The following is a 144,179-nucleotide window of genomic DNA, read 5'->3' on the forward strand; positions in this document are numbered from 1 at the left end:
GCTAGCAAAGACACTTGAAATTGTTCATCCTCATGAGGTTGGAAAGACAGGAAATACAAATTCAACCTGGTAAAATGGAGGTAATGTAGATGACTCTGATTCACCTATTGATATGGATGTTTCTTATGACTGTGAATGGAATTTGTCTACAGATTTTGAACCAACTTCCTTCAAAGGAGATGCTTCTCATTATGAATGGAAAGAAGCAATGCAAAAGGAGTATGATGCCTTGATAAAGAATGGCTCATGGAAGCTGGTTGATCCTCCATTGGGAACTAAAGCAATTGGCTGCAAGTGGGTCTACAAGAACAAGTATAAAGTTGATGGCTCACTTGACAAGCACAAATCTAGGCTTGTGGCAAAAGGTTTCGCACAGAAGGAAGGGGTTTATTATGAGGATACATTTTCCCCCACAAAAAAATGGGCTACCATCTGGACACTCTTTTCCCTAGCAGCTCAGAACAATTGGAAATTCCATCATATGGATGTAAAAACTACTTTCTTGAATGGATATCTAAACAAGAATGTTTTCATGTCTCGATCTAAGGGATTTGCTATGAAAGGACATGAACATAAAGTATGCAAACTTGTGAAATCCTTGTATGGCATCAAACAAGCAGCGCAAGCCTGGTATGAAAAACTAACTGACCATGTTCTGAACCTCAATTTCAAACATTATGATCTTGATGATGTAACTTTATTTTCCAAGAAGGTTGGAAAAACATTTGTATATCTTGCGGTATATGTAGATGATCTCTTCATGACAGGGAACAATGAGAGCTACATTGCATCCATAAAGAAGGAATGGAGGAAAAGTTTCGAAATGATTGATTTGGTCTATGTTCATTACTATCTCCGTATTGAAGTAACTCAACATCCAAAGTCCATGTTTAGTCAATTTAGTGTGTCCTAAATTTCTACATAAGTTATCAATCTAAGAGTCATAAACTAATGAAGTGTAGTGCACTATATGTGCTAGACAACCCTTTTCTTACCTCACTGTTTTCAGTTTTATCCCATTTTGGAGTTTTGTTCTTGTTGGTCTCCTAAAGTGTTCTAATGCAATGGAAATCCTAGCAAAAGTTTTAAGAATACTTTTAAAGATCAAGTGTGGATGAGTTGAAGACAAGATTTATGCTTCTTATGATAATTTCCAAACTTTAAACTTAAGAGATCTTAAAACATATTGCCTACAAAATCAGAACTTGAAAACATGCAACTACATAAACCAAACTAAAAATGAGGTTACTATCTCTGCTATCCATCCTAACTGCAGAATTGAAATCTAATAAACTGCTGCAACTCAAAACCAAGGAGTAAAGAAACTAGAAACTAGTCAATGATTCCATCCATAATCATAATATTTCGTAAATTAACTTCTAAAACGGGGTTAATCTGAAGACTCCAGAAATATCATCATATAGCTCAAAAAGAATGACATCTAAATTATCTAATTTGCACACTAATGAAAGCAAAGCCAATTACTCCATCTATAATCACAATATTTCGTCAATTAACTTCTAAAACGGGGTTAAGCTAAAGACTCTGGAAATATCATCATGTAGCATGAAAGAACTGACATCCAAATTATCTACTTGCATACTAATGAAAGAAAAATCAAGTACTTCACCTATAATCACAATAGCTCGCCAATTAAATTCTGAAACGGGGTTAAACTAAAGGCTCTCGAGACATCATCATATAGCATGAAGAACTAATATCTAAACTATCTTGAAAAATAAACAAATCTCACTCAATAAAAGCATAAATAAATGAAATTGAAAACTAAATTTCAGTAGAGGAAGCAAGTCTCAAATCACCACTTGATGCAAAAACTACGCTAATAAGCTCGAGCATAACAAGACTTAAAGACCTATTCTTAAGTGCACTTATCAGTGTTTGTAGAAAATGTGGCAAGCTGCAAAAACATGTACAGGATTAGAATGATTAAAATCACAAGCAAAAAATGAGAAATGTACATCTCAAATGAGAGAAAATATACAGGAAAGACTATACAAAAACAAAAGAAGAACCTCAGCAATGCAAGGGCCCTCTGCACAACTTTGGATTAACACACTTTTACCTCAAACTGTGCTTAAATAACCATGTGAAAACATAGTTTTATATTATGAAATAGAGTAATATGTCTCTCGATTAGACAACAACAAAATAAAGCTATATCAATAGTATAAAGAACTAACTATCCGCGTTGCAAACGCTTATATTTATAGAGAAAATGGATAACTATATCTCAGAGGAATTTCTTCAATGATGGACACGTGAACAGGTCAAAATCTGAGGATTCAACCTCTCGGTTGCCATGAGCAGTAAATCTATGTGAGGTGGATCTTTGATTGTGTTATGGAAATGGCCTGTAGGTGGGAAAAATGGATCCACGAGTTCACGAATGCTTTCTGGTTTCTTTTACATGCAGGAACAGGGTCGTAGTTTACTTAGAACTCTTTGTTGACCACCCTTTCACTAGGACCTTTCTTTCTAAATTTGGCTAAGTAAATAGGACCTCATCCATGTGTGGATCATTCTTTAGTTGGCCATGTGTCTCCTTCCTCCTACTGAAACTTGTAACCTACAAAACAATGAAAACAGTTGCGGAATTGTGAGTTCGCTGTGGAAAATGGCTACATTCTGTAGCTGATAAACAAAACCTAGATCAAATAGCACACACAATGATATAATTTGAAAATCACTCAAATACACTCCTGAAATAAACATGTAACAACTTTTGATAGCTTAGGAGGCACTAACATGGGAAAGTAGAAGAGAAAGGGTTTAAGAAAATGCTTGGAAGAGAGGTAGTTCTAGGGCTCAACATACCCCCATTGTAAAGATGTTGCATGTCCTCATGCAACCAAAAATGTAACTATCCTCCCTTCAATTCATCTGCTCTGAAACTTCTGCTAAGACATCCAACCTTTTCTTCTTCCTTCTTGTTGTCACTGTCATCCTGGGCTTCATCATAAGACATCTATACATGAGATTGATGAGGGCTCTACTCAACCTCCTATTCTTCTTCTTCAGTTTTCTATTTTTCTTATGCCAAAATCCTAAATGCAGCATGGTATTATCATGGATAATTTTTCCAATTTGTTTTGCTCTTTTAATGTTTCATTCTCCTTTTGGATATGTATGTTTAGGACTTCCAACTCATAAATTTCTTGCTTCAATGACTGAATCAAGGTTTCCTTAGTTGTACCTGGCTGATTAGATGAAGTTCCATGTTCTACTGTAGTTGGCTATTGTTCCAATGATTCAATGAAATCATACATCTGTTGCTGAGTTTGATTAATTTCTGGAGTTGTCTTCTTTGGACTAGTTTTAAAATCTTCTTGAGGAGAAGGAGAATACTGTGGACTTTGATTTGGTGGAGTGTTTTCTGGTGACTGATCTGGAGTTTCACCTCCCAAGTCTATGAATTGAGCTCCTTTCATTTGTGTTTTCTTCAATTTCCCTTTAATCTAGAGCTTCTTCTTAGACCTTGTGAGCTTATGGCTCCCTTTCCTATGCTTTGTTTCTCCTTTCCTTTTAGTTTTGCCTTATTTGATTGTTATTTAAGATGAATTAATCTCTCAGAAAAGACTTGCTCTTCATCTGAAGAATGCTCAAGAGTCTTGTCAATGTCTTTAATTTTCCTCTTTCCTTTCTGTTTTGCTTGTATCCTAATTTCAATCAATGTTTCAAAAGGCAATTCTTCTTCACTGGTTTCCTTGGTCACACTAGTAGGAGTATCTTGGATTGTTAAAGTTGTTCTTTTCCTCCTATTTTCCTTTGCTGAACTCCTGTTAGGCACTTCAGTAGGGTTTTGGAAGAAGTTACTAACTAGGAATTTTTCCCATGTATCTTCCCTCTCTTTCAAATTGTTTTCAACCAAAATATTAATAGGGCCATGATGGTAGAGATGAGGGTCCACATCATCTATATTCTTTTGCACAGTAGTAAACATTTTTCTCAAACTATTCAACAAGAAATAAGGAAGGTTGATAGTTTCATTCTCCAAGAAATTCATTAATAATCTGATATGATACATGTACATGGAGCCATACATGCCCTCGCATGTAATGAATTTCTGAATGATCAACAACAGACTAGTCCATTTATCTTTTAAGGCTGAAACATGAATTCCTCGTTTAATGATTGATATGTCCATACCTGGATTATGAAGAATGACCCTCCAGACCTTTTCATCGAAGTCCTTGTTCTTAAACCATCTCTTCCCTTCTTGTGGAAGCTATGTGGCTACTGCAATCGATGACTCTGTCACTGGAAATTTGATTTCCCCATTTTCAACTTCTACACCATTGAAAGATCTTGCAAATGTTTTTGTAACCTTCTTATTATGACCCTTCAACTTATTAATAAATTGCAACCATCTTGCCTTCTTCAATGTGCTCTTAAGTTGCATGTATCCTTCCATGAATTTAGACCCTTCGGGCTCTGTTCTCACTATAAGACCCATTCTTCCTTCTTACTATGAAGTCACCTTAGTAAATGACAGTTTTATGGGAGCCAAACAGTTATGTGAGCGGACAATAGAAGAGGGCCGTGGAGAAAATCGGTGATTACGAAATGCGAATAATATTGAGCATGAAATGAGAGAGGGTTTACGGAGTAGAAGTTTGTGTAAACAAAAAACGAACCGAGGATTGTAAAACTTGGTGTGAAAGCGTGGAGGCAGAGTGTCACTGGTGAAATTTACGAAACTGAACGGAGTTTGTGTTCATAAAAGGCTACAGAGTGAAACGTTAGTGGGTTCATAGAAGGCTGCGGAGTGGAACATCAGTGGAAGAGAGTCGTATTCAATCAGCTCACATCTGCATGATTAGCTATTTTAACAAGTGTAAGGAGGATGTACGACTAAGTACGAGTTAAACTCGGAAATGGATTATGAGACCGTTAGGATCAATGCGGAAGATATGGTGGAGTTAAGGCAACCATCAAGTCAAATAATTACATGCTATGGAGCTGTGATTTACAAACTATACAATTATGTGTTTGAAATTCTATTTGAAAATGGCTTTGTCCATACCTTGGAATCATACCTCTTTTGTTTTACTAACTTTTAATTGGTTGCCTCTATAGGTTCTTTTTAGGTGCTGATGTCTTCAAAGATTTTCTTCTTCCATATCTGCATCTTGCTTCTATTATTATTTGGCTACTCACTTGACTGTCACTGCAGAGTAATAGAGGATTAGCTGCGGAATCAGCAATCAGCCACAAAATCAGAAGTCATCTGCGGAAACTGACATAGTGAATAACATATAACTTGGCGAATGAATGGAAATGAAAAATGGTTGTATGGATGATACATGGAAAGGTAAATATGAAGAGAAACTAAAAAAAAAATTATTGATGGAATGTGGTGGCGATATGGAGCAAAAGAAATGGAATGGAATGAAACAAACTATGAATGAAATGAGAGTTTTTTTTTTTTTTTTGGAAAATATAGGGCGCTAGAATCTTCTTATTTTCACCTTGTATTTTTTGTATAAGACATCCAATCAGTGATTGGTTTTCAGGCTTATACATTTTCTTTTTCTAGATGATGATGAAAGAAACAATGACTAGGTAGGTGGAGAAGAATGATTCTTCTTCACTAGCCTCATTGTAGAATTGTCTTGAAAGATTTTGATAAACTCCTCATTTGATATTGGCTTATGATAGATCTTCAATCTATGACCATTCACAAGGAGAGGAGTTTGATGCTCATCAATTGTTTTGATTCTTACTACTCCATTGCTAAAAACTTTTTCAATCTCATATGGCCCAAGCCAATGAGTTTGAAATTTACCTTGAGAATCCTTGAACATTGAATCAAATAGCAATTCCCAATCTCCTTCTTGAAACTTTTGTCCTTGATGTATTTGTCATGCCACTTAGCTCTCTGATGTTGAACCAGATCAGTTCTTTGAACTCCTTCTTGTCTGATCTCATCTAGTTCATTCAACTACTCCAGTCTATGTTGTCGAGCTTCTGATAGATCCATTCCCAACTGAACTGCCATATTGAAGGTTTTAACTTGGAACTCAATGGGAAGCACGACTTCCTTCCCATAAACAAGTTCATAGGGAGTGTGTCCTGTTGTGTTCCTCCATGTAGTTCTGTAGACCCATAAGGCTTCAGGAAGCCTTTCTACCTAATCTCTTCTATGTATATGCACAGTCTTCGTAATGATTCCTTCAATTACTTATGGACTCCACTTGACCATTTGCTTGTGAATGATAAGGAGTGGATTTCCTACGCTTGACCTTGTACTCTTCCATAAGCTTCTCCATCATTCTGGATGTGAATTTACTTCCCTGATCTGTCACAATTTCCCTTGGAACACCAAAGCGAGTAAAAATATCCTCATAAAGAAAATTAACTGTTGTATTTTCAGTAGCAGAAAATAATGATTTGGCTTCTACCCATTTAGTGACATAATCAGTACATACCAATATATACTTTTTCTTCTTGGATGGAGGATTAATAGGTCCAATAAAGTCTAAAGCCCATTTTTCAAAGGGTTCGATGAGTACCTGAGGTTGTAATGGCATCTCATTTGAGGGGGTAGGTTTCCCTACCCTTTGGTAGCTGTCACACCTTTTAACATATTATTTTTCATCTTTGAAGAGGGATGGCCAATAATATCCTAAAGAAATGATTTTATAAGATTTCCTCTTGTCGGAAAAGTGTCCATCGCATGGTTCATCATGACATGCTTTGAGAATATCATGCACTTCATCTTCCGTGACACATCTTCTGGTCACAAAGTCTGGCCCTGTTTTAAACAATTTGTTAGAAATCCATGAATATCTTGAACTATCCTAAATAATCTTTCTTTTTTCACTAGGAAATAAATGTGGACGTGGTTTCCCTATAACCAAATAGTTAGCCATTTCTGCAAATCAAGGAGTTTTAGTAGTTACTGCAAATAAGTATTCATAAGGAAAGTTATCCTCTACAAGAGAGTCTTCTTTGATATTTTGAATCTTAGACAAGAAATCAACAACTGTGTTTTGTTTCCCAGGTCTATCTAACATAGTAATATTGAATTCCTGTAAAAGTAGTAGCCATCTTGTAACTCTGCCATTAGTAATAGGTTTATTCATCAAATATCTAATTGCAGAATGATCAATATGAATAAAAGTTTCATAGCCTGTTATATAATGTCTGAACTTATTAATTGCATGAACAACAACTAAGAACTCTTTTTTAGTCACAGTATAATTTAACTCAGTGGGAGTCAAATTTTACTGGTATAGTAAATGGCATAAGGAACCAAGTCTTTTTGTCCCAGTACAGCTCCTAGAGCTGTATCTGAAGCATCTGCAGAAATATGGAAAGGAAGTTTCCAATTTGGTCCTCTCAAGATAGGTGCTTTAGATATTCTTGTTTTCAAGGCTTCAAATGCTTATTGGAAATTAGGACTCCACTTGAATTCACAGTCTTTTGTAACTAGTTTGAAGAGTGGAGAGGCTATTTTGGTAAAGTTTTCTATAAATATTCTATAATATCCAGTAAATCTTAGAAAACCCCTAACATCTTTTTGACAATTTGGAATAGGTAACTTGGAGATGACTTCAACTTTGGATTTTCCTATTTTAATTCGATCCCCTGAAATATGATGTCGCAAAACAATACCTTCAGTAAACATCATAAAGAATTTTTCATGGCTTAATGGGAGGTTTGTTTTTTTACATGTTATAAGGACTTTTTCTAAATTTTCCAAGGCTTCTTCAAATGTATTACCATAGATTGTAAAATCATCCATATATACCTCTACACAATTATGGATTAGGTCAGAAAAATTTCCTAGTACTGCTCTTTGGAATGTTGCAGGTGCATTACATAATCCAAAAGGAAGCACTTGGTAGGAAAAAGTTCCCCATGGACAGGTAAATGTGGTTTTATCCTCATCTTTAAGTGCTACCTGAATTTGATTATAACCACTAAAATCATCCAAAAATGAAAAGTACTTTTTTCCTGCTAATGTATCTAATACTTGATCTATAAAGGGCAAAGGAAAGTGATCCTTCAAGGTTGCTTTATTCAATTCCCTATAATCAATGCACACCCTCCATTTACCATTCTTTTCGGGCACTATCACCAAGGGAAAAACCCATCGGCTATCTAAGATTGGGTAAATGAAGTTCACATTGAGTAGTTTTCAGAGCTCTTCTTTCACAATTTCCCTAAGATTTGGATTCATCCTTCTCTGAGGTTGTCTGATTGGTCTATTGTTTTCCTCAATATAGATATGATGGATGCAAGTCTTAGGGTCAATACCTTTCATATCAATATACTCCCATGAAAATGCAGTAGAATGTTTTTGTAATATTTTGTTTAGCTCTTCTTGTTGTAATTTTTCCAAGTTTTTGTTGATATTCAATTTTTTACCTGGAAAAATTTCAACTGCAAAACTGTCAAAGTCTTCCATAGAGTAGAGAGACATTTGCCTTGATGACAAGTATTCAATATCAGAATCTAACTGAAATTGTGTGTGATCATATTCTGAAGATGTTTCAAATTTTTCTAATGTATTCAGGATTTGACTATCTTCACTAACTTCAGAGAGAATAAAGACAGGTTGTATAGCATCTTCATCATCGACCCATTCATTGTCTTCTACTTCTGTAATTGCTTTTGCTGGAGGATACAAAGTAAATTTCTTTGTCGAACTACCATCAGAAATGTACATGTCAGTAGATCTACAACTAGTAAAAGTATCAGTTGTGGCTAGCCAAGGTCTTCCTAAAATGAGTGGGTGTCCTCCTAGATGATTCTTGGGAGTCAAAATCACGAAATCCACCGGATATTCCCAAGAATCCAAGGAGACTAAAATATCTTCTAGTACACCATATGGTTTAATTACTGATCTATTTGCAAGTTGCAGTAAGGTAGGTGTGAAAAGAAGATTAGGAAGTTTAAGTTGTTCCATAGTTTATCTACTCATAATGTTTATAGCGGCCCTAAGTAAATCAATGTATTTGGAATTTCTATTCCATTTCTATGTGTCTTGACAATTGGACTACCTATATCCACATATTTCTACATGGTAATCTTTCCCATCATGATATCTGCTATTTTTCCTACGAGGTGGATTCTTTTTGTGTCTCTTGGTTTCCTACCTGGTCTTTTGATACTCAACTCCTTTATTGTTTTTGCTAGAATAGGATTCTCTCTAATTGCTTGTATCAAGGGAATCTTGATACAGATATACTTTAATTCATCTAGGAAATCATAGTCACGCAACAATATTTGTTTTTCCACCCCCCTGTCAATTTATAATCTTTCAGGAAAAGGAGGTGTCGATGTAGATGCAGGTTGCTCAACTATAGGAGTTGTGTGGGTTGACTCTTTTTGTTTTTCCTTTTGAATGGTTGGGTTTTGAAGGGATGCTTCTTCAAAACTTTTATTAACATCCAGAGAATCCTCCTCAGAAGCATCTTGCTCTTGAATATATGTAGAACGTTTTTCCTTTTCTAAAATCCTATCAGATCTAAGTTGAACATCGTTAAGATCTAGAGGAACAATCATGTAGGTAGGAAATGGTTGTCCTTCTACCATGTAAGCATTCTAAGGGTTCCTGTTGTTTTTATTTGGTAAAGGTTGGACTGGTAGTTTTTTTGGCTTCTGTTGAAATGGAAGCAAGAGTTGAGGATTTTGATTTGGTTGACAAGGTTATTGTTGTGGAAATGGCAATGATGTTGAGGGCTTTGCTTTGGAAGTTGTGGATTTTGTTGTTGGTTTTGTGGGGGAGGATAGCTCTGGTAAGATGGAGGATATTAAGGTTGTTGCCAAGAATTCCAATTTGGTGGAGGGTGAAAATTCACTGGATTGTTAAATCCTTGATTTTGTTGCCCTTGCCAATGTCTTCTTGAAACAAAGCAAAGAGATTCTATAGAATTTGGGCCCTCCTGAAAGAGAGCTTTAAGCCTTGGGATTTAAGGACAATCCTTCGTCTCATGACTTTCTGAGCAAATCATACATGTTTCTACAACTTTTGCATCTAGGGACATTCTCTTAGAGCATGTTTCTTTCTACATTTTGGGAAAAAGATGGCTAAGGCATTAGCTTTTGTTTTTTGCTTGTTTTGAATTTTGAGGGTGTCTAGCTGTTCATTCAGTCTCCATAGAATGTTAGTTTTGAACTCATCAAGCATATTTCCAATTTCTGCCCTACTTACTGTCCCTGTTGCAGATTTGTTTTCTCTAATCAGAGAAGGATCTCTAGGCCCTTTCCAGTTTTATATTTTCCCCTTGAGAGATGGACACATAGTTCTGCTATGTCACTTATTGGAAGTTGAGAGATGTCTTCCTTCCCCATCATGTTTAAAATATATATATCCATTCATCTCTAATAGCTTTCAATAAAAGGGATTTCAAGGTTTTCTCATCTAAATTGTTCATTTTTGCTCCCTTTAAGCTGTCTTGAAACCTCTCAAGAAAATCCTCTAAGTTCTCCTGTTCTTTTTGCATCTTTTTGAATACCTCATCCTTATGATTAGTAGGCATACAATAATCCAGGTATCTATCCAAAAATACTTGCCTCATATCATTCCAAGTCCTAATAGATTGAGTGACTAATCCCATAAACCATTTCAGGGTAGCCTCTTTCAATGTTGAAGGGAACAATTTGATTTTTTGAGAGTCTTTTAGATAATCATATGTTTGGCATAAGACTTCAAACTCAAATAGAAATGTTTCTAGATCCTCACTTCGCAATCCATAAAACTTTGGGAGGACGGATGGTGAAATGTTTTTCATTATTGTATGGGTTTCCTCATCTATATAGGGAATCCAAATGAGTTATCTCCTTTCCTATTTCCCCCATTATTACCTCTACCTCCTCCATTATTACCTCTACCACCTCCATTATTTCCTCTACCTCTACCTCTACCCCTTCCTCCAAATAGTGAAAATTCTCCATCTTGTTCTTCCTGTACCATGATAGTTTCCTCAGAATCCTGTGGCTCTTCTATTCATGGCTAATGAGAGAGTTTCTACCTCCTCTTCTCCTCTAGGTAATTCTACTTCTTCCACTGCAATAGGCTCTCCTATGGAGGTGAAGAAGGGTTCTTCTCCTAGGTCAGATTTAGTAGATGAAGTGGGAGAATATTCTAATTTAGTTGTTGCCCCTTGAATTCTAGGAATCCTAAGGCCGGGATTATGAGTCTGGGATGGAGGTGTATCTTGTCTATTCCTTGAAGTAGTTGGAATTGTAAAAATCGAACTTTTGCCCCTAGCTATAAACCTTTCCCTAGAATCTTTTTCTCTATGCATGTCATTTTTATTTTTTTTGATGATTTTAATTGGGCTAATAATCCTTTTTCTGATCTTCCAGATCACATTAGGTGCAACAAGAGAGCATGCTTGAGAAATTATTGCACTAATAATTCTTTTTTTTTTCTGATCCTTCAGATCACACTAGGTGCAAGAGGAGAGCATACTTCAAGAAATTATTAATTTTCCTTTTTTTTTAGATGTAAGAGATAGGCTACCTAGTTACACTTCACCGGAAATGGCACCAAAATGTTTAGTCAATTTAGTGTTTCCTAAATTGGTACATAAGTTATCAATCCAGGAGTCATACACTGAGGAAGTGTAGTGCACTGTATGTGCTAGACAACCCTTTTCTTACCTCACTATTTTTAGTTTTATCTTGTTTTGGGGTTTTGTTCTTGTTGTTCTCCTAAAGTGTTCTAATGAAATGGAAATCCTAACAAAAATTTTAATAATACTTTTAAAGGTCAAGGGTGGATGAGTTGAAGGCAACATGTTTGCTTCTTATGATAATTTCCAAACTTTGAACTTAAGAGATCTTAAAACATGTTGTCTACAAAATCAGAACTTGAAAACATGAAACTACACAAACCAAACTAAAAATGAAGTACTGAAAATGAGGTTACTATCTCTGTTGTCCATCCTAATTGCAGAATTGAAATCTAATAAACTGCTGCAACTCAAAACCAAAGAGTAAAGAAACTAGAAACTAGTCAATGATTTCATCCATAATCACAATATTTCATCAATTAACTTCTAAAATGGGGTTAAGCTAAAGACTCCAGAAATATCATCATATGGCATGAAAAGAATGACATCTAAATTATCTAATTTGCACACTAATGAAAGAAAAGCCAATTACTCCATCTATAATCACAATATTTCATCAATTAACTTCTAAAACGGGGTTAAGCTAAAGACTCCAGAAATATCATCATATAATGTGAAAGAAATGACATCTAAACTACCTACTTGCATACTAATGAAAGAAAAACCAATTACTTGACCTATAGTCACAATAGCTCGCCAATTAACTTCTAAAACGGGGTTAAGCTAAAGGCTCCAGAGATATCATCATATAGCATGAAGAACTAATATCAAAACTATCTTGAACAGTAAACAAATCTCACTAAATAAAAGCATAAATAACTGAAATTGAAAACTAAAGTTCAGCAGAGGAAGAAAGTCTCAAATCACCACTTGATGCAAAAACTACACTAAGAAGCTCGAGCATAACAAGACTTAAAGACCTATTCTGAAGTGCACTTATCAGTGTTATTAGAGAATGTGACAAGCTACAAAAACATGTACAAGATTAGAGTGATTAAAATCATCAGCAAAACATGAGAAATGTACAACTCGAATGAGAGAAAATATACATGAAAGACTATACAAAAATAAAAGAAGAACCTCAGCTAAGCAGGGGCCCTCTGCACAACTTTGGATTAACACACTATTACTTCAAACGACACTTAAATAACCATGTTAAAAACATAGTTTTATATTATGAAATAGAGTACACAACAACAAAATAACGCTATATCAACAGTATTAAGAACTAACTATCTGCATTGCAAACACTTATATTTATAGAGAAAATGGATAATTGTATCACACAGGAATTTCTTCAACGATGGACACGTGAAAAGGTCAAAATCCGAGGATTCAGCCTCTCGGTTGCCATGAGCAGTAAATCTACGCAAGGTGGATGTTGGATTGCGTTATGGAGATGGCCCGCAGGTGGCAAAAATGGATCCACGAGTTCAGGAATAGTTTCGGGTTTCTTTTATATGGAGGAGAAAAGTCCTAGTTGACGTAGAACTCTCTGTTGAGCACCCATTGACCGGGACCTTTCCTTGCGAATTTGGCTGAGCAAATAGGACCTCATCCATGTGTGGATCATTCCTGAGCTTCCTATGTGTCTCATTCCTCCTACTCACACGTGTAATCTATAGAACAATGAAAACAAATGTGGAATTGCGAGTTAGCTGCGGAAAGTCGCTACATTTGGTATTTGATAAACAAAACCTAGATCAAATAGCACACACAATGATATAATTTTAAAATCACTCAAATACACTCCTCAAATCAACATGTAACAACTTTTGATAGCTTAGGAGGCACTAACATGGGAAAGTAGAAGAGAAAGGGTTAAAGGAAATACTTGGAAGACAGGTAGTTTTGGGGCTCAACAATCCATATTCCTTTCTCAAAAGAAGTGCATTGGAGATCTGTTGAACAGGTTTGGCATGATTTAATGCAATCCTCTGACTACTCAAATGGAACAAAACTTAAAGCTCACATCCGTTGAATGAAAAGAATTTGAGGATGCAAGAAAGTATAGATAGCTTGTAGGAAGTCTCAACTACCTAACTACTACCAGACTAGACATTTCATTTCTTGACGGAATCCTCTCCAAGACTATGCAAAAGCCTTGTGCGGACATTGGTGTTCTGCAAAAAGAATTCTGAAGTACTTGAAGGGAACTTAAGACTTTGGAATCAAGTATACACAGGTGGGCGACTTCAGCTTGATTGGATACTCTCATTCACACTTTGATGGAAACAAAGAAACTGGGCTATCTACCTCGGGTTATGCTATGAGTCTTGGATCAGGAGCTATCTCCTAGAGATCACGCAAACAATTAGTTCCAACAGATTGCACAACAAAGGCAGAATATGTGGCAGCCGCTGAGGCAACAAAAGAATTTATGTCGCTCAGGAAAATTCTGGAAGATTTGCAGGTAAAACAAGTACAATCGACTCCACTCATGATTGAAAATACCTTGGAAATAAACTTGGCCAAGAACCCAATGTTCCATTATTGAACGAAGCACATCAATGCAAAATATCATCTCATTCGACATCATGTTGAGGCCAAAACAATCCATCTTTACCATTGTTCCACTAATGAGCAGATTGCAGATATCTTCACAAAAGCACTTGGAAGAGAAAAGCTTGAAAGATTCAGAATGATGCTTGGGCTCACCAACATCCCTTCAGATTGGGGGGGGAATGTTGACACCTAATCATAGGGATTGGGTGAACAATTTTAATTAGTCTAAATAAATAATAGAGAAAATGAAGAGTTATGAGGAGATCAACTGAATAGTCACTCCATCTAGTATATAATAATGAACAACCTCAGTGAATAATATGATTACATTTGAGGATTTACCTCGTGGTGTGACATAAAAAATATACTTACATGAGTTACTTCCAGCTATTATTACGTTGTAAGGAATTAACCTTTGAAGTGAATTCCCCTTTGTGCCACGTGTACTATCTTGGACTGTTCATTTAATATGCTAGATGATTAAAAATATTTTGAACATCAGTTTATCATAAATGGTTAAAATATTATCATAAATATGATCATAGAAGTCATAAATGGTTAAAATATTATCATAAATATTATCATAGAAGTTATGGTAGTTCGTTACCGTAACAACCCACTCGAATTTTCTTTGTAAGTGCACTAAAGATTCTAGTAGTATGATGTGTTCAATCCGTTCTTTAAGAGCATGTCTTTCCTAGGTTTCCTCAAACTCAATTTTCTTATTTCCTTATTAATGCCGAGCATCAGAAGTGGTAGGCCTGTGAGCATTACAATTCTAATTTGGTGCTTTTCGTGGTCAAAATTTTGAAACTCAATGGAGCAGAAAAATCCAACCATGTCCGCCAAGGGATGTGTGACTCTCAATGATTGTAGTCGCCATTGCCACTGGTGGGAAGAATTGCTCTTCAGGAGATTTCTGCAAGTTTTGTTGTTGTTTCTCTTCATCTTGGTGTTCATGATCCTCGTCATCTTCTTGGTGCTACATCCGCACAAGCCACAGTTCTACCTCTAGAACCCTACAGTGAGCGAGCTGAATGTAAGCGATGGATTGCTCACTTCCAATGTGAAACTCACCATGGTGTCGTGAAACCCCAATTATAGGATCAGTGTCATCTACGACAGCAAGAGCACCTACAGCTAGTATCTGGATCAGCAGATGAGGGCCGAGTGCCCTTTTCCCCCTTTCGACCAAGACCCCAAGGATATCAGCATCTTGGCTCCCATTTTATATGGGAATTCTGTTCACTTGGCTCTCATCATCTGTGAGCACCTGCACCTTATTTACGAGAGGCTGAAAGGGTCATTAATTAAAAGAAAACTGAAGTGGAAGTGAGGATCACGAGTGCAGTATAGTGGTCATATTATTGTACCGCAAATTATCTATTCTTATGGTATAGACATTATAATGTCTAGTTTAGAGCATAATGTGCGGCTAGAAATTTATTTTCTATTGCATGGAGACTTCTGAACATATACAGCAGAAGCTGATATGTAAAAAATGGACAACCTTGTATAGTTGAATTATTCAATTCTATTTCAATCTTTTGATGTTGATAAGCATTACACCCATATGAGATCAAGTTTCAATGTCATCTAATTTCAAGGTGATCATTTTCTGAGTTCAATAGCCAATATCAGTATAGATATTCGAAGCTTTTAATTCTCATAACTTGAGATTGATGGCATCATTTTATAGAAGTAGTAAGTTTCCAAGAAGTAATAAGTTAATTCAAGATACATGTTTATGGAAAAATAGTTTCAATACAATGTATATGTAGCAATCTTCTCCTTCCTAGTTTCGTAGAGGTTTCCCAGCTCCATTAAATTTTGGGATCTTTCAATAAATATTATCTACAAAGTACCTCGAGATTTTCTTATTTTTTATTTTTCACTCTTGCCGAGATATATAGTTTTTTATCAATTAGTGGGGCTTAGAGGGTCAAGAAAACTTTTCCTGGAAATTTAAAGATTTTCTTTTAAATTTGTAGACTGGCAAAAATTAAACGCAACGAATAAAAAAAATTGATACAGGTGTGATGGTTTTGTATTTTATTTTGAATATTTAGTGAGGGAATAAAATGGTGCAATATGATGAGATGACTCGGTGCCCTAATTTTAGTGATTCACCAAATTCTAAAAAGAGAATGATGCATTGGCCTATGCACAATCACAATCGCTTGTCATTTTGACAGTGCATAAATTTATTTTATTGTCACAAATAATTCTCAAAAGAGAATGCTGCATTGGCCTTAGCACAATCACATTCGCTTTTTATTTTGGTAGTTGATACATTTTATTTTATTTTCAACAAATTCGTTTTGCCACCTTATAATCTTCTTTAATTTGTAGGTATCGAATGACTATGAGTATTGCAATGACATATGACGAGGTTTTTTCAAATACACTTTTTTCTAATGTTGTGTATAATCACATACTTACGACACTTTGGAGGCAGAATACAATTTACAGAACATTCGAAATAGCTCAAGGTTTTGGTGCTCAACGTGTTACAATATATAGAAAAATGGTCATATGCTTGATATAAAGAAATTTTCATCTGTTTTTCTCCATGAGTTTGACTACGTTGTTAAAGTTTTGATCTACTTAATTCATTTTTTGAAGATCTGCACTTTGCATAAAACTCTGGAGGAAGCCAAAGCATTTGAAGACACCACTTCAATTAACAAGATCGTCTCTCTATCTATTTATTAGTTAACCACTACAATTAACGAGATCATATCAATGGATATTCATTAATTATTTTCTCTTATAATTGACTCACTACCCATTTGAGCTTAACTATTTCCAGCATATGTATACGCAAAAGGAAATAGAAATTATGTTCTTAATTTTTATGTAAAAATAAAGGGATGGAAATATGTTTTTTCTAAACAAAAATGATTTGAAATTTTAACATTGATCCATATTGAAAGGTTTAGGATATATTTATCTCATTATCTATAAATTATTTGTATTCTGTAATAGTGAAAAGAGATGAGTGTTGGCATGGAAATAGCGTTAACTTTGTATTCAGGTTAATATTATTAATGCCAATCTCTTCCTCCAAAATTATCACTATCATGAATTTGCACAACCTCTGAATTCTGTGTGACAAAAGCCGACTCTATTTGTCATTTTTAAGGGTTTAAAAAAGCTAGCTAAAAGTTTCCAGTGTGAAGAAATATTGGAATTTCTTTGAAGTCACTTGTCTTTTTGATGACGTTGAAAGAGTTTACCAGTGGGAATGAAAAAATACATTGCAGGTCACTGGAATTCATTGTATCTGCCCGTTTATATCATGTTTTATTGAACCCTCACTCCACCCACCAATGGAACCATTACTGCCTTCAGGGTTGTCAGTTTCGATTAATTATAAAATATGCCAAGGTTGCTATATGACATTAACTCTTAGTTTTATTGAAGCATGATTTGAACCACAAAGGGAACCATATAGAGATATAGAGATGCTGATAGAGAATATACCCTTTTTACTAAACATCACCCATCCACATAATTTTTGTTATTAAAAAAATGATAATATCCTTATTCTGAAGTAACCATGTTACATAATTAATATTATTAGTTATAATAGTAATTATTATTTTTTTGTCTTTATAATATTATTAATTATTTTTTATTATTTGATACATATTAACTCAATTTTATTACTTAATGAAATCATATTAAAATCTATAAAAAAAATATTATCATAAGAGAAGATAGAATTGAATTCAAAATTCAAAATTATTATTATTTTCTTCTTATACTGTTTTATAGTTAAATTTCTATTATATTTTTGATGACTTGTTTGTTATTAATTTTTGTTGAAGTTAGCATACATCTATATTCAGATTTATCGAATAAAAAAAAGCATTACATGTCACAGTTTAAAGTAACTTATACTAAGGATTCACTTTTAACATGTGCCCAATTAGAATACTTTGGCATGTCAAGCTCAACTACAAAGAGTATTCCAAACTTCAGCAACTCCACCTAAATTTTCAGCTTCAACTACAAGCCACTTGATACATATGCATCTCTAATCAAGTAACTCAATCTTTTTCCCTTATGTTTTAACACTTCAATGTTTGTTAAAACACCTTCTCAAATTTTCATTTAAATGCTAATAAGCTAAAATATATTGAGTATTGTTTAAGTCTTTGATGGTGCCTTTACAAATGACAATGCATTGTTTTGGGGAATCAAAGTACAATGATATGAGACATCCACTCTAAAATAGTGGGTGTTCCCTTGAAGAATCTACTTTGAGGATTCACTCTTCATTTATGCTCTTTTTCATATTCTACCTACTTACGACATTTCCATTGCAACATTTGGTGCAATTGCTAGTTGCACTTATGTAGAAAAATTGCAAATGTGTACACTTACTCATTGTTACTACCCACCAAAATTTATGAAAGAAATTTACTTATCCACTTCACATTAGTTACTGCAAAAGAGAAGCTATTGGATGATTTTTCATCCACTTCACATCTCAATTTATTAGTTACATTATTAATTTAGCATTGACCAATATAACCCATAATTATTTACTTAATTTTTACACGTGTAGACTTACTAGTGGTTACTACTCACCAAGATTTATGAAAGCTCTTCTACTTGAACAATCAATTTACTTATCCACTTCACATCTCAAATTATTATTTATTGCCAAAAAAAAACTATAGGATTATTTGTCATCCACCTCACATATCAATTTATTAGTTACATTATTAATTTAGCCTTGACCAATATAACTTATAATTATTTATTTAATTTTTAGGAAAACATAATTCTAAGTTTCCTTGCAAAACAAAATTACACTATAACAAATTTAATTTTATTACTTTTGTTATTTTTATCTTTTTATTATTAATTGCACTAAGATTTAAATTATTACACTACAACATCTCCACTATGCTCTATATTACTTTTAACTTTTTATTATTTCTTAATTGAACTCACATATAAATGTTAAATGTTTATGTTAAATATTAAACATTTATGCCAAGCATATACCTTGTACTGGATTGTAAAGTGCCTCTTCAAAAAATCACAAAAATTGAATTTTAAAATAATAAATATTGTAGGAAGTAATCATAATGTAATATCCAATCCTTTTATTTAATAGACTAAAATTGATTTAGTGATAGGCTCAATTTATCGTTACCATTTTACAAGGTTGAGCATTAAAAAGAAAAAAGCGCTATACAAATAAAAATTTGTCAAAGAGTTTGCAGATAATTTTTGGTAAATGTAAACGAATCACTTAAAGTTTACTGGTCAGGATTTGTATGCGTATCATATTTTAAGCTTTCTCTCTATTTTTATAACAACCATAATCAAAACTGAAAGTTCAAAGTTAAAAACTGAAAATTAATTAACATTTAAAGAGATACGGTCATTCCTCTATAAATATATTCGATATTGAATGAACCACTCAAATTTTATTGTTTGCGAATTTATCGTAATTTGTATACCTATTATATTTTAAAATCTATCAAGGGTAAGCAAAAATAAGCTAGAAAGATGGAGGTGCTGAAAGCTCCGTTGGATGCAAATAAATCTAGCTGAATAATGTAGGGCAGATGCAAACCAACGTCAGCAAATACATTTCATTTGATAGTCTCGTGTTGGCGAGCTGGTGGAGAAGACAATGACAGCTACAATGATTGAACGTGAATGACTTCAACTCGTTCCTATTGACAGTGTCTAGAAAAGCTGGGGAATAGGCCATTCTACCTAGCCAACTGCCCAATTCCATAGGTATGAGAAGCTATAACAGTGGCTATAAGTAGAATAGGAATGTTAGATAGGACGGATGGTGAGCAAATGAAATCTCTCGTCTAGCTTCTGTCTCTCGACTTGACCATATCAATGATTGGAAACTCACCGATAAGACTGTCGAGAAATGTCAAGGGATGAGTGGAAGAGTGTGTTTGTGTGGTTAAATTGGTTCCATGATGGAAAAAATTGGAGACATGTGCCTTCAAATTTCGTTTCCTCGGAAGGTCTATTTTTTCATATATGGGGGAATAACTAGAACAATGGTAAGCATAAAAGACTTTTGATTTCTATTATAAATAGATAAAGGGATTTGCTGATAATGTGCTTTTATAGTACATAGTGATTTCATTGATAGAGTCAAATTGGCTTCTCTTCAACATGCCTAGGAAGTGCATCTAGTTGTCTGGCAATCGCTGAGCAAGAATGTTCTTCTCGAATTTGCATCTCAAACAAAGATTATTTAAGGCCTTATGTAAATGAATGCAATAGCGTGGATAGGCTATAAATATATATAAACCAAAGGTTGTTATCAAGGTTGAACTATAGACATTGAAATATGTCTTGGATCATTAGTGAGAAGTGGTGTGCAAATGAGAGATCACATGGATATGGTGAGTGTAGATGATGCTAGAATATACTAGAAGGCCAACTCAAGGTGACAAGAGCACAATGTGGGTATAATAGAAAGGTGATCAAAAGTATGGGTAATATGAAAAATGCCAAATAGTTACATTGACATGGATGAAACAACACAAATGAAGTAAAGAGTTTCAAGGATTTTTGAAGGAACTAGCATGTTATCTAGATCTATAATAGAGAATAGACACCCTATAGTGTTTAGTCTAAGTTGTAAGGCTTAGTCATATGTAGGAAGTATTTCCCAAGGTCAATGTAAGACCTATTATTTAGACATACATGGTGTAGCCTACTAGCATATGATTCCATCTCTCCCATGCATATATAGGAGAGATAATTATGTTGTTGAATGAACTGCTTGAATAGGTATGAGGGTAACAACTAGTATGTTAGCTTGAGGTTATTTTGTTGTTATACCTATTATTAAGCATGTATGTTATTGTAGTGGCATGGCAGTGGAGTTATATATGAAACATGTGAATAGATATAAAGGTGACAAGTGTACATATACTCTGAAATGAGGGGGGTGTAAGATTGTGATATGGATGGCTAATGAATCATGTACTTTTCCTAGAATGTGGATGGTAACTTTTTTATGGAATTCAACTAAGATATTGGGATCAAATTAATCTGGGGAAGCCAAGTCTGGGATTTGTAAGGTAGTTAAGGTAAACTTGACTTGGTGATAAAGTTACTTTAGCATTTTAGGTTTAAGTGTAATTTTTCCCATGGAATACTAATGCAAATAGAGTTACTTTACCAATTTAGGTTCTTATAATTCTTCCCATGGAATTGTAATGCAATGTAATCTATTTTAAGGCACAATTACTTCATTGTTAATTCCATTTGGGCTATTATGAGTGCCTTCAGAAAAGGAAGATATTGTAAAAAGGTAAAAATGTCATTACTTATGAATGACATAATAAAAGGCTTGGCCATTTCTCCATGGATGTAGCCTATATTATGTGAACCACAAAAATTATGATTCTTATGGATTTGACATAATTTTTTGTGCCTATCATATTTTAATCCTTCTCTTTCTTTTTTAATAATATAAACTACAAAAATGTAAAGAACCACAAATATATTTCTTACATACAACACAAAACCACCACAAATATATTTATTACATGTAACAACGCATTATTTCTTACCACTCACAATTTTAGACAAAACAATGAATACATAAATACAATTCACTTCAATTCCCCTCCACTTAAAATAAGTTAAGGAAATAACATCACATGTGTAGGAACATTCTACAATTCTACACCAAAAAACTTTTTTGAGACAAAATTTTAAATCCATTATATATTGTATAAAATGGAAGAGGATTCCATTGATTTAAGGCAGGTTTAGAATTTATAATTTGATGGTATGGAAGAGGATTCCATTCATTTAACATTAAGAGAGATTTAGAATTTATAATTTGATGGTATGGCAATTGGGTAAAAGAGGGATACCAACCTCATAGATAAGCATAAGAGCCAAAGAAAAATTAATCTCTCTTATATTAATATTAGTAATTGTGGTTAAAGAAAATTTAGGAAGTAAATATCAAAACACAAAAATGGTCTTACTATTGAGGCTTGCTAGAGTATTCACATAACAACTCTCAACTCTCATAAGTAGAGAAAAGGAAAAATTCCATAAGAAGAAAACAATCACAGAAAGAGAGAAAAACAACAATGATGTAAAGGGTTTGAAGTTGAAAGTGAAGAAAATATTTCCATTATGAAAGGTCCAATAGAGAAATATGACGAGAACTTAAAAATAATGGCAAAGTAATTTAGATAACATGGTTTAGTTCTAAGAAAAAGAATATCTAATGTTGAGGATAATGCTTAAAATAAGCTATGTAATTGGTAACAAACTTTTGTGTTGTGAGTTATAAGAATTAGGGCATTTATAGATGTAGTGAGTTATCATTCACCAAATTATTAGGGACGTAAATTAGTTGGATAATGGATAATCAAATTAGAAATATGTTGGCTATATAATAATGTATTCATTGCTCCTATGAAGATATGAGATTCCAATGAGAGTTCAGCTCATGGATTGAGAATCAGACTTCTCTTATTTTTGTTCATTAGTTTTGTTTATGTTTTCATATGTATGCTCTTGATAGATTTAACATGGTATTAGAGCTAGGTTAAGAGAGTTGATTTATATGTAAAGTGTGTGTTGTTGGCAGGAGGTTTCAAAAGTTTGTGAAAGCCATTCGCAAGAGTTTTCATAATTTTGTGAAGCTTGTGCAGATTCAAGTTATTGGTGGGAGTGCTCAGCAGTTAGCAGCAATGGCCAACAATATGAATATTTCTTAGCCACAAATACCAATGTTTAAAGGTGAGAACTTTGGTTTTTGGAGCATTAATATGAAAACATTGTTTCTCTCACAAGATTTGTGGGATTTCATAGAGAATGGATATACAGAACAAGATGCTCAAACACTTGCCTGACTAAAGGAAAATCGTAAGAAAGATGCTATCTTCCTAATCTAGCAAGTAGTGCATGCTTCTATTTTTCCAAGACTAGTTGGAGTAACAAAATCAAAGGAGGCATGGGATGCTTTGCAACAAGCATATGAAGGAAGTGATAAGGTAAAAATTGTTAAGTTGCAACCACTAAGAAGAGAATTTGAAACCTTGTGCATGCAAAACTCTGAATCTACTCAAGGTTTTCTCACTAGAGTTATGGGTATAGTGAATGAAATTAGGTCTTATGGAGAAGATTTAAAAGATCAAAAAATTGTTGAGAAGACTTTAAGAAGTTTGCCTGCAAAATTTGATGGGGTTGTTGTTGCTATTGAGGAGTATAAGGATCTAACTCAGTTGTCTGTGAATGAGATAATGGGGTTTCTTCAATCTCATGAGAAAATAGATCTTCTGAAAAATCTATTGATCAATCTTTTCAAGCAAAAGGAAATATTTTCAAAGACAAAAGTGGTCACTCTCATGAGGAAAACCAAAACACCTTTGGAAGAGGAAGAGGAAGAGGAAGAGGAAAAAAATATAGAGGAGGTAGAGACAGAGGAATATTTTTTGCATACAACAAAGAAAGAGGTAATGATGACACTGATGGAGGTAAAAGATTTAATAAATCCCAAGTTGAGTGTTTTTATTGTAAAGGATTTGGCCATTATGAAAAAAATTGTTGGAAAAAAAAATCAACAAGTTAATTTTTCTGAAGAAAAAGAAGAGGTTGGCACTTTATTATTGGCTTCTAATTCAACTAATAATATTCCAAAGAGGTGTGGCTTATGGATAGTGGTTGCAGCAATCACATGACATGAGACAAATATGGCTTTGTAGAGATAGATGAATCTACAAAATTTGATGTAGTATTGGGAGATGACAATCGAGCTGAAGATAAAGGTAAGGGAAAAATTGATGTGAAGACAAAACAAGCAAAACCAAAGCACATTAATGATGTTTTATATGTTCCTCGTCTAGCACATAATTTCTTGAGTGTGGGGAATCTCCTTGAAAAGGGATATTTAATTGTTTTCAAGAACAAGAAATGCATAATCTATGATAAAAATGATCACAGTGAAATTATTGCTAAGACTAATATGCTACGAAACAAAATTTTTGCTTTCAATCTCCCTTGTGAAGCAAGTACAACATTAAATGTTGATTATGATGATAGTTCCTTGCTATGGCACATAAGTTATAGACATTTGAATATGAAAGGCTTGAAATTGTTATATAACAAGAAAATGGTCAAAGGGTTACCACTTATTGGTTCTAATGATAAAGGTTGTGAAGGGTGTATTCTTGGTAAGCAACATAGAGATTCATTTCCAGTAGGAAAATCATCGAGAGAAAGTAAACAATTGGAACCATGTGGTCCTATGCAAAACTTTTCTCTCAACAAAAATAAGTATTTCATTATTTTTGTGGATGGTTCTAGTAGAAGAACATGGGTATATTTCATTAAAGAAAAAATCTGATACATTTGTCATATTTCAGAAATTTAAAGCTCTTGTGGAATGTTATAGACATTTTTGTGCCTTACAGCATGGAGCATGAAATGTCAATAATCTGAGGGATCCAAAGTCCCTAAACATGTTGCTCTTACCCTTAGAGGAACAAGGTCAGCAAACCACAGCACTGCAAATCAGTTCTCCACTGAAAAACACTCAAGAACAGGTCAATTTTGGATCAAAGCAGCTGCTCCACTAAGCATCTGCGCTGAATGTCAAAAGCTCTATGGTGTACCTGCATTGCATAGCAAGTGCAACAAAGGCTACCTGCGCTGGGCGTACTTTGACATGTGGAGGAATCTTTTCTCAATGTGTCAGTGCCCAGGAAGCTTCCAAAATAACACTTGGATCAGAAGATTCGCCTAATGATGAGTTAAGAGCTTCTAAAACTCCAAGTGGAAGGTAGAAACTCCGAGTGGACTCAAGGACTGAAGAACAACTGGAGTTGAAGAGGACAACAAGTCACACATCAAGCTGACTTATCTTCACTCCAAAACTCTATATAAGGATCTCATCCCATGGGATCTAGGAGGGGGAATTTAGTGCAAAGAATTGTTGATGGTTTACAGTTGTGAGTATTGGGTGATTGCTTGAGGGAGGTGAAGAGGAGATTTATTTCCGTCGGGAAGGTGATGATGGATTGGACCTCTTACGGTTGTATCACCGCCTGAACCTTACTTCCTTATATTAATAAAGCATTTGAGGTTCTTCTATTCGCATGTGTTTCAATGGTGTATTGTCTTACTTGCGTATTTGATTTATGCTAATCCTTGAATCAATTATGAATGCATGCTTCTTGTAGTTTCCTTTTCTTGTCTTGTTCGCAGGATCTCGTGTAGCTGGGCCCGTGAGAAGACTTGGAGCTGGGAGCAAGCGGCAAATAGAGGAGATTGGATCGACCATTTGCGCAAGACATCGATAAGTGGATCTCTTCCTTTCATCTCTTGCATGTCATAAAGGAGTAACTTTAGATAGCTTTGCTTCAGCTGTTGCTAAGGAACTATCACCCTTAGAGTGGGATAGGGTCATTCCGTGTTGGATACTTTTCCCCACAACAGACTGGCGACTCCACTGGGGATCGTGTCTTATTGGTAGCTTGTGTTTCTTGCTATTCATTTCCTAAACAGAGGGAGTACCGAATCGAACTGCATTCGAATCCTTCGAATGCAAAGTAGAGGGCAGCTACTCTAGCTCAGTGCTGGGCATGTTTATGATTTGAAGAGCTGATCCACAAGGACTCTTTTTAGCTCTTTGTGATAGTGTTCATCTTCCTTAATCATCCTCTAGTGTATACTTGGCTGATAGCCTCTGATTTGGCCAAAAACCATTGATTTTTTAGCAAACTGTGAGAGACGAGAGTTGTCTCTTCAGTGCAGCTGCAACAAAGGCTACCTGCGCTGCAACGCAGGTCCCGAAGGGGCTACCTGCACTGCATGTCAGATTGACAGTGCAGTACCTGCGCTGATCCAGTTTTGCCTTGTGCAACTGGGGTTCCCTACTGTCTGTTGCCCAGTTTTCAATATTGTTTTTTGCAACCTGTTGTCAACCTGTATACCCAGCTGAAACTACCTTTCTTTGCCTTCATTCCGCCTCAGTTGTATGAAGAAACCGTGATTGTTCTTATTGTATTTCTTGCTTTCATTCACAGTTTCCCGTAGCGAAAGTGAACTAGTCTTGCTGTGACCTCTTGGATCTAGACCTTTGAGAAAGTGTCGTTGTGATTCTAAGAGCTAGTTTATTGTTGTTCATAGTTGCTTGAGCATTTGCTTTCGTTATATGGTTCGAATTTCAGTATTTCTTGTGTTTGAAACGAGTGAATCTTAAGGTGTTCTTTTGATTATTGGACAAAAACTTGTTTGCTTTCGCTTGAAATTCAATTCGAAATTATACAACAGCTTTCTTTTTGTAATACATCAACATTAAGGAAGAAGAAAAGAAATACTTGCATTGTGCATGTGCATATTGACAGTTTGCATGTCGATTTAGGAAAAGTGCATCAGTGTGTGCTCTATGATCTGTTTGAAAAGATGATGTCTTTCTTTTCCCTGAGTAGTTAAGATTTTCATAAAGTTGAAAGAATTGAAAAAGCTTGCTTATCATTCTTAGACTGCATTTAGGAGTTGTATCATACATCACGTGGTGATCCATAAAGGCAAACTGCTAAGCAAGATCAACCTAAAAAGAACTGAATTTATCTAACAACGCTTTGAAACATAACGAAACACAGTAGAGGTCTAGGTAGAGACGTGTTCCGGCGTCGTTAAACATAGTGACTGTCGATCTCTACGAAGGTGGGTGATTCCTCCTGAGGGACGATAGCACTAATACGGACTTGTGCCCCCGCGTACCGTCGTGTATATTGGGGGACCCTATAGGAACAAAGCCTTTATCCATAGGAAGTCGTGTCGGCCGCCCTACTGATCGCGATGCAGTGAACACAGCATTCACGAAGATCGACCACTCGTACCGTAAAACGTATTCCGTGGTTTCGCGAAAGGTTTGGCACACCCTTTGCCTAGAACTCCAGAGTAGTTTCTTTTGGCCTTTTTCAAACTCTATAACTGAAAAAGTCCATCCGAGCATTTGTCACTTCGGGCTCGTTAATACATCGAAGGAGACTAGAGTCATCTTTAGCTTTTTCTCGACTCTTAAAACATGAAAAAGCAAGTTGTGTCTTAAAAAGCGTCTAAAATTAATTCAATTCGAAAACACATTTTACCCTGTGCATTGTTGGTTGATCAAGTAATCCGCAACCGTGGAAGAAAGTCAATCGATGAACCGTCGTTCGCGGAGGCATACGAGTCAACCGTCTTTGTCCCCGGAATCGAAAACAACCCGGGCAAAGCGATCTTGTTCAACTGGTTCCAAATCTCCTGTCAAAGTTAGAACAAGTGTTCCGACGACATCTGAGGTTCCGGTTACCCCAAACATTTCTGGAAACCCTGCCCCTATTGAAGAAGTTCAACAGCCCCAAAAGGACAGTAACACTGATCCTAGTCTGAGAGCAAATACTTGTGTTACTGAATCAGTTCCATCAGTGATCGGTTCAGAGAGTCTTGCTCCTCAAACAATTGCCGCTGTCGAAACAACCCCTTCTTCGGCACCAGAAATATTCTACGGACCTGACGGTCTTCCTCTTCCACCCGGTCTGATCGCAATAGAAGAAATTGTAGAAGATCTGCAAGCAACTACTCCAACACATTTTGGAGCAGGGATCACTCTACTTCCTACTGCGTCAGAAGCTAGCCTATCACCCAGAGAAGTTCCTGAAGAATCACTAGGCAATCTACTGGATAGACTCAAAATGTCTGAACAAACGTCAACATCTAGGACTGTGCCAAATGACACAGTGACAGCAGAACTCCCTGCAGTCATTCCGACAATGTTTGCCGGCATACCATCTGTCCCTAACTCTCAACAGCTGGAGGGGGTCCCTTCGGGGGCCATGACGACAGTATGGTCTGTTCCTGTTTGTTCTCCCGGGATAATACCCGGTAACTCCTATGTTGGAACTCAACAAATTGATCCTTTCGGAAATCAGTTTGGGCAATCCGGTCCTCGAGGTGTAATAAATCCTCTCGGTTACGGACCACCACCGTATGGGGGGCAATATGCTTTTTCATTACCCCCTTCGGGAGGTTACCCATACGGGAGCTCACAACCATACTCAGGTTATACTGGAATAACTACAAGTGGTTGGATGCCTATGCTACCCCAGCAACCAAGAGTTGTGTATTCTATGCAACAACAGATGCCTGTGACGAACATCCCGACGACACCAGCAATTGTGACTGTGTCGCAAGTTCAAACAATACCTGTTGCATGTCAACCTCAGTTTTCTCAGGTTGTAATGCAACAACCCTTTGACCCTGCAACCCAACCACAATCGCTGATTGGCGGGGCGACACAAGCACAAACGGGTACCCTTACCCCTCATCTTGGCCCAGTGGTAAGCATCACACAACAACCAATGGTATCACAACCATGGTTGGTGCAGTATCAACAACCGCAGTTCCAGCAAGTGTACCAAGGTACCGAGCAGCAGATTTTTGCGAACAATGGACAACCGTACCTACAATACAGTCAAAACCAACGACTCTATGGTGGAGTAGTCCATCAACCATATCAATCATATCAGCATCAATTACATTATGCTGGTATGCAAAGACCAACTGCTCAGGCGATTCCATCGTATTCTGGGTACGCTTCACCTAACCTGAGTCAACAGCTGCCATTCGTGGCAACTTTGGAGTTACCCGATTTACATCGGTTGACAAACGATCTGATTGCCTACGCCCCTTGGTGGCCAGCGATTCCTCACAAACTTCCCTCGGACATTCCTAAATTCAATGGAAATCCAGGTGAAGACCCGTCGAATCACGTCATGACCTTTCATCTATGGTGTTCATCGAACACTCTGAACGATGATTCGATAAGACTTCGCCTCTTCCAGAGGACATTGACGGGTCCGGCGGCTAAATGGTATATAGAATTGCCAAGAACCTCTTTCGATAATTTCAGCTCCTTAGCCACGACTTTCTTAACCCATTTTCAATTACCTATCAGGTATCAAACAGGAACCGAGATACTGACCAACTTCAAACAGACGACAGCTACTCACATATCTGATCATATACATGAGTGGCGTCGCCGTCGTAGGATGGTGAAAACATACGTTCCTGATCAGCTATTAGCCGAATGGTTTATAAAGTCATTACTTCCGGCTATAACGGAAGATGTGGCCAAGGGGGGAGTCGTAACAGAGGAGCAAGTCATCGCTCGTGCTCAATATTTAGACTTGGTATATACTCAGTCTGGCACGCTCTACGACAAAATACCTGATGCCCCCAGACCTGAATTTTCAATTCCTCCCCCTACTAAATCGAATATTGACTCTCATGCCAGAGATGGCGTGATTGGCACTGCAAGCGCGAAGTCGAAAAAGGCTTCACCTCAGAAAGCCCGTAAGACTTCAGATCGAAATGCCCATGAAGAGATTCTTGCTTCGGAAGTAAATGCCATATCAGTAGATAAGGGCAAAGAAACCAATCAACCAGGAAGCAAGAAGAAACAAAACAAAGGGAAGAAGAAGCAATAGGATGATCCGTCACCTGAAAAAACTTCTTCGAACTCTCCTGAGAAAGGGAAAAAGAAATGGCCCTGTATGATATGTGACGAAGATCACAAGACATCAGAGTGTCCGTACAAAGCTGAGCTCAAGAGATTCTTTAAAAGTCCAAAGAACCCAGTTGTGCTGACTGATCCATTTCCCAATCCAGGTCAAAATATGGTTGATAGTGGAAATGCTTCCCCGTCGCAAGTGCTAATGTTATCGATCTCCAAGCAGCAGAATGATGCTTTGATTTCGACAAGGAACAAAGATTACGGGAATCTGCAACTGTCAAACGAAAAAGGTAAAGATCAACCTAGTAGTTCGACAACAACTTCGACAGAAGTTGTCCCACCCATAATGCCAGAATTAACGATAAAACCACCTAAGGGTGTAGTACACAAGTCGACCTTTAATCCTCGTGCCAGAGCGGCGTAGCATTATAACATAGTAGAATATTTGGCTCAATCGCCATCCGCTATGTCGACTCTAGAAGTACTACAAAATTGTCCATCCCAAAGGCAGGCATTGTTATCGGCAATAGGGGGGTTGATCCTAAGGATTCCAATCTTGTGTCCTTTGATCACAAAGGGTATGACCCTCAGTTACCAGCTCAACTTGCTTTCCTTATTCAAGTGAAGGCCCTCAACAAAACTGTTCACAGAACAATTATTGACGAGGGGGCATCTACATGTATTATGTCGATGAGCTGCTGGAAAACGCTAGGGTCACCAACCTTGTCGAGATCTTCGACAACACTAAAGGCTTTCGACGGTAGGACGTATACCCCCTACGGTATCCTAAGTAACTTGAAAGTTGAACTAGGTGGAAAAACAGTAGAAATTGATGTTGAAGTCATAGATGGGAATCTGGATTACAACATCCTACTGGGAAGACCATGGATTTATGCCATGGCAGCTGTCGTGTCGACTTATTTTAGGAAGATCGCATTCCCGTTTGAAGGAGGGATTACGGTCGTCGACCAACAGAACTTCCTCCTTAATGGTTCACAAGTTACGGGAAGCATTCCCATGATCCATGAAAGCGACCATTCAATTCAAGATATAGGAGTAGACCTGTTGAAAGACCCCACGATGATGGGGACTTTCTCGCTACCAAATCATATGTACATAGGAAATGTACCATTGGTGACTACCTGCAACATGATATCTTCCACGAAGGTCGCAAAAGACAAAGTCGTCATGGATCGGGCAATGGTCTTGCACCCGAGCCCAATCGAAATATTGTAGCAATCAATGTTTCAGGCATGGGAGGCGAGCCCAAATTAATGCTCGTCAAGCGTTTGGGTAGATAGGTCACGAGAATGTGGTACCCCTTTGGATCCTTGGTCACGAGTGCATACAAGTGACGAAGGAATCCTGCAATCAATGTGGATTGAGGGGGCACCATAGGATGATAACCACCATCGTTCCCTTCCTAAGGAAGATACTCAAGGCGACCTGTATCACCCTTCAGTATTTGAATTCCTAACGAATACTGTAAATACGGTGGACTCCGAGAGAAACCTATCCAATATAGAAGAAACTATAGCCATAAAAATCTCGACCAAAGCAGACATTGTGGAGAATATTTATGTCGGCAAAGGTTGTTCCCCTTCAAAACAAGAAATATATAAAGCTCTTTTCCGCGAATTTAGAGATGTCTTTGCTTGGTCGTATGATGAAATGCCAGGCATTGACTCGAGTATCGTTGAACATGAAATTAAGATGTATCCTGATGTCAAACCAGTAAGACAACAGCTTCGGCAGGTGCACCCCAAGAAAGCCGCTGCCATTAAGGCAGAAGTTGAAAAACTCCTCCATGTTGGTTTCATCTATCTAGTTCCTCTAACCGATTGGGTATCGAATATTGTCCCCGTGATGAAAAAACAAGGAACAATACGAGTGTGCGTCGATTATAGGGATGTAAATCAAGCCTGTCCAAAGGACAACTACCCTACACCCTTCATCAACCAGATAATTGATGAATGCGCCGGATGTGAAATCTTTTCGTTTATGGACGGATTTTCCGGGTATAATCAAATTAATATCCGCCCACAGGACCAGTCAAAGACTGCATTTATTTGTCCGTGGGGCACATTCGCTTATCGAAAATTACCCTTTGGTTTAAAGAACGCAGGGGCGACGTTTCAGAGAGCAATGAATTATGCTTTCCATGACATCAAGAACATCGTTCAACCTTATCTCGACGATCTTCCGGCTCATTCGCAAAAGCGGACTGATCATCCGCAACATTTAAGAGCGATATTTCTACGTTGCCGACACTACAAGATAAGACTCAATCCGCACAAATGTGTGTTTTGCGTCGGTTCTGGTCGTTTACTTGGCTTTATAGTCTCCAAGGATGGGATTCATCTCGACCCTGGCAAGGTGCAGGCAATCATTAATTTGCCTCCACCGTCGAACTTGCTTCAGATTCAGAAACTCCAAGGGAAAGCAAACTTTCTGAGGAGGTTCATTCCAAATTACGCAGAACTTGCTAAAGGTTATACCCGTCTCTTGAAAAAGGATGTACCTTTCGTCTGGGACCAGGTTGCGCAAGCTTCCTTTGATGCTCTGAAAGAAGCGCTAGTAAAAGCATCATTAATGTACGCCCCGGACTATCAAAGAGACTTTAACCTGTATCTGGCTGCAGCAGATACGACCATTGCAATGGTTTTAGTTCAAGAAATCGACGGAATTGAACACCCCATATATTATTTAAGTAAAAACTTAAATGATACAGAAAGTAAATATTCTCATGTTGAAAAGCTAGCACTTGCTGCTGTTCAAGCGATACAAAGATTTCGGCATTATGTCCTCTTCAGGAAGACCACCGTATTGTCAGATTGCAACCCCATGACTTATATACTGTCGCGACAGTTGCTTGGGGGCAAATATTCAAAGTGGATAGCTATCCTTCAAGAATTTGATCTGGAATTTGTGAAATCCAAATCAAAGAAAGCTTTAGTTTTCGCAAAATTATTATGCGATCTCCCATCATCGTCCAATGATGAAACGTCCAAAGAATCGATCGTGGATGAAAGTTTGTTTCTGATATCAGCAAGTGATGAGTGGTATGGAGATATAATAGTTTATCTCCAAACCCAAAAGTTTCGGCCAGACACCTCTCACTCAGAACAAAAATGCATTCGATACCAAGCAAAAGACTACATGATCGTCGGTGATACGCTTTACCGTCGTGGTGTCGATACGGTCCTGAGAAGGTGTCTAACCCATGAGGAGGCCGAAAAAGCCCTGAATGAATGTCATTCAGGCACCTGTGGGGGGCATCAATCTGCATATGCTACAGCACAAAGAATCTTATGAGCAGGATACTTCTGGCCAACCATGTTCAAAGATTGCATAACCGCAGTTAGAAGTTTCCATGCATGTCAGATTTTTGATAGCAAAACCAGAAGACCCCCCGCTCCTTTACAACCAATAATAGCTGTGGGGCCTTTCGCCAAGTGGGGCATCGATTTCATGCAATGTAACCCCACCTCGACCGGGGGCATGGGTATATTATAGTCGCAGTTGACTATTTTACCAAATGGGCCGAGGCGATGCCTACATTGGATAACACTGGTGAAACAGCAGCCCTATTCTTTTTTAATCATGTAGTCGCCAGATTCGGCATACCACAGGCCATATTGACAGATCATGGATCGCATTTTCGCAATCACATGATGGTTGAATTAACTGCCAAACTAGGATTGTCTCACGACAGCTCTACTCCGTACTATCCGCAAGCTAACGGACAAGTTGAAGCGATCAACAAGGTCCTGAAGCGCATGCTGCAAAGGATGGTTGGGGTTCACAAAAGAAGATGGCATTTGATCCTGTACTCGGCTTTGTGGGCCTACGGAACATCGGTAAGGAATGCCACTGGGTTCACACCGTTTCAACTGGTGTATGGCCTGGAGGCGATCCTACCGATCCAGTGTGAAATTTCGTCCCTTAAACTCGCAATTGATCTCCTCCCTGGAACCTCGGAAGAAGAAGCTCGTTTCTTAGAATTAATCCAGTTGGAAGAAACGAGTCAAAGCGCAGTTCGACAAAAATGTCAAACCCCGTGTCTTCTCGGAAGGTGATTTGGTCTTGCTTTATGACCAAGAATCCGATAAATTGGGAGCTGGGAAATTTAAGTCCTTATGGATGGGCCCTTATATTGTTAAGAGTGTATTAGCAAAATGAGCCTACGAGTTGGTAGATTATGACGGAGTTCCACTGGCGCAACCCCGTAACGGGTTGTACCTTAAGCGTTACTATGCCTAATAGTAACCTGTATGCTTTTGTTACATTTTTTTTTCGCTAAAGCATTTGTTCCGGTTTAAGTAATCCGCTTTTTACACTTATTGCAGATGCCAAATCCATTGGAACCGTGGGTTGGATATGCTGACAGAGCGAGTCGTAGTTCGAAGAACCTATCCTCTGCAGCATGGGCCATTTTTGACCCAAGCAGCGAGTTAGTGAGTTTCAGGGGGGTATGTATTGGTCAATCAACAAATAATATCACTGAGTATAGCGCGTTGATAGAGCTCCTCTCTGATGCCATCACCCATGGCATATGCCGGCTAGTCGTCAGGCTAGACTCACAGCTCGTGGTACTACAGCTAAATGGTACCTACTCTGTCCGAAATCCAGCTATTTATCGCAAGTTCCTAAGAGTTAAAATCTTGGAAAGACAGTTTGATTTTATCCAATATCAACACATTTCCAGAAACTTAAACACATTAACCGACTCATTAGCGAACTATGTGTTAGATAGACACTTGCAGAATTGATAAAAAGAGAAGCATCATCAATGTTTCATACATGGATCACATAAAAACTGGAATAAACCCCGAAAATCAAAAATATATATAATTGTTTACGGTTTACATATAATGTTCTGTAACCAAGACAAAATCGGTCATATGACCCCAAAACTCAAAAATGGCTGGGGGGCACCCTAGCCTAGTGATGCTCATGATAACATGCCACGGCCTGTGCAATCATGCGCAGAAGACGAGACCATCGTCTAGGAACACCAGCAGTATGTCGCTACAATCGTAGAGGCAGCTCGTCGATCCGTACATCCGGAATCCCAAGGGTAAGACCCTCGACCTGTTCCTGCACAGCTGCAAGAGTCTCGGCCAAGTCAAGGTCGCGGAGAATAGCTCTCCCAGGAGCCTCCCCTGCTGGGGCAGCGGCCGGAGCTCTCGGACGAACTGCTGGACGGACGGGACCAACATCTGCATGCACACATGAGTTTGATTAGAGTCTTGATAGAGTAAAGCACAAGGACATTACAAATAAAAACAGTAAACAGTGATAAGGTCAAGATTTTACCAAGATCACCCCACTGCTCGCCATCCGGTAGCACCAAATCCGGATCACCTCGGAAATCCATGCCAATATATGGATACTCGGAAAAAGCCATATCCTGCCGCTCGAACCACCTAAAGAAGGCATCAGTAAAAGTAATCTGAGATTGACCTGCATGTCTGGACATGTGGTCAACCCACCTCTGCATGTGTGGCTCAGTAGGAGATGGCAAGTCGAGAATAATATACTGAGGTTGCATCAAGGGTATCTTCTCCAAAGCGAAGGCAGTCAAAACTGAACCAAAGCCAAAATTCTTCAGTTTCCCGTCCTTTACTTTGGTCAACTGGTTTTTCATCTGAACCAGTACTGCATCACACCAGTTAAAAACTTTCGGCTGAAGACACTCCAGGGCGTGCTGCACATAAGACCTGTTGGCAACATGAGGGGATGCGCTGCCGGCCATCCTACAAATCGTGTACAGAATAGACCTGAGAGACCTGTCAGTGATATCACGGATAGAAACCTTGCCGTCTCTGCTCGGCTGGGATCCTTCCCTACAATACTGACAGATATAATCTTTCACAGAGTCACTCCCTCGGGCCGAACCGGACAAGGAAATGGGGGCACCCCGCCTTGACAACCCGGTTAAGAAGTAAATGTCCACTATGGTCAAGGGGATGGACATGCCCCTAATCTGGAACACTTGGTTAACAGGATCCCAAGCATCAAGAAGGTACTGCAGTAGACGTATCTGTGCCCTCATGCTAGATATGCGGAAGAATTTTAGCAAGCCACAGTTCCGCAATGCGTTCACGGTAACAGGATCATGGAGGGCAATCATGTCCTCCTCTTCATGCTCTCGTTATCGTCACGTAAGAGTCATTTTGCTCCAATAAACTCTGCAAAACAAATAAGAGGAGGAGTAAGATCCCTGACTCGGTAAAGAAAATGGCAAAAATCTCATGAAAAATTGTGCAACCAAGATGTTTTCTGCGCCCAACGCAGGTAGGGAAGGGTCTCACCTGCGTTGGGGGACAAACTGCCTTTGAAAAATGAGAACCCCAATGCAGGTTTCGAATGGGGCACCTGCGCTGATGGCAGAGCGCCCTAGTGAAACCCCAGGGGCTCATGGGGGCAGGAAAACAAGCATAAAACTGAGAAATAAGACCATGAAAAGATAGAGCTAGGGTTTAGCTCCTACCTGGTGGAAACGGCGTTGAAAATCGTCCACAGAATCTCCCGAAATCAGCTGGTGAGAAATCGAGAGGAAGAGGCACCTCCAAAGCTCCAACAAACCGAATGCACATGAAATGGTAAAATGAGAGGTAAAAACATCTTTTAATTGCTTTTTACGTAGTTCAAAGTGAAATATTAGTATTTTTACTTCATGTTATCCGTTTCTAACAAGTTTTTTGCAGCAATTGATGAAACAGTACTATCTCTGGAAAAGAAAAAACTAGTCATGGTAAAATATGAATTTGACCTTATCAAACGAGCAGTTTTGGCAAAGTTCATGCTCGTTAAAAAATAAACGCAAAACGAGCAGTTTTGGCAAAGTTCATGCTCGTTAAAAAATAAACGCAAAACCGAGCAGTTTTAATGCGGAAATTCATGCTCGTTAAAAAATAAACATAAGCATGTGAGCAAGCTTCCCCCAGAGTTCAAGCTCATTAAGAAAAATGAACCGGTAAATAACCATTTGAGACCGTAAATTCATCAGCCATAAAAGCCTTCGTCGTGTTTATGCACCGTCACCTCCACTTTTCATTTGGCCGATCATTCACATCCACTTGATTGTTTACCTATTTTGAGGAACAGCTGCGAAGAGTGATTTCACTTAGCCATCCTTGTAACACTGCCGTGATTGGAAAATTCCAACCTATACCTGGAATCTGCTGCTATCCCTGTTTATCACTCGTTCCTCAAAAGACGAGTCTTCTTTGAGCTCTTTTCACTGACTCGTAAAATATGAAAAGTTTGCCGAGTTTTGGCCTTTCGGCTCGTTAAAAGGACAGGAAGAGCTATCCCTCCTCTAGATTTTAATCTTTTTTGGACCTGAGGGATTATTGCACAAAAAGATCGAGCGCTTGTCTAGTTCGGCTCGATAAAGATATCGAACATTCATCCCTTCTGTATTGTTTTATAGTTTTTCGGACTTAAGGGATTAGATGACGAAAAAGGACCCCTGGAGTCCACTTTATGTACCCTTTTCAGACTCTCTAAAAATGAAAAGGACCGAGTTGTCTTTGTCGTTGGGCGCGTTAAAAATATTAGATAGCGACAAACTTGTCTTTAGACGAGAACGAGTTTCCCTATCGTTAAGCTCGTTAAAACATAGCGATGGGCTTGCCCGAAGGGCAAGTTATAGAACAAGCATATGTTATCCTCCTCAAGCTTGACAAAAATAAAGAGGTACTGGTCAGAAATGACTGGGGAAAAATTGGGAAGAACCTCGAAGCTTAATGGTAGCAAGTCGCTCTTGAACATGACACTTTTGCCTCCGTAAATATCGGGTTGGGTTATTATCATTCACCGGTCCCTTCACCATGGTCTCGCCATACCATCCATATATGGGGTAATGCTACCGATCCATCACATCAGTGTCGTTATATGTTCAAGAGATGTCATTCAGAGAGTGTCAACCGGGTCCCATCCACTACCTTACATCATCTTTCATCCTTCCATGACCGCCACCCTGAATCATATTTCACAGATCGTTTTCACCATCATCACTAGCTCCGTTCCGTGTCACTGATGTGGGATTCATTAAGGCCCTCCTTTGACGGATCACTTCTTGTCGACATCAGCTCATTATCCAAGAAGTTGATCTAGGAACACCCCCTCAGTACTTTGAAGCTTGCATGCCTCAATGGCAAGTTTCTCACTTCCAGCGATAGGTATACATTAATGACCTTCGACCAGGAGACTTTGCGTGGTGTTCGACGTCAGATCCTATATTCACGCCACGTGAATTGTGCTGTAGTACCTTGAGGGTCTTCATCATTATCGGTGATTCCTCTCGCGCTTGTTAACAGTTTACATTATTGACTGGTAATCAAGCGATGTCTTTCCATGTTCGACTTCAAGAAATTCTCACATAGATCGACTTGTACTAGAGTGAAGATCGGACAAGTTTGAAGACCCCGGATCTAGTTTCATCCATCCGGGTTGCGATATATATTCAGGAGATAAAAACATAGACATGTACAGCAGATGATCATCCTACTAAAAGGATGATAATTAAAAGCAGAGAATTATCAGTCTATTATCAGACGATCGTCTGTTTATGTACAGCAAATGTATTTATAAAGCTGAGCATGGGAAATGCCCGCATCAGCTAGATCATGAAAAGAAAGTATGAAACCTCCTGACGATTGAATGAACTTCGGATCCTCCTAATAAAGCATTTCACCCGATAAACGACCTCATACTTTAGGGGGCAACTGTTATAGACATTTTTGTGCCTTACATCATGGAGCATGTAATGTCAATAATCTGAGGGATCCAAAGTCCCTAAACATGTTGTTCTTACCCTTAGAGGAACAAGGTCAGCAAACCACAGCACTGCAAATCAGTTCTCCACTGAAAAACACTCAAGAACAGGTCAATTTTGGATCAAAGCAGGTGCTCCACTAAGCATCTGCGCTGAATGTCAAAAGCTCTATGGTGTACCTGCGCTGCATAGCAAGTGCAACAAAGGCTACCTGCGCTGGGCGTACTTTGACATGTGGAGGAATCTTTTCTCAATGTGCCAGTGCCCAGGAAGCTTCCAAAATGACACTTGGATCAGAAGATTCGCCTAATGATGAGTTAAGAGCTTCTAAAACTCCAAGTGGAAGGTAGAAACTTCGAGTGGACTCAAGGACTGAAGAACAACTGGAGTTGAAGAAGACAACAAGTCACACATCAAGCTGACTTATCTTCACTCCAAAACTCTATATAAGGATCTCATCCCATGGGATCTAGGAGGGGGAATTTAGTGCAAAGAATTGCTGTTGGTTTATAGTTGTGAGTATTGGGTGATTGCTTGAGGGAGGTGAAGAGGAGATTTCTTTCCGTCAGGAAGGTGATGCTGGATTGGACCTCTTACGGTTGTATCACCACGTGAACCTTACTTCCTTATATTAATAAAGCATTTGAGGTTCTTCTATTCGCATGTTTTTCAATGGTGTATTGTCTTACTTGCGTATTTGATTTATGCTAATCCTTGAATCAATTATGAATGCATGCTTCTTGTAGTTTCCTTTTCTTGTCTTGTTCGCAGGATCTCGTGTAGCTGGGCCCGTGAGAAGACTTGGAGCTGGGAGCAAGCGGAAAATAGAGGAGATTGGATCGACCATTTGCGCAAGACATCGGTAAGTGGATCTCTTCCTTTCATCTCTTGCATGTCATAAAGGAGTAACTTTAGATAGCTTTGCTTCAGCTGTTGCTAAGGAACTATCACCCTTAGAGTGGGATAGGGTCATTCCGTGTTGGATACTTTTCCCCACAACATGGAAGAGCAAAGTGGTTATTGTCTAAAAACATAACACACAAATAGAGGGAGAGGATTCACTTCTAATAATTTTTATTCTTATTGTAAAATGAATGGAATTCAGAGGCAATTGACAGCTGCTTATACTCCTTAATAAAATGGCATTGTTGAACGTAAGAATAGAACAATTGTTGAGATGTCTAGGAGCATACTGAAAGGTAAAAACCTCCCAAACATTTTTTGGGCTGAGAGCTACATCTGTTTATTTTCATAATAGATTCCCAATAAGAAGTGTGAAAAATATTACCCCTTATGAAGCATGGTGTGGAAGAAGACCAAATATTTATCATTTAAGAGTCTTTGGTTGCATTACCTATGCTCATGTGCCTACTGAAAGGAGAAGAAAGCTTGACGATAAAAGTGTGAAATGCATTTTTATTGGATGTTATGAGGAAACCAAAGGTTATAGATTGTACAATCTAGAAACTGAAAAATTAATGATTAATCGTGATGTGTTATTTGTTGAGCAAGAAGAATGGCAGTGTAATCATGATGTGCAACAACAAACTCCAAGTATTGTTGTACAAGAAGATGAACCTTTTGCTCCTGCAAATCCATCAAGTAATCAAAATACTTCAGAGGTCACATCCATTCCATCATATTTTGTTACTTCAAGCGTCGTTTCAAGTCCAAGTCCTCTCCGGAAAAAGACAAAATCTTTAAACAAAATTTATGGTTATACTAATTTTTCTTTGATGTCCGAGATTGAAGCAGAGCCAAGATGTTTTGGAGATGCAGTGAAAGAGTTAGTTTGGTGCAAAGTAATGGATGAAGAGATGGTAGCAATTAAAAAGAATGAAACATGGTTGCTTGTGGATCCTCCTATTGAAAAAGAAGTCATCAGGGTGAAATGGTTGTATAAAATGAAGTATGGAGCTCATGGATCAATATAAAGGCACAAAGAAAGATAAGTAGAAAATGGATATGCTGAACAACTAGGTATTGACTACAATGAAACATATGCTCCTGTTGCGAGATTTGATACAATCAGAACTATTTTGGCATTGACAACACAATATAAATGGTTATTTTATAAGTTTGATGTAAAATCGGCCTTTCCGAAGGATATGAAGAAGCAGGAAATAGACACAAAGTCTACAAACTGAAAAAGGCTCGTTATGGGCTTAAACAAGCTCCAAGAGCATGGTAAAGTAGAATTGACACTTATTTCTTGAAAAAGGGGTTTAATAGAAGTGAAAATGAACACACATTGTATATCAAGTCAGATGATAATGATATAATAAGTGTGTGCTTATATCTAGTTGACTTGATATACACATATTTAAATAATTTGTTAGTGAAAGAGTTCAGGAGGCTATGATGATTGAATTTGAAATTATTGATTTGGCTTTGCCCCATTATTTTCTTTGCATAGAAGTGACACACATGAATGATGAAATTTCTATTTCACAAGAAAAATATGTTTCAAATCTTCTTAAAAAATGAAAAATGGGAAATTGTAAACCGATGAGCACACCGTTGAATACAAATGAATTTTTTTTGTAGAAGATGGAGTTGAAAAGGTAGATGCTCAATCCTATAGGAGTCTAGTAGGAAGTCTTTTGTATCTTACTAACACTAGGCCTCATATTATGCATGCACTAGGCTTGATTTCTATATTCATGCAAAGTCATAGTAAGATTAATTTTGGAGCAGCAAAAAGAATTTTGAGGTATGTGGGGGAACAAGAAATTATGGAAATTGGTATACTTCATCAAATAATTTTGGGTTGGTTGGTGATACACATAGTGACTCGGGTGGACCTTTTGATGATAGAGAAGTCACTTTAGGTTATGCATTGGATAAGGTACACTATTATGTTGTTCAAAGAAGAAACCAACTATTTCATTGTCTTCTAGAGAGGCATAGTATATTGCAGCAACAACAACTACATGTGAAGAAATTTGGTTGAAGAAAGTATTGTTAGATCTAAAACAAGAACCAAAATATGTCACAACTATTTAGTGTGATAACTTGTCTACCATTGCAATAACTAAAAATTTAGTGTTTCATAATCGCATCAAGCACATTGATATCAAATATCATTTCATAAGAGACTATGTGGGAAAAGTAGAAATTGAAATAAAGTTTTGTACAACAAATTAACATATATTTACCAAAGTACTACCCAAAGTGAAGTTTGAATACATGAGGGATATGCTTGGAATCACCTCATTAAGCATTAATGGGGAGAATTAAGGGGGAGTGTTGAGGATAATGCATAAAATAAGCTATGCAATTGCTCACAAATTAGCAACAAAATTGTGTGTTTTGAGTTATCAAAATTATGGCAACAAATTTATAGATGTAATGAGTTAGCAAAATTATTAGGGAAAGTAAATTAGTGAGATAATGGATAATTAAATTAGAAATATGTGGACTATATAATAATGTATTCATTAATCCTATAAAGATATGAGATTGCAATGAGAGTTCAACTAGTGGATTGAGAATAATACTTCTCTTATTTTTGTTCATTAGTTTTGTTTATGTTTTAGTATGTATTCTCTTGATAGATTTAACAACTCTCGACTTTCATAAGTAGAGAAAAGGAAAAATTCCATCACAAGAAAACACTCAAATAAAGAGAGAAAAACAACAATGTTGTAAATGGTTTGAAGTTGAAAGTGAAGAAAATATTTGCATTGCTAAAGCTTCAATAGAGAAATATGACGGAAACTTCAAAATAAGGGCAAAGTAATCTAAATAACATGGTTTAGTTCTAAGAAAAAGAATATCTAATATAAAGACATGAATAGAAAAAAATTGACAAATACCACATAAATCCTCTAATAAAATATAATTGCTAGATAAAAGACATAACAAAATATTCAAATACAATCAACCACTATCAACTATCAAAAGTGTATTGCAGATTGTAAACATTGAAATATCCAAATAAGATGCAACGTGAAAAATCTAAAGAAAGCCATGTAACCCAAACAGTTTCATTAGACGTCAAACATAATTTCAAACTCTTTTCACATAGACATGTGAATGCCCTTAAATTTCCTCATTAATTGAAACTTAGGGAAGAATTAAAAAGAGATTAATGTTCCAATATGAATCATAGAAGAACGGCTTGTTCCAAACATTAATCCAACCAAAAAAGTCATTGGATCTCTACCATACAATTTTTTTTTCCGTGTACACCTTTCGATAAAGAGTTCAGTAAATAGGAACTTGCAAAGAACTATGCATGATTAGAAAGGAGTGAGAGGATGCCTCTAATAATCATAATGTTGGGGAGGTGAAGAAGAAAAATATACTAATGACGGAGTTGAAAGTGTTAGAAGCTAGTACTTAAATGTCGTCTGGTATATAAAAATTTAAAAATTTAAAGTTAATATGGATTGTGATGATTTAAGAGTGGAAAATTTGAAGGAATTAGCTTAGAAGAGTAGTTTAAGCAATAGTTCTTAGTTTGAAGAATTGAGGTTTGTAAACTTTTAGGTAATTTTTAAGTTTTATATGACATTTTTTGGGTAATTTTTTTTCACATAAGCTCCACACTTAGGAAAGTATTCTACTCAACGTTCCTGGTAATTGCCTTATGATGCAAATGTTATGCATCACAAAAGTTGATATATGGTGATTTACCACCATAATTTGAGAGGATGTCATGTTAGCCCCCATTACTCATAGAAAATGGGATATTGATTTGGAAGAATGATATAGAATCATAGAAAATTGGATATCCATGAGGAGACCATGAAGAAGAATTTAGAAGAGCTAAATTTATAACACTAGTCCAAAGTTGAAAGAGTCAAGCTTAACCCTAGTTGGGTATAGGTTGTGTTATAATTCAGCAATGAGGTTCTATTTTATTAGAGTGAATTCAGCTCCATAGTAGTATATAATAGTTAAGAGTCCATAGATAGATAGTATAATAGAGAAGGTTTGTTTTCTATAACAATCCAAGGGCATTGAAAGCAATGTTTAAGAGTTGGGTGGTACAAAATAAGTGTCTAAAGTTTCTTCACTAAGAGGGGTAATTTAATTTGATAAACTTTGGTGTTGATTTCCATCCCTAAATATTATAAATTGAGTATAATATGGTAAAAGAATCTAAACAACCTGCGAATGGGAATGAACTCCCAACACATGCGTATCCTCTTTTCGTTGGTCACATCACACACTAAATAGGATGAACAACGATGTAACTTTTCTTATTAAAACCACCACTAGTGTAACCCATTAAAAAGGAAATTTAGAATCAATGCCACTGCTATGGAACCCACCACTAAGGCAGCAATTTGAACGCAAGACCACAACCATGTAACTCAAACATAGTTTGGTGATGGAAGCTTGAAATGGTTAAGAATGCAAAAACCGTGTTAAGGAAAAAACCCGTTCCAATACCTTTTGGATAGCAGTATTAGATTTTTTGGAGACATATAATAACGTTCACCTTCTCCTTGAACTCAAACATTGGTTAATGAAGGAAGCTTGAAATAGTTAACCATGCAAAAACTGTGCTAAACAAAAACTGTCGAAGTATTTTTTAGATACCAATACTATCAATTTGGGAGACCAATAACAACAGTCACCTTCTCCTTTAACTCGAACATCGATTGATGCTAACAATGCAAAAACTGTGTTACTGTAAAAACTGTTGCTACGTTTTTTAATACCAATAATAACATCTTTGGAGACTGGTAATAACATTCACCTTATGCTTTACTTATAAAACTACAACAAAAAACTAGTCTTTAGCGAGAATGGTTTTTTTTTCCATGTCATTTTTGAAGTGGTCTAAGTGTCAACTTGAACTTGGGGACTAGTATTGTGAAGAGTGGCGGTTATCATATTTACAAAGATTCTCGATTTACGGATCTGCATATTGCATATTACATTGTTGTAAAGTTTTCTTCCATTACAAAGAATCTCCCATCATCGATCTGCATATTATATTCCGTTCTTGTAACACTGTCTTCCACTACAAAGAATCTGCAATTATTGATCCGCATATTACAGTGTTCGTAACAAAAGCATGATTTGTTAATTGTAAAGTATGATTCCATCTCGTTGGCTGACCACATTAATACTCGAGAAATAGGCGGTGGATAAAGCACGCTGATTAAAAATAACGCGACGTAAAGCATTGCACATAATTAAACGACGGCATGCATTTAGTTTTGTCCGAGACCTGCATAAAACGACAAATTGCCTCGGGCCAGGGAAGCCCACGATGGAAAGTACAGTGAGGATTTGATTTGTATAGTTTACAGGCACAGATACAGAGAGAGATGTTGTGCCTTGTTATACGATTGACGCAAGTGCGGACGGCAAGCTGTTCCAGACAGACCAAGATTTTATTGATCGAAACATTTCGGTAGTTTAGATTCTTATTCCTCACCATTAATAACTAACGGTATTTCTTTTTGTATGTCGACGTGACAAATGAGAATTAAAGTAACCATCCTCGTCTTGTCCAGTTCGTTAGATCCTTATTCTGAATCCCTGAGCCATAATGAGAAGTCAGTAACCCTAGCTTCCTTTACTAGCATTAGTCTAATTGTTAGAGCATCTTTCTTGTCAATTTTCTGGGTTAGATAATTTTTGGATGGATTAATTTCAGTCTATAATCAGCGAATATTAAATTTTCAAAGGTTTTGGTAATTTATTTATTTATTCAAACAGGAAAAAGCCAAACCCTAAGAACTACAATTTACTGGGGCTGTGTTATTTCCACCTCAATCATTGGTCTGACTTTTCAAATGCTCAAAGTAATCATTGTAATGGACATTGGGGTAAGGAGAGATGTTAGCATGCCTACCTTCTTTTGTATAGATTTGATATGAAATTTCACATTTGAAATTTCACATTTTCCTTATTAGTAAAATATTATGAATATTAATGTAATATATAAGCTAAAATTTAATTTTAGTAATATACAAGGTAAAATCCAAATAATTTCTTAATAAATTATAAAGATAAGGAGATAAATTTAAAAATGATTTACATATTTTTTATATTATTTATTGGATCATGTATTTGATTAAAAATATTTTTAAATTATCAAATTTTGGTTATTCATAATTTAAAAATTTAAAATTCTTCGGGCTTAATTTAAATATAGTTAGCACAATCATATTAGTAAATATGATTAATATACATAAAAAAATTAATTTTCATCATTTATATGTTCATTAACTTTATATTAAATAAATTTAATATTTTATTAAAAAAACTTAAATTTAAATAATTTATATTATTTTATAATGAATTTATAAAAAATATATATATTTTTATTTATTTAAATATTAATATTAATAATATTAATTAATTTTTTTCCTTGCTATATCATTAACAATATTAATATTACTAATTAAATATATTAATATGAAAGTAATATACTTAATATGAAAGTAATTCGAGGGTGCATAAAGACACAAGGGCCTCGTTAAACTATTGGGAGATCAACTAAAATGATGCATTGCAAAACATAAATAACATTCAAGATATTGTTACTTCTAAGTTCAAAGAAAAAACGTGGTGTGAGAAAGACTTAGCGGCTAAAAGAAAATTAAGTTATTATAAGAACGTCATCAACCCCAGCCTAGAAGATCAAAAGTATCTCTCTATTTTAACTAGCTCAAAGAAGAAAATTAATAAAGCAAAGATTAGAACGAATTCTGATGAGCTCCATAGTGAAACAGGTAGTTGGGCAGTTCCTCCCATGGACGGAAAGGATTTTCCATATATGTGAGAATAGGAACATCGAGGATGAAAACCACTTCCTCTTAGAGTGCCCGGCGTATAACCACATTACATCTCAGTTTCACAATCTTTGTTACAATACTGACCTTCCTAGCCTTTTACAATGTTAAAATTATAGTGAGCTCGGGAGGCTTCTCTCCAAGCTTTTTGACCATAGGAATAAAATTTTAAATCAAAATAGATAATTTGTTTATTTAGGTCCGATAGACCATTTTGGTCTGAGTTGACGTTAACCACCACCATCATCATCATCATAAAACATAAAAATTAACTTTAAATCACAATAATTTTTTAATAAATTATAAAGCTAGTTATTTTTTAATAAATTACATATATGAAGATAAAAAAAAACTGAAAAAACCTAATATATTAATTTGATACTGGTTGTATTAAACAAAAAGATTTCCAAATTATTTTACCAATTATCAAATCTTAAACATTCTTAATTTAAAACTTTAGACCAGAGCTTCGGCCTAATTAAAATTTTGGATGCTATCAAGATAATGTTAATGGCAGTAACGAAATCTAAGGAGTTGAAAAACAGATTGAATATTTAACATGGAATATTTATTACTTCAGCATCTTTTAGTTATGCTTGCATCTAAAGCTACAATATGCCTGCCTCTTTTAGAGATGCTTAAATTTCATAATACAATAGGCGGCGATTCCCGAAGTACCATAATCCTGACATATCTGCCAGCTTCGTGGAAAGCTATTTTTCAATTCAGTGACGGCGACCGCAGTAGGGGAGGGACGCCATTACCTGTGCGCCGTCCCCTCCACCTGGCAGACAAGCACGTTGCAGGCACGTGGCCTCGTACGACACCACGCCAACTCAATCCGCCACCTGTTAAGGAACGTGTCAAGGGTTTACACTTTATTTAACGACCATGGAGGGGCTCATTTCCGCCTTTACCGCGCGATGTATGCTCCGACTGTGGGTTTTCTGTTCGGGTCCGGTGGTTGTTCGAAGCCCTCCGCCGATGATGGCGCGGGAGGGCTCCATTACCTGTGCATGATGTCCGCCATTGTTGAGCTCATGTCCGCCAATTGCTGTTCAGCCTGGACCGCCGGTGGTTTAGGGTTTCCTGGGTGGTTGTTTAATTCGCACTATTTTCCCGCCAATTGTTGTTTAGTCTGGACCGTCGGTGGTTTAGGGTTTCCTGGGTGGTTGTTTAATTCGTGCTATTTGCTGTTTGGGGAGGAGCCAGTACCAATTTACAGGTAACTGCAAATTTCGGTGGTATTTGTGTGGTTTTTTGGGTTTTTTTCTTCTGCATTTGCTCATTTGTTAATTTTTTCCAATTGTTGCAGGTGTGGCAGGTCCGGCGAGCACTGGAGAAGGTCCGCCGAATGTGTGGCGAGCTCTGGACTGATGGCTTCTATCCGGTAGGATTTTTATCCTACCAGCCATTTTCTGAAGTGTTTTTCAACACCTCTCACCGTGTGTTTCTCAACACCTCACCTCGCTTATTGGAAGTTTTGTTGTAGCTTTTCGGTGTTAAGGTCTTGTGCTTTTTTCGGTGTTAAGGTCTTGTGCTTTTTTCTGATATAATGGTAGCCCTCTGGTTTTGTTGAATGTATAATTTATTAGCTGCTTTGTTGAAGGGTTTAGGGTTTTGGATTCTAATGGCAGCTTGGTTTTGGTTGCCATCTCCAAAGCTTGCAGCTAGTGTGAGACTCGGAACATACGGAAATGATGTTGTAGCTTTTCGGTGTTAAGGTCTTGTGCTTTTTTCTGATATAATGGTAGCCTTCTGGTTTTGTTGAAGGTATAATTTATTAGCTGCTTTGTTGAAGGGTTTAGGGTTTTGGATTCTCATGTGTATATTTCTTAATAGGAATTGTAAATGCTCTTCCGAGGCCAAGATATGCTATTTTTACTACACCTCTTCGCGTATCCACCAGGAGATTGTGAGGCTTCAGGTCCCTGCCATATTATAGGCTGCCTTTCAATATTGGAGCATGAACAGAGAATGTTTCAACTGCCTTTCGAGCTTCTGTACCATTCCATATAATTTAGGCATACTTCATGAATTGTAAGACTCCTAAGCCGGTGGTGTTGTAAGTTGTTTGCTTGTAGGAAGTTTGTGAGACTGTCTTAAGGTGGCTAAGCTGTTTCTAGGGTTCTACTGCGTCTAGTCTTGTTCTAAGGGTTTGAAGGGAGTTATACAGATAAGATGGTATGCGGATTCCTTCCTAAGCAGGTATTGTAAGGATTCAAGGTCTAGTGTTTCATTCCAAAGATCTAGCTTCCTCAGTCCTTCTAAGCTAATGTTTATTAGCTGCTTTGTTGAAGGGTTTAGGGTTTTGGATTCTCATGTGTATATTTCTTAATAGGAATTGTAAATGCTCTTCCGAGGCCAAGATATGCTATTTTTACTACACCTCTTTGCTTATCCACCAGGAGATTGTGAGGCTTCAGGTCCCTGCCATATTATAGGTTGCCTTTCAATATTGGAGCATGAACAGAGAATGTTTCAACTGCCTTTCGAGCTTCTGTACCATTCCATATAATTTAGGCATACTTCATGAATTGTAAGACTCCTAAGCCGGTGGTGTTCTAAATCCTTCTATGAGATGTAAGGTTGTTTGCTTGTAGGAAGTTTGTCAGACTGTCTTAAGGTGGCTAAGCTGTTTCTAGGGTTCTACTACGTCTAGTCTTGTTCTGAGGGTTTGAAGGGAGTTATACAGATAAGAAGGTATGCGGATTCCTTCCTAAGCAGGTATTGTAAGGATTCAAGGTCTAGTGTTTCATTCCAAAGATCTAGCTTCCTCAGTCCTTCTAAGCTAATGTCTCAGACCATCTTCAGATTGTCTCTGTCCTTCTTCGGAATGTTGGTTTGCTTCTTGAAGGATACTAGAGCCTATGGTGTAAGCAGCTTACGTATTATTCATATATTATGATAGCTTGTTTCTCTGTATTGGTTACTAGTAATCACAATGCATAACCTTATGGACAGTGTTCACATAATCTACATGCCTTAATTACGATAAGCTCTTGTTCCTGTATTAGTATAGCTTGATTACAGTGATATCATAACTCTTACATATTACTGATATAAGCTCAATGTAAGGATATGGAATATGAAGCGTATAGTCTAATCACTTACACGGGATCAATTGATGTACCATATATAATTGACTAAGCTTAAACTCCATATTAGTAGAAGCTGTAATACATTTATACCTATAACTATTTCACACATATGGCTCTGATTCCATTGAATTGATTACAATGAGTACTCTTATTCAAGCATTGTGTTAGCTTCTCACTTCCATGGGACTAATCTGATGAATACCGATATAGTGCTTGCAGTAGTTTGGGTTAGGTTCCTAAAGACTATCTCCCATGTTTGCCTATGCCATTCAATTTTGTCTATCACATGCATTTTGTTCGTTTCCTTGGAAAAATACTTAGCTCAATTATTTTAGAACTATATATGACTACATATTTGATTATATTAAAATCAGATTTGTTGGATTTATTTACTTATTTATGGTTGAGAATTTATTTGCAGCTCTGTGTCTTATTATCTCAGTGTTTCAGGTTTTCTTCAACAAATTTAAATAATAATTACTTCAAAAATGAAGAAAATGACTTCAAAGAGTCCAGTAGTTCCAATTGTAACTCTTTATGATCTTTGTGGAGTACATATGTTGTGTAGGCTTTAAGTTTAGTTCAGTTTTGGTTTTGAGCTATTGTTGTGTATTAACTTCTTTCTGTATTCAATAGAAGATGGATGTGTTTGAGAGTTGGGATATTTTACAGAAGTATGTGCTTGTAGGTAAGCTTACTTAGATCTAGGTTATTCTTTCAAAGTTGAAAAACTGCTTAGAGTGGCCTGCTTTCTATGATACTTGTTGACTGCAATGAATAATTAGATCTAAAGCATATTGCTACGGTGACTGCATAAATACCATAAGACAATAATAATAAGCCCAAGACCACTGCACATTGACCATAAGAGACTAATAAAGTCATATGTTTTTCTGTTGGTGACTTTCAAGTGTTTATCTAAGGTCTGGTATATGTTTTCTGATATCTGAAATATGCTTTTCGAGATCTGGTGTACTTGTTTTAGTAAGAAGAAATCAATTTGCTAAGGTTTAATATCCATAAGAAATCACTTATCAGTGTTGGGAGCATCATTTTGAAGCTAATGGTGAAGTATTAAGTGATTTATTTTGTGAAATATAGTTCATCTTTGCAGTGGAAAAAGATGCCCCAAGACATAATATGAATTGACATAACAATTTCAAAAGGGAAATAAGTATCTAAGTTATCATTGTAGTGTCTTTTGTGGACTGATATCATTTGTGCTTAACTCGCAAATAAAACTACTTTACAACCAACCAAGCTGCTGTTGGCTTTTCAATGTAGTGAATGCATAGCACCATAATGTTGTTAGTGTTTCAAAGCAATAAAACAACCTAGGTTGTAAGCCAGAATGTTTTTGTGACAAGAAAAAGACACAATCCATCCAAAATCCACATCATAATGTGGTTACAAACAAAAACATATGACACCCCTATTCTTTATGGCCCTAAGAATCTTGAGTGCCAAAACTCCCCGAGTTACCTTCTTGAGCCAAGTAGGTTGGCCTACCTGTCAAGGGTTGATTAGGAAATGGTTGATTGCTGCCATATGATTGACTCCAATTTGCAGCTTCCAACCATGGAGGTATTGAGTACCCATACCTCACATTTTCACTACTGGTCCCTGCATTAAGTGGAGGTGTGTAATGAGCATACATAGAATTGGCACCAACTCTGGTAGGAATAAGGCAAGTGGGTAAACCCTCAGTAGTATAGTGAGGCACTTGAATGTTTATGAGATCTTGGAATAATGGTGTATTATCTGCAATGGAGTCCAATGAGTTTGAAATAATTCTGGTTTCATTAGCTATTCTTGTATCATTGTCAACCATATTGATCATCCCTTGTTCCTTTTCAAGCATTTGTTGTGCCTTTCGTTTTTCCTTTTCCTGTCTTGCCATTTGCTTTTGTTGGTCCTTAATTTGCCTTGCTTTATCTCTTTCAATCTTTTCATCTGCTCGATGTTGTGCTGCAACAATCCTTGCTGCCTTCTTCTCCTTGACTAGATCCTTCTTTTTCTGTTTTAATTCTTGCATTTCAAATTTCTTTTTTTCAGACTCAACTAACAGGTTTATATAGTCCTCTGAGGTGAGTAACTGTGAGCTTCGGCCCAGACGAAGACTACCTGGTGCACCTTGCTTTTTTTTCATTGATACTCTCTGTACTGGTAGCTTTAGGAATTGTCCAAGTGTCTTCTCCACCCCTCCCACCTGCATGTCATTGCTTGGTACTTCCCTTCCAGTTTCTGTTGGAACTGATTGAACTATATCATTATCTTCATTTGATGCCTCATTATGTCCTTCATCTTCTTCCATTGATATATTGTCCACAAAAAAATGAACAATTTCACTGTTCAATTCTGCTGGTTGTGAGGGCATGTTCATGCTTTCTTCATTGGTTGCTGAGACACTATGTGCATTCATATTGATCATTGCTTCTGCTAGCCATGAAGGTGGGGTTACTTGGCTTGGCAATGTCAATTGGTCATTGTCAACTGCATGTTCAGCAATAACATTAACAATATCAACAACAGGAATTTCATGTTCTTGAGTTGGTGGAACAATCTCCATGTTACTGCGAATTTGTTCATTGTTATATTGTGTTTCACATACAGTTTCATCATCTTCAGCATATAAGTGTGCTTGAGACAAGGAAATCATATTACCAGCTGCAACAACATCATCTTGGTCATCTACTTCTTGCACTTCAACACCTGTTTGGGCATTCCCTTCTTCCTGATCATCCACATGAAACGCTTGGCTACAACCAGTATCATGCATGAGAGCATCATAGTTCAGTGGCCAGATTCCTGTCCTCCTAAAGCCAGCCTTGATATTTGATGGTGTCAAAGCCCTTTTAAAAGCTTTACTTGCAAGCTCTGCTAGCTCAAACCTTTTCACCTCAACCCCTGGATTCTTTGCCATCCATGCAGCACGCTCCGACCTGAAATAGTTCTTGAAAGGGCCAAACACACTAACATCAAGGGGTTGCAGTCTATGAGTGGTATGAGCTGGCAATGTCAATAGGTTGATGCCTAAATTGTTTGCTTCCTCAATTGTTTGTACAGCCATGTGGCTCCCATGGCCATCTAATATCAAAAGGTGTCTGTTATTAGGCGAGACACCACCTGGTACCGATGCAGCAAAGTGAAAAAGCCAACTTAGAAACAGTTCTTTAGTCATCCATGCATGGGGATGTGCAGCCATGCATGCACCTGGTTCGCAGTTCTGTATATAGTTTTTCAGTTGATTTTTACCTTTGAATAGATAAAATCCTGGGATTGAAGTACCAATTGCATTAACACACCATAAAATAGTTATCCACTCCCTGCTCTTGGGCAAAATCTTTGGCACATTTCGGCTCCCTCTCTTGGCAATTACCCGCATGCCACAATTCCTCCCTGCGTGTAAACCTGTTTCATCACAGTTCCATATATGGTCTGCTCCATAAGAATGTTTATCATAAGCACTAGAAAGTGTGTCATAGAATTTTTGCACAACTGCAGGGCGCAAATTTAATGCTCTGTCTCTGTCAAGGCCCTCAGCAGTACGCAATACAAGTTCTGGATGCCTTTTTTTAAACCCAAACCACCATGATTTACCAGGAAACCCATCTTGAATGGGTTTGGCCTCCCTTGACAGATTTGAGCAACTGTTGATTTGAGTTGTATCAACTCTAGCCCATGTCCCAGTTGGGCCATCTCTTTACACCACTCAACCACCTCGACCTCCTCATCCTCAGTCATAACTGTAAGAGGCCCTCTACGTTTTGTATGAGTCAGTCCATTTATCCAATAATGTATTGATGAGGGAGGAATACCATGTTTTTTTGCAGATGCCCGAACTGAGTATCCATTAAACTCTATGTCGTCAATTGCAACTAACATTTGTTCTTTTGTCCATCGTCTTATAGCACTGATTTTTTTAGTTGAGCTTGCCCCTTGGACTGTTGTTGATGGTGGTTCTGTGGCTGATGGTGTGTTAACATCAGCAGCTGTCACATGGTCATCTTCAACAATGTTCCCTGGTGCATTGCTGGCATCGACATCAGCTGGCCTGTCATCATCGGACGATGTGCATCGCAGCTGCGCACCCCCTTGTCACTCTCCTGCCACTTCTCCTTGTACGAGCAGAGTAACTTCCTTTTGCCATAGATGCAACAACATATAAAATTATTGCATGCATTTAGACATTAGAATATATGTTAAATTATGCTTTATTACTTCTGCAAAAATTATCCCTATGAAGCTGATGATCGAATAATTCCTGTAAGCTAACCTTCAATTCCTGTAAGGTAAGCAACAAATAAGGTCAACAAATAAGGTCAACAAATTATTACAGTTTTAAAATAAAATTAAACATAAATAGATAGCATTCTTAAATTTTCAAGGCTAACAAAAGACTTACACACATGAATACCATTTTGAAAGAATTCATACCATTTGTAACTTACAACACTAGGTAGATCTTGAGATTAAGATTTTTTCTCATCTGTGATGTCAGAACAAGTTTTTTACCATGGTGGTGAACTTGTGCTTTTATTTACATTATTGGGACTTTCTTTCTCTGCTTAGCATATTTGACTACAAAAATTTAGGTAGATAAGATGTTTTCTCATCTGTGGTGTCAAAACAAGATTTTTACGATGGAGGTAAACTTGTGCTTTTATTTACATTATTGGGACATGTCTTCGTCTGCTTCGCATATCTGGTTACAAAAACTTAGAAATGCTTCCCACTTGACTGATATGGAATTTGTGAGTTTGATTTTAGTTTTTCATGTAATGTCTAAATGAGTCTTTTTCTCTATCTTTACATAATTTCAAAAGAGTTGAAATTATTGCTTCAGTGCTTAGTATTTTATTGGTGTTTACCATGCTTACTGGAAATTTGGATTCAGTGCCCTGTTTTGATTGTTTCCTTTACAGTTACTCTGTCTCTTCTTTCAATTAATTTGTCCTTAGGCTTTTTGAAACAAATGGCTTGCATCTCCTCATATTACTTCACCGATAGTTCACTAAAATCCTATTTAGTTTGTTCCATGTGCTTGTTGCATGAGCAAAAATAAGCGCGACCTTTGTAAAATGTGACTGAACTTAAAATTCGGCTGAGAGGTCTCACTTTTCATTATATTTTGATATATTTGTGAAATTTTCTCTCATAATCATGTAAGTTCACGGGTTTCTTCAGTATCTGTTTTTCCTGGTATACCACTTAAGCGCGACCATTGTAAAATGTAACTGAACTTAAAATTCGGCTGAGAGGTCTCACTTTTCATTATATTTTTATATATTTGTGAAATTTTCTCTCATAATTATGTAAGTTCACGGGGTTTCTTTAGTATCTGTTTTTTTCTGGTATACCACTTTTGTTGCAGTTCCAAAATCTTTGCAATTCTAATATATATTCATAACATGACCAAGTGTGAAATAATAATTCTTACGCCAGGAGAACTTAAACTAGTATTTCTGAAATTGGCACCTTTAAAGTTTTGAGTTTTGCAGCTATGGCTTAATAGCGAGCTGGATTACTAATGTAGCCCAAGTATTTTTAAACTTAAAAACACCTGTTTTATTAAGCAGACTTAAAATCTAATAGCATCTTGTCCTCTTATTTGATTTGTTGTCTTTCTGAGCAATATGTTTGATAGCTTACTGCACTAATTTGTTTGTAATCCTAGAAAAAATGATCTATTTTAGAAGTCTGAAAGTTGAGCTTACTGTACAGTGTATTGTTTCATATTGCTTTTGTTAAGTTGGTCCAATCAACATGGACACAGCGGGGCTTTCGTTGCGCTTACTGTACAGTGTATTGTTTCATATTGCTTTTGTTAAGTTGGTCCAATCAACATGGACACAGCGGGGCTTTCGTTGCGGAGACCCTACCATGTATAAAGGGTTATCGGGAACGACAACAGGACGAGAAACGATGTTTAGAAGTTTCCCATTGAAGAAACTAGGAGAAACGATGTTTAGATGTTTAGAAGTTTCCCATTGTATTCAATAGGTTAACTGTATAAGCTAGAACACATACATAAACTCTGTATAAAAAAGGTTAATTGTAACTGTATAGGTTAACTGTCACCACGCTATGGACAGAACTGTAATGTAAGAAATCTGATAAATGAATGGACAAAACTGTAATGTAAGAAATCTGATAAATGAAAACAATGAAAACAGAACTGTAACAGAACTGTAATGTAAGAAAAATCTGATAAATGAAAACAAAACTGTAAGAAGATATAACTAACTTGAATATATTGGCCACTGTTTTGTGATGTTGTCTTCAAGTTTGCTGAATAGTTTGAAAGCATAAGATGCAACTTCAACAGTGGGTGGATTTGTTTTATAGTTTTGGGGACTTGATTTTAATTGGTGGACATGGATGCACATGGATTGCAATGGCTTCATTTTGAATGTGTGGTATGGATTTAATTTGCTGTGATCTAATGGTTGGGAATTGTTTATTTGTTGATCCATGTGCTTTGATTTGTTTTAATGAGAAATAGAATGAGTTGGGTGTCATTTATTGCAGTTATTGGGTCTGGGTGTCATTTATTGAACAAAGTGGATTTAATTGTTATTGGGTTGGGTGTCATTTATTGAACAAATTGGATTTAATTGTTATTGGGTTGGGTGTCATTTATTGAACATAGGGTGCTTAGTTGTTGAACAACACAGCAGTTATGGCTGACATACATTCCTTTTGTTATGTGCAGGTAGGCATATTTATTTGGGATGCAAAGTTGGAGTTCTCATGAGTGGGGGTTGAAGTGACTGCTGTTTTGTACTTCTGGAATAGACCAGTTTGGAAGCCTTTATGGCTCTAGCTGTTTTCTACTTGGGTCAATATGTTTTGCAATATTAAGTAGTAAAATACTATTTATGGACAGTTGTGGGCCCAGTCAATGTATGGGTGATTTTTGGACATAATTTAAAACTTATTTATACATAATGTTATTTATTTCTGTTTAAAATTTGGTTTCACAAGTCTTAATCACTGGTGGTTTGGTGGGACCAGTATTATATCAACTACTGGTCCCTGCACAAGAATAGGAATCCCTCCCCTATATAGCTCAAAAAAAAAATAGCATTGTTAGAATATTAAATATTTTTTATTTTAGTATAGTTTGTATAGATTTTTATTTTAATATATGTTTATTTTGAAATAAAGATTTAAAATTTTAATTTAATTATCAATAATTTATTATAGATAGTAAAGATTTAATTTGATAAAATATATTAGAATATTTTTAATAGTAAACACAAATTAAATATTGACATTTATTTTTAGGATAATTATTTTTTTATTATCTTTTACTTAAATTTATTAATTAAAAAATATCATATAAACAACCGTTATTTTATTTATTTTTATTTTTTTTCAATTAAATTTATTGATTAAAAAATATTAAATAAATAAGTGTTATATAAAATAAATTATGGTCTTTTAGATGATGATGATGGTTAAAGTTCATTAAGACCAAATATTGGTCTATCGAACCTAAATAAACAAATTATTTATTTTGATTTAAGATTTTATTCATATGCTCAAACAGCTTGGAGAGAACGCTCCTGAGCTCACTATAATTTTGACATTATAAAAGGCGAAGAAGGTCAGTATTATAACAAAGATTGTGAAATTGAGATCTAATGTGATTGTACGCCGGGCACTCTAAGAGAAAGTGGTTTTCATCCTCGATGTTCCTATTCTCACATATATGGCACATCCTTTCCATCTATCGCATTTTAGGAACTGCCCAATGACCTTTTTCACTATGGAGCTCACGAGGATTTGTTCTAATCTTTGCTATATTAATTTTCTTCTTTGAGGTAGTTAAAATACAAAGATACTTTTGATCTTCTAGGGTGGGGTTGATGACCTTCTTATAATCACTTAATTTTCTTTTAGCGGCTAAATCTTTCTCACACCACATTTTTTCTTTGAACTTAGAAGTAACAATATCTTTAATGTTATTTATGTTTTGAAATGCATCATTCTCGTTGATCTCCCAATAGTTTAACCAGGGCCTTGTGTCTTTATGCCACTCCCGATTGAGTTTTAGGTGGTTTTTGCTGAATTTAATGCTAGCTTAGGATGTCTATGATCATCTATGTTATTGAGTTTGTCCTTGTACAACAAAAACCTAATCATAGCTCGGCTCTCAATAGGGGAAATATATGCTTCTATAAAGAGAAATATATGATATTGAGTCATGATATTATAACAATCCTCTTAAACATATCTATGAAGTGAAATGTGCCTAATTAAAAACTTTATTACATGTTAATGTATATATTAATATTAATGTATATATTAATATTAATGTATATATATTTAGTTTTTATATTAATTCTCTTATAATAATAATTATTTTAAGTTATTTTAAATAAAATTATAATTTTCTTAATTTTATTGATATTTAAAATTTCGGATATTCAAAGTATTTAATGAAATAAATGTTTTCGTCATTTTTATCTAGTGATATTAATTTATATTTAGGAACCAATTTATATTAATGTAGCTGATGTAATTCAGATGGAAAATAACTTTTAGAGTGAAGGGCACAACTACTGGGGGGGGACAATATCCTGTTCCAACGATATTTAAAGATATATCTAGAAATGTTGCATTCAAATGCATTGCAACTATAAACAGGAATATCCAGCGTACGCCATGCCTAGATCAGACTCGGAAACAGGGCTTCTCTAAAATATCAGTAGAGCCCGAGTAATTAGTTGCTCTTTGGGTTGGCTGTAATTATGAAACTCCAACATTTTAGGAAATCGATGGAGTTTGGGAAGGCATCGGTGCAGCCAACAATAGACAGTGACCAAGAAGAGTGGCTCAGTGATGGATCCATCGAGGTGAGAGGAAGGCCCATTCTCAGAACCAAATCTGGAGGATGGAAAGCTTCGACTTTCCTCATGGGTGAGTTGTTTTTATCTTATAAATAATATTATCCTCTGTATTCTCATAATACGGGTCGTTTAAGAGGAACTGGCTATCTAATTACAACGTTCAAATGTAATTTTACAGTACTTGCTTTCACCGATGGCCTGACAGGCTTCGCGCTTTCATCCAACTTGATCATCTATTTAACAGCTGCCCTGCACGAAGGGGTTGCAGAGTCTATTAAAAATATCAACTACTGGACAAGCGTCACCGCTGCCATCTATCTTACACGGGGCTTTATAGCAGATGCATACTGCCGAGGGTACTGGATGGTTTTCATGTCCTCCATTGTTTATCTCCTGGTGAACATAAACGCCTCAAAATTCAATTTACACTGTTGAAATATTATTTTCAACTGCAGGGCTAGTGATTTGCTATAACTGGCATTGATGAATATGGCATTAAACAGTGGCAGCGCCAGTCCTTTCATGAATCAGCCATTACACAACCATTTATTACGGAATGATGGTAATTTATTAATGTGGTTGGTAAATGTAGGTAAGATTTTAATTTTAATTTTTTTTTAATTCACATGTGTAGTTTTGTCTTTACGGCACAAGTAAAACAAATGTGTAGTTTAGTTTTGTTGAATATGGAAATGTAATGTGAAACACAGCAGTGTCACAATTTTTATGATAGAGAGTTCTCTTTGTAATGCATAGCAGTGCAGAGATAGTTTTTTTTTTGTAATACGCAGCAGCGATGCGTATGAAAGAATGAAAGCAGTGTAAAACTTTTCAAGAAAGAAACTGAGTGTTACAACAACGTTAATTTTGAGCAGAGACAAAATGTTTTATAGTGCAAAGAGAGTGTGATGATTTTGAGAGAAGACAGAGTATTTTGCTTTCTGTAATGTACAGCAGTGCAGACACACTAATGTATTTTTTTTGACAGAGTGAAGTTTTTGAACTGTCTCTAAAGTAGCCTGTTGTAATTCCTCTGTTAGAGGAAGTATTGTTAATGAATACAAAGTCCCTTTTGTTGTGCATTGTTGAAACTCTGTTTTCAGAAAATATATTTTTTTGTTTCGCTGCGTCAAAAACAGAGTGTTGCTGAAACACCGTTGCTGAAACACTGCATTCATCAATTTACGAAACTGCGTTTCTCAAACACCGTATTCCGCAAACGATTTTTTTTTGTTTCCTGTGTTAAAATAGAGTGTTAAAAACAGAGCATTATTCTGTGTTTTCTGTTCTGGAATTATCAGAAATTCCCAACTTGGTATGGGAGCTTGTCGAGGCTCTTTGAAGGTGTCAAAGAAGGTGAAGGAAGGGTTTCCTTGCTGCAATAGCTTCTCGAGCAGAGTGAAGACTCAGTCAAAAAAATCCAAGAGTGCAATAATGGCTAGCTCAAGCACCAGCGCTAGCATGGGTATTTTTAATACTCAGCTCCCACAATTTAATGGGAAAAATTATAACTATTGGGCAATAACCATGAAAGCTTTACTTGCCTCACAAGATTTATGAGAATTTGTTGAGGATGGATTTGAAGAATGAGCGGATGAAGAAGAGTTTAATAACATAACTCAGACAAAGAAAGATCTGTTGAAGAGCTATAAGAAGAAGGATTCAAAATGCCTCGTATTTTTGTATCAAGCACTGCATGAGAGTGTGTTTCCAAGGATAGCAGCAGCCAAGACATCCAAAGAAGCATGGAAAACTCTCAAGACAGCCTATCAAGGTATGGAGAAAGTGAAGACAACAAAACTACAGTTGCTAAGGAGAGATTTTGAGAATCTTTGCATGAAGGAGTCAAATAGTATTGACTCATTCTTCACACATGTAATTGGTTTGGTCACACAGATAAGGTCTCATGGAGAAATTCTTGAAGAAAGGAGGATTGTGGAGAAACTGTTGAGGTTCCTACCCTCAAAGATCGATATGACTGTCACCACCATAGAAGAGACAAAGTGTCTCACAAACTTCTCAGTTGATGAAATACATGCATCGCTGATAACACATGAGGAGAGACTGAGTAGAAAAGAAAACTCATCTCTAGAACATGCTTTCAAGACCCAGATGTCCTTTGGAAGAGGAAGAGGTCAAGGTAGAGGAAACAAGAGAGGAAGAGGCAGAAGCCAAAACAGAGGTGGAAGAAACAGTCCAGCAAATGCTCAAGGAAGAGGCAGCAATCCAAATCAGAAACAAAGCGAAGGCAGCAGCCAACAAAGTGGACAACATCATGCTCAATGACAAAGGTATGAGAAATCCAATGTCCAATGTTATTATTGTAAAAAATATGGGCATTATGCAAATGAATGTAGGAAGAAACAGGATGATATGAGTAATAGAACTAGTGAAAATTTCACTAGAGAAAATATCAGCCAAGAAAATTTGTTTTTAGCCTGTAACATAGCTGAAGAAAAGAGTGAAGATGTATGGTTTCTAGACTTCGGTTGCAGCAACCATATGACAGGAAACATAGCCCTGTTTTCTATGTTAGATCAGAATGTGAAGTCACAAGTCACACTAGGGACTCATAACAAAGTTTATGTTATGGGAAAAGGTGAAGTAAAAGTTTTAACAAAAAAATGAGAAAAGAAAACCATAGCAGATGTTTATTATGTTCCTGGAATGAAATGTAACCTCTTAAGTATTAGACAGCTTGTGCAAAAGGGGTATAATGTTTTCTTTGTGAATGATGTATGTACCATCATGGATAGAGCACCCAGCAAACAATGTATTGTTGAAGTAAAGATGACAAGGAATAGGATATTCCCTCTCAGAATGAAGGCAGATTTGAAAAATAAATAAGTGATTGCAGCGGTGACTCAAGAGGCTTTCCAAAGCGAACCAAAGGATGAAAATTGGTTGTGGCCCTTGAGATTTGGACAACTCAACTTTGGAGGTCTTAATTTGTTGAGTAGAAAAGGAATGGTAAGAGGATTACCATTGATAGAGAAACCGGACAGCCTTTGTGAAGGTTGCATCTTGGGGAAACAACACAAAGAAAGTTTTCCATCCGGGAAAAGCATAAGGGCAAAAGCACCCTTAGAGATTGTGCACTCAGATTTATGTGGACCGATGCAAACTCCATCTCTTAGAGGCAACCACTATATTCTGACATTTATTGATAATTTTACAAGAAAAATTTGGGTTTATTTTCTGAAGAACAAAAGTGAAGTGTTTGAAAGATTTTGCAATTTCAAAGCACTTGTAGAAAACCAAAGCGGGTTGCATACCAAAGTTCTAAGAACTGATAGAGGAGGTAAGTATATCTCCAAGGAATTTCTATGTTTTTATAGAGAAAATGGAGTTCATAAGCAGTTTACAACTAGGTACACTCCGCAGCAAAATGGAGTTGCTGAAAGGAAGAATAGGACAATCATGGATATGGCAAGGAGCATGTTAAAGGCAAAGCATTTTCCAAATGATTATTGGGCTGAAGTTGTACATTGTGCAACTTACATTTTGAATAGATGACCTACAAAATCATTCATGAATAGAGTGTCGGAAGAAGCATGGAGTGGGAGAAAGCAAGGAGTCACCCACATGAAGGTTTTCGGATGTGTGGCTTATGCACACATTCCAGATGAGCTAAGGAAGAAGTTGGACAGCAAAGGGGAGAAATGTATTTTCATTAGATACAGTGAGGAATCCAAAGCTTACAGGTTGTATAACCCATCCACCAAGAAGCTTATTGTGAGTAGAGATGTTCATTTCATTGAGGAGGAAGCTTGGGATGGAAGCATAGAGAAAACAGTGAATGTTAAAAGCTCTTTGTCACATGATGAAGATAAGGAAAAGATGGTTGAAAGACATCCCCAAATAGCAGCGCCAACACAAGGACATCAAGAGACACCCTTGAGGAGAAATGAAAGTGCTTCTCCAAGCACACCACAAGGAGGAAATTCAAGTGCTTCTTCAAGTACTTGTACACCAAATGAAAGAGGTAAGAAGTTCAAAAATTTAAATGACATTTATGAACAAGAGGCAACAAATGAAGGTATGGATTATTTGTTTGCTTTATATTGTTATGTTGATGACCCTGTTCATTTCGAAGAAGCAATTAAGGATAAGAAATGGATAGAAGCTATGGATGAGGAGATCAATTCCATAGAAAGAAACAAGACATGGGATTTAGTTGAACTACCAAAAGGAAAGGAAGTCATTGGAGTTAAATGGGTCTACAAGACCAAGAGTAATGCTGAAGGCAAAATAGAAAGACACAAGGCAGGGCTGGTTGTCAAAGGATATAAGGAGCAGTATGAGAGAGACTATGAGGAAACTTTTGCACTGGTTGCTGGAATGGAAGCCATGAGAGCAGTGTTGTCCATAGCAGCACAAAATAGGTGGAAAGTTTACCAAATGGACGTGAAGTCAGCATCCCTAAATGGAGTGTTAATGGAAGAGGTTTACATTGAACAACCTATAGGCTATGAAAAGAAAGGCCATGAGCACAAAGTGTGCAGATTGAAGAAAGCTCTTTATGGGCTGAAGCAAGCACCAAGAGAGTGCTACAGTAGGATAAATTCCTATCTACTGAAAAATGGATTTGAAAAGTGTGAGGGAGAACCCACCCTCTACATCATAGAAAAGAATGGTAAAATACTAATTGTTGTGTTATATGTTGATGATGTTATTTTCACAGGTAATGATGATTACCTTATTAAAAAATTCAAAACAGTCATGAAAGAAGAATTTGGAATGACTGACATGGGTTTTCTTAGATACTTCTTAGGAATAGAAGTAAAACAAAATGGAAATGGGATTTTTATTTCATAAGCAAAACATGTTAATGAAGTGTTAGAAAGATTTAACATGCACGAGAGCAAAGGAGCAATCACTCCCACAGTGATGAGATTAAAACTCAGCAAAGAGGACAACATCATGGATTTTGATCCTAGTTTGTATAAGAGCATAGTTGGCAGCCTCATGTATTTGACTGCAACTAGGCGAGACATAATGTATGTTGTTAGTCTAATTTCTAGATTCATGGAGAGGCCAAAAGAAGTACATTGGCACGCAGCAAAAATGATTTTGAGGTATGTTAAAGGTACTACAAGGTTTGGCATTTTATATACTACTTCAGAATGTTCAGATTTAATTGGATACAGTGATAGTGATGTTGGTATTATGATTCTAGTTTGGCTCTCTGGTACAGGTGTTCTACTTGATGGCAACTCACTCAAGTGGCAAAACTTTGTTTCAGGCTCTCAAAATGATGGAAAATAAGAGGTTCGCAGGTGCATCGTTCAAAAGGTGCGGACCCGCAGGTTCGCTGCCCAGGAAGTGTGGACATACCCACAGGTTATCTGTTCATAAGGTGCAGTCCCCCAGTTCACTCACTCCAATGCAGAGAAGTGCGCTCACGTGGGGTTTCTTATGTTTGGCCCTTAGTATTTAGCTCGTCGTTCATGATCCTATGGTTTTGGCCCGTGGTATAGGATATAAATTATTTGAACCCTTGTTTGGATCCCTTGTATTGGTTTTCGATGGTTTTTTCCCATGGTTTCAATAAGGGCTTGCCCATAAAAAAGAAAATGGATCACCTGGTTAGACACTTCTGAAATTTGAATATCTTAAGATCTGAAATTTTTGGTGATTGGTTTTAAAAGCTAGATCTAAATTAAGGAGAAAACTTAAGGCGAATCTATTGATAAGTCATGATCTCTCAGGAGCATGATCAGATCTGTGGATCTGACTGTCTGTGGCACATTGGAAGACTGTTAATTTGGCCCTAATCAATGGTTCGCAGGTGATCCACGGCGTGAGTGCGGGGGTACGCAACGTAAGAGAAGGCGCAATATGGGGGTACGCAGTGCAGCAAAAGGCGCAGTGTGAGGTATGCAATGCAGAAGAAGACATAGTTCAAAGGTTCGCAGGGAAACAAAAGAATAAGTTGCGGAGGTACGCTATTAGACGGACAGTGCAGGTGCGGATCTGAGCAGAGGTACGCAGGGCAGTAGAACGAGTGGTGCAGAGATATGCAGAGTAGTAGACCGACCAGATGCGGATCTGCGCAGTTTAGACACAGAAGAGTTGCGGGTATTCGCAGGCCACTATTGGTGATGATTGCAGACCTATCTTGAAACATTTGTTGGTTGTCTTTTATCTATTGCTGCAAAGTTCTGGGTTTAGATTTCTGGTAGTACTCTTCTGTTTATAGCATTCTGAGAAGTTGGGTGATTCATTGGTTGATTGTATAAGGAGATTGGGTGATTTGCATGTACTTGATGATTATTTGATCTTCTTGGATCCAGTTTTAAAATTAATTAAACGTGGTCCTTAAAGAAGAAAAAGAGCAAAGGGGATTGTAGCTCCCTTCCAGGAAAGATTGGAAAATGAGAGAGAGTTGTAGCTCTCTGCAGGTTGCAGCCTGCGTACTCGTAAAGGACTGCACCAGTACAAAATCCTTGTAAAAGAAGTTTCTAATTGAAAGAAGATAGAGACATATTGCAGCAGGTGGTTTTCACCCACATTGGGTTTCCACCTTATATCTGGTGTTCTTTGGTGTGCCTATCTATTTTTCTTTTTTTTGTTCATTATTATATGGCACTGACATACAAATTAATGATCAATATCTAAAGAATAAATTAAAGTATAAATCTCGAAGGTATATTGAAAAGAATTTGATAATACTGATTCACCCCCCCTCTCAGTATTATTTCCAACAATTGGTATCGGAGCGGGTTCTTCAGAAGAATCTTGATCGCTTGAAGAAAGATCCTTCATCATGAGCAACTACGAGAGGGAAGCATCAATGAGGCCACCGATTTTTTATGGGACAAACTTCGTTTATTGGAAGGTAAGAGTTACTACCTATCTTCAATCTCTTGGTACAGAAGTCTGGGATGTCATAGATACAGGGTATACTTTTCCATCAACAACTCCTACAAATCCGGCTGAGAAGAAGAATTATGAAACAAATGCAAAGGCGGTTAATACTTTATTAGGATGCTTATCTCAATAAGAATTTGTCAAGGTAATGTAGTTTAAATCCGCAAAAGAGAAATGGGACAAGATTTTTCTGAGATATGAAGGAGATGATCAGGTAAAACGAGCAAAAATTCAAACCCTCAGGATTCAGTATGAAAATCTCAGGATGTATAATGATGAAAGTGTGGCTAACTATTTTCTTCGTGTATATGAGATTGTTAATTGTATGAAAAATTTGGGTGAAGAAATAAAAGAGGCTGTTGTGGTTGAAAAAGTTCTAAGATCTTTGTCCCCTAGGTTTGAATCTAAAGTTTCTGCAATAGAAGAAAAAGAGAATCTACAAAGCCTTAAAATGTCACAGCTGCACAGAATTCTAACTACTTATGAAATGAGGAAATGAGGTCCATCAGACAGGAGAGAAGCTGCCTTCAAGGCTTCAGGCAAAGGAGAGTACTATGAGTCAGGACATGTGTCAGAAGAAGAATAAGAATGAAATTTTGTCAGAAATCTTCAACGGGGTACTGGTCGTTTCCGAGGTAAGTTACCGTTCAAATGCTTTTCTTGTGGAAGAGTCGGTCACTATGCTCCCAAATGTCCTCACAAGGATAAGATTGACAAAGGGAAGGAACCTGTTAGATGGAACAAGAAACAGAATGCAACGAAGAAAAGTTACTACACTCATGAAAATAGTGATGGCCTATCAAATAGTGACGAAGATGAACGGGTTAATGATTATAAACTTTTAATGGCCTTTGAAGATGATGATTACATGTATGCTATAGATTTATATGGTTTTTATGAATAGATTTCTCGACTCAAAATATGTTTAGAAGAAAAAGATATGATCATTGATACTCTGCAATTCCAACTTGATGAAAAAGAAAAATCTCTTGAGAAGTTAGAATGTGAAATTGTTGGCCTTAGAAAAGAAATTGAGAAAACAAAGGCTCTTAATCTTAAATTTGTTAAAGGATATGAAACTCTGGATGAGATTATCAATGTAAAACGTTCTCCAATAATCAAGACAGGTCTGGGTTATAATGGAGAAACATCTCAAGCATCCACCTCAAAGAGTTATCTTGATACAGCAAGGAGGAATGAGCAAAAGCCCAATGGAGATCACCAGGTAAGGCAGGGACGAATTACATCAAGAACAAACAAAGACTACCAGGTAAACCAGGGGCAATCCATCTTAAGGGTGAACAAAAGCTACAAACAACCACAGGTAAAATCTTCTCAATTTGCTTCAAGAATGGACGACAATAGAAATTACAATCATTTGGCTGGTAGATTTGATAATCGCAGAAGTTTCTTCAATGGCCAATGTTTCTCTTCCCATAACTTTGGTGACAAAGCAGCTCAATGTGTTGCTTATAAGACAATCATGACTAGAGAAGCTCAAAAAACAAAGAAGTATGACTGGGATTATGAAAAGGACCTATAACAAATTTTCTGCCCTTGAAAATGAAATTGAATGTTCTATTTGTAATAAATTCGGTCATGAAGATTCTGAATGCAGGAGCAGGTTTCGGCAGACAAAGGAGCAAGCCTCAAGCACCAGAACATGGAGAATAAAGGAACCACAAACAGAAAGATGTGGGATAGCATTTTATGCAGAAGGACAAGAAAATCTACGGTACATCGACAACGGATGTTCGAAGCATATGACAGGTGATAAAGAAAAACTTGAATCATATACTGCTTTAGAAAAGGGAAAGAAAGTTTCTTTTGGAAATGATACCCCTGCAGCCATAAAAGGAAAAGGCACTGCTCAGTTGAAAGAAAAGGTCAAAGCTGGAAATGTTTTGTATATTAATGGCTTGAAGCATAATCTACTGAGTGCCAGTCAGATGTGCGATCAAGGAACAGAGGTAATATTTCGATCAAATGGATGTAGTGTTCGTGATCTTGATAGAGGAAAAACAGTGATCAAAGGCAGAAGAACTCCAAATAATTTATACATATTTGAAGAAGGACAACAATAATGCTATTTGAGCAAAGATGATGAACATTGGTTATGGCACTGGAGGTTGGGGCATCTAAGCTTTTCACAAATAAGGAAAGCATGCAAATACCAGGTAGTTCGTGGTCTTCCAGATATCAAAATTCCAAACAACACCATATGTAAATCATGTCAGTTTGGTAAGAAAACCAGAACTAACTTCCCTGAGAAGGAAGGATCAGCCAGCAGGCCTCTTGAACTAGTCCATACAGATGTATGTGGTCCATTTAGGACAAGGTCACCTCGAGGAGAAGAATACTTTATATTATTCATTGAGGACTTCTCAGGGATGGTTTGGTTGGGACTTATGAAACACAAGGACGAAGCATTCAAAAAATTCAAATCTTTCAAAGCCTTGGCTGAAAACAAATCAGATCACAAAATTAAGTGCCTCAGGTTCGACAGGGGTGGGGATTTTACCTCAAATGAATTTTTCGATTTCTGTGAAGAACATGGAATAAGAAGTGAATTCTCTACAGCTAGGACTCCTCAGCAAAATGGAGTGGTGGAAAGGATGAACAGAACGGTCCAACAAATGGCTCGTGCTATGCTTGATCAGTCTGGGACTCCCGCAACCTTCTAGGGTGAAGCTGCTTTTGCTGTGGTTGTTATTCTCAACAAAACAAATGTCCGAGTGAACAACACTCAAACTCCTCATGAGCTCTGGTATGGTGAGACTCCTTCGGTAAAGCATTTCAAAAATTTTGGAAGCAAATGCTATATTAAGAATAATGATGAACAACTTGGCAAACTTAAACCTAGAGCAGATGAAGGCATTTTCCTTGGTTATTCTCTCCACGGCAAAGCATATAAGTGTTACAATAAAAGACTTGGAAGAATTGTTGACAACATTGATGTAGTGGTTGATGCAAAAGGATACATTCCTAGGCAAGCGAATTATGAAAATATTGAAGAGGATGAAGACTACTCTCCAAATCAGATTGATGATGAAGAAAAATTTCAAGAGGCACCAGAGGAACAGATAAGGATAGAAGAGAAGACTCCATCCAGGTACGTTCAGAAGAATCATCCAGAATCTCAGATTTTGGGGCAGAAAGAGGCAGGTGTACAAACAAGAAGAAAAATTGCAGAAGCCTCAAGCTATTTGGCATTACTCTCCTCCACTGAACCACAAAATGTAAGAGAGGCATGCAAAGATGAATGCTGGGTCAAGGCGATGGATGAAGAACTTGAGAAGATCGAAAAGAACAACACTTGGGAGTTGGTTCCTAGACCAAAAGATAAGAATGTCATAGGGACAAAATGGATCTTCAAAAATAAGTTAAATGAAAATGGGGAAGTAATTAGAAACAAGGCCAGACTTGTTTGTAAAGGGTATGCTCAACAAGAAGGAATAGACTTTGAAGAAGCTTTTGCTCCCGTTGCTAGACTTGAGGCCATCTGAATGTTCCTTGCTCTCTCAAGCTTTCAGAAATTCAAAGTATTTCAAATGGACGTAAAATCGACCTTTCTGAATGGAGACTTAGAAGAAGAAGTGTACATTGAGCAACCAGATGGGTTCATCCTTGGGAATGATCCAAATCTTGTATGCAGACTAAAAAAGGCTCTGTATGGTCTCAAACAGGCTCCAAGGTGCATTCTTTATGGGTTCTAGATTAGTATCTTGGTTCAGCAAGAAATAGAGTTTGATTGCTTTATCTACAGCTGAAGCGGAATATGTGGCTGCTGCATCTTGTTGCACTCAACTCCTTTGGATGATGCAGACCTTGCAGGAATTTCAGATCACTTGTACTCCACCTATCTCCATCTTACGTGATAATACAAGTGCAATCAGCATTTGAAAGAACCCAGTCATGCATTCAAAGACCAAGCACACACCGATCAAGTATCACTTTCTCAAGGAACAAGTGCTTGAACAAAAGGTCAAGTTGGAGTATGTTCCTTCTAAGGAACAAGTTGCTGATATACTCACCAAACCATTGCCCAGGGAGACCTTTGAATACCTCAGGCAAAAGCTGGGGGTTGTTGATGCATCATCCTATTGTTGAATCTCATCTGTTTCAGAGATTGCTGGTTGTACGCAAGTTTCCTATGGGGTATACGCGTACATTTGTTGGGTTGCGGATTGGTCGAAGATTGAATGGCACAGGTTCAGGGAGAGCATATATTCTTCTAATAATGCATTGTTGGCATTATGGTAGAAGATCTTGGAGGAAGTACAGAAGGAGAACATGGATGTTGATCTGAATATTGCTGCAATATGTCTCTATCTCTTTCACGATCATGTATGGTGTATGGTGGATTATTGTTCTTCTTGAAGAAATTTTTCATCTGCAAATCTGATCTTTAGTCAGGGGGAGCATGATTAGTAAAGCAAAGGCCTATGCATGTTCTCAGGGGGAGCATAACCCTTTGCCCTTAATGTCAAAGGGGGAGAATGACGTTGAGGATCTTGACGTTGCCATCAAGTCCAAAGGGGGAGATTGTTGGCATTATGATTATGGTTTGGCTATCTAGTACAGGTGTTGTACTTGATGGCAACTCACTCAAGTGGCAAAATTCTGTTTCAGGCTCTCAAAATGATGGAAAATAAGAGGTTCGCAGGTGCATCGTTCAAAAGGTGCGGACCCGCAGGTTCGCCGTCCAGGAAGTATGTACATACCCGCAGGTTATCCGTTCATAAGGTGCGGTCCCCCAGTTCACTCACTCCAATGCAGAGAAGCGCGCTCGCGTGGGGTTTCTTACGTTTGGCCATTGGTATTTAGCCCGTCGTTCATGATCCTATGGTTTTGGCCCGTGGTATAGGATCTAAATTATTTGAACCCCTGTTTGGATCCCTTGTATTGGTTTTCGATGGTTTTGTCCCATGGTTTGAATAAGGGCTTGCCTATAAAGAGAAAAAGAAATCACTTGGCCAGACACTTATGAAATTTGAATATCTTAAGATCTGAAATTTTGGGTGATTGGTTTTAAAAGCTAGATCTAAATCAAGGAGAAAAATTAAGGCGAATCTATTGATAATTCATGATCTCTCGGGAGCATGATTAGATCTGTGGATCTGACTATTTGTGGCACATTGGAGGACTATTAATTTGGCCCTAATCAGAGGTTCGCAGGTGATCCACGGCATGAGTGCGGGGGTACGCAGCGCGGGAGAAGGCACAGTGCGGGGGTACGCAGCGCAGCAGAATGCGCAGTGCGAGGTACGCAGTGCAGAAGAAGACACAGTGTGGAGGTTCGCAGGGAAACAGAAGAACAAGTTGCGGAGGTACGTTGTCAGACGGACTGCGCAGGTGCGGATCTGAGCAGAGGTATGCAGGGTAGCAGAACGAGTTGTATGGAGATACGCAAAGGAGTACACCGACCAAGTGCGGATCTGCGCAGTTTAGACATAGAAGAGCTGCGGGTATTCGCAGCCCACTATTGATGAAGATGCAGACCTATCTTGAAACATTTGTTGGCTATCTTTTATCTATTGCTACAGAGTTCTGGGTTTAGATTTACGGTAGTACTTTTCTGTTTACAGCATTCTGAGAAGTTGGTTGATTCATTGGTTGATTGTATAAGGAGATTGGGTGATTTGCATGTACTTGATGATTATTTGATCTTCTTGGATCCAGTTTGAAAATTAATGAAACATGGTCCTTAAAGAAGAAAAAGAGCATAGGGGGTTGTAGCTCCCTTCTAGGAGAGACTGGAAAACGAGAGAGAGTTGTAGCTCTCTGCAGGTTGCAGCCTACGTACTGGTAAAGGACTGCACCAGTACAAAATCCTTGTAAAAGAATTTTCTAATTGAAAGAAGATAGAGACATATTACAACAGGTGGTTTTCACCCACATTAGGTTTCCACCTTATATCTGGTGTTCTTTGGTGTGCCTATCTATTTTTTTTGTTCTTGTTCATTATTATATGGCACTGACATACAAATTAATGATCAATATCTAAACAATAAATTAAAGTATAAATCTGGAAGGTATATTGAAAATAATTTGATAATACTGATTCACCCCCCCCCTCTCAGTATTATTTCCAGCAAGTGATTGGGCTCTAAGTGTAGATGATTAGAAAAGCACATCAGGTTATGTTTTTCACATGGGTTCAGGAGCCATTTCATGGGCTTCTAAAAAACAGCCTATTGTAGCATTGTCTACAACAGAGGCAGAATATGTGGTAGCTACAACAGCAGCATGTCAAACAGTTTGGATGAGAAGGATGTTAAGGAGTTTATACGAAGAGAAAAGAAAAGGAACAATGATTTTTTGTGACAATAGCTCAGCTATTGCATTATCCAAGAATGTTGTGTTTCATAAGAGAAAGAAACACATTCACACAAAGTTTCATTACATGAGGGAATTGGTAAACAATGGAGAAATTATTTTAGTACATTGTACAACTCAGGAGCAGGTTGCAGACATTCTGACCAAACCATTGGGGCAGAAAAGTTTTGAATTTTTAAGGAAATGTCTGGGTATGACTGATAACCCAGCAGTTGAAACTAAAGGGGAGTGTTGAAATATTATTTTCAACTGCAGGGCCAGTCCTTTGCCATACCCCGCATTGATGAATCTGCCATTAAACAGCTGCAGCGCCAGTCCTTGCCTAAATCAGCCATTACACAGTGATTTATTACGGAATGGTGGTCACTCACGGAATGATGGTAATTTATTACTGTGGTTGGTAAATGTAGGTAAGATTTTAATTTTATTTTTTTTAATTCACAGGTGTAGTTTTGTTTTTACGGCACAAGTAAAACAAATGTGATGTTCTGTTTTGTTGAATATGGAAATGTAATGTGAAACACAACAGTGTGTCAATTTTTATCAGAGACAGAGTTCTCTTTGTAATGCACAGCAGTGCAGAGATAGTTTTTTTTTTGTAATACGCAACAGCGCGTATGAAAGAATGAAAATTTACACACAGCAGTGTAAAACTTTTCAAGAAAGAAACAGAGTGTTACAACAGCGTTAATTTTGAGCAGAAACAAAGTGTTTTGTAGATGCACAGCAGTGCAAAGACAGTGTGTTGATTTTCAGAGAAGACAGAGTATTTTGCTTTCTGTAATGTACAGCAGTGCAGACACAGTAATGTAATTTTTTTGACAGAGTGAAGTTTTTGAAGTTTTTGAACTGCCTCTGAAGCAGCCTTGTTGTAATCCCTCTGTTAGAGGAAGTATTGTTAATGAATACAAAGTCCCTTTTGTTGTGCATTGTTGAAAATCTGTTTTCAGAAGATATATTTTGTTGTTTCGCCGCGTCAAAAACAGAGTGTTGTTTTGGCATTGCTAAAACACCGTTGTTGAAACACTGCATTCATCAATTCACGAAACTGTGTTGCTGAAACACCGTATTCCGAAAATGATTTTTTTTGGTTTCCTGTGTTAAAACAGAGTGTTAAAAATAGAGAATTATTCTCTGTTTTTCTGTTATGGAATTATCAGAAATTCCCAACATACACTTCATAGAAAATTTTAGGGGCGAATGTTCGCCCTTTGTCGAAATTAAGGGTTTTTAAATTTTTAGTGGACGAATATTTTGTATCATAGTACATTTTTACAAATCACCTCAAATAGCCCACCTTATTTTAAGGGAGAGGGTAAAAAAGGTAAATTTAGCCCTTGAAATTAGGAGTTGCAACCTTCCATTCGCCCATTTTCAAGAATAGGTTTTATTTAAGTGAATCCTATGGGCCAAAGGCCCAAATACCATATTTATAAAAAAGGTATGGTAAATTAATAAAAATATAAATAAATCAGAGGTTTGGTAAATAAATAAAATATTTTTTATATTTACTCCATAAGTCACCTTATATACATGCAAGGGTGTAAACAAATAAAAATATAAATAAAGTGGAGGTATGGTAAATAAATAAAACGTCTTTTTATACTTACTCAAAAGGTATAGTAAATAAATAAAAATATAAATAAACTAGACGCATGGTAAATAAATAAAACCTCTTTTTATATTTAGTCCATAACCCTCGCTCTATTTATGAAGGCTCAAGAAAGAGGTTTTATTTAAGTGAATCCTATGTGCCAAATACCATATTTGTAAAAGAGGTATGCTAATTAATAAAAATATAAATAAATGAGAGGTATGGTAAACAAATGAAACATTTTTTTATATTTACTCCATAAGTCACCTTATATTTACGAACACTCAAAAAATGCGTTATATTTAGGTGAAAACTATGGGCAAAATACTATGGGACAAATACCATGGACTAGATTGTTATTAATACCATGCAAAAAACATTATTAACCCTAATATTAGTATTAATAAAAATAAAAATGGCACATGGTATTGACCCATGGTATTCACCAAAATGGCACATGGTATTGACCCATAGTATTCACCTAGAATGTAGCCTATTTAAATGGGGGGAGTAAACCAGCATAGATCCATCTTTACTCTGGATCTACTAACCCCGAGAGGTATGTGATATGCAAACTAGCATAGAGTGAAAAAATATTTGATCCGATGAAGAGTAAAAATGGATGTTGTAATTTAATGTATGTTAAACATTTTAGCTTAGTTAAAATAAAAAATAAAATAAAAATCAACTATTAATTTTATTAATTTTTATAAATTACTAATAGTAGTTTTTAAGCTCTAGGTTTATGATAACCCATGGTATTGACCCATGGTAATACCATGGTATTCATGTGAGCATAGACTATTTAAAGGGGAAATTCTACCATCTTAGATCCATCTTAATTCTGGGTCTACCAAGTGCTCAGAGGGATAAATAGATTTCATCCCCCTAACAGTGGTAGACGTGGAGTTAGGATGGATATAGGTTGGTTTTTATGATAATGAAGATATTAAATAGACTTAGGAAATTATATTGTAAAAACATCTTAAGGTGAATGGTTAAAGCATAGACATTGGGCAAGTATATTTGTATACTTCTGTTTTAAACTAAAACAAATCCAGGGCTAAAAGGAATGGATTGATTGCACTAGTCATCCTTCTATAACTTTCCAACATATGCTCGAGTAAACAGATTGTAATTTGGATAATTTTTCTAATTGCAAAGAGGAACATACTTGTGTATTGGCAAGGTGGTTACAGGTCCCTAGAAGTGATGAATTTGAATTTTTCTTGGTTTTATATATAGTATTAGGTTTTTTCTCATGCTTTCTGTGAGTGGCACGAGTGAATTTTATCCTACACCCACTAGGTTATCGATATGTAATTTCGGTAATTTTGATTTCAAAAGATATTTTAAAGAAATGCAATGATTTCATTTGTGTATTCAATAGACACAAGATTTTATAATTGTATAAAATATTCACCATGCCTCGTGAGAGATTCACCAAAAAACTATATATACATATCATATTATTGATAAAATCGCCTTCCATTTTTCCTATATACCATGGAGATTCGCCCATTTATTATACATGTAAATCTAGGGGGGTTCTTAAAATTTTCCTTGCACTTGCTTCTAGGTTTTTCATCTTTTTTTCAATCTATTTGATGCTGATTTATGTTGTATAAATCAATGTTTCAGTGATTAGTTTTGCTGACGCTGTCAGCCTCTCTGTTAGCTCTAAAGCCACCTGATCAATGTGATGATTCAGTATGTAGCAAAGCAACGAGTACACAAATTGGTGCCTTGGGGACCGGTGGCGTGAAGCCCTCACTGGAAGCATTTGGTGCAGACCAATTTGACGAGGAAGATAAAACTAAAATGCAAAAGAAGAATTCCTTCTTTAATGTTTGGTATTTCGTTCACTCATCTAGTGTTCTGTTAGCAGTCACTGTCGTCCCTTACGTCTAGGAGAACGTAAGCTGGGGGTTTGGATTCGGAATTCTAACTGTTGCCATGGCCATAGGCACTGTCGTGTTTTTATATGGAATGCCCTTCTACAGACATAGGCCTCCAAGGGGCAGCCAGGTGTCTTGTATAGCGCAGGTTGTAATTTCTGCTATTAGGAAAAGAAATTTGAGTATGCCTTCAGATGTGAACTTGCTTTACGAGGATATGGAGACCATAAAATCAGGCAGGAGGCTTATCTAGCACACAAATAATTTTCAGTAAGTTTTTCTAATTTAAGCATACGATTCGATAGATCTACTTGCTTTGTCAGACAAGTTCAAACCTTATTTCTAGAAAAATATTTGGTTTGAAAATCTAGAGCCATAAGGAAAATTTTACGTGACAAACCAATAACATTATTTTGATACCTTACTTTGGTTGACAATGGACTAGGTTTCTGGATAAAGCAGCGATAGTGGTACAACACTCTTCGGAATGGAATATTGATAAACAGGGAGAAATGAAGCCAAATTAATGGAAACTCTGCACAATAACTCAAGTAGATGAAACGAAGCTAATATTGAGAGTGGTACCCATCTGGGTATGTTGCTTTATGTTCATAATGACAGTAACACAGAGCATGTCGTTGTTCGTGAAGCAAGGCAGCACCATGGATAGAAGATTGGGTTCTCATTTCAGAGCTCCATCATCTTCTCTATTGGGTATTGACAACTTTGGTTGACTCGTTTTCGTAACCTTATATGACTGTTGTATTGTATCAGTTGCCAGAAGAATAACTGGCAATGAACGAGGAATAACAGTTTTACAAAGTATTAGAATTGGCATGTTCTTGTGTGTTATGTGCATGATAACTGCAGCTATAATAGAAAAAAAGAGGGTCCATGTAGCAAAAACTCATGGCTTGCTTGACAGCCCGAGATCTGTTATCCCTCTCAGCATTTTCTAGTTAACTCCACAATGCGTTCTGATGGGAATAGCAGGTGTGTTTACTCTAGTAGGAATGTAGGAATATTTCTATGGTGAAGTCACTGACAGCATGAGAAATTTGGGGATCGCTCTCTCTGAGAGTATTCCGGGAGTCTCCAGTTTTCTTGGCAGTCTTGTGATCACTATAGTTCAGAGAGCAAGTAAGGGAAGCTGGTTTGTGAACAATTTAAATAGATCGAAATTGGATAGTTTTTACTCGCTTTTAGCCATATTAAGTGCTATGAATCTATGTTTCTATGTTTATACCACACGCATACATACTTACAAATAAGTGGTGCAACAAATTATATTTGATACAAGTAGCTCACCCTAAACTATTTGCATGTTCAAGTGGGGTGACAATAAGTGTGTTTCAACAGAACCGAACAAGGCACCTGATTTTGATGGCTTTGCACAAATTTCTTATCATTAATGGGCGACGGGCATAATCTATCGGAGTAGGTCACTGCGAGTAGAGCACCATTAGTGACGTTTGAATTTCAACAAATTTTAAAGGAAGACAATGCCTTTTATACATTGTCTGCCCAAATCTAGATTCACATGTCACTCCTCCTTCCTTAGGGATTGTTCCCTCTCTTTATTCTTGTTCTATAATATCATAAAATTGTGGAGTTCTATGTTTTTACCTATGATCCTTTTCTATTCCCTCTCTTTCTTCTTCTTGTTCTATGTTGTTATTTTTCTGCCTATCATAAAATTGTGGAGTTCCATGTTTTTAGCTATGATCAATCATTTTCACTTCCATGTGGTAACTTGGTATGTCTATTTCTATCCTTTTTCACCTAGCATTGGCCTGAAAGGGCACAAATAAAATGCGTGTATATAATGTGGACTACCATTTAAACAATTGAAGATGATTTTCGCTCATTTCCACCCAATAGAATCTGTGTTTATAATATGGATTGCCCTTAAGTAAATGAAAATGCCTTTTCTTCATTTCCACCATGACTTTAGACATTAAGCTTTGTTCAATTACTTTCCTTCACTTCCATCCTAACTTTAGACATTAAATTTTGTTAACATTGTCATCATTGAATCATTTTATATTTTGAATTTTTTTATTCAAGGTCTTCCTTTCTCCCTTTAAAATCAACTTAGTTTTATATTAAAATTAGATGTGTAACGTGACAGTTTTGGAGAAGGAACATTTGATGACGGAAAAGGGAAAAGAGTCGTGGAATGAGTTTTCTCTTGTTTTTGACAAAAATAAGTGTATTTGATTTACTAATCGATGGCTTCCCCATGGGTTGAGGGGTAGCCTTACGATGGTCGTTCTTTCAAAAATGCAGTGGGAGGATTTCTTTTGCAATAACAATTTCACAACCTTAATAGTTCATCCAATAAACAAGCAATCAATGGTTTCACTCACCATCAATCCACTTTTGCAGACTTGAATTAGCAACCCGCCTCACATGTAGCCTCAAACCCAGAAGGAAAATAAATGCAATCGAACAAGCCCTGCCACATGCAAGCCTTGAAACCACCTCTTCTGGAGATCCTACTCATCAATTAGGTGGAATGGTCGAACACGTGATGGTGCTTGCACTTCTCTACAATCTTATAGCACCTTGGCCATCAAAAAACTTTTGATCCAATTGATCATGAAGATCTGGGCCAGTAAAGGAGATGTCAAACTCAAACTATGCCCTTGGAGATTTCTTACATTCACCTATAATAGTGTGATGGACCGAGATAATATCTTTCAGGGAGGGTCCTATTTCATGAACTCGTTTGGGCTTTCTACGAAGCCACGGGTCCCTATATTCAACCGGAAAAGGAGGATTTCTCCTTTTTTTCCATCTGGATTAGACTTTACTCACTGCCTCATCAGTATTGATATCCAAAGATGCCAGCCCAAATAGGTGACAAACTGGGTTGTTTCATTATCCTCTCTAATGTCACCAAGCAAGGAAGGTATACAACATATGTGTGGCTCTATGTGTGTTTAGATAATTATAAACCCCGTCTAGAAAGAATCCTTCTATGCTGTGAAGATGTCATCTTAGAACAACCAATAGAGCATGAACAAATCCCCTTCCGCTATCGGCACTCCCATGCATATGGCTACCTATTTAGGGATTGTTCTGCCAGCTCAACCACAAGGATAAAAAAGAAATCCTGCAACTCATATCCATTATGGAAATGATCTTACCATGCTGACTAATAAAAGAAAAGTCATCAGGAAATAGGGGAGACTTCACACCAACTAGATGCTTAAGGGAAAAACTGATACATTGTGCTTTAGAACACAAAGCAAGAAGAAATAAATCCTCAAGCCACACCATGCAACAATCATCCTCAAAATCTAGCTTCCTAGGAGAAGATGAAGGAAGGGCAAGTAGACTCAATCTCCTAGAGTAAGGAGACAAGTGTACTAAGCCAAAATGGTTATCAGGAAACCACAATCCCAATGGAGGAAGAAGATCTCACAGATCTGGAATTGCATAGTATGGATCTTCAACAAATAGCAGAAGAATGAGAGCACAAATATCTCGCTACCATCCTAGAGGACAAAATTCAAATGGTTGCCAAAGCCTATCTTCAACATCAAGATCTACTCATGAACTGAGCTCAGATGCAAGGAAACACCCCCTCTCCATCCTTCTCATTCCCATTGAAAGGAATCAAATGCAATGTTTGATAGGACCAAGCCCTTTCTATCAAACAACCCAAGAACAGGGGTTGCAAGCCCAACATCCAACTCCTTCAACATTTTTGAGAATTGTTGATTAACTCGGGTCAAGTCGCTCCCATGAATACTCATTGCCCCCCTCTCCATAGTTCCTAATAATTAAAACCATATCCTAGAATGTTGGAGGCCTTAATGGAAAAGCCAAGCATCAAAATCCCAAGAATATGCTCTCTTGCATAAATCCAAGCATCTTATTACTTCAATAAACCAAATGTATGCACGATAATTTCATAAAAATTATCAACACATTTTGGAAAAATTATGAAATCCTATCACAATGTTCCACAGGAGCATCAAGAGGCCTAACAATCCTATGAAATCCCTTTGTTCTCATCCCTAATAATTCCTTCTCCCTTCCTAGAATCCTTTCATCCCACATTCACCCTATTGGTTCCTCTCACTAGGGAATCATCTCAAATATCTATGGCCCTCATTCCCCCTTGGAAAAAGAAATATTCATCTTCAACCACTCAGTCATGGTTCATTTGATCTGCCTGAATCAATCGATCTTAAGGGGAGATTTCAATTTGATACATTTTTTCTAGGAAAATAAAGGAGGTATTCATAGACTATATGAATATGCTTCTCTCTTTAGCTCCTTCATAGATGATTTCAAGATGGTGGATATTCCCACCCCAAATTGGATCCACACTTGGAACAATCAGTGTGGGGAAAATCAACAAGTAGCCTCGAGACTTGATCATTTCCTCTACTCAAAGTCCCTTCTCCTAGCAGGTATTTGCATCAAATCTCTAATCCTTCCTAGCCATGGACTATACCATTGGTCTAATATCCATCACCTGGGATGGCTAAGCTCCCTCAACAACAAGCCCTTTCGATTTGAAGCTTTTGGGGTTTGTTATCAAAGCTTTCTGACCAACGTGGAAAATTGGTGGTAAGAATCAATGTTCATTACAAGCAGAATATTGTATTGTCTCCAAAAAATATTGATGTACATCAAGCAAAAGCCCAATGAATGGAATGTAAAGGAATTTGGTAACATCTATTAGGAAAGAAAATATTAGAAACAATGATGAATGAGGTGCAACAAACTATCATCAAAGCAGGAAGAAAAGAGGAATTAAAGTCTTCAAAAGAGGCCTTGAAGGTGAAATTAAATGAATGGCTCGTGGAGGAAGAAATAACCTACAAGCAAAAATACTAGTTAAATGGTTGAAAGAAGGGGAGTAAAATACCAAATTATTTCATAGTTCCATGATTAAATACCAGCCACAAAACTACATCAATCGACTAAGAGATCAACACAATCAATTGGTAGTAGATAATGAAGCAATTACGCAAGTCTTATGTCAGCATTTTATGTCCCTTCTCACAGAGCTGATCCCAGAAAGGAAAGTGGACATCAACCAAGTAATTCAACACATCCCCATGCTTATTTATGAAGAGAAAAATGCCTTACTTATGAAAGAGATCACCTTCCAAGAAGTTGAAGAGGTATTGATGAATATGCCCAAAGATAAGTCTCCAAGTCCCAATGGATTCATTCCTGAATTTTATCAATCTTGTTGGAGAATATTAGGTTAATATGTATGATATGTGGTGGAATAATCTTGATTCTCTTCCTCAATCCTCACCACTTTCAATTATTATTTCATCTCTTCAATGCCTAAGTCAACAGAGACTCCTCTGTAGCTAAATTTCATCCCAGTTCCCTTTGCAATGTGGCCCATACAATTATTTTGAAAACCTTTTCCAATCGCCTCAAAGTACTTCTTTGTTCAATAATTACTCTGATAAAACCATTTATATGGAAGGTAAAAAAATATCGGATAGCATTATCTTTACCCAAGAGAACATGTATTCACTTTATACCTCTAGGCAACCTAGGATGCTACTTAAGCTTGATATGTCCAAGGCCTTTCAGAAAGTAAGTTGGTAATATATTAGATATCATTTTTGGGATTCAACTGCGTTAAGTAAGTCATTCATGTATGCCCATTTCCATGAGACGTAGTCGTAACTAACTAATTTCTCATGATTTTTGAATAGTTCACTTAGCACTCATTGCATCGGGTGATGCTCACAGGGGTGAAGAAGTGTGATTCATTTCACTAGTTTCAATCCCACTTCTTCACCCCTGTGAGCATCACCCGATGCAATGAGTGCTAAGTGAACTATTCAAAAATCATGAGAAATTAGTCAGTTACGACTACCTCTCATGGAAATGGTCATACATGAATGACTTACTTAACGCAGTTGAATCCCAAAAATGATATCTAATATAATGCATTGCGTAAAACCCCCATACTTAAGTTGGTAATATATTTACCATTCCCTAAGGGCCTATGGATTTCTTGACAAATGAATATCCTAGCTGATGTCACTCATGTTAGCATTATGATACAGGTGTTGTCCTTGATGGCAACTCACTCAGATGAAAGATCACAGTACAACAAGTTAACAACAAAGAACTACATATCAGACTACACAAAATGAAGAAAGAGAGGTATACGTAGGTTCATATTAACCAAGCTGCATATACATGCAGGTTCACTAACAACAAGTTGCGTATACATACACACGCACTTTCAAAGAAGGAAAAGCGCATATACCTTAGAAAACTAAGTATTTGGTCCATGGTATTTTGATCCATGGTATTGGTCCAAGGTATCTGGTCTGGAGTATTTACCCTAGGTATTTGGTCCAAGGTATTAGTCCTAAGTGGTTTTGGTCCATGGTAATGAGAAAGGCCTAAAACTATAAAAGGAGGAGAAGATCATTAGGCCAAGGGTGCAAGTATCGAATATCTGATGAAGTGTGAGATCTAGTATGCAGGTTATTGATTTATGGTGTTGTGCTTGATCTAAAACAAGGATGAACCTTAGCAGTTGAGGAAGGATAAAATCTAATGATGGATCAGGATCTTAAGGGTTGAAATGAATTATCATTATGTGGTTTGATCATGTATAGTTTAGATCTGAATACTGACACGTGTTATTCTATAAATATTATGATCTGGGTATAACTAAAGTTTGGAATAGCTGCAGAATTATGAAATAATATTTGCAGATGTATACGCTGGTTGGCTTTGAAAAAAGTGCGTATACATGCATGTTCGACACATGGAAGTAGTGTATACCTTATAAAGTATGTTTCAGTTGTTTCTGTTTGTTGTTGCAGGGTTTTGGGTTCGGGTTACTATATTCTGGTGACAATATTCTGAATGATCATATTGATTGTAATTTATCGATGGGTTGTCAAAGTGATTGATTGATTTGGTTGTTGTTGATTCAGAAAGTGATGATTGAGTCTCAGTGATTGGTTGATGCAGATGCATTTGATGATTGAATTGCAGTTATGATGTTGTTGATGGATGCAGTCTGAAAATTTATAAAATGTGGTCCTTGGAGGAAGAAAGAAGGTCGTAGCATTCTGTAGGTCGCCGCCTACATACTAGTAAACATATTGGCTAGTACAAGAGTTAGGGGGTTATAGCTCCCTTCCGGTAGAAGCTCAAGAATGAGAGAAGGCTGTAACCTTCTGCAGGTAGAAGCTTGCATATTGGTATAAGTCCGCACCAGTGCAAGATTGTAAACAGATTTTATTATTATTAAAAGGAGACAGAGACGATAGCAGCAGGTGGTTTTCACCCACATTGGGTTTCCACCTTATATCTTTGTGTCCATGTGTGTTGCTTATGTGTGATGCTTTATTTTTCTTTTACTACACTGTTTAATAAATCTCTGATATACTGGTTAAATTTCATTGCATGATAAATTTGGTAAATCAAAAGTTCTCTACATATACACTGGTTGCTTTAAGTACAATCACATATACATGCTAGTTAACTTAGCTGAAGTAGTGTATACAAATCTGTATGCTAAATTAAATTATTGATCTGATAATACTAATTCACCCCCACTCTTAGTATTATTTCCAACAATTGGTATCAGAGCATGTCCTTCAGAAGAAGCTTGATTGCTTGAAGGGAGATCCATCATCATGAGTAATCAAGAAAGCATGGGATCCATCAGACAACCAATATTTGATTAGAGAAACTTTGTTTATTGGAATATAAGAACCACAGCCTATCTACAATCACTTGGAACAAATGTTTGGGAAATTGTGGAAGGAGGATATACATTTCCATCAGCGATTCCTACAGATATGATAGGTAAAAGGCAATATGAAACCAATTCCAGGGTTGTAAATACATTATTGGGAAGTCTGTCACAATCAGAGTTTGTCAAAGTTATGCAGCTCAAATCAACCAAGGAAATATGGGACAAAATCATTCTGAGCTATGAAGGAGACTCTCAGGTAAAATGTGCTAAATTGCAAACTCTCAGAATTCAATATGAAACTCTTAAGATGCACAATGATGAAAGTATAGCTAGTTACTTCTTATGTATAGATGAGGTTGTTAATTGTCTGAAGAATATGGGTGAACAGATAAAGGAAGTTACCGTAGTTGAGAAAGTTTTAAGATCCTTGTCTGCTAAATTTAAATCAAAAGTATCTACCATAGAAGAAAAACAGGATCTACAAACTATCACTATGACAAAGCTTCACGAAATCTTCACTTCCTTTGAGATGAGAAAAGGAGGCCCATCAAATATGAGAGAAGCCACATTTAAAGCTTCGGAAAAAGGAAAGGAAGAACTCAATGAATCAGGACATATTTAAGAAGAAGAAGATGAAGTAAACTTTGTTAAGAAGCTTAAATGGGGTTCTAAATGATTTAGAGATAAACTACCCTTCAAATGTTTTGCCTGTGGTAGAGTCGGTCATTATCCTACCAAATGTCCTCATAAAGATAAATATGATAAAGGGAAGGAATATGAAAAATGGAATAGAAAACAAAGTGTAAGTAAAAAGAGTTACTATACTCATGAAGATAGCAATGGCTTATCAAATAGTGATGAAGATGAAAATAGTAATGACTGTAGACTTCTAATGGCTTATGACGATGATAATTTTTGGGATTCTTTAGAAGAAGATGACCTTCATGAAGAAATATCTAAACTCAAAATCTATTTAGAAGAAAATAATATGATTATAGATACCTTGACATACCAACATGCTGAAAGAGAAAAACACAATGAAAAACTAGAATGTGAAATTGTGGGTCTAAGAAAGGATCTTCATAAAACAAAATCTCTCAATTTTAGATTTGCTAAAGGATTAGAAACCTTAAATGAAATTATCAAAGTGCAACGCTCTCCTCTAATAAATCTAGGTCTTGGATATACTGAAGAAGCGTCTCAATCATAGAGGCCGTCAACCTCCACTAAAAGCTATCTTGATGCAACAAAGAACAGTGAACAGTATGACAATTGTCAACAAAGGAATAAGCAGATCACCAGGTAAATCAAGCTCAATTTGCTTCAAGGATAAACAGAAGCCACAACCAACCTTAGGTAAATCATACTCAATTTTCTTCAAATATGAATATCAATAGAAACTACAATCACCAGGTCAATAGATTTGATAATCACAGGAACTTCTTTAATGGTCAATGTTTCTCATGTTATAATTTCAGACATAGAGCTACTCAATGTGTTGCTTACAAAACCATCATGACTAGAGAAGCATGAAATCAAAAGAATGTGATAGGGATCAAGAAAATTTCCTATAATATCTTTTCACTTCTTGAAAATGAAATAGAATGCTCAATCTGTAACAACTTTGGCCATGAAGAATCTGAATGCAGGAGAAAATTTCGGCAAACATCTGAAAAGGAGCAAACTCCATTAAATCCAAAAATATCGAGAAGGAAATAACCTCAAACAGAAAGATGTGGTATAGCCTTGTATGCAAAAGGACAAGAAAATTAATGGTAAATCAACAGTGGATGGTCAAAACACATGATAGGTGACAAAGAAAAACTTCACTGATATAATGCCTTAGAAAAGGAAAAGAATGTCTCATTTGGAAATGATACTCCTGCTATCATAAAAGGTAAAGGCTCTGTTTTCTTGAAATAAAAGATTAAAGCCGGGAATGTTATGTATGTAGACAGTCTAAAGCATAACCCGTTGAGTGTTAGGCAAATGTATGATCAAGGAAATGAAGTGGTGTTTCGGTCAAATGGATGTGTTGTTCGTGAGCTTGATACAAGAGAAACCATGATCAAAGGTACGAGAACTCCAAACAACTTATACATACTCAAGGGAGGACAACAACAATGCTATCTAAAAACAAATGGTGAAAACTAGCTATGGCATAAAAGATTGGGACATCTAAGCTTTTCTCAAATAAGAAAAGCATGCAGATTCCAAGATATTCATGATCTTCCAGATATCAGCATTCGTGAAAATACAATATGCAAACCCTATCAGTTTGGTAAGCAAACTAGATCTCACTTCATTGAAAAAGAAGGGTCAGCTAGTAAGCCTCTTGAACTTTTTCATACTGATTTATGTGGACCATCAAGGAAAAAGTCACGTCATGGAGAAGAATACTTCATTTTGTTCATTGATGAATTTTCCAGGATGTGTTGGATAGGTCTCCTAAAGCATAAAGATGAAGCATTTGAAAAGTTCAAATCCTTCAAAGATTTAGTTGAAAATGAATCAGATCACAAAATCAAATGCTTCAGATCTGATTGAGGAGGGGAATTTACCTCGGATGAATTCTTTGACTCTTATGAACAAAATGGAATAAAAAGGTAGTTCTCCACTGCAAGGACTCCTCAACAAAATGGAATGGTATAAAGAATGAATAGTATTATTCAACAAATGGCTCGAGCTATGCTAGATGAATATGGAACTCTTGCAACCTCCGGGGGTGAAGCTGCATTCACCGCCATAACTATTCTCAACCAAGCAAATGTTCAGGTAAATAGCACTCAAACTCCACATAAACTTTGGTGTGGTAAGACTGCTACGGTAAAATACTTTAAAGCTTTTGGAAGAAAATGTTATATCAGAAGAATTGATGAAAAACCTGGTAAGTTTGAGCCTAGAACACATGAAGGTATTCTTCTTGGTTACTCTTCTTGAAGTAAAGGATATAAATGTTATAATAAAATACTTGAGGAAATTGTTGAAAGTATTGATGTTGTAATTGATGAAGCATGAAAAATCCAAAACAGATAAAAGCCTAAGATTATGACAATGAAGAATATGGGGATTATTTTCCCACATCAAATCACTATGATTCTGAAGAAGAAACCAATGAAGCACCAGAAGAAGAGATAACGGTAGAAGAAAAGACTCCATCTACATATGTTCAGAAAAATCATCCAGAAACTCAAATTTTAGGGGAAAAAGAGGCAGGTGTACAAACAAGAAGAACTATTACAGAAACCTCAAGCTATCTGGCATTACTATCCTCCACCGAACCTCAAAATGTAAATGAAGCATGAAAAGATGAATGTTGGGTCGAGGCCATGAATGAAGAACTTTAGCAAATTGAAAAGAATAATACTTGGGAATTACTTCCTAGACCTCATGATAAAAATATCATAGGAACTAAATGGATATTCAAAAACAAGTTGAATGAAAATGGAGAAGTTATTAGAAAGAAGGCTAGACTTTTTTGTAAAGGGTATGCTCAACAAGAAGGTATAGATTTTGAAGAAACTCTACACTTGTTGCTTGACTTGAATCCATAAGGATGTTTCTCGCTCTTTCTAGCTTTCAGAAATTCAAAGTAAACCAAATGGATGTAAAATCTGCTTTCCTTAATGGAGATTTAGAAGAAGAAGTCTATATTGAACAACCAGAAGGATTCATTCTTGGAAATGATGAAAAACATGTATGCAGACTTAGAAAGGCTCTCTATGGTCTAAAACAGGCTCCAAGGGTCTGGTATTACTGCCTTGACAAATATCTACACCAACAGGGTTTTTCAAAAGGGTGAACAGATAGCAATCTATATACAAAGATTGACACTGATAAATTGCTAATAATTGTTGTTTATGTTGATGACGTCATTTTTGGTAGCAATGAAGAATCCATGAGTTACAATTTTTCTTCAGTAATGCAACAAGAATTTGAAATGTCCTTGCTTGGTGAACTTACCTATTTTCTTGGTCTACAAGTTTAGCAAAATAAAGATGGTATTTTCCTTTCACAAACCAAATATCTCAAACAGATCTTGAAAAAGTATGACATGGAAGATTCTAAATCGGTATGTACCCCAATGGTAACAGGATGCAGTCTCAGCTCAAATGATGAATCAGTAGCAGTACATCAACCAAATTACAGATCCATGATTGGCAATCGGCTTTATCTAACAGGTACCCAACCTGACATCATGTATGCAGTAGGAATAGTTGGAAGATTCCAAGCAAATCCAAAGGAATCACACCTTCATGCAGTCAAAAGGATTTTCAAATATCTTCAAGGAACACAAAACTTTGGTTTATTGTATCCTAGAGATACAAATCTTACTCTTCAGGCATATACAGATGTAGATTGGGCAGGAAGTGTTGATGATAGAAAAGCACTAGTAGTGGTGCATTCTCTATGGGTTCCAGGTTAGTGGTATGGTTTAGCAAGAAACAAAGTTCAATTGTGTTATCTACAACTGAAGTAGAATATGTGGCTACTCCATCTTGTTGCACGCAACTACTTTGGATGATGCAAACATTGCAAGACATTAAAATCACATGCACTCCACCCATCTCCATTCTATGTGATAATACAAGTGCCATCAGTATCTCAAAGAATCTATCCATGCACTCCAAGACGAAGCACATACCCATCAAATACCATTATCTACGTGAACAAGTGCTTGAAAAGAAGGTCAAATTGGAATATGTTCCCCCCAAAGAACAAGTTTCTGATATATTCACTAAACCACTGCCTAGAGAGACATTTGAATATCTTAGACAAAAGCTGGGAGTAGTTGTTGCATCATCCTGCTGTTAAATCAAACTTTTCAAAAAAAAGGTGATTATATTCATGCTTCCTAAGGAGAATTCACGTACACATGCAGGTTTATATGGGTCAAGGAGTATATATGTTTTTCAGGCAAAAAAACAGTGGGGTGGGCTCTGCTATAGGTGCTCTGACTGATATTGATGATATGCTCTGCTCATTAATTTTATCTGACTAATGAAGATGCCTTGATCTTTGACATGTTAACAATGCACAGGTAGCACCGGTTCAGGGGGGGCATTAGCCTTCACATACATTCAACGTTATTGGCATTATGGTTGCTGAGTCCAACTATGGATTTAGATATTTATACCATTGGCTGTTCAAGTCATGTAAAAGTCTAGGGTGTGATATGTCTTCTCATACATTTGAATGGGTCCTCTTGGACAAATGATGTAATTTATATCACCACTTTACATGCGATGGATGATGTAATATTTCTTGTTTTTGTCATGTATAAACAATTGGTATATCCCACTTGGTTGGGTGGATGAGTAAAATTTGGTATATCCCCACTTGGTTGGGAGATGGATGTATGTATGAGTCAATGGTGATAGGAAGGTCATTGGTGACATATGTATAGAGTCATGTTATTCTTTTAGAAAATATTTTTGTAGACTTTGCTTGTGCTTAGGGGGATCATGGACTCAATCATGGGGGCTCAATCAGTACATTTCAGCATATCAAATAATTCAACATGTACTCAGGGGGAGCATGACCGATTGCCCTTGATGTGAAAGCGGGAGAGTGACTTCTTGTTGTTGTTGCCATCAAGTCCAAAGGGGGAGATTGTTGGCATTATGATGCAGGTGTTGTCCTTGATGGCAACTCACTCAGATGAAAGATCACGGTACAGTAGGTTAACAACAAAGAACTACAGATCAGACTACATAGAATGAAGAAAGAGAGGTACACACAGGTTCACCTTGACCAAGTTGCATATACACGCAGGTTCACTGACCATAAGTTGCATATACATACAAATGCACTTTCACAAAAGGAAAAGCGTTTATACCTATTAGGTACCTACAATACTAGTGATTACCCCATTACTATTGTAGTTGTATCCCTTATTTATATTGTTGTGCCCCTATTTTCCCCATATTGTTATTACTGTGCCCCATAGAATCCCTCTATTGTTATTTTTGTACCTTTATATTATTATTGTTAGGTCGGTTGGGTTATATTGTGACTCCTTAGACTCCTATATATAGAAAGGAGGTCTTGTCATTTGAATCATCAAGGATTCGTTCATTTGTGTAATGTAAAGGAGGTTGACCCCCTGAAGAGGCTGAATTCTAAGGTGTTGATCTATCTTTTCTATCCTTTTGTGAGCTGGTTTCATAACATTTGGTATCAGAGCTTTGGATTCTATGGTTTCGTTGCTCCAAATAGGTCATCGTGGCATTTTCGCTATAACTTTTTTTCTGTGATCTTTCAGAAGCGGAAAAAAACCCATTTGAGATGAAATCACACTAAACCTCAGGTCCCAACTTCAGTGCTTTTTGGGCTAAATTTGCGGAGATATGATCTGAGGAAGTTGGTGTTATCACTCAGGTTGTCCTTCTGGTCAGCATCAAAAGGATACAGCTGAGGTAACCACAGATGAATCTTTGGACTACAGGTTCTAGCCCACCTACAATCAGAGAGGGCTCTCTCTTTCGGATTTAGCTTTTTTGATAATGTTTTTAGGCTAGTTATTGAGTTCAAGGGGTTTTGTTTTGTTTTTTTGGTGGGAAGGATTATGCTTTCAAGTAAATAGGCAGGGATAACATGAAAGTTTTAGAACCATTGGGCGTGCAGTCAAGGAGTAGGATTGCTGGTGCGTTTTCTTGGTCACACGAACGAATATGAAGCAAGCTAGCTGCGTATAAAACAATCATTCAAGGTAAATGAGATGGATTAAAGGCTAAGGAATGAGGGGAAATTAAGGATCTCTCATTCATATTAGCAGAAAGAAGACAAATGAGCCCTATCTAGGAGCAGTTAAGAATTCCTAGATAACAGTCATTCATATATGAAAATAGGTCAAACATGAGCCATAATAGAATTCATATTTGTGCGTAATCCAAGAGGAAAACATTAAGAAGCCACAAAAACTGAGCATAGAGTGCAACCAAGCAAATTATAAACCAATCCTTTGTTCTGTGACTTGAGCATATGTGAAATCGAAATAACAGAGGTGAGGAAAGCTTATTGATTCATATAGCAGCACAAGAATTCCACATTCAATTCTTCAAACCATTAGACACAGAGCAGACAGTCATTCCTCCAAAGCTTTTCAGCAATCTTTGATTAAGTAAAACATCTCAGATATCCAGTGCGAGTCTCTAATGAGTATTATCAACCAACCAAACCTTTAAACAATACAGAGGGTCGGTATATATAGGGAAAATTATCCAAAAGCTAATCTATTATAGGCGACCTAAACAGGTCTGAAAGAAAATGATTACTTTAACCTAATCTTATCCAGAAATAAATGCATGAAAATGTCTTTGAGCTGCGCTGAGGGCAGCTGTATCAAAACTGAGTTAATGTCTGTCCTGGGTGGCTCAGTGCAGTCCTCATGTAATAATTGTGATTTTTCCTTTATCTCCACCTCTAACTTGGTTTTGCTGCTGTTTTGCTAGCATTAATGTGCACTAATCCCAACCAGATAGGCTTTTAAATGGTCTTAACTGCTTTGCTAACTTTGATGAAGGTTTTTAATTTTCACCTGATTTGATGTTGCTGAACTGATACTCTTTGGCGTTGATCCTGGAGTCTTCAATATCTTCTAAATGGTTTAGACTATCCCATCGATCCTTCATGGCAGCTGCTCGGCCCTCTATTGCTTTAAAAACTGTGTTTGCCCCTTTCTGAATGCTTCGCGAAGAAAATCGGGTCATTCTGCGCCTTTTTGGGCTTGCTGGGGGCCGCGCGGTGAGGGGATTTCCACTTTGGCCCATTTCCCATAGCCATGCGTGATTTGTGCTAGGCACTAATCGTGCATGAAAAACTGCCTCAGATTTTGAATCCGGGCTTCCTAAGCACGATTTTTGCCTTTCGCGCCTTTTTGAGTGATCACGTCAGCATGACGTCAGCGTGTGGGACCCAGTACGGCAGATGACGTGGTGGGATGACGTCAGCTGATGACATCAGCAGTACAGCGGGTGACATGGCAATACACAGTGGCAGTGACATGGCAATGGTGAGTTGGCAGTATGGTGGTAGGAGGCCGACGCAGGCAGATGACGCAGTAGGATGACGTCACTGGGCGGAGGCGGGGAGGTGACATGGCGCCGACGTCACCCAGGGGAGGGCGGTTTGGTGGTTTCGGGTGCACCACCTTTGCATTGAAGCGGTTTCGGAGGAAGGCGCTCCACCACACCCGGAAGGGCGACGCGTGGCGGGAGTACGGTGGGAAAACCGCCCATCTCCTGGACGCTAACCCTCGGCAGGTCGGGGTCCAGAAACACCCGCCCACCGTAGATCTTGGGTGCACCAGATCTAATGGCCAACGGGACAATTAACACGGCGGATAGTTAATGACGGGGCTCGCGCCCTATTTTATGTGTTTATTCATACGGCGGGGGGGGGAACTTTAATAAACAATGGGTTTTTGGGATATATACAAGCGGGGTTAAAAACTTTGGAAACATGGGTTTTGCGGGTTAGGCTTAAGCGGGGGGAATGATAATTTAATGTTTAATAAAACATTTTAAACATTAACTTTGGGAAAATGACTGCAGAGGGGTAGAAAATGTGTGGTTTTTAAGGGTGAAGGGATGGGTAAAGGTTATTAACTTAACCAGATGTCAAGTTAATCATAGGGTTTGAACGTGGAAGGCTAATGTCAAGCTCCTGGTGAACTCAACATTTCCCAAACTTGATATTATATGGCTATAGTGCCAAGGGATGGGGATATGTACCTAGGGGAGTTTTATACTTAGTTTTAGTAGGGGAAGGGGAAACAGATAGGAAGCTATATAGTAAAATTAGTAGTTAATATGACAAGTGATCAAAAAGCGCTAAGTATGTGAAACTTAGGCTGTTAGGGGGGAGATGATTTATAGAGGATGTATGAACATGCCTTGAGTAAAGCAGATCTTCACCAAGGCAAATGATGTGGAAATGATGAAACTAAGAGACTCAAGCAGATCTTGACCTCTTTGGGGAAGTTAGTAAGTGATTTAGGGAATAAGAAGAAGGGGGAGTTAATCATGTCCAGCTTGAGCTCCTCCATATGAAAAAACTGCATCATAACTATGATCTGAAAAGATATAACACTTTGAAACACAAAATTGATCATACATCAACATTCTGCAACCATCAAAACTACCTACCCAGCCTACTTACCTAGCATTTTTTCTTCTTTTTGGTTTGGGTGCATTTAGACTTGCAGACCCTGCTTTATAATTTTTCTTTTGACTGCCCTCCTATCTAAATTTATCCTTATTTCTTCCAAGGGCCCAGATTAAGTAGTTGGACTCCTTTGTTTCTCTACCTATCTACAAATCTGCCAAGATTAAGCTGTTTGGATAGATATCAATCTTCTATATTCTAAAACAAGAAATTGAAACCTAGGGAAGCCAAGATTAAGATGTTTGGACTTCCCTTAACAAAACATTTTTCAAAAATGGTTAAGTCATCAAAATTGGAATACAGCAGTGGCATTTGGACTAGCACACTTTCATGGCCTCTTCTTTGGCCTTTTTCTAGAATTATGGAACCTTGCAGCATGAAAGATGACATATTTGGCATGTAAAACTGTCAATCATGAAAGATGAACACCTGTTGCTACAGGAGGCTAACAGTTGGTATTTTTACAGACACATGAATTACATTCCAAACAGGTGACCTGGGGGAAATCGTCATAACTTTCTCTTTGAGTGTTGGATCGAAATCTGATAAAAAGGTAAAGAAAGAGAACGAACTGTAGTTTCTTGAATGTATTTTTTAGAGCCAGAGGTTGAAACAGGGACACGTGGCATGTCGTACAAGTTCGATCTACTGAACTAGTCTATAATCAGGTCATTGTGGGAGATTTGGTATAACTCTTCCTTGTAGAATCCAATTTGGATCAGACTAGTGGCATTGGAAAGAGGACACAGAGGGCTACTATAGGTCACAATTTTAGAACTGGATGATCCGCAATTACTGAGATACATCAGAGGCAATATCGAGCTCCTACAAAGTGAAGAAAGGTGTGTAGATTTTTTTTTTTAATTTTTGCTTAAGCTTGGTTTGAAAAATTATTTTGAAGGAATGCAAAGGGCATAGTAGAGAATTATTATCGGTAATTGATGCCCCGAGGAAAGAAAATGAAAACACCTAGTAAGAAACCTGAAAGCTCTAGCATGAGTCATGAAGAAGAGGAAGAAATACTACATGATATATCAAAATTACAAGACCAAGTGTAACAAATGTCACTCTCACAAAAGCTAACAGAAGCTAAGATAAATGGCGTGGAATCTAAGATAAATTGCATGGAAGCTAAGATGAATAGCATGGAAGATAAGATGGATTATTTGAATATAGATTTGAAGAAATATTTGAAGACAAAAATGGTAGATTTGAAGACAAACATGGCAGATTTGAAGACAGTTTTAACAATTTTTCTACAAGAAATACTTACTAATGGTGAAAGGGTAGTAAAGGAAACTCATGATGCGAAAAAAAGTAATGCTAATCATAATTTTTTAGACTCTAATGTTGGATCTAAGACCCACCATATTCCAAAAATCGATATGAGGAAGTTTTATGGCAAGGATCCCACAACATGGATATTACATATGGAGCAATTTTTCGATCTCAATAATGTGCAAAACACACAAAAGGTACGTATTGCAACTTTATATTTGGAACCAAATCAATTTCTATGGTATCAATGACTTTTCTCTCATAAACAAATTATCAGTTGGCCAATTTTTATAGAAGAATTGACAACACATTATGAGCATACAAAAAGCAACACTTTTTTTAGCCAATTGATAAGTCTTAAACAAAAGGGTTCAATAATGGAGCACATTGAGGAGTTCCCATAATTGAATATAAGGGTAAAAAATATTCCAGAGGAGCATAGGATTTATGTGTTCATAGGGACTTTAAAGGATAATATCCGACATGATGTACGCCTTTGGGAACCTGATTCATTAGAGAAGGCATTCAGGTTAGCAAGAAAAATGGAAAGAAAAATTATGGCAACTAGGAAGCATACCACTCACAACTATGAAGATGGAAGTGTTGCTGTCCCTAGTATTCCACCACCTATAAGGTTGGCAACACAACAATTGGAAGAAAAAAGAGCAAAAGGGCTTTGTTGCAATTGTGATAGAAAATACACTAAAGGTCATAAGTGTGCTGAGAGGAAATTATTGTACATAGATTGTGAAGAGGAAGAAGAAAAGGAGGAAGAAAGGTCAAAAGAAGAGGATATAATCCAGGAACACAGCCTAGATAAAGAAGAAATGAATCCGACCATATCTTGTAATTCATTGGCAGGAATTACCACTCCTCAAACCATCAAGATAGAAGGACAAATCAAGAAGAAAAAGGTAATAGTATTGATTGATTCAAGAAGTACCCACAATTTTATTCATTGTAAGGTAGCAAAAGAATTCAATTGCTTCCTATATCTAGCACCAGAGTATAAAGTGATGGTTGCAAATGGAGGAACAATAAATTTCTCTCGAAAGTGCCATAATATCAAACTATCCATTGGAGAATATGTATTGACTAGCCTAATGCTTTCCATTCCAATGGGAGGTGTTGATGTTGTACTAGGAGTCCAATGGCTACAATCCTTGGGTACAATAGCTTTTAATTTTCAAGAAATTTTCATGAGTTTTTTTGCAGAAGGAAAGGAAGTTGAATTAAGGGGTATTATAGGGAAACCGAGAAATATAATCAGCTCTAACGGTATGACAAAGTTTCTAAAAAGGGAACAGAGAGGTGTAATTGCACAATTATGTTCACTAGATGTTTCCACATCAAAATCATCTATTTCTCGAGAGCTCCAAAAAGTCTTGGACAATCATTCCAAGGTATTTGTGACTCCCAAAGGTCTCCCACCTATTCGTGATCATGATCATGCTATTCATCTGATTCCAAGAAGTGTTCCTCCCAACATCAAGCCGTACAAATATCCCTATGCCCAAAAGAGTGAAATTGAACGTATGGTGGCAGAAATGCTAGAGGCTGGTATAATTAAACCTAGTCAAAGTTCTTTCTCTACTCCAGTAGTATTGGTGCACAAGAAGGATGGATCATGGTGCATGTGTCTGGATTATAGGGAGCTCAACAAGCTCACTATTAAAGATAAGTTTCCCATTCCTGTCATTGATGAATTATTGGATGAATTGCATGGATCAATTTACTTCGCCAAGTTGGATCTTCGTTTAGGATATCATCAAATCAGAATGAAGACTGAAGACATTCTAAAAACAACATTTAGAACTCATGAGGGTCATTATGAATTTTTATTTATGCCTTTTGGCCTTACCAATGCACCTTCTACATTTCAAGGTTTGATGAATTCCATTTTCAAACCCACCCTTAGAAAATTTTTGCTAGTATTTTTTGATGATATACTAATCTACAACAAGTCTTGGAAGGATCATGTTGAACATGTTGACAGGGTTCTACAACTATTGGAGGAAAAACAATTATATGCAAAAGGATCCAAATGTTTCTTTGGAGTACAAGTGGTGGAATATCTGGGTCATATTGTATCTCATGAAGGAGTTAAAGTAGACCCTAGCAAAATTAAATCCACTAAGGAATGGAAAATCCACACATCCATAAACCATCTTCGAGGATTTCTCTAGTTGATAGGATATTATCGCAAGTTTGTTAAGAATTATGGGAGAATAGCGGCACCTCTAACAACATTATTGAAGAAAGATGCATTTTCATGGACTCCATAAGCAACAAAGGCCTTCGAACACCGGTCTTAACTACACCGGACTTCACAAAAACCTTTATTGTGGAATGTGATGCTTTAGGAAATGGAATTGGTGCTGTTTTAATGTAAGATGAAAGACCCATTGCTTTTGAAAGTCGTCCAATCAAGGTAATGTTTTTACACAAAGCTATTTATGAGAAGGAAATGTTGGCAATACTACATGCACTTAAGAAATGGCGACCCTACCTAATGGGAAGACACTTCAAGGTAAACACGGATCATGATAGCCTTAAATACTTTTTAAAACAAATATTATCCTCTGAAGATCAACAAAAGCGAGTCACAAAGATGTTGGGTTATGACTTTGAAATCATCTACAAAAAAGGGAAGCAAAATGTGGTGGCAGATGCACTCTCAAGAAAGGATGAGGATGCAGAAGCATTTTTGTGCGCCATTTCTATTATCCAACCAGATTGGATAAACGAAGCAAGGGAGGAATGGAAGAATAATGAAGAAGTGTGGGCACTTATTCAAAAGTTACAATAAGATTCTAGTACATCTGATACATTTAGATCGCAAAATGATTTGTTATGGTACAAAGATTGCTTATACCTCTGTAAGAATTCCCAACTCAAACAAAAGATTCTTATGGAATTGCACACTTCTCCCTTAGGAGGGAACTCACGATTTTTAAAAACTTAGCACAGGGTTAAGAAGGAATTTTTTTGGGATGGCCTTAAATCGGATATTCAAAAGTTTGTGGCAGAATGTCTGGTTTGTTGTTAGGCCCCTATACTACTAGTGTAACCCCTTATTGTTATTAGTACAACCCACTTATTATATTGATTTACCCATGTAGTGCCCATATTGTTACTATTGTGCCACATAGAAGTCCACTATTGTTATTATTGTGCCATTACATTATTATTGTTATGTTGGCTCTGATTATGTTATGACCCCTTAGACTCCTATATATAGAAAGGAGGTCTTTTCATTTGTATCATCCAAGAATTGTTCATTTATGTAATGTAAAAGAGGTTGCCCCCTCAAAGAGGCTGAATTCTAAGGCGTTGATCTATCTTTTCTATCTTTTCTTGAGCTGGTTTCATAACATTTGGTATCAGAGCTTTGGATTCTAGGGTTTCGCTGCTCCAAACAGGTCATCGTGGAATTTTCGCTATAACCTTTTTTCTACGATGTTTAAGAAGTTTCAAAACAAACCCATTTGAGAATAAATCACGCTAAACCTCGGGTCCGAATTTCAGAGCTGTTCACGCTATATTTGCGGAGATATGATCTGAGGACGTTGGTCTTTTTGCAGACTCCTGAATTACATTCCAAATAGGTGACCTGGGGAAAATCGTCATAACTTTCTCTCTGAGGATCAGATTGACATTTCGTAAGACGGTATAGAAAGAGGATGAATTGTAGTTTCTTGTATGCATTTTTCAGATCCAAAGGTTGAAATAGTGACTCATGGCACGTCGTACAAATTCGGTATACTGAACTAGTCTATAATCAAGTCACTGTGGGAGATTTCGCATAACTCTTCGTTGGAGAATCCAATTTGGGTCAGACTTATGGCACTGGAAAGAGCACACAGAGGACTACTACAGGCTTCAATTTCAAAACTTAAAGATCCAAAAGTACAGAGTTACAGTTGTTTCAAGATCGAGCTCCTAAAATCAAGAAAAAGAAATATGAGGAAGTTTGATGGCAAGGATCTGGTAAATTGGATACTTCAGATGGAGCAATATTTTGACCTACATGGTGTACCACTATTACAAAAGGTATGTATTGCATCTTCATATAAAGAACTGGATCAATTTTTATGGTATGAAGGGCTTTGTTCTCGTAAAAAACTTGTTACGTGGTCAATTTTCGCGGAGGAAATGATAGCACATTATGAGGATACAAAGAGCAACACCTTCCTTAGAGCAACACCACAACAATTGGAAACAGTAAAAGGGCTTTGTGACATAGTGGAAAGAAAAATTATGTAAACCAAGAAGCATACTCCTCACAACTATAAAGGTGGAAGTGTTGTTTCTCCTAGCCTTCCACAACCTACAAGGGTTACACCACAACAATTGGAAGAAAAGAGAGAAAAAGGGTTTTGTTACAATTGTGATAGCAAATGCACTAAAGGTCATAAGTGTGCCGAGAGGAAATTATTTTACATAGAATATGAAGAGGAGGAAGAAAAGGATAAAGAAACATCAAAAGAAGAAGATATACGCCAGGACCCCACCCCAAAGAAAGAAGAAATGAATCAGACCATATCTTGTAAGGCATTGGTAAGAATTACCAATCCTCAAACTCTCAAGATAGAAGGACATATCAAGAAGAAAAATGTGCAAGAAGTGAAAGATCACATTGAGAAAGAAGAAATGAACCCAACCATATCTTGTAATTCATTGGTCGAAATTACCACTCCTCAAACTATCAAGATAGAAGGACATATCAAGAAGAAAAAGGTGAAAGAAGTGAAAGATAACATCGAGAAAGAAGAAATGAATCCAACCATATCTTGTAATTCATTGGTCGAAATTACCACTCCTCAAACTATCAAGATAGAAGGACATATCAAGAAAAAAAATGTTCAAGAAGTGAAATATCACATCGAGCATCAAGAAATGAATCCAACCATATCTTGTAAAGGATTGGAAGAAATTACCACTCCTCAAAATCTAGAGATAGAAGGATATATCAAGAAGAAAAAGGTTCAAGCAGAGAAAGATCACATCGAGCATCAACAACAAGTTCTCCAACTTTTAAAGGATAACACCACTTCAGTGCAAAATCAAACGAAACAACAGGTAGATCAACATTGTAGTGAAAAATGTTTTGATGTAGGTGATTGGGTATTTTTACTGCTACATCTCAAGCAAGCTATTTATGAGAAGGAAATGTTGGCAATACTACATGCACTTAAAAAATGGTGACCTTACCGAATGGGAAGACTCTTCAAGGATGAGGATGTGGAAGCATTGTTTTGTGCTATTTCTATTATCCAACCAGATTGGATAAACGAAGCAAGGGATGAATGGAGGAAGGATGAAGAAGTATGGCCATTTATTCAAAAGTTGCAAAAGATCCCAATTCAAACAATATTGCCAGAAATTGAAGAAGAAGAAAAAATCATATTGGAACTTGGAGCAGTCATAGAAACAAGAACCCGACAGCTACGAAATCGATCAATTTTAGAGTATCTCATCAAGTGGAAGAAGTTACCCGCTGAAGATTCCACATGGGAGGACAAGAATTTTATACAGAAGCATCAAGAACTACTCAAGCGTTGAGGACAATGCCTTTTGAAGGAGAGGGGCATGTTAGGCCCCTATACTACTAGTGTAACCCCTTATTGTTATTAGTAAAACCCACTTATTATATTGATGTACCCATGTAGTGCCCATATTGTTACTATTGTGCCACATAGAAGCCCACTATTGTTATTATTGTGCCCTTACATTATTATTGTTATGACCCCTTACACTCCTATATATAGAAAGGAGGTATTTTCATTTGTATCATCCAAGAATTGTTCATTTATGTAATGTAAAGGAGGTTGCCCCCTCGAAGAGGCTAAATTCTAAGGCATTGATCTATCTTTTCTATCTTTTCTTGAGCTGGTTTCATAACATTTGCCATCAAAATAAAGTTGAAACAATTAAGACCCCAAGTCTATTACAACCTTTATCCATTCCAAGCTAACGTTGGGAGGAGGTTTCAATGGATTTTATGACAGGTTTACCCAAGTATGAGGGAAAGAGTGTCATCATGGTGGTAGTTGATAGACTTACCAAGTATGCACACTTTTGTGCATTATCACATCCATTTAAAGCCAGTACAGTTTCTACTGCATTTGTGGAAATAATTCAAAAGCTACACGAAAATCCAAAGATTATTGTAAGTGATAGAGACCCCATTTTAACTGGAAATTTTTGGACATAATTATTTTCTTGTCTCAGTACTCAGTTAGCTCATAGCTCATCTTATCATCCTCAACCTGATGGGAAAATTGATATAGTAAACAAATGTTTGGAAGGATATATTTAATGCTTTGTATCTGATAAACAGACACAATGGGTCAAATGGTTGCCTCTGGCTGAATGGTGGTACAACAATTCCTTCCATACAGTAACAAAAATGACCCCATTTATGGCACTTTATGGATATCAGCCACCATCCATCACATCATATTTAAGAGAAAATTCCAAGGTTCAAGTAGTGGAACATCACATCAAGCATCAACAAGAAGTCCTCCAACTCTTAAAGGATAACGTCGTGTTGGCACAGAATAGAATGAAACAACAGATAGATCAACATCGCAGCCAAAGAAGTTTTAATGTAGGTGATTGGGTGTTCCTACGGCTACAACCATATAAACAAATGTCCCTCAAGCAAGCTAAGAAGAATAATAAATTATCACCAAAGTATTATGGTCCGTAGAAGGTGTTGCGAAAGATTGGTACTATGGCATACAAATTAGAGCTTCCTGCAGCTTCTCAAGTGCACCCAGTTTTCCATGTTTCATGTTTAAAGTAGGTTATCAGAGACAAGCTCCGAGTTCAAACAATATTGCCAGAACTTGATGAGGAAGGAAAAATTATATTCAAACCGGAAGTAGTCACAGAAAAAAGAACTCAACAGCTAGGAAATCGATCAATTTCGGAGTATCTCATCGAGTGGAAGAGCTTATTCGCTGAAGATTCCACATGGGAGGATGATAATTTTATATGGAAGCATCCAGAACTACTCAAGCGTTGAGAACGACACTTTTTTCAAGGAGAGGGGCATGTTAGGTCCCTCCAATACTAGTTATTACCCCATTACTATTGTAGTTGTATCCCTTATTAATATTGGTGTGCCCCTATTGTCCCCATATTGTTATTACTGTGCCCCATAAAATCCCTCTATTATTATTTTTGTGCCTTTATATTATTATTGTTAGGTTGGATGGGTTATATTGTGACTCCTTAGACTCCTATATATAGAAAGGAGGCTTTGTCATTTGAATCATCAAGGAATCATTCATTTGTGTAATGTAAAGGAGGTTGCCCCCTCGAAGGGCCGAATTCTAAGGCATTGATCTATCTTTTCTATCTTTTTGTGAGATGGTTTCATAACAATACCTTGGAAAACTAAGTATTTGATCCATGGTATTGGTCCAAGGTATTGACCCTAGGAATTTGCTCCAAGGTATTGGTCGTAAGTGGTTTTGGTCCATGGTATTGAGAAAGGCCTAAAACTATAGAAGGAGGAGAAGATCATTAGGTCGAGTGTGCAAGTATCGAATATCTGATGAAGTGTGAGATCTAATATGAAGGTTATTTAGTTATGGTTCTATGCGTGATCTGAACCAAGGATGAACCTTAGCGGTTGATGAAGGATAAGATCTAATGATGGATCGAGATCTTAAGGCTTGAAATGAATTATCATTATGTGGTTTGATCATGTATATTTTATATCTAAATACTGATTCATGTGTTTTTCTATAAATATTATGATTTGGGTATAACTGAAGTTTGGAATAGCTGTAGAATTATGAATTAATATTTGCAGATGTATACGCTAGTTCACTTTGAGAAAAGTGTGTATACATGCAGGTTCAACACATGGAAGTAGTGTATACCTTATAAAGTATGTTTCAGTTGTTTCTATTTGTTGTTGCAGAGTTCTGGGTTCTGGGTACTATATTCTAGTGACAGTATTCTGAATCGTTAGATTGATTGTAATTTATCGGTGGGTTGTCAAAGTGATTGATTGATTCGGTTGTGGTTGATTCAGAAAGTGATGATTGAGTCTCAGTGATTGGTTGATGCAGATGTATTTGATGATTGAATTGTAGTTATGATGGTGTTGATGGATCCATTAAGAAAATTTATGAAACATGGTCCTTGGAGGAAGAAAGAAGGTCGTAGCCTTCTATAGGTCGTCGCCTATGTACTAGTAAACATATCGGCTAGTACAAGAGTTAGGGGGTTGTAGTTCCCTTCCAGTAGAAGTTGGAGAACAAGAGGAGGTTGTAACCTTCTACAGGTACAAGCCTGCGTACTGGTATAAGTCTACACTATTACAAGATTGTAAATAGATTTTCCTATTATTAAAAGAAGACAGAGACAACAGCAGCAGGTGGTTTTCACCCACATTGGGTTTCCACCTTATATCTTGGTGTTCATGTGTGTTGATTATGTGTGATGCTTTATTATGCTTTTACTGCACTATCTAATAAATCTCTGATATATTGGTTAAAGTTCATTACATGATAAATTGGGTAAATCAAAGGTTTTCTGCATATACACTGGTCGCTTTAAGTACATTCATGTATACACGCTAGTTATGTTAGCTGAAGTAGTGTATACAAATCTTTTTTGGAAATTAAATTATTGATCTGATAATACTGATTCACCCTCCCTCTCGGTATTATTTCCAACAACTCATCTCCAAATGTTAATTTCTATTGTATTCAATAGCTCACAACCCCCCCACGTTCACCCCTACGGGCACAAAACAAGTAGATCTCCTGTCCCCATACATTTTTCTCTGTGTTATCGAAGGTGTCAGTCACTCCATCTGATATGGTATCCCCCACAATCACCTAGGAGGTCTTCCTCTTGGTTCAAATAACTAAATATTGACCCATCGACAATTTGGGGATGACACCCTATCAATGGGGCATCCCTCTCTTCAAGAAGCTCTTCAATTCAAGAGAATCCTATATACCTTTCTAGTAGCTTTAGGTAGTAAGATTAACAATAATAAATACCAGACCTTCTTCTTCAACACACCCCAAGTTTTTCAAGCTCACATCTGTCATATCTTTGGCTTCAAAAGGATCTCCCTTTCTTCCAATTACCTTGGCACCACTCTTACCTCCAATCCCATGTTTCTATCTATTTGGGTGGAAATTTTACTCAAAATTAAAGCGAGGCTCTCAAGTGGGACCTTTAGGGCTCTTAATCTAGTCCACCGTCTCACTATTCTCAAGTATTTAATTCTATCAATTCCCACCTACCTTCTTTCAGCTTTAGCTTCTCCTAAATCCATCTTTTCCAAGCTTCACAACCTTCAACACAAATTCCTATGGGGAGGTTCTTAGTTGAAAAAAAATGGACCTTAGTGGCTTCAGATAAGATTCGTCTTCCTTAAACTACTGGTGGCCTAGGCTTGAGAGATCCTTAGAACCTCAACAAAGCTTTAAGTGCAAATACCTAATGGAAATGGTTAAAAAACCCATCAACTCTTTGGTCTTAAATGTGGGAAAACAATTATTCTTAGGGTGTGTGTTCCTTGCAACAAGTCAGAATGAGAATAGGGATTACAACCTCTCATATATGGAATGAAACATGGAAGAAAAACCATTTAATTTAGGGTCATTGTTTCTAAGAAATTCACAATGGGCTGATAGCTCTTCTTTGAGATGACTCTTCGAATTAATGGCTCAAGCTCTCTACTCTATCCAACTCATAGTAACTTCACGAAAAATCCCATCAATAAGGGTTATCTGTGGAAATGTAGTATTTTCACAAACATTTCTTTGACTGACCATGGCCTACATATAAAATTAATGATCCAAAAAATGTCAACACTCACAGGGAGGAATAACAACTCCTATCTCTAGTCTTACAAATAAGAAGTATCACAGGGAATACCGACAGTGATATATTATGATAGGGCTATGTGCCTTTTGAAAACTTCAATCTCAAGTAGGCATGTCACATCTTATCCTAGGCTTATTTCCCTAATCCTGCTCGCACTTGGAAACGTCTATGGAAAATGAGGCATTGACCCAAGATCACACTTTTCCTAAGGATAATATTGAAGAATAAAACCTTAGGATTGGATAGGGTTAAAAAATGTGGTTTCATTGGCCCATCAATATGCTAATTATGTATGAATCATGATGAGGATGCTTCTCACTTACTTCTTAGTTGCTCTTCCAAACTGTGGGTTCAACTTTCCTTCTCCTTCCAACATCCAAAGCCATTTTCGTAGTCTATTACTCCATCTATGGAGAACTGGAATGGCTCACCCTTTAAAATAATTGTTCTAAATAATGTCTATATTTTTATCCCTCACTTTCTCACCTAGAATGTTTGGAAATAAATAAACTCAAAAAAAAATTAAGAGCTCCTCTACCTCTCTTGAAATTGTTTGGAATAATGTCCTCTCTCAACTCAAAGAGACTACAAATTCCTTGGAATGGATTGCTAGGTACTGTGAATGTCCTCGAGTAGAGAAAATTATAATCAAATGATAGGGACTAGGCTCTTAGCATTACCTCCCACTTGGCAACTTAGTTTCATCTCATCCAGTTAGTGCCTCCTTCTAGTCTCCTACGCCACAAGGCTTCATTAAAATCAACATTGATGGGGCCTCCAAAGCCAAGCCTAGGTTGAAATGCTATGGTGGTGTCTTCAAGAGCAACTTCAATCAAATCCTCAACTTTAAGCAAGAAATTTGTGTTTCAAAACCAATAATGATGCAAAACTTTGGGGATTGGAACATGGTTTAAGAATCACAATAAGAAACAATTAACATAAACTCCTCATCAAAGGAGACTCATTTCTCATCATAACACTATTAAATAAAATTGAATTTGGGTCACCTCTCTCAAATATTTTCAACAGGTAGTGCATAGAAGCTCACCTATCAAAAGTAGCTTCCTTGCTTGAATGCATTCAAGCCCCTATGTTGTCCCATATATGTCACTTGGGAGACAAGCTTGCTGAGAGTATAGAAAACTACACTATATGCACTAAAGGCCCTTGATTATATGTCAAATGGTCATAAAAAATACCCTCCCAACTAATAAGTTCATGCCTTGTCCTTACACTTCAGGACTACTCCCCCACTTAGGGTGCTTAAAGATGATGATTGTCGGCAAGAGATCAAGGCCTCAATGAGACATATATATGTAGGAACAAAATGAAAGATAGATTTAAACAAAACCAAAGATCTATAGAAAATATTGAAATTCAATTCAATCATAACAGAATACCAAAAATTGTTTACATAAAGAAATGAAAGAAACTAGCTCGAGTGATGGTAGCTTATCCTTGATAAGACTTGTGGCAGATAATGCCTCTAAACTTCATCACACTGAGGTTTGTGGGAATTTTTATTATTGATAAACAAGGGAACACACTAAGCATCCAAAAACCTAACTCTCAGAGATGAAGTGTCAAACGTTTGTGGGTCCTATTAGGGTTAGTTGGTACACCAACTTCTAACGATTGTAACTTTGGCATACAATTTCAGATTGACAAGAATGATACCTCATTAGAAATATATATCTGAGGAATACAAATTTTAACTACAAGCCCATATCATAAGAAACAAGTTTTCCCTTTTTCTAGAAAAAAAATTGTTTAGGCCCTCCAAACAGCACCATAAGTTTAGGACCCAAAAAACTGCTGAAGATAGTTAACTATGCTAAATTTACGAAAACTTAAAGAAATGGTGCTAGGGTTAAAAATGTAATAGATTTGTGGCCACCGATATCCACCTCGACTATTCCTTCCCCCTTAGGAAGGAATAGTCTCGATTGCGTTCAGTTCCTTAATGAGATGGGGAAATGTTTACTGAACTTGGTCACTGGTGAGCCACTTTCTTTTGTGCAAGATTTGGATAGCTTTGACAACTTGATATAGTTTGATCCTTTGTTTGCAAGTGCTCTTGATTTGTGTGTCCATGATGCGATTGATTGTGTCGTGTTCAATGAATTCTAGGTTTATCTCTATTGGTGTCAACTTCTCAGTAATGTCTGATGTGTCCAACAATGGTGGAATGTACGGCCAAAGAAAATCCACAGTGAATCGGGGGTGCAAGCCAAGGAATTAGGGGATACTGAGCTTGAAAGAATCATTTCTCATAATTTTAGTGATGGTTTAAGTCACATATAGGAGTGGTTGAAGCTTATAATGGGCTCCATCAAGGTTATCTTTTTGCCGATGTAACAAAACTTTGTCACCCACCTAAAACTTATTGAGAACCTGATGCTGATCATGTTGTTACTTGTATTTATCAATGAATTTCTCAAATATGTCATGAACATGTTGTAAGATGTGTTAAATTCACTGAATAAACACGGTGGCTTTATCAAATTCAAACTGAACATGGAGAAATTATTCCTATGTAGTTGCTAAAGGCACCACAACATTGAGGGGACATAATGGTTGAAATTCTAGGCCGACTTCAAAGGGGATATGGCTAGTAGATTTGTTTAGAGATTTTTTATAGTTGTGTTTCACATTGAAAAGAATCTCGTCCCATTTCTGTAAATTCTTTTATTTGTATATGTGTAGTATGTGCACAATCATCCTGTTGATGGCCTCTATCTGGCCATGAGTCTGGGATCGAATGAAATTGACTTGGTGAGCTTGGTGTCCAACAATGACCAAAGGATCGACTAAAACATGCTTAGAAGCCTACCACCCCAATCTAATATAATGGTCTGTAGGATCCCAAAATATACCCACACTCGTTCAAAGAAGAGTCTCGTAGTGGCCTTTGTTGTGATACTCTTCTTGCAGGTAGATAACATGGCCATCTTAGAAAATTTATTGACAAACACAAACATGCAGTGGTTACCATGCTTGGTAAAAGGAAGGCTAGACATATAGTCCACAGACATGGATTACCACAGTCGGCTAGGATTAGGGAAAAGGGTATACAAGCCTCGCTTCTTAATGTTTGGCTTGGCGATGACACAATTAGTGTAGGATTTGATGTATTTTTGAACATCCTATTGGAGATTTGGCCAACAAAAATACTTCTTTAGTATGACCACAATTTTTCCACACCAAATTGTCTTGCGACCCAACTATAGTGTGCCTCTGAAATCAGATTTACACACTTTCTTGAAGGAACACAAAGGTGGCCCAAGTAGAATAATAATGAACTATGGAGGTCGATTTCTAGAGCTTACTTTTCATCCATTAGCATCTAATATCTAGTGACAAACTCTAGATCATTTTTGATAGTATTGGCCTTCCAAAGATGTCGTGACCACAAGAATTGAGAACAGTGGTCAGTGTTGCAATCATGGGCTGACTGAGGCAATATACAACATGATCTATGTCGATGATCATCTCCTTCTCAAAAATGTAATGTCTCTATTGCTAGTAAGCCTGATCAATGGAATACATCTCCTTATCGTAGTTGGGCTATTTCCGAATTTTGTTAGAAACTGCCTCACTGTGATAGCCCACTGAATTTCATTTATGGGTGAGAAATGCACCAATAGCATAGTCAGAGGAATTTGTATCAATTTCAAATGGTTGTTGCAGGTATGACAATGTGAGTGCTACTGCAAAATAGAGGTGATACTTTAGCTCAAAAAATGCCTTCTTTTGGGACTGAGACTAAGAGAAATTTTCTTTCACTCTTCCCTTGCTAAAGTTACTCAAAGGCCAAGTGATATGAAATAATCCCAACACAAACCTCCAATAAAATTTGGCAAAGCCCAAAATGTTGTGCAACTCTATTAGAATGGTTAGGGCTGAAAAGTCCCAAATCATTTGGACCTTAGCCAGATCCACATGCATGCCTTTCTCGTCAATGATGTAACCCAGGCATTGGACTTGTCTCATGCAAAAGGTCAATTTCTCCAATTTCACACATAGTTTCTATTATCATAGGGTTTGAAGGCCCTCAAGAATGTGTTGCAAGTGCTCTTCCCAACTCTTGCTGAAGATGAGGACGTCATACAGGTATACAACCATATATGAGTTGGAAAAGGGTTGCAACATGTAATCCATAAACCTCATAAAATTTTTAGGGAATTTGCCAACCTGAAAGACATGACCAACAATTCAAAACAACCCTCCTTGGATTTAAAGGCGGACCTCCATACATTCGTGGTTTCTATTCAAACCTAGTGATAACCAAACTTTATATCGATCTTGGTGATAAAGGGGCAATCTATTGGCCTAGTGGGTAGTGTCACGTTGGGAGTTAGATCAATTGAATTATTAACCTAATATTGTGAATGTACCCCTTTGGACAATGAGAAGATGTCTTTGTATTCTTCCACAACCTTATCCACCTACTTTTGTTGGGTGGTGGAACTCTTCGTCGGAGGCATGGATGTGGCCATAATATTTCCCTTACAATAAGAATGAATCAAAGATAAAAAGAAATCCTGGTTTGGTAGATGATATTACTACTTCCTTAGAAGAGACCAAATAGATGGCAGTAGGTGGGGCTATCTATGGTATCCTGTATAACTTACTGCCAAAAGTAATACTAAGAATTCGAGGCCTCAACTCATACATAACATGCCACATCCATAAGTATGGTTGGCCTAATAACACATCACAAACTTCAAGAGGTGCAACATCACACAATACCTCATCTATGAAGGGCTTGATGTTATACATAAGGTGACACTGTTAATTGATGCATATATTTCTTCCTTGGTGGAGACACTTGATAGTCTATGGATGTGAGTGTGGTGTGGTTATTACTTTTAGTCACTTGATGACCTATGCTTATATGAGGTTCTTTTGGATCTCGTTTATGACAATGAACTATGGTAGAGACACCTTCACCCACACCTTTGAGTGGAAGAGACATTCCCCATCCTCTCGATCTTTGTGCTCAATATTACGGATCTTGTTGTTGACAATGGTGGCACTGTTCTGTACATCAATAATATTCTTCCCTTTCTCATTCCCCTTGTCAGGTTCTAACTTAGAGTCAAAAAATTAATTTTACTTTGAAGCCTTCATCTCAAGTACTAGTGACTACTTGGCTCGACACTCGTGTTGTGAGTGGGGCTCATATGGAACTCACACCACTTTCCTCTGTCCTTATTTGTATTTATGGTGTTATTTTTTCTTGTTGATTTTATGGGTTGTTGCGGGTAACCCCACGTTGGCTCTTTCTTTTGTTCCATGATTTGGGGGCACGTTTTCCTTCCTTCGGATTCACATATAGAAATTATTACTTCTTCTATTTAAATTTTTTCTGGATCTTGAGAGCATATCGGCATGCAGTGCCAGGTGAGGAGATGTCCAAGAAATCCATATTATCCTGGATGTATTTTTGTAGAGAGTCGCGGTATTTGAGTACTAGATGCTGCTCAGAATCCTTCATACACAACTTTCTGTGAAGGGTATGAAAAATATCTATGAAATCTACGATGTCTTGGTCCGTTCCCTGCCACAATGTCATCCATTTTATGTACCTATCTTTGTAGCTCGCAAAAGTGTAATATTGTTCCTTGAGAATGCCTTTAAAAGAATTTAAGGTGGGTGTGGCTGAAAATAGTGAGGATTCCGTCTCATCCATCGTCTCAGAGTAGGTTTCCCACTAGTTCTTCACATCGGCGGTGCCTTGATAAATGAAAAAGTAATATTTTCCCTATTGGAAAAATCATGGATTGAAAAATATCCTTCCAACAAATTTAACCATTAAGCTACGGTGTTGGCATCTACCTGGATTTCAAATACAAGAATTTCAAAGTTAACATATGCCTTGAAGGGACTGGCACCTCCGAGGTGGCCACTAAATGAAGATTCTTCACCCCTTAATACCCATTGAAGGATCTGGGAAAAATTATCCATCATCTTGTTCCTCTATCACTCGAAGGCTTCTTTGAGTAACATTTTGAGAGGATCTCCTAGTCCCTTCTCTCTCTTTTCTTCTACCATGGAAGGCCATCGGGGTCAGTGAGGCCAGTATTGCAAGGGTTGAACCGTTTCAATTCAACTCATTAAACCCTGACCTCATTGAGGACATGCACATAGAAACATACAAATAGTAGACCACTATTATACCATCGATCTAGATTTATGTAGCAACAAAATGAAATAGAAATTTAAATAGAAGCACAAAGCGACAATGAAAACTGATCTTCAATTTATTAGTAGCAAAATATTGAAAATGGTTTACATGCACAATGCAAATAAACTAGCTTGGGTGATGGTAGCTTATATTTTGAGAAGATATTTCATGGCTACATGCCTTTGAATTCTATTATAATGAGTCTCTCAAGCCTTTTTATAATCAAGAAACAAGGGAAAACTCCAATCATAAAAAAAAACTAACCCTAGGAGATGAAGCGCCAAACATTTGTGGGCCGTGTTGGGGTTAGTTGGAACACCAACTTCCTCGGTGGTAACTTTGGCATATGATCTCCATTTGAAGTGTACAATACCTCATTAGAAATATCTATCTGAGGATGAGAAATTTCAACTACAAGTCCCTATCATAGGTTATGTATTTGCCCATTTTCCAAAAAAAAATTGTTTAGGACCTCAAAATGGCTTCGAAAGTTCAACCCCTGAAAATCTCTCACAAATAGCAAATTGTGCTACAATTAATGAAACTTTAAAATGCAGTGTGGGATTTCCAAGTCAAATATGTTGATGGCCACCAATATCCCCTTGGATCAGTCATTGGGAGAATAGACATCTGGGCACAAATTCAATATATAAACACACTTGAATTCACCTTGATATGATACTCACAAAAATTATGTCTTGGTCATCGTACTCCATGGTTGTTTTTCCTTACAAATCATTATGTCTCTTCATCATTATTAATAGATATTTCTTATTCACCCTGGTGAGGGTGGCATCATGCTGAGCCAACGTCCCCTGTCATTGACATCACCTGCAACCTCCTTCAAAATCAATTCGATTGCAGAAAATTTGAACTTGGTCATGTTAATACAAGGAAATTATGTGTCTAATGCTTAATCTGTCATCGCAGTATGAAATTTGGTTGTTTCTAGCTTTGTTATGGTGCGCTCGAAACTAGAATGTCTACATAATTGTTGTTTTTTCTCTTGGCCATACCCGACTCCCCCTGCTCGCTCGTTGTTTCTAACACCTTCAGTGGCCTCCGAAATCCACATTCTTAATGAAACCTTCCCAAATAATATTTTTTTCCTCATTATTCGCAGGGTGTAACTCTAAGGCCTCAATCAAGGGCCCATATTACCTATCTCTCTTCTTCTTAGTTTAAGATGCATTTATCGGTCATTGACATGAGATAAGGCAAATATGGAGCACCTGAAGGTGCAAGGGGTGGTTACAAGGCCTATTTCATTGATTTCCAATCATCTAGCTGTGATGGCTAATCTCATAGCGCTATGGAAAAATTCCTCTCCACTAGTGGCTACAGTCATTTCATGGCTCACGAGCCAATATGGATCATTGTCGGAGATGAGTGGCTTCTATACAATTCAATTGGTTTCATATGGATTTATGCTAGCTAGTAAAGGAAAATGATAGTTTGGAATGAAATGGAATGGAGGCTCTATGCATGGTGCGGCTTCTCCTATGAATGGTCTATGACACCTCTCCTCAGTGGAAAAAACTGGTGGTTCATCTCGGCAAGCTGCTTAAGCATTCTTCTAGGCATGTTGGCTCGTGGATCATTTTCGTTTCTCATTGGTATTGGCTGGTAGTGCATGGTCTGCGAGTAGTCCTATGTTGGTGGGAAAATCATGGTTCCTCCATGAAGAGAGTCGTCGACTTCTGCGATTGTAGGTGGCCAGTTAATCTCCTTTGGATCACAACTCAAACTTTCACAATGGAACGAGGGACATGGTTAGTCCTTGGCCAACCTAAAATTATCAACATTGAATTATTTTAGTCACGGAGAACGTCTATCAGTTTTGTTTTTGTCTAATGGGCTCTATGGAAAAGGGCTATCAATTTTCTAACCTATGGCATAGTAGCTCTAATATCCTTCATCCTTTCATTTTGTCGAATAAGTTAGTTGGAAAGAACATTGCCAATATAAAGAAACTAAATTTGTGTTATTGGGTTAGTTTTCTAACGGGGAAATTGATAACACAAAGACAATATCAATGTATCTTTTTGCATGAGTGATATAAAGCCAAGCCTTACAAAAAAGAAAAAAATGGAGAAGGGAAATCAAATTTTAAAAAATATAAAATTAAAGAAGTTTGTATAAATGAGCTTTAAATTTTTAATATTATATAAGTCAATAATGAATTTAGGTTAAAATATGTTTAAAATTAATTTTTAATATGTAAATATTAATATTTTTTTAAATTATTTTATATTTTGGATTGTAAATTATTAAATTTAATTATTATTTTAGACTATGTTTTTTGTAAGATAAATATATCGAAATGTATTTCATTAAGTATTGCTCATATGAATGCATGAATTTACTTAACATTGTATTTTTAGTTAAAATAATGAACTTGTATACCAATATGCATCTATTATTTTTGTACTCTATTATAAATTAAATCAATATATAAAATCTTTCATAATATATCATTATTAAAAAGTAATGTAACATTCATACACTTACCATTGAATCATTATTTTTATTATTGTAATTGATATTCTTATATTTATTTTAATTTTATATACATGGTATGATGGATTTATGACTTTTAATATACAAATCAACCCAACTAAACAAATTCTTCGTTAAATTTCCTTGAAACTTTGCACACTAAGATTGATTACTGAAAAAAGGCAACCAAAAACTGAAACTAGTTTTAATTTGAGCAAGATACAAATTTCCTTAACAATTTATAATAAGTGGAAAATAATTGAGAGATAAAAACACTCTCACACAAATTGACATGCTTGTTTACTAAATAAATCCGAAAGGGAAAACCTACTTTCTTTGTTATGGTATTTATTTATTTTTCTTTAGAAATTGGATCTATTACAATTCACAATGCTACTATAGCCATAAATCTAACTCTAAGAACACGATTTTTCTGTTGTTGAATAGCTTGGAATGCCCCATAAAATACTTGATCCTTTCTCCAAAATCCTTGCACACTAGATTTCTATTTCCTTGTGCACTAGATCCCCTATTTCCTTCCACACTTGAGGCCTTATTTCCGAGTGCATTTTTGGCTCCTATTTCTTAGCACACAATCTCCTAAATCCTTTTGCACAATTTCTCCTCAAATATGTGAACTCCACAATCAAATAATTTATCTTACAAGAATTATTCCTCTTATTCCTCCATCCTTCTCTTTGTAGATATATATCAATCCATGCAAGGACACCTAGTTCTACTTAGAAGTTCATGTTTTGATTAGTAGTTAATTGAGAGTTCTACACATTCTCTCTCCAATCAAAACAAGAGTATTAACTCATTCTCTCTCTATTAAACACGAAAAACTTAACTTGTTATAACTAAACTTATAACTACTACCTCATCTTCTAGTTAAATTGAAGGAGAGTCCAACTAAATAAAGCCCCAAGATTATTCATGCAATCTTGATGACCATTCTAATAAACGAGAAATAAACTCCCTGTAACTAAAGTCCATCTCATGAACTCACATGCATGCTAGATAAAGACTAATGTTTGATATTCACTAGCTAAGGCACAAGCCATAATACCTTCCATGCTAAATTTTCAACATTCCCTCCTAGCAAGGAAGGGATTTTGTAGAACTCTCAACTTATCTCTAAAATAAGTAAAGTTGTCTCCTTCCAATGCCTTGATCAAGATATTTTTTCTCTTCTACTTTGTTTTCATGTATGGTAGCTTCAATATCCATTTCTATCCACAATCCCTAATATTATAATACATTATCTCAATATGCTTGGTGTGATAATGAAACATTGGATTCTAAGAGAGGCTAATGCAACTCTGATTGTCACGGTGTATCACAAGGGGCTCCATACCTTGCCTAAAAAGTCCCATAAGAAAATTCTTCATCCATATAGCTTCACACAATTACAAACTAGTAGGCATGCACTTGGCCTTTGCTCTGCTAAGGGCAAGTAACCTATACTTCCTAATGAACTAGGAAACATCAGTTAACCCAATGTTGAAGATGCAACTTGAAGTACTCTTCTGATCTATTGACCCCCCTTCCAAATATGCATATATGAAGTCGTCAAGCTTCACTCCATCAACATGTTTGTACCATAATCCATAATTTATGGTTCCTATGGTATGTCTGAAAACATCCTTCATAGCAACACAATGAACTCTAGTAGGATCTATCATAAACTAGCTCAAACAGTTTAGTATAAAACATATGATAGACCACGTGTTGACTAAGTGCATCAATCACCTAATGAGCTTATTGTACAATGTAGCATCTAGTTTATTTTCTCTACTAGCATCCACCTTCCTCCAACATCTAATTAGAGGCATGGTCATGGTCCTGCAATCATGCATATGAAATCTCTTTAGGATCTATGTAGTGTATTTCCCATGTCCCAAGAGTATTTCCCCATCACCCTGCCATACTACCATCCCAAGGAAATAGTGCATAAGCGCTACATCCTTCATCTCAAACTCTCTTGTAATATCTTCCTTCTCAATCCTAAATCAAGTTGTCTACTCCAATCAATATAATGTCATCAAAATAGAGCACTATAATGAGCATAATACCTCCAATAGTGATGTAGTATAGGTAGGCATATGCCTCGCTCTTAGTGAATCCCAATCCATGAATGTAGTTATTCGATGTGAGTGTACGATGATTTTAGTGCTTGTTTAAGCCCATAAAGACCTCTCTTTAGTAAATAGGCACGAGTTTCTCTACCAAAAGTTTCAAACCCTTTGGATTATCCATATATATCTCCTCCTCAACCAACATATTAAGGAATGCTATCTTCACATAAATATGGTTGATGTTCCACCCCAACTGAGCTGTAGGTTCGAGAATAATCTCGATGGATGAAAAGTGTGCCACTAAAGAAAATGTCTCATCATAGTTTATGCCCTCAACTTGTGAAGAGCCCTTGGCGATAAACCTGGCCTTGTCCTTCTCCACGCTCCCATATGCTCTACGATTCAGCTTGTACACTCGACATGAGCCCACTACAAATTTTCTCTTTGTCCATGGAATAATCTCCTAGACATCTTCTTCATTATGGACAAACATTCCTCCACCATGGCATCTTGCCAAACATACTGAGAGCCTATCTCCTCATAACAAGAAGAATTTGTGTCGAATAACTTAGTCATCAAAGCCATGTATCTGATGTACCCTTTTCGTTGCTTTCTCTACCCTAACATAAATCTAGGATTCTCAACTTCCTTCTATTCCTCCTGAATCAACCTCTCAGCCAACTTTTCTCTCTTCCTCCCTCTTTTGGGAGTAACCAATTAAGTGGTTAACACCACTCATCCTGGTCAACTCACTTCTATTCCTCCTGAATCAACCTCTTAGCCAACTTTTCTCTCTTCCTCCCTATTTTGGGAGTAGCTAATTGAGTGTTTACCACCACTCATCTTTGTCTCTCCTCCTCATCCTAGAGTTACTCCTTATCATCGAGTTGTGAAAACTACTTTCCACATGGCTGAGACTCAATCTGTGATCCTAGCTAAGGCTCTTCCTTATGAATGAGTAGTTCATCCCAATGTACTCCAACCTTCTCTTGCTCCAAGGATTCCCTCATATCTCTTTCCTCTGAAAAACTCACTTCCCAGTATAATTGTCTTCTTGGGTGGTAGTATATACACCCTATATGCTTGATATGTCTCACTATAACCCAACAAAAATTTCCTTTTCAAATGTGGGCTCCAACTTATTCTTTCTCTCTTTGAACACATGGCAGTAAATATCTTTTCTAAATATGTGGAAGAGAGAAACATCAAGCTTCTTTCTTGTGAAAGTTTCATGTGGTATAACTTGTCCAACCAACTTGTGTGGAATCTTGTTCTATATCAATATTGTAGTGTTACATGTCTCTTCCCATAAGAACATGGAAAGCACATGATCATGCTACATGGCCTTGGCTACTCCAACTATGTTGCAGTTCTTCCTCTCAACCACCCCATTTTACTAAGTATTATAGGGTGTTGCTAGATCTCTCCCAATAAACTCCTTGACATACACATCCCTAAACGAATTGGAGACATATTCCCTTTGATTGTCACTCATCAATTCTTTAGTCTTCTTCCCAATCTATTTTTTGACCAAGTCCTTAAACTTTGTGAACTTGGGGAATACCTCCTCCCTCTTCCTCATAAATAAGATCCATGTTTTCCAAGAATTGTCATTTATGAAAGCGGCATAGTATATGTGTCTCATGAGTGATAGAGAAGAGAAGGATCCACGTACATTTGAATGTATCAGCTCCAAAGTCCCTTTGGCTCTATTATCTTGACCCTAAAAATATGACTTAGAATACTTTCCAAGTGTGCACCCCTTGCACACATTATGTTGGTCAACACTTCACTGTGGTAGCCTTATGCACATCCTGCATTTTTTCTTAAGGGTTTGCATGATTCAACCTACAACCTACAAAAATTCTTCATCCTCACAATTATCTACTTCATGGATCTAGAAGCTAACTGCTTGAGGTGAGCCTTACCACTACTAAATATGACATCATAACTCTTTTTCTCTAAGGTATCAATAGCAACAAGGCAATTCTTCAAGCCTAGAACATAGAGGACATCCCTAAGATGGGGAGAGCTACTAGACTCCATCTCAAATATGACAATACAAACTCCCATAGTCAAGTGTTTTCCATCATCTCCTAGATTCATTTGAAACTAGATGTCCTTCTCCTTCAGCTAGCTATGATATTCCTCATTCCTAGTCATGTCGAATGATGCTCTAGAATCAATGAACCATACGATGCTACCTACTAAGCTTTCCATCCATGCTATCAATAAGAAATATTTCTCAAATTGAGAAGAAAACTATTCTACCTCATTTGATGTAGGTACGTGATCATTATTGGACACCTTCTTCCTATTATGACAACTGATGGCGTAGTGCCAAAACAGGTGGCAATGGAAGCACTTGATATTTCCTAGATATTCCTTCTTATTCTCACCCTTCTAACTGGACTGGGAATTTCCTTTGCCCTTCTTTCCCTTGGATTTCTTGCCTTTTCTTACTAGAGGAAATTTATCCTCGTCTTATTTCTTCACTAGTCTACCAACTCATGTCCCTCTCTAGATTTAATCTTCGATGCAGTTTCACCACAACCTTTCCTAGTAGGTAAGCTCCTCTTTTGCACTCAATGCATCCTAGGGAATTCTCCCGCTTACAAGGTCATTTTCTTCTCAAGTCTCAACCACTCCTACTAGGTCATCCCAAAATTGGGTGAAATTGGAAAGGTACGTGATGATGGGATCTCCTTTGCTCATATGGATATTTCTTAGCTTCGCCTTCAATACAAGCTTACTAGAATCACTATAAGCATGATACAAATCTAAGACAACTTTCCAAATCTTGTATGTTCTCTTCTTATTATGGAGATGAGGAAATATGGTCTTTGAACCCCTTAGTAATAATCCTCATGGCTTTGGTTTCATTGATGTTATGCTAGATCAACTAGTGGGAATCTTGAGATGGAACTCTTTGATTCTTTGCAAATTCTATTTCATTATCTTCCAAAGTTGTCGATATCCACTCCCTTGATGAGAATAAGTTACTATTGGGTTGTGTTATATTCTTTCCACAACTAGACCATGTAGTTAACCTGCAGGTTAGAGGGGGAGCAAAGCCCCCCCTTCGTTACGCCAATTGTACAGCGGGAGGGCTGAAGCTGCCCCCTGTCTGGGGGGTTTGAGGTACGCCAGTAGCCCCCCTCTATGGGGTCAAGGGCAACGCCCCGAGAATTTTTTTTTTTGGAGCCTATATTAGGTTGGGTGTACCTATCTATGGTTTTGTGCATTTTTTTTCTCACATGGTTTTGGACGTGATGGTTTTCAGTCCATGGTTTTGGACGCGATGGTTTTTAGTCCATGGTATTGGATGCTTCGGCATGTATAAATATGTATTGTAACATTGAAAGGAATATAATGAAAAATCAAGCTGGTAGTCCCAGTTTTTGGGATCCAGGGGAAAATCTTTGTGTATATATGTTTTATGTGCTATGCTCTCGCACTTGTTTATTTTATGTTTTTAGAATTGTATGCAGGTAATTTCTGTACATGGCTAAAACCTACATTTCGTATCAGAGTTGTTTTTGCTTCCAGGGGACACCTTTGTTGCTGAGGGGTTTCACTGAGACCTGTGGTAGACCTTGTTTAGTGGGAGATCTGCGAGATAGATTCTACTGGTGAAAGAAGATGGCGAGTAGTGGAAAGATAGAGATCGAGAAATTTAATGGTCAGAGTTTTGAGTTGTGGAAACTCAAAATGAAGGATCTATTGGTGGATAAAGATCAATGGATCACGGTAGATCCGTGTACTAAACCAACGGGAGTGTCTGATGAAGAATGGAAGAATCTGGATCGGAAGGCAAAGATCAGAATACGATTGTGTGTCTCAGATTCAGTACTGATGAATGTATCAAGGGAAGTTGTGGAGAAGGCTTTGTGGGACAAGTTAGGGACTTTATACCAATCTAAGTCTCTAGTGAATAAACTATTCCTACGGAAAAAGCTGTAAAACCTGAGGATGAAAGATGGAGACTCAGTGACAGAGCATATGAACGCATTTAATATTGTGGTAAGTTAGTTATTGTCTATTTCTATTAAAATTTCAAATGAAGCTAAGTGCATTAGTTTGTTGTGTTCTCTACCAGATTCGTGGGATAATCTGGTTATTGCAATGCAACTACCTTACAGTTTGATGAAATAGTCTCATCGTTACTAAAGGAGGAGATGAGACGGAAAAATATGGAGAGCCAAAATGGTGATGCCTTGTCTGTATGAGGATGGTCCCAAAACAAAGAAAATAAAATAAGTCATCAAGTGGGAGATCTAAATCTACAGGGAGATCTAAATCTCCAAGAATACTTGTAAAGGTGGTGTGCTAGAAATGCAAAAAGGAAGGGCACTACAAAAGGGACTGTAAATCTAAATCTCCTGACAGAGGAAAAGGGATTTGATGATGCTCCTTCTGTAGAGGTGAAAGCCACCTCAGTTGAAGGTGGGGATTTGTACTTGGCTTCTTCAAGTACACATGTAGATCATGAGGCATGGTTGATTGACTCAGCTGCATCCTTTCACTTCACTCCCCATAGAGAGTGGTTCTATGAGTATGAGAAATACGATGGTGGTGATGTCTTCTTAGGGGATGATAGGAAGGCTAGAATTTCTAGTCATGGAAAAGCAAAGTTGAAGTTTCAAGGTGAAAGGGTTAGAACACTTTTGGGTGTTCTACATATTTCTGCATTGGCCAAAAATCTGATTTCCGTAAGCAAGCTGGATGATGTAGGTGTAAAAAGAGTTTTTGATAAGAATACCTGCAAGATGGTTTGGGGAGCAATGGTATTGATGCGTGGAGTTCAGATTGGAACTCTATACAAGCTGCAAGGCAACACTATTTTTGATGGGTGCAACAGTTTTGTGGTTCCTGAAGGTGGATCAGAATATCTAGCAGTCTCTGGAGAGAAGACCATGTCGTGGCATCAAAGTTTTGGACATATTAGAGAGAAGGACCTTCGAATACTTGATGGTAAAGGTATGCTAGAAGATATGAGTAATAGATCTCTCGATTTTGATTTCTGTGAAAATTGTGTATATGGGAAGCAGAATTGGGTGAGTTTCCCCTTTGGTGGTAAGAGGGCGAAACATATATTAGAGCTTGTGCACAGTGATGTTCCTAGACTTGTGAAGGTTCCATCAGTGGGTAAGTCTGTGTATTGTGTATCATTTATAGATGACTTCCCAAGGAATACATGGATATATTTCCTTAAGAAGAAATTTGAAGTCTTTGATAGGTTTAAAGAATTTAAGGCTCTGATGGAAAACCAGACAGAGAAGAATACAAAGGTGTTGAGGTCAAATAATGGTGGATTGTTTTGCAGCAAGGAATTTCGAAGAATTCTATAAGAAGTGTGGTATAGCACGGCAGATGACTACTCCATACACACCTGAGCAAAATGGATTTGTAGAAATAATGAACAAGACGTTGATGGAAAGGGCAAGAAGCATGCTCAATGGTGCCATGTTAGGACAGCAATTTTGGGTAGAGGCGGTGGAGACAAAATGTTACCTGCTCAACAGATCACCTTCAGCAGCGTTGGAGGACAAGAATCTACAAGAGGTATGGATTGGTAAGGAACTCTCTCTTTCACATCTGAGGGTATTTGGATGTGATGCATATGTACATGTTCCAAAGGAGAAAAAAACCAAGTTGATAGTAAATCTAAAAAGTGCATATTTATTGGGTATAAGGATGGTTTAAAGGGTTATAAGCTTTGGAACCCAGTAACAAGGAAGGTTGTGTACAGCCGAGATGTGGTGTTGAGAGAGGCGAAAGATGTTATTAAACATGAAGTCCAATCAAAGGAACCTAAGAAGATAGAGCTTGAGCTTAAGGAGGAAGAATCAGACTCTACAGCAAAGGAGGAATCAGAAGATGAAGAGCCACAAACTCCAGGTGTGAGAATATCAGTTCGAGAAAGAAGACAACTTGAAAGGTATAGTCCATCTACTTTCTGTTCAATTTTTTCTTTATCTATTACTAATGATGATCCCAGAAGTGTGAAGGAAGTAGTAGATTCAGAGGATGGAAAACTCTAGAAAGAGGCCATGGTTGATAAAATGGCATCTTTGCTAAAAAATGAGGCATGGGATCTAGTGGAGTTGTCGGCTGGAAGGAAATACATTGGTAGCAAATGGGTGTTCAAGAAGAAGACAAATGCGGAAGGAAAGGTGGAGAAATACAAAGCTCGGTTGGTAGCAAAAGGTTATTCCAAGGTGTTGGGAATTGATTTTGGTGATATTTTTTCTCTTGTTTCCATTGTAGCTTCTATTAGATTAATTTTGTCTGTTGCTGCTACTTTTTATTTTGAGGTAGAACAGATGGATGTGAAGACAACATTTATTCATGGGGATTTCAAAGCGCAGATCTACACGAGGCGGCCTGAAGGCTTTCTCGTGAAGTGTAAGAAAGAACTGGTATGCAAGTTAAAGAAGTCTCTCTATGGGTTAAAACAATCACCAAGGATGTGGTATCAGAAACATGATACATTTATATGGGGACTTGGCTTCGCCAGAAGCAAAGCAGATCACTGTGTGTTTTTTAAATTAATTGGTGACCATGTTATTTATCTAGTCTTGTATGTGGATGATATGTTGTTGGTTGGAAATGACAAAGAAATTATCCAGGATTTGAAGACCCAATTGTCCTCCAAACTCGACATGAAAGATCTTGGTGCTACAAACTATATTTTGGGCATGGAAATTAAAAGAGATTAGGAAAACAAGAAGCTCTGGTTAAACCAAGGGAAGTATGTCAAGACAATATTGCAAAGGTTTAATATGCAATATAGTAAACTGGTGAAGGTTCCTATTCATGTAGGTGTAAATTTATCTGCCAAACAGTGTTCAAAGACACAAGAAGAGGAAGAGGACATGTCCTATGTTCCATATGAAAGTCCAGTCGGTAGTCCAATGTATGCAATGGTCTATACTAGACCAGAAATTGCACATGTAGTGGGAGTATTGAGCAGGCTTATGTCAAAACCATGGAAGGAGCACTAGACATCAAAGAAGGGGGTTTTCAATTATTTCCGTGGCACTAGTGATTATGGTTTGTGCTACCAAGGAAGACTAGGATTAGATAGAGTGTTGGATATTTGTGGCTTTGTTGATGCAGATTGGAATGGAGATCTGGATCAGAGAAGATCTACAAGTGTGTATGTGTTTAACCTATTTGGTGGTGCAATCAGTTGGATGAGTAAGAAACAATATGTAGTAGCACTATCAGCTACATAGGCATAATACATAGTAGCCACTCATGCAAGCAAGGAAGCAGTTTGGTTGCAGAGATTGTGTTCAAGTATGGGGTTAGTACAGGGATCTATTTGGATAGACTGTGACAGCCAAAGTGCAATTTTCTTGTCAAAGAACCTTGCTTACCCTTCAAAGACAAACAACATCGATTTTTAGTATCACTTTGTGAGGGTTATGATAGAAGAAATAATGGTGCTGCTCGTAAAGGTGGACACTTTGAAGAATATTGCAGATGCATTGACAAAATCTGTGAGCTCTGATAAGTTATCTTGCTATAAAGAAACAAGGTATGTTATGGGGTTGGATAAATGACTAAGCTCTCCTATGGCTTCATGTGGAAGGAAAACAACAAGTGGGAGAATGTTGGGTTGTGTTATATTCTTTCCACGACTAGCCCACATAGTTAACTGAGGGGTTAGAGGAGGGGTGGATCTCCCCCTTCGTTGCGCTGATTGTGCAGTGGGGAAGAGGGGGGGGGGGGTCATGGGGGGGGGTAGCAGTCCCCCATTTTTGTTGGGTTTGAGGGGGTAGGGTACCCCCCCTCTATGGGGTTCGAGGCAATGCCCTTGCAAAAAAAAAATTGGACCCTATATTAGGTTTGGTTGACCTACTTATGGTTTTGTGCATGGTTTTCGCACATGTTTTTGGACGCGATGGTTTCTGGTCCATGGTTTTGGATGCGATGGTTTTTGGTCCATGGTATTGGATGCTTCGATATGTATAAATATGTATTATAATATTGAAAGGAATATAAAGAAAAATCTAGCTGGTAGGCCTGGTTTTGGGATCTAGGAGAAAATATCTATGTATATGTGTTTTATGTGCTATGCTCTCACATTTGTTTATTTTCTATTCTTAGAATTCGTATGCAAGTAATTTCTGTACGGGGTTGAAAACTACAGTTATATGATCCCTCTAAACATTGATTTTCCCTCAATCCTTGGAACAAAGTACTACTTATCCAAAACCTTCTCCTAAAAACTTTAGCGCAATCCTTCATCCTGAACTTCTCCCTTCACTACCTAATCAATTTCGTGATGGTCTTTATGTTTAACTCTACTTCTATACCTTGTTAAAATTTCTTGAGACTCTATGCAATATTTCTTTGAATTACTAAAAATAAGGAAACTAAAAACTGAAACCAGGTTCAATTTCACCAAGATACAAAGTTCCTTAACAATATATAAATAATGAAAAATAAACGATAGATAAAAACACATGCACCAAATTGACATGTTTGTTTACCCAAGAAACCAAAAAGAGAAAACTCTATTTCTTTATTGTGGTATTTTATTGATTATTCTTTAGCAATTGGATATATTACAATTAACGCTGCTACCATAGCCAACAATTTGTCTCTCATAACACAATTGTTCTCTTTTTTAATAGCCTTGACTTTCCCCGAGAATACATGATCCCTTCTCTACAATCCTTATGCACTAGACTCCTATTTCCTTATGCACTATACCCCTACTTCCTTATTCACTAGAGACCCTATGTCATTGCGCACATGAGGCCCTATCTCCTAGTGAATTTGTGGCTCCTATTTTTTAGCACACATTCTCCTAAATGGTTGTGCATATTTTCTCCTTAATTATGTGTTCTCCACAATCATAGAATTGATATCAAAATAATTATTGATCTTGTTCCTGCATCGCCCTATTTATAAATAGAGATCAATCCGTGTAAGGAGGTGTATATTTATTTAGATGTTTGAGTTGTGATTTTGACTTAACTGAGATCATTATTTCCTTGCATACTAGATCACCTATTCCCTTGCACACTTGAGGCCCTATTTCCTAGTGCACTTGTGGCTCCTATTTCTTAACACAATTTTTTATAAATGCTTGTCCACAATCACTCCTAAATTATTCACCTCTACAATCAAAGAATTGATCCCATAAGAATTATTGACCTTGTGCCTTCATCCTTCTCTTTATACATAGAGATCGATCCATGTAAGGAGACCTAGTTCCATTTAGAAGTTGGAGTTGTGATTGCTAGTTAATTGAGATCTCTACATGTTATCTCCCCAATTAACACTAGATTCTTAATTGATTCTCTCTCCAATAGACAATGAAGACTTAACTCATTCTAAGTGAAATTGTAACTACAACTACATCTCGTAGTCAAATTGAAGAAAACTCCAACTAACTGAAGCTCCAACTCTACACATGCAGTCTTGATGACCATTCTAGTAAACTGGAAATCAACTCACCATAACTAAAGTCTATCTCATGTACTGAAATCCATGCTAGAGAGAGATTTAAGTGTGGTACTCATTGTCTAAGGCACAAACTATAAGACCTTCCACACTACCTTTTTAGCATTGTTAAACTTTATCTTATAAAATATAACTACTAAAATAATAATATAACAATATTTTATGATATAATATTCTAACATTTCTCATGGTTATAATAAATCACAATTATACTAAATCTTAGTATAAAAATTTATTATACAAATGATGAAAATTTATAATTTCAAAATAACAAGATATTTCCACATGACAATAGATACATAATATTGATAAAGCCCTTGAACTAAGGTAACACCATTAATTATTCCCTACGAATGAAATCTCTAAATAAGTGATTATTTCTAAGTCACAATTATCAACATGTGCAATATATTGATACAAAAATGTGCAAACACACACACTTACACTTCATCATAAGTTTTAATGCTGGTATGTACATACTACGTGATCAAAATGGAAAGTGGCACCCACCCATGCTATTATAACTCAAAAAGGCTATCAATAACAAGCCTCACTTTGTAGAAGGATATATTTTTCCACCACAATGTAGTTATAATTTTTGTTTTTTTAATAAAGAGTTTCTCTTTGTGGTTTCTTCTTTCTCGACATTAATGTGTCTTATATCTTGGCCCCCAAGATTGAAATCAATAGTATTAGAGTGGGTGACAACTCCATGACAATCAAGGTTTTGTTGTTCATTCTCTTTGAGCCTTGAACCTCTCTTCCAATCATTTGTCAGGTGAAATTCCTACCACTGAACTTCACATTGAGGTTTCTTTATTATTATTATTTTTTCTAGCTTTGTGCAAACCTCTAAATTAAATTTAAAGCATGAATTTATGGAAGAATATGTGAAAATAAAAGTGGCATTCCTACCACTTATACATTGGTTATTCGAGTCACATTCCAATGTGTTTTGAATAGTGGAGGCTTAGAGAATTAGTCACTCAAGATGAGCATACTTGAGGTCATAAATTTGAATTGCATTGAGTAGAAGAAGTTCAACAAAACAAAAGGAATGAAAATATTGGTCAATTGGTCAATTATCATTTCTTAGCTCAGAGTGAGCTTCCAGATGAGATCGGTGTTGATCAATATTGTTTGATTCTGACTATCGTTGCCTCTACGGGAACTATTATAGTGGGAACCAACTATGGTCATGTAGCATAAAATCTTACCTTGGCTTCTAAGGTGGTGAAGTTGATCAAAATCCAAGGATGAAGTTCTACAATGTAGACCTTGGATATCTCCTAGAATTAGATCACTAATTCCATTCCCAGTGAGAAACTCTACTATGTTTCTTGTCATCTTTCATGAGCCTACACTTAGGTTTGGAAGAACATGACCACCTCCATTTTGGGAACCCACACCATGGTCAGAGCTACTGACAATGAATTATTCACAATCCCAAGAAAATCACATCCTACCTTGTCCCTGACATGATGTAAATTCACAAGGCTCTTATCAAATACAAACTTAATGAAATTGTTAAGGTGTTGAACCTCATTTCCCTTAGTGCACTACAGATCTCTTACCCAACTTCATGTGATGCCTTCAACAAAAAACGTGTGGAGAACACAATAAATCCCATGCCATACTTTTTAATAGAAACATGATCCTATCTCAGGGTCAATGCCTACTCCTTGTTTTACTACAATGACAATAATAATGTTATCTCTCTATCCTATGCACACTTCCTCCCCTAATGTTGAATTCCCATATGACACCACTGGGACCCTATAAACCAATGTCTTTAATGTACAACTCAATGTAGTGTTCTCTGCAATGTTAATTCTTGGATACAAGAATCTTGACATTGTCATGACTATGACAGTTTGGCCATCTAAGGGTGATGAGGATGAAAAGAGTGTCTACTCTGACATGTTGTATCCTACAATGTAAACCTCATCAAACATGTCCTCTCCAACTTTCGAACCCCACTCAGACCCAAGGAATCACCAAACAATTTCATTTTCAATCTCTTTAATGAAAACAAGAGGCCTATCTCGACATTGAAGAGAAACTATCGATTGTTCTACCCAATCGAGGAGCATTTATATGACATTCCTTTGACAACAATGGTCATGGACAACCAGGCACCTACCTTTGGAAGGAATTCTTCTTCAACCCCAACTACTTTTTTGTGACATCATTGTAGTAGTGGGACAACCCTTGAAAGAGCATTTGAGATGTGGTGCATTACTAATTACAAGATCGATGCTTCTAACCGATAGACGAAATTAGATTATACATGTGTATATTAGGATGACAACTTGAAATCAAAGCAGGTGTAACAATGTTAGTTAAAAATCCATGTAATAAATTTAATAAAGGAAAAATAATAACAAAGGCCATGGGAAACCAAAAGAGGCATTATTTGGCATTTTATTTATGAAAATAATGGAAAATATCTGAAAAGGAAGGTGAAAGGTCACAAGTTGCATGTGAGGAGGAAAATGAAGGAAAATAATAGAAAAATGAAGAAAATAGAGGCCTCATCGATAAAAAGGATTATGAGGATCATTTAATGGCTTTTTGTCAATTTTAGCTTGGATATTTCTTTCTATTCTCTCTCTCTAATACTCTTAGCCACTTAGAGTTTTCTTGGATAACTCTTAGAGGAGTGTGGCATACATGGGAATTTGAGTAAGAAAGTAAAATAAGAGGAAAGCGCAAGGGGACATCAGGATCAATAGTGAAAATGGGTTTTTATTATAGGTCCCAACTTGTATGTATGATTTCCTTGCTAGTTTTGGCACGCATGGAACATGTATGTGGCTTCTTTCTTATGATATGTCATTGAAATTTGATTTCCTAGATCATCAGTGGTTCTACCTAGCTTTTCCATTTCCTAGAAAGTCATGGTGTTGTGGGTTTCTTCCATTTTTTTTCTAGTTGGTTCACATTTTCCTTATGGTTGCGGGTTGAGTTACTAGTTCCTATATACTTGGTTAGACAAATTCTTAAGAAGCCCTGTAACAACTTGGGTTGAGTTACTAGTCATGGAACCCTTGGTTGGACAAATAATTTGGATCACTTGGTTGGATGAGTTACTAGTCTTGGAAGCCCTGGTTGGAAAAACACTATGGAGCCCTACAACAATTCTGTGTTAAGTTAATAGTCCTGGAAGCCTTAGCTGGAAAAAATGCTCGGGAGCCCTAGACAACTTTTTGGTAGAGACCAATTTGGTGATGGTTAGGTATGTATGACCATGAGGTGGAATCACTAGTTGAGGGTTTAGGTTGTTTGGCCTCTGGAAGCCTTGGTTTAGTTTTGCTTGATTTGTTTCATGAGATCCCACATTCATGCTTGTAATATGGCTTGAGGGTGATTAGTAGAAAGAGAGATTTTGTTTAGCCCAATCTATGGTTCAGTGGTACATGGAAGTCCCTGAATTGGTTGGATTTTCATATCCTAATAAGAGCTCCTTTTCCTTTGGTATTTTCATGAATAAATGTGTTTGTCATTATGTGGCTTTAATAGTTGTTTCATAATTGGTATATCTATGGTTATTTGCTAGTTATGAGTATGTTTTATGATATTCTTGATGTATGGATCTCATCATGTTTGGGTTAGTAGATGAAATAATAATGAATGAATGACCTAATTAATAACAATACAACTATTGGGAGGAGATGTCAATCCTCCTTGATGATTCTCAAATAAGTATGAGATCCCTATGTTAAGATATGTTGTAATGACCTGGAGAATTCATGTTTACGATATGTTTGAAGAAATTCCTGTCATGGCTACTAGGTTTCCGATCAAGTCCTTGTTCAATTTTTTTCATTAGTAGTTGTGTTTCAATGCTATTTATCAATTATAGAAGTTTAATGAAATTCTGGGCAGTGGTGTAAGTCCTGTCCTTGAAATCATGGTATAATTTGGGGTTGGTGGCATAGAACTACCTAGAAATGGCCATATTCGCATGCATGCCTTGCTGTGGGAGTCAATGTAGGGTCTCATTCACATGCATGGTTTGTATTGGGAGTGACTAGGGGTCTATATCAGTAAAAAATCAATTTTTTGAATTAGTGATCGGAGAATCCACAGTTTTAACATCTTTATACCAACGTTTCAAATCCCAAGTGGGATCCATCATCAGGGTTGAAGAATGATGATACAAGAAGAGCAAAAGACTTTAATAAATACTAATGAGGAGGACTTAAATTTAATTTAGACTTAAATTTAATTTAGACTTCTTGTATCATCATTCTTCAACCCTGATGATGGATCCCACTTGGGATTTGAAACATTGGTATAAAGATGTTAAAACTGTGGATTCTCCGATCACTAATTCAAAAGACACTAGCCACAGATCTCTTAAATCCAAAAAATCAATTTGTCTCAATAGTTGGGCACCTGAAAGGGTTACTTGCCTCACGAAGGTTTTGTAGCTCCTAAGGAAGGTCAGATTGGTCTTGTCTTATTGGTTCCACTTCCGTAATTGTACATGGAGAGTTGAATCATATCATAGTAACTCTTCGTCACATGTTTACCCTGGTGGATGGGTTAGCTTGGGTAAATGTGGGAGGAGGGAGTTATAGAGTGGTACTAGAGCATGGTTTTGTTCTCCTTGGGTGATGTTTGCTTCTCCCTTCTCTTTGGATGAATGTGTTGTCATACACACATATCAATTTCATATATGCTAACTATGCTTGTGGTCTATGCTTTTGTTATGAATGCATGGTGCTAGTCATTATTGTCATTGTGATGTCATGTAGAAGATAATGTTGTTGTTGTTAAGATGTGTTGTCAGGAATGTATGTTGATTGTGTATGTATCATTACACATGTGTGTCGTCCATATTGTTTTTATGCATATTACCTATCGGTCCTATAGTTGTGGCATTATGCATGGTAAATAAATGACGATTAAGATCGTGTCTATAGAATGTGATCATTACGATTATACATGTATTTTACTAATGTCGTTGATCTTGCAGACGAGAGCTCCTCCCTTGAAATATATTGAGGTACATTGCTTTGTTTATAGTTTTGTTTAGCTAACATGATATACCTTGTAGGAAGAGAAGATCAAGGAGACTATCAAGATGGTAGACTACAACTCACGAGATTCCCCTTATAGATTAGATGACCAACATGGTGAGGGATTTCTCCTAACATAGAAGACACTTTGAGAAGTTTGAATGTAGAAATAAGGAGTTACAAATAAGATAATTAGCAAATCATTCAATCATAAGAAAGACTCACTAGGACATAGGAGAAACAAGTAGAGGTCAATGCATTTATTCTTCAAAGCTTGTTAGACTTGCAGATATAAGGACCACTTAGAGTCACTCATTGGCAAGATGATAGGACTAATGGATCATATGGTAGTAGGCCTCATGGTCGGCATAGGTTAGATAGAGATGACACGGTTAGAGATGGTTGATTCTTGGATGCACCTGATAGATGAGTTAGTGGAAATGGACCCTACCCTTGTTTTGGTTCGGGCATTTATCATGGTCATCAATGTTATTATCCTTATAGGAGTAGTGATGGGGGATATTTGTTGGATGAGTTTATGAAAGGAGAGTCACCTACATTTGATGGGGAAACTAACAATTCACAGGATGAAAATGCATGGTGGCTTGGGGTGAATAAGTTCTTCAGGTTACACAGTTACCGAAAGAACGTGAAGGCAAGAATAGATAGATTCAGTCTTATAGGTAAACAGACATCTTGTGTGAAGACGTAAAGAATGTCATATGTATTCATGTAGAGGAGTTGAATTGGAATGAGTTTGAGAGACTTTTCAGGAAGAAGTATATGTTAGAGAGATACTACAATGAGAGGCAAAAAGAGTTTTATGAGATCAGTATGGGATCTATGACCGATGAGGAGTACACTAGAGTATTCTTAGAGTTATTGAGGTATGTTCCTTATCTTAAGGAGGAGAAGGCCAAGATTCAAAGATTCATCAATGGGTTGTAGGTAACATTGAAGGGCAAGATTGATTTTGATGAGCATGGATCATTGGAGGAAGCCATTAGAAAGCTAAAGCATTGTTATGAGAAATCAAAGAAGAAATATGAGGCTATGGAGGTGTTGTGGTCACCAACAACCCCCCTCTTTGCTTGATGATTATCCATAACATCAAGCAAAGGGGGGACCCTGAACAAAAAATCCAAAAAATACTTTGTTAAAATTTTTGTATTTTTCTCCCTAAGGCTTAAATCGCATCGCAAGGAAAGACTAAAGCATCCCCCAAGCGCGAAAAGCAAAATTGCGAAAGAGCGACGCGAAGTTCATCACGTCACATGCATTCCAAGCACTCTTAAAGAGAAGATCTTCAAGAAACGCCGATCGCCGATATGCGACATCGCACATCGCAAACGTCGCACTAAGAAGCATAAACCATTGAATGAAATCAGCGATCTGCGATCTGCGATGTCAGCGATCTGCGATCTGCGATATGAAAAGACTCATCGCAAGAATTCTCCGACATACACGATAGACCCAAGATTAAGCGCGCACCTTAAATGAAATTAATGACCGCATGCTTGAGTATCCAGAAATGATTGCATCGCATTTTCCGAAGAGTCAAGTCATGATGAATGTCAGGATTATGCATTCATTAGAATTTAATGCTTTCATGTCAATCTTTTCATTTTCCCTTCTTCTTTGCGTAGACTGCAAGACACGCAACTGATATAAACCTATATGCAGGAAACATCTAAGGAAAAGGGGAAAGCGCCAATCAGATAACAGAGAGAAGATGCCTCCGCAAATGGATGCCGCATACAGCAGGACCGCGGATTCCAGACTATCAGCCAACCGCCACTGATGAAATTAGACTGTCCAAGACGAAGAGTCAAAGGCGCACAAAAGCAGCATATTTGCAAAAGATCCTGAAGCTCAGACTTGGTAAAGCAGAGAAAGAAGCGCAAGAGAAGGAGGACGCTCCAGAAAAGCCTGGAACAAAGAACAGAAGAAATTCTCGACACATGGAATTGTCCATACAGCACGACTCCTAACTTGCTCAGTCATTCGCACGACCAGAAATCAAAATAGCAACAGCAAAATCAGTTCGAGAAGAACCTGGGTTGTGCTAAGTATACACCCAGCGAATACACCGAGCTAGAGAAAAGATTTTCGAAAATATCTTCTGGTCCGTCAGAAGGAGGTGCCAGCTCTTGTTATTTCCACTTTTATCTCCCGAGCGAAAGAAGAAGGTAGCCAGCCGACTCTTCCCAGGCAAACGTTGCACTATTTACAGCACTAAGGAGAATATACAGAAATGGTCAGAAATTAGATTTAAGTTTTAGAAATAAATTTGCTTTTAGTAAAGGGCGGTGATTTGAATCCGTTTCCCTAAATTCCTGTAATTAAGATTAATTAGTTAGTAGTATTTAACCCTTCTCGTTGCATTGGAGAAGGGTCCGGAAATCTGTCAAAAAACTTGTCCTCAGAACATGCACTTCTGCACCCTCGGAGGAGGCTTTTGATGAATGGATGGATCAAGATTTATTTATGTTTGCATTTTAATGTCTGTTACTGATGTTGCACTTCTGTACTCTTAGCAGATATTATAACAAGTAGAAATAAATCATTATTTCTTGAAGTTTATTAGTGAAGTCAGTCATAAATGGTACTTTTATCTCTTGACTAAATTCTGCTAGTATTCCTAGAGTGATATGCAGCTGAGTTCTTTATATGTTACTGTATGAATGTGTGTATTACAATTTGGCACTTCTGTACGGTGGAGTCATTTATTTATGCTTGACATATGAATAACTAATTATGCGATATGTTGTTCACAACTATTCTGCCTAACTTCTTATGCAGAGTGGTTTATCTTTATTGATTTATATTCTGATAATAGCTGAATGATCTTTATTACCAGCTGTTGTTTGAAATCTTTCTACGTCGCATAACAAAAGAAAACACCCTGGGTTAGCATAGATTAGATGTATTGTTTTTCTTCATTAGATTACATTAGTATAGAGTTAGTTTAGCAGTTAGAATTAAGACTAGCTTAGAAAAACCTTAAAATCAATACCATCAAACTCTACACACACACGCACACCCTTCACATTGGGAAACTGGTCCCATTACCCCCAGTCGGACCCGCTACTCCAAACGGGCAAGGAGCCGCCAACCAGGTTCCGAACCGGGTGGGTATCCCCCTTGTTGTCGACCCAATTTTGGGGCCCTCAACATTTCTGGCACTAGAAGGAGGGCCTGAGCTATGAATGGAAGATAATTCAAAATCCAAATACCATTCTGAGAGCAAATCACCCTCACCAACTTCCCCGACTTCTCCGGTACGATTAAACTCGGAACTAGAGGTCGCTCGGGCATCCACCGCTGCTACACACCCTAATACATCAGACCAACTTATCATTGATCCCCCTGAAATTCAAACTTTGATCCATAAACTCCAGGGATTCTCTATTTTTACTCAGAGGTCTGATAAATCTAAAGGCAGCGTGACTTCGCAGTACAATCCTGCTCATCCCCTGACCAGATTGAAGAGTGAAAGGTTTGGCATCCAGCCAACTGAAATTCCTCTCCCCACTAGGAAAAGAGCAAGGAAAGCACTTCCAGAGTCTGACAGAGAGACTCTTTCGTCCACTTCGTCCATTTCAACTCCCTCTCCGCGAAGTCAACCACCCACATCTTCACCTCAAATCACCCATCCATCTTCCACAACCCTTCCTCCGCAATCATCGAAGATCATAATATCTCCATCTTCTCAACATCAGAGATCACCTTCTACACTTTTGTTAACTAGCAACTCAGCGATGGCCCAGTCTCCATGGAACAATCCTGGGGCGGTTTTAATGCCTCCACCCCTAAGTCCAATACCCGCCCATCCTGAGAAATGGCTACCGAAGTTCAATCCAGAAACAAGAATGCTAGCTGAAGAACATATCAATAATTTCATGCTTTCTGTTAATCTCAACGGAGTTACCAACGAAGATGCCGTGGTCCGACTTTTTCCCTATACAATGCAAGGGACAGCCGGGTCATGGTATTTTTCGCTGCCCTCCGGATCTATCACGAGCTGGGACATTTTTCAAAATCAATTTCTTACCAAATTCGGTGATGATAGATCGACAACGACACTGATCAACGATTTATCCAATCTCAAAGCTGAGGCTAGGGAACCCATTAAAGATTTTAACTTACGGTTCAACAAGATCCTCAACAAAATCCCCGCTGCTTCCCAACCCAGCGAGGAAGTGAGATGTGAATGGTACATCACGACCTTACCTTCAAACTTGGCCATCTTCGTAGATAGGGCTAGCAAGACAACCTTAGTTGAAAATTTGACTGAGGCGTTAGCAATTGAAAAACGCGTAGTAGCCCTAGAAAAGAGATCTGCAATCGAAGAACGTAAATCTAAGAAAATCTCTTTCAAAGAAGACACCAAGAAGAAGCAAACGAAAGATCCTTTCGATATGGAAGGATTAAAAAAGGTGTTAAAGGCCATGTCTAATGAGATGATTGACATAAGAAAGCAAGTAGCAGAATCGTCCCCAAGAAAGCCTTTTAGGAATTTTAAAAGAAATCCTCCCATGGAGACGAAGCCACCCAATGTGGTCTCAAACGTCGAATCTGAAGAAGAAGAAGAAGAGAGCACCATCGAAACACAGACCGACGATGAAGAAGTGGTGGAACTGCAAGGAATGTGGGATTTCATCCTCCCACAAGAAGAAGATCAAGAAGCATTTCCGGTTAGCACACGAAGCAAAAATCAACTTGATCCTCCCCAAACTACCCCCAAACAGAAGGGCGCAAGCCCTGCAGCAAAAGAAAAGGTCGCAACAAAGAAAACAACTGCTAAAGCGATACAATTTAGCCCAATCCAATCAGATCAAACGCCTCCATCAAGAACACTGATAGTGTCAGATGAAATGGAGTATAACATCATCGATGACATGAAAAATACTAGGGCTAATATCACTCTGTACGAGTTGAGCAAATTGAAACACCAACAGAAAATCATCATGAAAGAGTTACATGTCGTGCCTACTACACCTTTACCTACAACTGTAGCTTCCCACCAGATAGGAAGACCTCCGGTCAACACGATCAATAAAATCGATCTGAATGACATCGCTTTGATTGGAGGAAGATCTAGATCTCATACTCCTCCTTTCCTCCTCACTTATGAAATCTTTAATAGAAACGTGCACAACTGCTTGGTTGATTCTGGTGCCTCAACCAATATTTTACCCAGGTCAATATGTGCCAAACTGAATGTTCAACCGCAAAAATCCGCAGTGCGCATAGTTCAACTTGATCGATCGCAAGTCGAAGTGATAGGTGAACTTAACCAAGTGACCATAAGACTGTCGTCTAACCCCAAGGTATGCCAGGTTATCGACATTCTAGTGGCTGATATCCCTAAATTTTATGGTTTGATTCTTAGCAGGGACTGGTCCGAGAAACTCCACGGATACTTTTCAACCGACTGGTGGCACATGTGGTTACCCTCCAACGGGAAACCAAATCAAATAAAGGTTGAACGAGAGTTGCACCAAAAATACATAGTGATGGATTTGGAAGGAGAGAATGAAGCCATAGCATACAACAGCAGCATCATAGGCAACTACTCGGTAGATTCTTTCCTCGGAAATTTCAATGCTCACATATCACCTTATTTGGAAAATTCAGTTTTGCCCCAAGTAGAAAACTTTTCCCAGACTGATGATTCAAAATGTGTTAGTTTTTTAGATAACCCTGTAAATACATCTTTATTTTGGAAATTATATTTTGATGGCTCTAAGTCCAACGAGGGAGCAGGAGCAGGATGCGTTCTAATTAGCCCAGACAGAAATAAGACTATGCTTACATGCAGACTCGAGTTCGATTGCATGAACAACATAGCGGAATACGAGGCCTTGGTGCAAGGCCTATACAAAGCAATCAGATTGAACGTCAAGTATCTTCAAGTCTTTGGAGATTCCGAGATCATCTTCAAACAGGTACGTAACACCATACACTGCCTGTCAAGTCATTTGAAGCACTATCAATCGTTAGTTCAAGATCTCACTGCACATTTCATAGCATTCAATATTTCGTCAGTCCCGAGACTCCAAAATGCAAGCGCAGACCTGTTAGCTAACGTAGCCTCCAGACTCATTCCCTCTGAAGACTTTAGTCTAGATAGATTCTCGATAGAGTTAATTTTTAAACCGTCCATCCCTGACAACATCACCAACTGGAGGGTATTCAACGACGACCCAGACATCGTAAGTTTCCTCACCTCTGAAGGATCCTACTCAAACCAGATAATTGACGAAGACTGTCATGATCACCAAATACAACAAAATAGCACTGATAATGCTATACCCAAATCGGTGGTCAAACTAGAAGACTTATATGACTTAAAAAGTCGGTTCAAAAGGTCAGCTAATGCCAAGCTTTACAGTTCAACTCTGAACTACGAATCAGTGAACCTAGGAACCGATGAGAAGCCGCAAAACGTTAATCTAGGCCAAGGCCTAGCCCCCGAAGAAAAATCAGCATATATCCGTCTTCTACGACAGTACAAAAACGTCTTCGCCTGGAATTATGACGAGCTGAAAACTTACAACACTTCTATCATTCAGCACACTATCCCTATGATTGACAGCGAGAAACCTGTCCAACAGAAGCTCAGAAAAATCCACCCCAACTTGGAAAATCAGATAAAAACTGAGCTGAATAAGTTGTTGAGAGCCAGAATAATCTTCCCGGTCAGACATTCCAAATGGGTATCCAATATGGTACCTGTTAGGAAGAAAAACGGAGATATTAGAATCTGCATCGACTTCCGGAATCTCAACAAAGCCTGTTAGAAAGACAATTTTCCCCTCCCACCGATGGAGCAAATATTACAGGCAGTAGCAGGCTCAGAGTTAATGTCTTTCCTGGACGGATTTTCAGGATATAATCAAGTGCTAGTACACCCGGATGATCAGTTAAAAACCACCTTCCGGACCAAATGGGGTACCTACGTGTATCGGAAGATGCCATTCGGTCTGATCAACGCCGATGCTACTTTTCAGAGAGCCATGGACATTGCATTTAAAGGTTTAGTCAATAAATCGGTAGTGATTTACCTGGATGATATAACTGTGTACTCCAAGAACAGAAGCGACCATCTCAAAGATTTGAAGCAAATCTTTCAAAGATGTTTAAGGTATGGGATCTCGCTTAACCCGAAGAAATCTTTTTTCGCGTTGAGTGAAGGGAAATTGCTAGGATTCATAGTGTCCAAATCTGGCATTCACATTGAACCTGACAGAATCAAGGAAATTTCCGAGATACCCATGCCCCATAACAAAAATACCATGCAATCTTTCCTAGGACAGATCAATTTTGTGAAAAGGTTTGTCCCAGATTTTTCACGTATTATTTATCCTTTACAAAAAATGATAAAAAAGAATTCAAACTTTAAATGGGGTCTAGACGAGCACGAAGCGTTTAACTTAATCAAACAAGCCATCATCAATGCTCCATCTCTAGCAACCCCAAATTTTTCAGAACCTTTTGTCTTATACACGTTTGCCTCAGAGAATTCTTATGCTGCAATTTTGACTCAAGCGAATCAAGAAAAGGTGGAAGCTCCAATCACATTTTTTAGCTCAAACTTGCAAGGTGCTGAACGCAATTATTCAGACGTAGAGAAGCAGGCATACGTCGTTTTCAAAGCGATCAAATATTTCAGACCTTTCTTGCTAAAGGCCCATACCAAGGTCATAGTACCGTTTCCAGCGGTAAGAAACCTCCTGATACAGAAGGATGTGGGCGAAAAGACAGAGAATTGGATCACCGCCTTACAAGAATACGACCTGGAGATCAAGCCGGCACACATCGTAAGAGGTCAAGGCTTCTGCAAAATGTTAGCTGGAGCATCGCAAATCCCTGAAAACTCGTCTGAAGAGGTACACACGTATGAGGTAAGCCTAAACGACGCAGAATCATTATATGCTGACACCATTTATTTCCTTAAGAACGGGTATGCTCCATTTCACCTGGATCACACCAAGAAGAGAGCCCTGAGATTGAAAGATAAACAATACCAACTCATAAATGATGTCCTGTTTAAAAGAAATTATGATTCTGTGCTTCTTAGATGTCTTGAGAAAACTGAAGCCGAAAAGGTTTTGCAGGAACTCTACGATGGACCAGCGGGTGGACACTATGCTAGAGAAGCCACCGCACATAAAGTCTTACGTGCAGGATATTACTAGCCCACGCTGTTCAAAGACTCGTACAATCACGTAAGGAAATGCCAGGTCTGCCAGACTGCTGCAGGAAAACAAAAGAAGCCATCCATGCCACTGCAGCCGGTTAACATCGAACAGCCGTTCAGTTAATGGGGCCTGGACATAATAGGTGAGATCGTTCCTCACTCCTCTAAACAACATAGGTATATCCTCACAGCAACTGACTATTTTACTAAATGGGTAGAAGCGGTTCCTCTCAAGACAGTTAATTCTGAAAACATTATTGAATTCATAGATCAGTTTATCATCACTAGGTTTGGATTGCCAACGGCCTTACTATTTGATAATGCTTCATATTTTTCTGGAAATACCATGACTGAGTTCACGCTCAAAAGAGGGTTCAAACTGAAGTATTCCACCAACTACTATCCACAAGGTAATGGGTTAGCTGAATCGACAAACAAGAACCTAATCAGGATTATTAAAAGGACAGTCGACCAAAACCATAAGAATTGGCACAAAGCGCTGGTAAACGCCTTATGGGCAGACATAATTACAAAGAAAGCCTCTATCGGCACTTCTCCCTTTAATTTAGTTTACGGGAGAGAAGCAGTTCTTCCTACTCACTTAGTCATTCCCTCCTTGTCCTTAGTACAATACATTGATGAAGTATCTACTTCCTCCTTACAACTAAGACAAATGGAAATAATCAAGCTAGAAGAACAACGAGAACAGGCTAAGAAAACCCATGCTCACCACCAAGCGCTAATAAAATCCTCTTTTGACTCGAACATAATAACCAGAAAAAACTTTCAGATGGGAGATTTAGTTTTGAAGTGGGATAAGGCTCATGAAGAAAAGGGCAAACATACGAAATTCTAGAAGTTATGGCTTGGTCCTTTTCAGATTGTAGAGATCATAGGCCCATCGACTTTTGTGTTGCAGGACTTAACAGGAAGGAAATATTATCTTCCTGTGAATGGACAAATTCTCAAAATATATTTCCCATAGAAGGTCACTCTTCTATTTTTTAGGATAATTTTAGTTTTATTTTAGTTTTTCATTTCTTATAAATAAAGGTTGGTTGTGAATGATCATAAATAGTATTCATGAAGGAACATACCATTTCTCTATCAGATTTTGATTTCACTTGTATAAATAGCAAAACTTTTCGAAAAATCTGGCTTTTATTATTGACAGATAGAGTTAACTTTAGCCTGAATATGATGTCAGTTTCAACCTCAAAAAATCTGGGATGAAAGTAACTTTTGGCAAAAAATTGTTTTACGCCAACGCAATGAAAGGTATCATCAATAATAAAATAAGTATTCTCTGCAAAACTGTTGTTTTTAAAACTCTATTATTGTCGTCCAGAGCTTTCTTAAGGAAAAACAATGACTTCCTCCCTGCTAAGGAAAATCGCAGCATCCAGAGAAACAATCCAAGAAAACACCATATCTCAAAGAATAAGAGGTCTCATCACGAGCCGGCTTATCATGATCACAGATATTATAACTTGCTGACTTTGCCAATACTGTCTACCAAAACAGGGCAACGACTCAAGATTGTTGCAATCAAAATACAAGGGGTCTCATCATGAGCCAGCTTTATCAGCAAAAGTGTAAATCAAGTGAATGATTGTGTCATAATTTGGCCACCAAACCAAGACATTGTTCTTTAGAGAATAAAAAATTAAAAAAGAAAGAAAAAGGGTCGAAAGGATTTTTCTCTGGAATGTTGTAAATGACCTCAAGCAGGAAAAAGGATCATTGCTGGATAACATGGTAACCCTGTCGAGGCTATGGACGCTTGCGGGCAGCAGAGGCTCTACCTACGACAAATGAGCATATTTTACAAAGCCAGTACGCAAAGAAGACCTTATTTTATCTTTGAAAAGACCGAGTAATGTCTGGTGTAAATACAAGAAATAACCCAGAGGAAGCAAACAATCAGAATGAAATAAAAGTTGTGACGAAACATCATTGACAGGATAAGGGGTAATACTCTATCCGTCCATAACAAAATTTAGATATACGAAAATTTTTCTGTTTTGGAAGTGAAAGTGCAATAGAACAAGCAGAGATAACTGGTTCTTCACAGTGAATCGCCATTGTTGTGGTCACCAACAACCCCCCTCTTTGCTTGATGATTATCCATAACATCAAGCAAAGGGGGGACCCTGAACAAAAAATCCAAAAAATACTTTGTTAAAATTTTTGTATTTTTCTCCCTAAGGCTTAAATCGCATCGCAAGGAAAGACTGAAGCATCCCCCAAGCGTGAAAAGCAAAACTGCGAAAGAGCGACACGAAGTTCATCGCGTCGCATGCATTCCAAGCACTCTTAAAGAGAAGATCTTCAAGAAACGCCGATCGCCGATATGCGACATCGCACATCGCAAACGTCGCACTAAGAAGTATAAACCATTGAATGAAATCAGCGATCTGCGATGTCAGCGATCTGCAATCTGCGATATGAAAAGACTCATCGCAAGAATTCTCCGACATACACGATAGACCCAAGATTAAACGCGCACCTTAAATGAAATTAATGACCGCATGCTTGAGTATCCAGAAATGATTGCATCACATTTTCCGAAGAGTCAAGTCATGATGAATGTCAGGATTATGCATTCATTAGAATTTAATGCTTTCATGTCAATCTTTTCATTTTCCCTTCTTCTTTGCGTAGACTGCAAGACATGCAACTGATACAAACCTATATGCAGGAAACATCTAAGGAAAAGGGGAAAGCGCAAATCAGATAACAGAGAGAAGATGCCTCCGCAAATGGATGCCGCATACAGCAGGACCGCGGATTCCAGACTATCAGCCAACCGGCACTGATGAAATTAGACTGTCCAAGACGAAGAGTCAAAGGCGCACAAAAGCAGCATATTTGCAAAAGATCTTGAAGCTCAGACTTGGTAAAGCAAAGAAAGAAGCGCAAGAGAAGGAGGATGCTCCAGAAAAGCCTGGAACAAAGAACGGAAGAAATTCTCGACACAGGAAATTGTCCATACAGCACGACTCCTAACTCGCTCAGTCATTCGCACGACCAGAAACCAAAATAGCAACAACAAAATCAGTTCGAGAAGAACCTGGGTTGTGCTAAGTATACACGCAGCGAATACACCCAGCTAGAGAAAAGATTTTCGAAAATATCTTCTGGTCTGTCAGAAGGAGGTGCCAGCTCTTGTTATTTCCACTTTTATCTCCCGAGCGAAAGAAGAAGGCAGCCAGCCGACTCTTCCCAGGCAAACGTTGCACTGTTTACAGCACTAAGGAGAATATACAGAAACGGTCAGAAATTAGATTTAAGTTTTAGAAATAAATTTGCTTTTAGTAAAGGGCGGTGATTTGAAGCCGTTTCCCTAAATTCCTGTAATTAAGATTAATTAGTTAGTAGTATTTAACCCTTCTCGTTGCATTGGAGAAGGGTCCGGAAATCTGTCAAAAAACTTGTCCTCAGAACATGCACTTCGGCACCGTCGAAGGAGGCTTTTGATGAATGGATGGATCAAGATTTATTTATGTTTGCATTTTAATGTCTGTTACTGATGTTGCACTTCTGTACTCTTAGCAGATATTAGAACAAGTAGAAATAAATCATTATTGCTTGAAGTTTATTAGTGAAGTCAGTCATAAATGGTACTTTTATCTCTTGACTAAATTCTGCTAGTATTCCTAGAGTGATATGCAGCTGAGTTCTTTATATGTTACTGTATGAATGTGTGTATTACCATTTGGCACTTCTGTACGGTGGAGTCATTTATTTATGCTTGACATATGAATAACTAATTATGCGATATGCTGTTCACAACTGTTCTGCCTAACTTCTTATGCAGAGTGGTTTATCTTTATTGATTTATATTCTGATAATAGCTGAATGATCTTTATTACCAGCTGTTGTTTGAAATCTTTCTAGATTGCATAACAAAAGAAAACACCCCAGGTTAGTGTAGATTAGATGTATTGTTTTTCTTCATTAGATTACATTAGTATAGAGTTAGTTTAGCAGTTAGAATTAAGACTAGCTTAGAAAAACCTTAAAATCAATACCATCAAACTCTACACACACACGCACACCCTTCACATTGGGAAACTGGTCCCATTACCCCCAGTCGGACCCGCTACTCCAAACGGGCAAGGAGCCGCCAACCAGGTTCCGGACCGGGTGGGTATCCCCCTTGTTGTCGACCCGATTTTGGGGCCCTCAACAGGAGGTTTGGAAAGGTAATGAGAAGAATAAGGGAAAATGGGATTAGAAGCGACTAAGACCTAAGGAGTTAGGTAACAAAGAGAATGCTACCCCACCTAATAATTTCAATGCATCTGACAAAGGATAGGTATTTCGATCTGAGGAGCAGAATGACAGTGATGGCAAGTAGCCCTTAGAGTGTTGGACTTGTGGAGGAGAGCATCCTACAAGAGATTTTTCATGGAATTAAGTTGGTAGGCCTTAGATTTACAATGCACGGGACATGTAGATAATTGGGGATGTTGGGAAGAGCATTCCGTAGATTTATGCAATGTTTGATAATAGGCAGGAAGATCAATATAAATCTATTATCAAGATGGATGATAAGCTTTGTGATGAAGTCGTTTCTATTTTGATTGACCCTAGATCTAATTGTAGTTATGTAAGTCTTGACCTGGTGGACAAGTGTGGTTTGAATAAATAATTGCAAGGAGAATACTTGCTAGTGTAGTTGGATATAGGTATGAAGAAGAGAGTTCAACATTGGGTAAGAGATTTTGCATTTAATTTGAATGGTATACCTACCTTAACGCATTTGAATGTACTACCATTGTGATCATACAGTATGATTTTGGTTATGGATTGGTTGTATCCTCATAAGATTAAAGTGGAATGTTGTGACAAAGCTATTGAATGCTTGGATGACAATGGGGAAGAAAGAATCTTGTTGGATAGGAAGAAGGCTACAAAAATTAGAGTGGTGACAACTATGTAGGAAAGTGCAATCACAGAAAAGGGTGTGTGTTATTTGCAGTGCATATTTCTAGTGAGAAAGATAAGGAAGTTGAAGATGCGGATGCCTTGATTATGTACGTCTTTTTACAACAAATCTAGGATGTATTTCCTGCAAAGATTTCAGAGTTTCTTCCTCACATGGAAGTGGAATTTTCTGCTGAGTTGGTACTAGGGGCAACACCAACATCAAAGGCACCATATAGGATCAGCACACCAGAGTTAGTAGTGTTGAAGTTAGTGTTGAAGGAATTTCTTTACAAGTGCTACAATAGCCCAAGTGTATTACCGTGTGGTGCACCAGTGTTGTTTGTAAGGAATAAGGATGGTACTCCCAGATTATTCATTGATTATAGGTATTTGAACAAGGTGACCATCAAGAACATGTATCCATTACCGAGGATCGATGACTTATTTGACAAGTTGGAGGGAGAAATATTATTCCCAAAGATTGACTTGAGATATCGATATCATGAGGTATGAATTAAAGAAGAAGACATATATAAGACTTATTTCTAGACTAGGTATGGATATTATGAGTTTGTTTTAGTTCCATTTTCTTTGACCAATGCTCCATCTACCTTTATGTGCTTCATGAATAGTGTGTTGCATCCTTATCTGGAAACGTTTGTTATTGTATTCATTGATGTTATATTGGTATATTCTAAGAATTAGGAAGAACATGACAAACACTTAGTAGCAATATTGAGATTTCTAAGAGAGCATGATTTGTATTCCAAGCTCAACAAATGAAATTTATTATATACAGACGTACATTATTTAGGACATGTGCTTTCCATGGAAGGCATAATAGTGGATTCAGAAGAATAATAGTTATCATGGAATGGGAAACTCATAGAAATGTGTATGATGTAAGGTTATTCATGGGGTTAGCAGGTTATTATAGGAGGTTCATCAAGAACTTCTTTGAAATTTCCTATCCCATTATATTATTGTAAAGGAAAGGTAAAAATTTTGAATGGATAGAGGAATGTGCAGTCAGTCTTTAGTAGTTGAAGTTGTTGTTGACAAATGTTCAAGTTTTAAAGATTGTAGATCCAGACAAAGAGTTTGTACTGTGTACAGATACTTTCAAGAGAATACTTGGTGGAGTCTTGTTGTAGGAAGGATAGACAATATGCTATGAATCAAGGAAACTAAATGAGCATGAGCATACTTATGTTACACATGACCTTGAGATGGTAGCGATTGTTCATGCATTGAAGATGTGGAGGCACTACCTTATTGGCAGGATGTTTGTATTGATGACTGATCACAGTGGATTGAGATATCTATTTGACCAATCGAATATAAATTCCAGACAAGCTAGATGGTTGGCCACAACTAGTGAGCTCGACGTTGAGATTAGGTATATTAAACATAAAGAGAACAGGGTTATAGATGCTCTTAGCAAGAGAGTACAGGTAAATCACATAGTATCCATGAGCTCCTATGGGATAGATTGACAGGATTGGGTCATGCAGGAAAGAAAATAGGATGAAAGTTATAGGGAGCTTATGCATAGGTTACCATAGGTTACAGGTGATTAGAATGTGTATTATCATCTCACAATAGATGGTTTGATCAGATTTAAGGATAGGATATATATGTTAGACAACAATGAGCTCAGGAATCTTATCATGAGGGAATTCCATGTTAAACCATATTTAGTTCACCCAACATATCATAATACATTGACATAAGTGAATTTTTTCTATTATTGGCCAAATTTGAAGAAGGAAGTGGTAGAGTTTGTGGTTAGGTGCTTGGATTATCAACAAGAAAAAGTATAGTGTAAGCATCATGGTGGCATACTACAATTGATTCTGATTCCAGAGTGGAAATGGTAGGTCATTTCCACGGATTTAGTTATAGGTTTGTCGAGGACATGCATCATGGTTGTGTTTGATAGGTTAACAAAGTTAGCTCACTTCATTCCAGTGAAGTCTACTTATTCAGTTAATGATGTAGCACAAGTCTTCATTAGATATGGAGTGAGGTTACATGGTGCACCGAAGAATATTGTGTCAGACAGGAATGCCAAGTTCATTTCTAGGTTATAGAAGGAGTTATTTGCAGGTTTGGGTGCAAATTTGTCCTTCAAAACAACTTATCATCCACAGACAGGTGGACTCGTTTGAAAATATGTGATCGTCCTATAACACTTTGCAAGATTTTAACAATGTGTCTTTAGTTCATAATTTATTCACATATGAATAATCAAATTTTAATGAACTTAAAGATAAAAAATTTAAAAGCATAAAAAATACATAAAGCAAGAGACAGAACCAGTTGATGACAGAGTTCACCCCTCCTGGGCTACGTCTTCGAGCCCTGCTCAAAGGCCAGGCCACTTTATTGATATCGACTACAAAGTGATTACTTAAATATTATTTGTCTTTTAGAGTCAAGATGATGATGGAGTGGAAATTTTATAAAGAGGCGGTTGTGCCAATACAAAGAGGACTGAGCAGCAAAAGTACTTGTACTCAATGTCGAGATCAACAAAGAAATAATATGCCGACTTCAAAAAGTCTCTTTACGTCAACTTCACCATTCTAAAATGTGCTTGCAGTCATCGATGGCTATTGTCAGAAGATAGGCCTCAATCTCAGCTTCCCAATGAAACTTACCAATCTCAAAAAGGCCTAATATTGGCCAAGTTATGGCTCAAAAGGCATATTAGAGGTACTGATAAGACATTATGCTAAGCTTAACATTAAAACATCCCCTACTATGGTGCAATGGAAAAATCTTTTCATAACCCATGGGTAGGTCCATGGTTAAGGCCATGGACCTCCTCGTATTTCCTTTGGCAACACTTTACATTCGTTACAA

The 144,179-nt window shown here is 37.3% G+C and overlaps 2 pseudogenes; both read left to right on the plus strand.

Annotated features, from left to right (window-relative positions):
- The first annotated feature begins 14,952 nt into the window (after nucleotides 1-14,952).
- Nucleotides 14,953-15,450, plus strand: LOC149247531 (NDR1/HIN1-like protein 1; annotated as a pseudogene).
- A 7,783-nt stretch (nucleotides 15,451-23,233) lies between these two features.
- Nucleotides 23,234-76,176, plus strand: LOC149247532 (protein NRT1/ PTR FAMILY 5.6-like; annotated as a pseudogene).
- The last annotated feature ends 68,003 nt before the right edge of the window (nucleotides 76,177-144,179 follow it).

Source organism: Pinus tabuliformis, chromosome 7, assembly GCF_031772625.1.
Source record: "Pinus tabuliformis cultivar Carrire ecotype Pingquan chromosome 7, CPIR1, whole genome shotgun sequence".
NCBI lineage: Eukaryota > Viridiplantae > Streptophyta > Pinopsida > Pinales > Pinaceae > Pinus > Pinus tabuliformis.